The following is a 144179-nucleotide window of genomic DNA, read 5'->3' as shown; positions in this document are numbered from 1 at the left end:
ATGGACTTCTTAGTTATAGTACTCACAAAACAAAAGTGCCTCACAGTGTATTTATTCCTGTGTTTGCCTGTTAATTTTACTGTATTTAAGACCTTTTCAAATGATAATGTGTTTTTAACGCAAGGGATGGGAAAGAGTGAACTGAAATTGAAACACTTTTACTATTTTAAATAGACCAAGAAAGCATTATTTCAACTGCAAATCTGATTAATCAATTCGAACCTTTTCCAGGTTAGAGATTCCATCCAATTCTTTTAAATAATTTGCCCATCTAAAGATCTTTCTGAAACAAAATGACTTTCAATCAAAACAGTCCAACTGATTTTTCACTACATCTTCATTGTGAAACTGAACAGAAATGGCTGCCAGGGGATTTGAATCTGTTCTGGTGAAGTTTACACTTTTCAAATAGTATACAGATATATGAGCAGGAGTTCGAAGAATCTACTTGTCCCATAGAAAGAATAATGTTTTGTTTTCCATTTTAATACCAGAAATCAAGGCTATTCAGTGTCAAGGAGGTTTTCTACACTGTAGGACTTCAGCAGGGCCACACACAACTCCTGGAGTATGAGCTGGTCAGGGGTGGATCCCTGACATCCAAAGGCACCACAGCTAAGGATACCAGAGTTTAAGCTCCTTCCTTCCAATGTGAGTGCAGATACTCCAGATCTTGATTCCTCATCTGGGAAATGAAAAGCCATCTTTTGTTCCTTCAGATGGAGTCAATGTATGAGCCAGAAAGCTTGCTCCCAATTTCAGTAATATGAAACACTAAGTAACTACTAACTGTGCTGCAAAAAGATGAGTATTTCTGTGTCATAACTAGCCTGGAAGCTATTCAGCTCTACGTCATTAATAACAATAATGATTTACTGTGTTAGAATCTGAAATGTTTTCAAATCTGCCCTCTGCCTCACAAAACTTCAAGATTAGGTCTGGCACAAACAAAAAGCTGCTGCTACAATGCATGGAGAGGTGCAGGAGCCCCAGCTGGTGGGCATTTCATTTATCAGCATTCAACATTAAAGGCCCTTTTTGTCTGCAGTACATTAGAGCAAGTAGGAAAAACTAATAGCTTTGACTTGAGGAGGCCAGACGGTCTGTAGACAAGGACTGTGCAGATCTCCAGACCGCCCCGCCAAGGCTCCACAGTTCTTGCCCTCAACACTCCCATTATTCCCTGGCAAATGCTGCCAGTTGGCTTGGTAACCATGGACATATTTGAACAGCTGAATTCTTCCCTCAGTTACACTTGGCACGGCCACGGACTTCAGGGGAGCTGCAGGGAGTAACTGAGGGCAGAACTTGGCTCCCAGCACCCACTACAAACCAGGCCAAGACCACCAGTTGCATTTTTACCCTTAATACTTTAATCCATAGCATTAGCAAAAGGAACCTAAAGCATGCACTGTATCACCTGGCCTGAGAAAGCCCTCGGTGCAGGCATAAGAAAATGTTGTGCATGGAGCTATGTCTGTATGCCAGCCCATTTCTGTGGCACAAGCCCATTTCTGTGTCACAAGCTCAATTCTGTGGCAGGAGCCCATTTCTGTGACAGGAGCCCATTTCTATGACACAAGCTCAATTCTGTGGCACAAGTCCATTTCTGTGACAGGATCCCATTTCTGTGACAGGAGCCCATTTCTGTGACAGGATCCCATTTCTGTGGCAGGAGCCCATTTCTGTGTCACAAGCTCAATTCTGTGGCACAAGTCCATTTTTGTGGCACAAGTCCATTTCTTTGACACAAGCCCATTTCTGTGCACAAGTCCATGCCTGTGACAGGATCCCATTTCTGTGACAGGAGCCCATTCCTGCGACAGGAGCCCATTTCTGTGGCAGGAGCCCATTTCTGTGGCACAAGCCCATTTCTTTGACACAAGCCCATTTCTCATACCTGCAGTGTGGGCTCAGTGTCACTCATGCTGCACCGGTCACACCGAGCTCAGCCAGCACCCAGAGCTATGCTTGAAACACTGCTTTGTTTTAATCACATGTTTTTATTTCATGAAACAGACCTAAGTATCCTGAAACTAAAGGAGTGTTTTTTCATGCTGCTATAATTTGTGAAATAATGAGACATTTTGGTCTGTTAACTCCTCTTAAGTCTCACCACAATGTTATGCTTTGACTTCATTTGTGGTTGCAAAATATTTACTTTTCTCTTTAGCAGATTATATGAAGCTGTGTATTTTGTCTTGGGAGATATATACATATATTTATATATATTTAATCTCAGTAGAAGCTGTTAGCAAAGCTACTTTTGTGCTCTGATCTGGTTTTGCATCCTCTTTAAAAGTATTTACCAGGATAATGTCGATTTATTTGCTGATGTGATCTTTTCTCAAAAAACCCAAAAGGTTGACATACTAATAATGTGGGGGTTTTTTCACCATGCAGGTCATATGTACACAAATAATTTCTCACTTGTATGGGGAAAAAAAGTCCCCAAACAATTAATTAGTAATATTAAACCTTCTCTCATTGGTGATTATAAATGGAAGGTGTTATTTCTAAAATTGCCAGAGGGAGTTAGGATCTTAAGCCTTCTAAAAAGTCAGAGTGAGTTTTTGCTAGGTCAAACTCCAGAATAAAGGAGGCAGTACTGTGTACTTAGGATTTAAATAGCAGAACACCTGAGCTTACTTCCTTTGCTTTTCCATCAACATCCAATCATCAAAAAACGGATCATTACTCACTCACCAACTGAGCTGCTATCCAAGTAGAATTCAGACAGTGAAGATCCAATGCAAATCTGAACAGGTACAGCATTCAGGACACCTCTGATTCCTCATTTGAGCCACTTGTAGTAACGCTGCTGCTTATGCAATAAGACTGTGAAGTAATTAACAATTTAATTAAATGTTTGTAAGAGGCTGTGATATCCTTTAAGAAAAACAACTGCATATCTAGTCATAATTCTAGCGAAAATTCTCTGTCCTGACACCTCCAGTGACAATTCAAATCTGACTTCCTCAGTGTCTGGGAATGCCCCTTTATGTGGGTTTTCCATGGTAATTAGAGACCATCTCAGCCAGTTCCTGTCTCTCTTCATGCCCTATCAGCTCAATGCCTTGATGTCTCCATCAGTGTCATTATCTTGGGGACTTCTTTGGTTTCCCTACATAGTCCCTGTGTTTTCACAGGTAGCTTTTCCCATAGATGGTTTTTTCCTTGCCTATACTGAAATGCAGTTCAGTGTTCTCACCCTCCTGAATGCTGCAGACTCCAGTCAGGATCCTAATTTTTCATGGCTTGTCAGTCTGTAGGTGATCTGCAATTCCTGTCACTTAGTTTACATTTTCTTTCTGCCTGACCTGAAACCCTAGAGTTAAGAAAAAGTAGATTTTCAGAAGTCTTTAGGCACCTAAAGAAAGGCACCTTTTTACATTAGAAAGAGACTTAAATAAATAAGGTATCTAATTCCTGTTGACCACCAGTGGAAAAGTGCTTAAAATAATGAATAACTTCTAACAGTTAAATTAGCTGCCCCCAAGTGTTGTAAAGTCCCCAAACCACTTTTGGAGATAATAGCCTTTCCTTTTAACTTGTGCATTTTTCTCCAATTGTGGAAGAGAGAAAGGACCCAGAAATAAACATGAATTATATACACTTTAAAGTCTCTCTGTATTGGAGAAGCAGGATAAAGGAGGGGTTTGTTTTACTTTCTGTTTGTGCTGTTTTTGAACCCCAATTCCAGCTCTCAACAATTTGCAACTGGGAATCTTTATACTTATACTTATCTTTACTTATACTTTATACTTATGTATAAATACCCATATTAAGGAAGGGACTCCTTAAAAAGATAATAAATTCAAACTGGGTCTAAACCGCACTTTTTTGGGTATTTTGATTTCGGTTTTCTCCCCAGAACTTAGAGATAACATAAATTCCTGATCTTTATTTTCATTCTTATATGGTTTTAAGGCAATTTGGGGAAGGGAGGGAGAGGAGGGAGGAGTGAAAGGTATTTTCTCCAAGATACATCTTGGAGAAAGATGAATTAATTCAGGAAATAACAGATGCATATGTCTTCCAAATGTCTTGGAGTTTTTTGAGTTTGTGAGGGAAAATGTGTTTTATTGTTGTCTCTGATACCTACTACATTCTTCTAGTAGAGTCCCAGGATTTCTGAGACTTATTTTATATAGGAGCCACAAAGGTTGGATTCAATGGGACAATCTGACACTGCTCTTGCACCTCCAGATGATAAAATCACTTTTGTTGAGAAACCTCAATCTAGTGATTCTAAAACAAAACTTGAAATCTACACTAAAGAACTTGAATACAAGCACTGAGGTGATCCTACAATAATCACATTTTTATCAAAGAATTTGGGGTCTAGCCAGGGATGTAATCCTACATAGTAATACATATCTAGTGAAAACGTGCCCAAAAAATTCTGGGCTAAGTGAAGCAAAACATTGCATATTCATCCTGCTTTTCAAAGAGTTTAGCCAAGGCTTCCTTTTTTCCAGGGATAATTTTCTTGGATACAAAGAGGAACAGCAGATGCCTCCAAAACTTTCACCATGCAGTGCTTTGTCAGTGTACTCCAGAGGGCAGCATGGTAATACTGCTGAAATGGTCTATCAAGTCATACAAGATTTCTCTGATTTTTCACATTAAAAATAAACCTTAAATTATTTACCAAGATTTTTTCACAGAGAAGCCATCAAATATGTGAAAGCAACATCAGAAGAAATGTTATTTTGACTTCTTAGGTAACTATATAAAGAGGTTTATAAGGAGATGAAGTTTAAATTAAAAATATTAAAATAATATTAAATAAAAATGGCTTTCATTTTCTTTAAAAAGTGTTTATTTTTTGATGATTTTCCTGGTTAGTCTCAGTTTTGGATGAGAAGAATGTTAATTTACTAACTGCAAGTATAATAAATTCTGTATTAAGTGCTTTCTTCAAAGTCAAAGATACATATGAAACCTCTGCTTCATAGCAAATTCCATATTTTTTTAATATCTAAGTATGGTAATTTAAAAAAATTCAAACTTCTTAAGTAGTTTTATTTTACAAAATGTTCACTGTGCTCTTGGTGCTTCTAGATACTGCAGCCTAAGAAATTATTTGTTTTGGTGATTTATATCTAAGATAGATCTAAATGGAAATCACAGTTCTTTTCATGTCTTATCCTTCCATGGGCATCTACAGTAATCACAGAGGACATGTAGACATAAAAAACGTGGCAGAGACAAATTGTCAAAAAACAATATGGTAAATATGTGCTTAACTGACCCCTTCAGTTAAACAGCAATAAAAATATTCCATTATACAATAAAAGTAACAGTGTGGGTTGTCACAAGGAGTGCCAAGAAAGAATGCTCTTGAAGGCATAATATTCTCCTTGGACATAAGATCTGTATTCATCTCCCCTCTTAAATATATTTTTATTTCACAGAGGAATAACCACCTTTCTATGCTTTATTTCTCCATGTGTAAAACTCGCCCTCTGTCTGTTACACTAAATGGAGATTGTTTGGGACAGAGGCTGTGTAATTGCACTCTTTGTACACTCTTGTAGCAGTATTGGCTGATGGCAGCTGGGGCTGCTGAGTGCTGTGTGTAAAACAAACATTCTTGGGTTTGGTTTGATTCCACTGCCAGCACTTCAGGTCAGCCTCTAAGCTACTTTAATTTTTAATTAAAGCACATCAATAATACCCTTTGAATGCTTGCTTTTCTGTTGTTTCCAGCTACATGCTAATTGTTTTTTGTCCCCATTTACACAAAATTTAATTTTCTGGTTGTTATCTGGAGAATTTCCATAGTAATTTTAAGAGTTTTTTTTCCTTGCTGCTGTGGGCATGTTGTCTTTCTGCAAAAGACACCTGCTCTGAAGTTAAAACAGACTCTTTACCACTTCCCCCATGATTTCCACAGAATAAAAGCATTAGTCATTGGCCTGTAATTATCTTTAATTTACTGGTACTTTCCTTGGACCAGCTGCACAAGGGACTGAAAATGGTGCAGTGCAAAGACTGAAGCAGACACAGACAGCATCAGAAGAGTGAGCTACACACACTTATCCACAACTGCACGTGCACCACTGAGCCACAATGCAATTGTCACTCTTGCCCCAAAGAAATGATGATCCAAGGCATTCTGCAAATTTTAACAAGTGCTGTGCTGTGCTGTCTGTGGTGCCAACTCTCTTAGTTCCTACAAAGAATCCTACAAGATATTACATCTGTATAAAATCTCATCTCTGAAAGTCATAAGTCTGCATGAGAACATCCAGATTCATTTTAGGAAAAAAAAAAAAAAAAAGAGTTTCTGTCATTGCAAAGAAAAAGTCTGGAAAACATGACACAAATGTTTCCTTAAGGCTCAGTAAACAGAAAGCAAAGAAAAAAAATACCTTTCAAAAAAAGTTCTTTCCTTTAAAAATCATTTTTTTAAAACTTATGGGCCAGTCTGATGATGTTTTAGTACTTCAGGTTGACAGAATGATCAGTGGGACTATTCACAGAGTATAAAGATAAAAATGTGCAAAAGATCTTTGTCAGCTCTGGGCCTACAGCCAGCCTCTCACTCCCCAAGAGCATGTCATATGGCACTACTTCTAAATTTGGCTCAAATTTGTTTTGGTGAGTGCAAAATTTGTCTAGATCCAAAGCTAGTTCTGCATCTACCATTTAAAGCTTTTCCATCACATGTAGAAACCTCCAAATAAATAAAATTTACAAAGAAGCTTTTATCTGGATGTAGATGTGTTTATAAGTAAGAGTGAAAGCAAAACAACACTGGGCAGGGATCCAGAGGCTGATACCTGAGCTATAAACTACCACTGATCACAGTATTTAGTAAATTAACTAAAAATACCTACCTGAATTTCACTGCCTGAAGTCAGATAGCATGCTCCCCTTCTTGCCTTGACTACAATTTGCCCTCATAAAGCCCCAGGGAATGAAGATAAATGCAATGGCAGAAATTGAAAGGGATCATTTCCTTCCTCTCCAGCATTTCCCATGTAATGTTGGCAGCTCAATCTGCAAAGTAACAGCCAGCAAAAGAAATCCTTGACAATGGCCGTGTGTCTCATCCTGCAGCCCATCCTCTCCTTTTACAACTGGTTTTACTAGATCACTTTTTATTTGCCACCTGGAAAAAGCCAATGCCCAAGATGTGCATGCAGTGCCTCCCTTAACCACTTCCAAACTCCAGAAAAATTCAGAAAAAAGGGTGGAGTTTGCTCATCTCTCGATAAAAGCACAAAATGTAAACACCAAAAGAAAATAACTGCCGAGCAGAAAAGGATTCTTCCCCTTAACCTGCTAAAATACACAGAATATCACATAAACAATCCCCTCCTCCATCCCTTCCCGAGGGATTCTTCTTTCTGTGGACACATTTTGCTCTGAACAGAGGGGGAATGTCACCTGAGGGAAAACAACTGTCCAGGTGAGGGACAGCTGTTGTCACCGGAGGGAAGGCTCCTCTTCTGTCACCTGAGGGGAAACTATTGTCACCTGAGGGGACAAATGCTATCACCTGAAGGAAAACTGTCACCCGAGGGAAAACTCTTGTCTCCTGGGGCATGTGGTGGAGGGCAGGGAGGGAAACACTTCTAGCAGGCCACACTCCCAGTAAATTTCTGAAACATTTGTACAGTTTGGTGTCTCCTCTGGATGACAGGGTAAAGCAGAGGCAGGGAGGATACAGAAAGGGGATGCATTGTCAAAAATAAAATGCCATTGTGAAGGTGAGAAGGCTTGGAAAGCAGAGGTGGAGCTGCGAGGCCATGGAATGCAGGGGGCTCTCCTGGACATTAACCAGCAGGGGCTCGGCGGCCCAGGGGGTTTGTTTGGGACAGCAGTGAGTCTTTGGAGGGGTCAATGGTGACAGAGCCACATTTCAGACACCTTTGCTCCTTGCTGCACTCGTTGCCCACAGGTGCAGCCGTGGGATGGGCCCGGGGCAGGGCCGGGCTCTGGGAGCCGTGTGGGCTCCTGGGGCAGCCGGCACTGCTGAGCCTGCACTGAGCTCCTCCACAAAAACCTCGCCCAACATCTTAAGATGCAGCTTTGGACTCCAGCCACGTGATGGCCGCACTCAAAAATTCAGTTCCTGCTGATGCTACTGTTGTAGTGGCTGAGATATTGAGACCAAAATGTATGTGGTCAGAAAAGCCTCTAGGCAGCCCCACACGGGGGGATGTTTGTGTATGGGGCTGCTTTGATTGTGTAAATATTTATTTTAACTCTATAATGTAACATGGAGAAGAAGCAAAGGTTTTATAGTTGAGGTGGCATTTTGAGTTTAATTCTCTGGTCCCATGGCCTGGGGTTTGGTGGCTCTTTGGCACCCTCAGCTCTCATGGCAGCCATGACCACTGAGAGGCTTGGAATAAATAGTTTTGCCTATATATACTTGTACACAACATAATAATATAAAAATAGAAATACTAAAATAACATTACAGGAATAAAAGACTAGAAATATTATTTCACACAGTTTGTGAAAGAACTAGCCATGGTGTGGGACAGTGGTTAGCCAATCCACCTCCTAATTTCAATATTGAAAGAAAACACGCTAGAATATATTTTGAAATTTGTTAAGTTTTTAGATTTATAAAGAAATATGGAAGTCTAATGATGTTTCATCTAGAAAAAGGTAAGATACTCCATAAGGAAATTGGTTGCAAAATTGGCATTCCGAAATATTTCAGATTTAATTTCTTATTAAATAAAACCTTAGGTAAATCCAAACTATTTTCTTGGCTCTTGCAAATTTATGTTTTGAGTCTTTGATTGAACCTCAAACCATTCTGGCTGAATGGCCCACAGTCTGAGGCTTTTACCTGAGAAATGCAGACCTGTAGTGCTTTTGACTTTTTATTTATTTTGAAAGTATTAACCTTCAAATGATTCAAGAATATAATCTTAATGGATGCAATTTCCTCTTGTAATTTTCTTCTGACATGGCACATTCAAATGTTGTGGGACTGACTGTCATTGTACTAAAGTTCTTTTTTCCTACCATAACTTCAGGATTACAAGGGCTCATTAGCAGGATAATGGCAGTGTTACTTCAAACAGCATGGTTCCTTTTAATTGTCTTGAGACAATCTGACCTTTTTTTAAAAGGAAATCAAATAAGTTTATTGTTGCCAAAAGATCTTGGGAAATAAAAGGAAAAGGGGCTGCAATAGTACTGAATTTTTTAAAAAATCAAACCAAAACCTACATATATGTTACTGCTAAAATTTGGTAAGATCTGGGCAATTAAAAATCATTCCTCTGGATTAATTTAAAGTTTCTTGGTGGTATTTTTAGACATTTGAATATTTCTTTTAAACTTAGTACTTAATTAGTCCGTTTGATATTTTTTTCATCAGAAAGTTGTTTATCAAAGACTTTGAGACAGTCTCCTGAAAATTCACAAGGATTGAAAAAATTAAAAACTTGAAGGAAAACTACAACTTAATTTGTAGTGCTTCAGAAGTTTGGGGTAGGAATTTGATTTTATGAAAAGCTGGTTCATTTGGCTGACTTCTGTTCAACTCCGTGTGTATTTGAAATGATGGACAAGAAGAGCTATTTATTGTTCATTCCTAAATTTTAATGTCTTTGAATCTTTGGTCAATAAAATTGAAAATTACATGTCTTCACTTTTGGTCACTATGAGATCTAGTAGTTGTTCATACTTAATAATAAAGAAAAAGAAAATGTGCTGCAATTATTAATAACCTTTGCTTTCTTCTTTCACTCCTTTTCCCCCTTTCCTCACCCTCCAGTGTGACTGTGGCATTGAATACAGCTGAGACAGAGCTGGTTCCAAACTCTGGTACTTATTTTTGGTTCATTAATTTTTGGCAAAGAAGGGACACTTAATAGGTCTGACATTCCCAGCTAGGTGGTGATTGATCAAAAGTCAGCACAGTCAATGTTGTTATTTTTTCCAAATTTGTAAGTATGTTATTCCCTAGGAGCCCACAAAAACAAAGCAATTAGTCTGGCTTGACAGGAATGATGGTGGCTAAACCAGCATCAGAAGTGAAGGCATTCCTTGGGATTACCTTTTCCCTATCTTAAGTCTGCTGCAGCCTAATTTACAAAACGACAAGGTAATGCGAGCTGTATTTCAAGTGCATTATCTGCATTATGCCAACTGCACTCTTCAGGAATGTGACATTGTTAAATGAGATTTCCACACACCTACAGGAATGAGCAGACACTGTATTTATTAGCCTAGTAAAAATACAGCCTTATATCAATAACACCCAGCGTGTCTCTCCATTTCTTCCTGTTTGTGCTGTGTGTCTGTGTCAGCCTTGTTCTGAGCCAGTGCTGTCAGGTGTCCTCTCCAGAGCCTGCTCAGCTGGAGCTGGGAATACCAGCCAGGAATAGCCAGCCCTGCCCAGATGCCCCTGCAGTCAGTGAGTGCCTGCAGAAGGTACACACAGATATTGGCTGCTGGGGTTAAGCTTCTCCACTGGAGATGAAGTTGTAACTGGCATGAGGCAGAGGGAGGCTGGCAGCTCTCTGGAGAGGCTGGCTAGTGAGGATCTGGGTGGTAAATTCAAATATTCAGGTGCTAATCCAGCCTTAAGCCACTGAGCTACAGCTACTGGGTACTTTTATGTAGCCAGTATATTTCCTATGACTTGATTTCCCCATCTTTGAAGTAGAATCATGCTGCTTATGAACTGGAAAGATTAGATATGCTAAACAAAAATATTATTGCTCTTATCGACAGGGGAAATATCCCAGCTGGATTGATTTGGGATTTCATAGTGTTGGTAATACACTCCTGAATAAGGTGGTGCTGTAGATACTCAGTGGGTGACATTCACCTTAGCACAAACGAGGCTTATGTGGGACTGGTGAAATTGGTAATATTAATTTGCTTCATACATATTTCAGTAATTCCACTTTGAATCTGTGGAAGATTCTCTGTGGGTGTTGATCAGGTCCATAATACTGGACACCTGCCAAAACTCTGGCAAACCATATTTTCCTTTATTTGGACATGCACAACAACTCAGAAAATTGAGAATGTCCATTTTGGTGTTATCTCAGTAGGATTAGCATATCCCTGATTCTGAGAACTGTATTTGGAGAATATGAGGTTTTGAATGAGCCCTGAGAAACTGTGTCTCCAGGGTTAATGAAAACAGTAAAGGAGTCTGGTCTGGTACCCAGCAAAGCAGTTCCTAGCAGGATTGCCTGCTGCAGCTGGTAGACTTCCAGGAGGAGCCAGAAAAGGGAAAACTCAACTTTGTTTAGGAATACAGTTGGATGTCAAAGGCATGGGAGCCTGGAATTTCTGTCTGAGTTTTCCTGCATAGTGATAGACACAGCAGAACATTGCTTTCCTTGGATGTCAGTGTCTGACTCATTCTTGTCTGAGCCTTAGTAAAGCTGAATAATTGGTGCTTCAGAGAAGCAGGGAGCTGAAAGTTGTATGCTGAGGTTTGATCTTGAAATGAATTAAATACTCTGTTTTATTTGAACTTCAGGAAGAAATTTCAAAAATGAAAAAAGTGTTATCTAACTGTAGTGCTGAGTCATCTTAGCCTGGCAAGTGTTAGGAGCTGCTTAGGTCAGCTGAAATATTGGGAAGGAAAATACTGACTCAAGAATGTTCTTGTGTTAGCAGAGGGTCTGTGCTGCACTATGGGCTGGGATTTAGAAGTGGAGATCTAAAGGGGAACATTATAAACATCAGCTGCTTTAAAAATAGCCTCATTCCTTTGCTTCTGACAACTGCATAAAGTCGTAAGAAATCCTGCCATAGCTATCCCTTCTAGTTTTTCAACAAGCAATATTCACATCTCTGTTATTTTCTAGCCTAGTTACACTATTTAGTGCTTGTTTAAGAAAAGCTTGGTTATATATTCTTTCCTTAAATTGGCTTCATCTCAAGCATGAATTTCAAATGCATCCAAGTGATTTATAAGCCTAATCTGACTGAATCACTTCTGAAAGTTAGACCTGACATTTTTGCAAGTTTTATCTGTGGGTTATTGCTACAATGAATCAGATATAATTTTCCAACTTCTTTGGCTGAAGGTCTCAAGAACCTTGTGAACTTCTTAATAAATAATTTTATTCTAATGGTGAAAATATTTATTGACCCTCGCCTCATATGATGACAGCAGTATGACTTGCCCTTGGTGATGGGAAAAGTTTGGGATTGTTTGGACAAAAAATTTGAAAAAGGCTTCATCTGGGGCTCTCAAGGCTTCGTTTATTGCATGTTCGACTGTAATTCCTGTGAGATCCACGGACCAAGACCTTTGCCCTGGGCCTCGAGCACGATTTGGAGTGTGCCTTAACACCTTGTTTCATTTTGCATTCTAAAAGGGTGTCCAAGTGGCAGCTACTTCAGTCTCCTCTTTGCTTTTTGCCTTCCCTGTGAAATAGAGGTCACACCATGTTCTGTTGCTTCTTCCAGCTCTACATGCTGCATCTCCAGCACACCAAGATCTACTCTATTAATAACTGTAAATAGCTCGACTGTGGGAGGCTTTTCTTTACCTAAGTTGTGAAATAGTTCGTCTTCTATCAGTTCTTTTCATGAAGCTAAGAAGCAAGGATTTACAGCAAAATATGATCTCTTTGAATTGCACCAGCAGATCTTTCATTCAAACAAGGGATACAATGAAATTTCCACCAGGTTCCTTTCTCCTCCCTTCTCCTTTAGTTTATGACATATCCAGGGGATGAAAACAGCCTCTCACTGGCAAGACTTGTCCATAGAAGGTCACACTTAAACCCTTGTAACTGTAATTATTTTGTCTCCCTGCTCTCTAACACTGCCATGTCAATGAGGTATTAAGTGATTCTAGCTGCTTAATATCTTCATTTTATGTCCTAAAGGACTTCTGGCACTTAAGCACTGTGTCTGGGGACTCTTAGATAGGAATATTTTCTTGAGAATTTAGTGGCATTGTTGAATTTATATCCTTATGAGTGTTTTCTGTCTTTGAGTTATTATTTCTTCCCAATAATACAAATGATCCAAATGTCAAGATTCTGATGCTGAGTCTGTGTATTCTACAATGAGACTGGGGGGCCAGAAATCCCAACTCATTGATTTCAATTTGAAAAGGTAATACCCTCTTATAAAAGTTACGTTATCTCAGTCAGATTCCAATGCAGAAAAATTAATCAAGGCACTTAAACTTTTCTTCTGCCACCGTGTTTAACATTTCTTTCTTTTTTCTCTAAAGTGTCAGGAAGTGGTGCTGAGTTGGCAGCAGTATATACCATCCCAGAGGAGGCTGTAAAGTAAGTGTTAGAAATGTTTAGTCCTGTCTATAAAAATGAGTTTTACTGAACTCTAAAAAAGTAGTAACAGAACTGCCTCTTCTAGCAGTTTTTGTGGTTATTAATAGATGTTAGTGCATTAATTATGTTCCAATGGAGATTTAAATTCTAATCCGAGCTCTCCATCCAAATTGAATGCTTTCTTAACCTTAGCACTATCTGATAAAATTTCTGTGAACTCCTGTATGTAGAATGAGATTTACCACCGTATAAATAAGTGGTTTGTGGGAATTATTATTGATTCATGTAACTGAATTTTGAGGAAGAGACCTCTTTCTGATGGAGAGCTGAAGATTCCTGGTACGATTCATCTGTTCACTTGTTTCACCACGTAAGTTATTGTAATAAAGTTATCTCATACACTGGAATAAATTTAGGAGACTGTTAAAAAGATGGCCCTTTATCAGAATATCAGAATTATTTCTTGTTATTTCTTCAAAGCAGAAATTTTATTATTTAAATAGTTACGCTACTTCTAATCCTCATGCAGGATAATTGTCAGCATGATGGTGCTAATATTAACAGAGTAATTTAACTTATTGAAGGGAACATAGTATCTGTCAGGAGTATTTCAGCCTTTGCTGCTCTCCTGGTAAAGAGAAATTGTGAATTTTTCTTTTTATTAAGACATAAGTTCATTTTAAAGGAGCATCTTTTTGAATATCAGGATGTTAATGAGAATGATTGCTTTAAAATCCTTTTCCAGCTTTGTTGTGCCCTCCCAAGCTTAATGTCAGTATTTTACAGTTTTTCTGAGGGTTCAAAATGCCACTGGAGGACAGATGACACACTTCAGTGTACCCTTACCATCTAATGTGTTACTTTCGGGGCTCAGGTTGCTTTTCCTCGGGCAGTTGGACACTATCAGTTGTCGTTTTCCCCTCTATTGTTTCTTTGCTGCAGAAGCTCAGCAAGTGGGAGATGACAGAGAGGCCGTGCTGCCTCTGCTCGGGGAACAGGAGAACTCCGATAGGGATATAAATTATTGGAAGAGAGTTCATCTCAGGAACTGCAGACTGACAGAGCAGCTCTGAGGAAATGCAAACTCTCAAAGATGGTTTGTTTCAGCTGAGCCTTGAATAACAGAAGAAGTGAAAAGGGGCAAAGCACACTGGAGTCACTGTATGTAAGTATTCTCAAATAATTTCTTGGTTCACTTACCTGATGAACAGGTTACTACGTGCATTTCTAGACATAACTTTCCGTCTTGAAGAATGAAAATTGCATTTAGTTTAATGTGATGTACGAGCAGATTATTTCTTTGCTGTTCTCCAAATATGCAAAATATTTTATATGAAGAATGGAATTTGAAGTATTTGTTGGGGAGAAAACACTTTTGTTATGTCTTCCAAGTAAATGCTACTATTTTAAACCAAGTATATACTGATATTGTGATGTGTGCTTAATACCTTTTAATGGGAAATACTTATAAACAAGTAATCATCATATTTAAGACTGGCTGTTCATAATTTCTATTTATGGAACTGTTTATATTTCTACTGTTTTCTTGAAGAGTCAGTTTATGGGAGGGTGTTAATAGCAATAAATTACCTGCATTTACACATGAGCAAACCCAGTACTAAGAACTGGCAACCTGGAATGAGTATGCATAGAGCTTATGACAGTCCAAGACAAACTGGGGTTTATTTTTAAAGAAAAGTTCTTATTTCCATTGATTCTCTGCAGAAAGGTAGGGGCTGGGTGTGTGAGTGTGTGTATGTGTGTATGTTTGTGATAACTAAAAAATAAGTAATTTTGGGAGTTATCAAAAACTTTAGGGGACCAGTTTTGAATAGAACCAATCAACTCCAGCCAAAGGAAGAGTAAGGAAGATAATTAAGATGAGTTTGCATTGTACTGCACACTCAGACTGCTCTGACACATGGAATAAAAGAGGATCCTTTGGATTTTCTGAAACCTGGTTATTAATCTGCAATTATTTCTCAGTATGTTTTTCAAGCACTGTTTGTTAGCAGCAGATTCAAAGCTCGTGGGCCTCCTATGGCAACAGCACTTCAGACTTTTAGAATATTTATGTGGCACTGCAGCAGGCTCAATTTTTTTCACGTTTCATAAACTGATTAAGATGCCTTTTGGAAGTGAAAAAGAGGGACATAAATTTGCATGGGTCTGTCTTCTCTGAAGGAATTATATTTGACTATATCTTGTCAGAGGCTCTAGATAAATAGTGATTCATGTAACTAAATAGTCTTGTGGAGACTGCTCCTTCTGAGGGAAGAAACTTGGCCTGCACATCCATGTTGCAATTTAACTGACTGGCTTGGAAGTAGCATGACATTCTTGTCTGTACTCTTTCCATGCACTGGATGAAGTTTTACTGCTTCTTTTCTTAAAGACAGTTTGATGATTTTAAGCTGATGATAAGGGAAGTTTCCACGGAACTTACCTCAAACTTTGTAGTGAGCTCAATACAAGCAATGACAGAAGGGTAGGCAGTAATTCACAGAGGAATTAATACCCATTTCCTTTGTTTTCAGTGTGATGGCATGTCCAATTACAATGAGTCTTTACTGCTAATCTCAACAGGCCCTCTCTTGCATTTCTTGCCTTTATTGTTCCTGCAGCTTTCCTAGTGTAGACTTAGTGGATGATGCTATTAGATGTTGTAAATATAGGTTCTTACAAGTAATTTCTGCATTTATAGAATAAACTGAGGACTCCTTGTTCAGCCAAACTGAAAGATGACAGAGAATTTTCCCTATTATTAGAGCTGACTAGAAATCCTTTCCCCAAAAATTAAATCAATTTTGGTATTTTTACTGTGAAATCCAAAAACTATAGCTCTTTTTATGTTTTAGGAGAAACTTGGTCTCTCCCTAAAATAAGATGGATTTTTGTTTTACTGACAACAAATTTTCCCACAGATTTCTGACTGAAAAAGTTCCTATATAAAATAGTATTAAACTTCACCTGTTAGCTATATTCAGGATATTTTGCAGAGTTTAGTCCATGCAAAATTCATGTTGCACTCTAAGCTGTTTTTTTTAGTTTATACCTATAGAACAAATCAATGCATTCAGTGAAACCATAGAATACATATAAAAATCTTTTTACAACAACTGTGTTAATTTTGTGTTAATCATAAACTCAATAATACTTGATGTAGAAAACGAATTACTCTGTAAGGTGGAGGAGTTGGGAATTGCTAATGTTTTGATTGCAAGTTCTACCATTATCATTGTAATAGTGTTCTTGTGGATTATGATGTCTCTCTAAGAAATAAGGGGGGGATCTTTGAAAAGATCCATTTATTATAAAAAAGTATTAAATTTCCCAGGCATTATTTTTGAAAACAGGATTCGGGTCTGTGAGGTCATTCAAATTGCCAGGATAATGATATTCCTAAATGTGTTTGTGCTTAATTCTGGCATAACTGACGGATTTCATTAAACTTGGAGAAACATTCTTATGCTTCTGACTCTTTCTGCAGGCAGTGCCTGTGTGGCTCAGTGTTAGCCAGCACTGGTGTAATGTAATAACTGGACAAGGGTGAGAAGAGGAAAAGGGCAACCAGAAAACACTCATTGTAAATTTATTTTTTTATCATATAGTTCGAGCTACATTTTATTTTATTTTATTTTATTTTATTTTATTTTATTTTATTTTATTTTATTTTATTTTATTTTATTTTATTTTATTTTATTTTATTTTATTTTATTTTATTTTATTTTATTTTTCGGTGAACAACATTTTATCAGCTACAAGCCATTGGTGAATCAGTGTGAAACTTCCCTATAGTTTATCAAAAAAACTAAGCAGAAGTGTTGTTCTACTATGTTTCCCCACCCACTTATGCAGAATTTCTGCTTTGCAACCCAAATGTACTGCTTAAATGGCCCTGCTGATTATATGATTTGTTGCAAACACTGTTAGACCTCTTTAAGTGTATTGGAAAATATTGGAATATTGGAAAGCTCTGTTGATATTTAATAGACACAAGAAATTTTTGTATTTAAAACACAGCTTTCAGTCCTTTTATGATATCTCTTATAGCCATTCCCTAGCCTTTGGATGTATTCACAAGTTCAGTAGTGGATCCTCTGTTTCCAGCTTTGAAAAAACAGAGTGGAAAGTCAGATGAAAACATTCTGCAGCCTACAGCAGATTCTGAGCTACATGGCCTTTAAGCTGCCTAAAGAACAATTGGAAAGTGTGGGAATTGCTCTAGAGAAGTCCTGAATTGTTTTGGGATTTACTCAACATATTCTAATTTTGGATGAAAGATGTGATTATGGAAGCACATAATAAGCATTGTCTCCTACACTCACAAAGAGTTTGTTTTCAAATCATTCTCTGTTATACATGCTCAGATTCTGTGGCATTGTATCAGCTCCTTCACGTGCTTCAGTCAGGGTCCAGGATGGATTCCTAATGATGCAGTGGATTTTTCCTTCTGAATGAACAAATGGAATTCCTAGCTGTCCTTCAAGTACCACCGTTCTTGTGACAGTGGCTGGGCAGTGATGCTGGGTTTGTTTCAGGTGCAATGCCTCCCACCTCTCCTTAGAGCACAGAAAAGGAGTGAAGAGCACAGTTTATTTATCAGGTGGAACCTGTTTCTCGTGTTCTATGGAAGAATGAGCAGAGAAGACCTCATAGCAGCAGTAAGTGGGGATGTTTGGCCAACATCCCACCCCAGAAAAATAACTGAATTGAGACCTTGTCTGTGTTGAGTCCCCACTCCATGAAAAGGGACTTGGTGGTACAACGGGATGAATCTAAATCAAAACATGGAAAAAGAACATATCCTGAAAACTTCTGAGCCATGGTAAAACCCAGGGGCATTTTTTTCCTTTGCCTAAGGGAGCAGTTAAAAAGTTTATTGCATTTAACAATTTTTTAAAGCAACCATGAGCAAAACTCTGTATCAGTTGGCATTGCTTCCTGGTGTCCTTCATTAAGGGCAAAGAAGTAAAATAAAAGCACAGAATTAAGCTCAGAGATCCAGAGCATTGGTTCATCTCCTTTATATGTAAAAAATTATGCCTTCAGAAGTTCAAATTTATTTTCTCTGAAACATAAATGACTAATCTACTTCTATCCTTATCCTTGTATTTTTCAGTGGCTATAAAATGTGGTTATTAAATCTACAGTGTGTCTTCTGTAGTGGTTTCATTGTCCATATATAGATATCAAGACAGCTACAGACTACTTAATGACAGCCTTTTGGTCCAATGAATGTGTCAGTAAAGGAAATCAAGCATTCCTTTTAATAAAATGGTTTCCAGCATCCTTGAGGACTCATTAAGTGATCTCTTTAGAAGTCATATTCACTGAGCTAATTAACATGATCAGAATGTTCATTCCTTCCTTATGATTAACTTCATAGCACTGAAAGGAAAACTCTAAGTAAAAGTCTTACAGCGACACTAAATACATAGATCCTTATATTCTGTATTGGAATGCATGACACACTGGCTACAGTTTCAGTAACTGTTTAAAGTATTTTGAAAGCAGCAACGACATAATTCAACTTAAGCTCTCACTTTCCCTCAACAGAAATACACAGGGCATTAAACAGCTTGGGCAAACAGTCTGGAAAGTTACATTGCGGTTCATCTTGTTACACTTGGTGCTTTATGTGTAATGGTGGTTTTTACTCTGAGTTCCACTCAGTAAACCTGGGACTTCAGCTTTTTTTTATGGAGACATAAAATTTGCAATGCTTAATCATCTTTATTGTGATGATCTACTCACCGTGAAGCAAAGATAAAACACATGTAAGGGATAAGGATTGCTTTCATCACTCTTAAAAGTTTGGTATCTTAGAGAATAAGAATATGAAAATATTAACCACTGGAAAAAATATTACTCATGGCTTTTTAAAATTTTAAAAACTTAGATAAGAGTGACATGACTTATTCCTGAGGCACTTGCATTGAAGTTTATTGGCACAGTGATTTTTTATAGCATCGACATGAACACTGCTCTATAGTATTGTCCTGCAGGGAGTAAAATCAGTAGTGACACTCAAGTATGCTGTTTCCTATGGACTAGTCTAATCTTGGTTTAGTTGACTGAACTATATTTGAATTATTGGAAGACAATAGCCTTTGGTGACATAATTTGATTGTGATAGGAGGGAAAATTAAATGTTGTATTCCATAGTGTCTGTGACTGGAACAGATGAATGGGATGGAGTTATTTAATGCTGCCCACACAACTTGGGCAATGTTTCTCCAGAGGACTGCACACCTTAGATATTCTATTTTCCTCTGTGTCTGATGTGGTGCACTGACTGCCTGCCCTTCTTACTTTGCTTGAGCAGAGGTCTTGTTTCAGCTATGATGAGATACATCAGTGTAGCTCCAGTAACACTCTGATTTCTGTCTTATTGCTGGTTTATGTCAGTCTATCCATCTGCCTCCATTTGGAGACCTATCCATGTTTGCAGTTGGCTGTTGAATCACTTCTAGTTGAAGCCATGCTAATATATTTCTTTAGATAAAACTCTTGACTTATTTTAAACCACCAGGTTCATATGAGAATGAATGGAATTTGGTAACTGAAAAAGCTGAAATAAGTTTTGAAACAAAAATGTGCAAATTAATGCAATTAATAGTGCGTTATATAAAGATTAGCTTTCTAAAACTAGTAGATGATACAGGTCAAGTAACAGACTAATGATGTTCATCTGCAAATAATACTAATTATTAACTACTTAGAAGGACTAAACTGCATCGTTTTCAGTAACAAATTATTGATATATTTGGCATTATGGCACTGTAATAATAAAAATAAGATTTAAAGGAAAATACAGACGTCCATTCAGACTCCTGGTTATTGGGCATGTTCTGCCTGTGGCCACGAACATCTCTTTAAAGGACTATCATACTTGATTACTGATGTGGTGGTTGGGCTTTTTTTTAATTTCTCAGCTTTAACACCTAAATGGAGGTCGTTGGTGTTAAAGGTGTCAAAGCTGATAAATCTAAAAAAAAAAGAAAAACAAAAAAACACTCAACGACCAGATCAGTACACTAAGGGTGAGTTTGCTATTGAATTAAATCTGGGATCAGAAGAACTGTCCTGATTGTTTTCAGCACTTCAGTCATTCCATTTCTTATTTAGAATGCTATGCTCTCTGTGAATTTTGAGAATGCTGCTTTATGGGACACTGTAGTTAGAAATTACTGTCTCTAAAGTTTGTCCTACAGAGCAGAGAAGGGGAGAATTCAGCTATATGTTCCATCTTTACTACTGCATTCCTCGGAATGTTCCATATGTTTACCTTTATCTGACTTCAGATTTTGTTCCTTTGTGGTTGCTGGCAAGAGCAGTTGAATTCTTTCATGCCTGTTGCTTTAATAAGGAATGTGAAGCCACATACACAGTAACATGAGAACACAACAGCATGAAGCAGAAATAATCCCTGATGAGATGCATATCTTGAGTAGGGATTAGGAATGCTTTGCACCCAATTCTTTATTTGGACTGTTACTCTGAAAAATTCCAAAAGGGGGCAATCTTATCCTCTGCCTGGAAGTCTATAAATATAATTCAACTGAGAAAATACAGCACACTACTTTCTAAGTTCTCATTTACCTTAGAGAACTGAAGGTTAGTGCAATGGTAAAAACATTTAAGGGTTTGGTTTGCTTTTTGAAAAGCAGATTTTAAAAGTGACCCTGGATTTCTGGATTTTCAAACTGTATTAACTGCAACAGTATGGATATGTGTGGTGACTTTCAAATTGTGATGGTTAAATTTATCTAATGCCCTTCTTAGAGTGAAAGATCATGTTGTTGACAGGGACATGCATTAAAAAGTATTATATTTAGATTCCTTTTGAACATAAGGCAAACATTCTTATGATGGAGATCTAGGGGAAAACAGAATATCAGACTCATCCTTCTTTACCAGATGATTGGTGCTTACAAACTTGAGACAGAATCGCTATATTAGCTTGGAGGAATTAATTTTTTTTTTAGATTTCTTATCTTTCTGTAGTGAAGTAGAAGAAATAACTTGTAGCCATATGCTTGCCATTAATTTGTAGTAATTTTTTACTATATAGAGTATTTTCTGTAAGAAGAATGTCTTTTTTTTTCTATATGCTTCCTCAGCAATGTGTTCTTGACCCATCTTTTGTAATTTGACTGCAAGAATCGTTTAATTCTACAAAAAGAAAATATTTCACGTATATGATACACATGGATCTACTAGCCCCCCAGAACAGTTTAAACAGGTATTAGGAAGGCAACACCAAGCCAATATCCTTTGGCTGAAACAAATGGATCAGAAGGAAGGCTGCAGGAAGCTGGTGAGGAGTGTTCTTGCTCTTGGCTGTGTGGCACAGGATGCTGCAGCTTTCTCCAGGCAGTGTGAGCATCCTGCCATGCTCTCAGGCTGAATGTCTGCTGCCTGTTCACAGCTCTGGTAACTGACTGAGAGCTCCCTGCCTCAGAAATCAGGGAGTTATTCCAGGCCTGTGCTGCAGGGACAGGTCTGCCACTGGAGAGTGTGGTTTGTTACAGGGCAGGTGAGAGCTGTGCTGGGGGAGGAAATGGGCACACACAGCTCACAGGTACCTGAGATTGGCTTTATCTTACATTTAGAGAACACTTCTGATGTTTTGAAGATATTCAGCATTTTGAGAGACTCCTGAATGCTGATCTCTATGAACTGTCCAATAACTTCTATTTTACCTGCAGTTCATCCCCATGATTGAGGATGGGTATCCACCCATGATACAGCAAATCCTATAATGAGTCATTACAACCTGGAGCCTGGCTAAAGCTGATAGATTAACCTGTAGGTAAATGAATTCCAGTTGGTGATGTTTGGAATCTTGGGCTCCAGTCCATCCAGTATGAATAAAGACTGTCAATCTGTGTCTGCTGCAGTGGATCTGACCTCTGATTCACAGCCAAGAGGGAGCTGGTACAGCCACAGTTCCATAAAGCATTATGGTTAAATGTGTTTTCATAAGATATATTTGAAGCTAAAATAAATTATACACCACTTTATTTTTATTGTGTTAAGCAATATACATAATACTTTTTTTTTTCCTTGCTTCACATTCATATGATGTAGACTATTTTAAACCCAACCACATTTTTCTCCCCTCCAGAGAAGATGACCATACCAATTGCCTCACTATCTGTTTACATTCTGGAAAGAGTCATTTGGGATTTTCTCTTTCTGAAATAAACGTTTGCTTATGGACTTTTTTTTTTTTTATTGTCACATCCATGGCATTTTTAAAGTAAATATGAGTACAAGGTTTATATTATTTTAAATGTATATTGTATTTGTCTTCCCAACACTGTGGTTTTTAGTACTGTGAATAACGTAGTATGGAGCCAGCCTATTAAACAGCCTGTTTTTGTAAGGAAACTGTTAGTCCACCTACAATATTCTATTGCTTACTGTGTTCTTCCAATATGCTTAGCATTCCACAACCTAAATGATCATTTGTTGAACAAATTCATGCTTTTATTAGTCAAAATACAGAGAAAACAGAGCCCCCCTGTTTCAAGATATTTGCTAATGCACGGTTAATTATCACATATAGCTTACTATAATTCATTTTACAGGGAGACCTCCTGCAGGTAACATACTAGCAGTTTATGAAGCAAAATAACCTCACTATAGATTAGAACTGTTTCACTACTGGTCAGACAGTTGCTGCTTCTAGGCCTTCTCACTTCACATTGCTAATTTGAACAAGGCTTTATTTTTATATTTGTCAGCAGCAAGACTGTAGCATGGTTGTTAAACCTCTCCCAGGCCTAATTAGAGTAGCAATGCTAGCATTCATAATGAATCTCGTGTCCTGGGTTGGAGGAGGTAGCCGTGGTGCTGCAGTAGCTTCCTGGCAGACAGTTGCTGGCAGGTTTAAGGTAGCTTGTGGCTTGCAATATTAAGTGACTGTTGAAATTCATTGACTCCACTGCGGCTTATGTGTCTAGATGACAACAAGTTTACACGGTTCTTTTATAGTTACAGCAAATGGGTCCATTTAAATATTTATTAGGTGATTATGGTGATGTGAAATGGAAAAAAATCGCAAAGTACAGTATTGCATGTATAACTGTTTTAACTGTTTGTACAAAATAGGCCTGTGGTATCATTTGAAATTACAGCATCTTTTTTTCCTCATAAATATTTATAGCTTATCAGTAGCTAGGAATGCTAATTTATTTGCATTTTGTTTCTTATTTAATTTGACAGTCTTTTGGGTCGCCATTAAAGGCACTCACTCTGATTTGAATGAAGGATATTTCAATCAGCAGTTGAGTGGCATTTTGATTGGAGTGGGTGAAGTTCAGTTTTAGGAGTTTTTTTTTGCTTTATGAGACACAGAAAGGAGTATTACCTGTGTGTGCTGGATGAAGGGAGCACCCCCAGAAGGCCTGCTTCTCTGGAACTCTTACTTCTGAGCAATTTGCCATCGTTGCTGCATTAAATGTAGTCAGTTTGGTTTATTTTGCTCTTTTTTCTGGCCTAATAAAGATGAAAGTAACACAAGGACCAGGTATTAATTTGTGCAAAAAACTGGGCAAGAGTTGTTGTAAAATATGAACATGACTTGGATGATAGAACAAGCTATTTCAGGTATATAGATAAAAGGATTAAAAGCAGACAGAAAAAGAAATCCAATTCTTCGACAGCATTGTAGCTACTGTTTACTTTGTGACAGCAACAGAAGACATGGAAGTGAGTCAATCTCACTCAAGGGCATGAGAGAACATGATGATGATATCTAGAGGTGTCAGAGCAAATATATATATTGGAAATGCTTTCAGTGATGGCACAGAAAAAAGTTACAGTGAAAAGAAATCGAGCATAGTACAGTAAATTTAGTCTGAATATATTGTGTGTGTCTACCTCTGTGTAAACTCACACATAGTATGAGAGACTTGCTCTTTGTAAAGAGAATAATTATGCTTCAGCAGCTTCACTTACAGTGCTATCACTGAACTTCACTCTTGTTCAGAAATTTAAATTTGCTGCAAGTGGGTGGCAGAACTCTCTGAATCTGTATTTTCCAAAGAGCAGAAATAAACAGCAGAGATAAATCTGAAATCAGCTCTTGTCAGGGGAGGTGTAAAATGTGCATCATTGACAAGTAGAGGCAGTGAACACCAGCTGGAGTTGTTTGTTTTGACCAACATGTATCCATAGGTCTGACTTTCACTTTGCTAATTCTGTTCACGTACTCTCTTTGATAAGTTCACATCAATTGCAGCTGGCTTGGAATACTCTCTATTTTCTTCTGTTGAAAAATTAATTCATTATTTGGGCCAATTTTGTCAATTCCACTTGAGGAAAGTCATTACACAGCCTGGAAATACTGACAGCAACTTGAAATGGAGATGAAGAATTTTCATACGTTTGGAAATGAGGTGGATAACTCTTCCAAACAGAATAAGAAATTCTGAGAAGTAAAATGGAGACATGGAGCTGAATTAACTCTGCCACACGAAGGTACTGGAAGCCCAGAGGCTTCCTTGAGACATGCTGTGCTATGTCCAGGATTGGAACATTGTCTACTTATAGAGCTGGAGACACTTGGTCACCACACTAATGCTTATTTCTTTACCAGTAGGAAATAGCAAGATTGAAATCCTATAGGCATATGTTTAGTCCTGGGCTTAGCTCAAATTTGGAGCCCATATTCAAAATGGAGAGAGCTAGTGACCAAAGGATACTATTACAGTACCAATATTAACCATTATGTGTTAGAGCTCAGTTGAGAATTGGGTGTTCAGTTTCTTTTCTGCTATGAGAACTCAAAAGATTAGGGGGTGAATTATTGTATTAATAATTATTGCATTAATAATTGCATTGCTGTCTTTATAAAGTTATTTATCCTCAGGCTGAAGAATTCTGGGCTTATCTCTGCACTAGTTTTGGGTGAAGTCCTATGATGCCCAAGATGGGAAGTTAAACTTGTAGCTCAGAGTGAACATCCATTGATGTGAAAGGAGGACAGTGGAAATGTGTCCTTGTGTGCCCACAACAGCCCTGGTCCTTAGGGCTGTTGATCCAATTATTTTCACAAGGACTAAATTCATTTAAAAGAGGATGAAGTGGCAGGGGGGGAAAGAACATTCCTTAGCTTTTTGAGTCTGGAACTTCTGTCCTATGCTTTGCTCAGATTTTCCAGTGAGATCACTTCCTGAATGGGGTGTAATATGAATGAATGTTCTGAGAGGCAGGTTCAAAAGCTGAGCACATGGAATTGGCCCAGCTTTGTCATTTACCATCAGTGACAAAGCTGAATTTAGTTCAAGTTCTCCAATAAGCTCAGAATTGTCACACACGCAGCTTGAATAAGATGAGCTGAATTATATATATTGCATATACATTCTTGTGTCAAAGAATCTGTGAAATCAAATGTTTGAAGTGTGCATGGCTGCGTTGTAGTTGCATTCAATATAGAGTTGACTGTTCATCCAGTGCTGTAGCCTTCTCTGCCTCAGTTTTCTGCCACAACTTTGTGCCATCTGTACTCAATATAGTCAAATAATTTACTTTTCTGAAGTTTAGTAGTTGAAAGTACTATATTTTATATATTTCTCAGAACTGTTACAGGTTTATTGTTATAATCCATATTTATGAATTTCAATAGCACTTTAAGATGGGAATGTACTGCTTTCCCCACTGAACTAATATAGAAAGTAAGGCAGAAATCTCGTTCAAGAGATAGTTATTTAAATCTGTCTCTCAGTACAAAGTGGTGCTCTCACCACTGAGTCCCTCTCCTGCTGACATTCCTTCTTGTGATCCATTTAGATGAAATAAAGAGGGGTGGGGAGATGGAAAAAAATCACAGAGTCATGAGACAGCAGCACTCACTGCAGATGGCAAAATAAAGCTTCTTTTTGCAGTATCAGGAGAAATTATTTTAGACAATCAGTAGTACAGTAAACTGCATTCTGTCTCTGTGCATGACACCAGGAAATAAAAATCTATTTTTCACTTGAATGAAATATACGAGGTCCAAGCATCAAGATCTTAGCACTAGGACAAACTGGAAACTTTCCAGTGGAACATTTTTCTCTCAGCTAATGCCGGTTCACCAAAATCTAACACGTTGCATGAAAATGTCTATTCCAATGAAATTTTTGATGGAGATGTTCTTGGTCTGCTGCCAGCTCACCCGCTTTTCCCAGCTCTCAGCTCCCCGGCATCTCACATGGAACAGAGCCAGAAAGTCAAGTTTCTTCACGTTCCTGGCCTGTTTGGCAGACTGCCACGAGGGATGGGAGTCTGGGCTCTCGAAAGTGGACAAGAAACCTTATACATGCACATACAACTGTACACATACTCTCACAGGTCATTTAAATCCATGTCAGTTCATTCAAAGTAAAGGGGGTTTTTTTATATAGAAGGGTCTTTTAAATATGACCCTCCTATGGAAAATTTCTCATGTCGGAATTTTAATTCTAACTTGCGACTGGAAAAAAAATAATTGGGGAATATGAAAAATTCTCCTTATAAGGTGAATACTGGTTCCTGTGCAACTGCATGTTGCACTATTGTCACTGAGGCTATCAACAGCTCCATCTGCCTTCTCTCCTTCCCTGCATAACAAGAGCTATTTTTGTAACGGGTATGCTGCTTACACACTTAACCTTAACAAAACAAGATAATATTTTTAGAGCTTTGTAAATATTTGTTTTAAAAATTCCTCTTAAGCCATTTTATTTAAGGCAGGCCATCTTTTCTTGCTCACTAAGTGGACTGAGGGGATAGAGTTTCGATGTTTTTGCCTGCATGATAAACAGAAAATAGGCACATATACTGAAATTCTTACTGAGAGGGCCCTGAAGCAGGAGCACTGTAATGTACTTTTCCATAGCCTCACTTCATGCACTGCAAGCTGCTCAGTTGCTTATTATATGTAAGTAAATAAGTAAGTTTCAATCACACTGTGTAGGTAATTTCTGACTGTGGAGATGTGTTCACGTTTGGGACAAAAAGCAGTTGATTCAAGTAGCCACTAATGAATTCCTTTTCTGGCTATTCTTAATACCTTGGATTAGCATAACAAAGTCAGGCTCTTCAGGACATTAGTACTTACTGCAGTTTATTTTCCAGCTCAGAAGACAGGATTTTTTTGTAACAGATACAGTTCAAGATTTCACTGAAGAAAGGTTCCTGAGTAGAGTTTCACTTCTTGTAAATTCACATTGTCATCATCAAATCTGAGCCTCACTGCCCGTCTGACAAAAAGATACTGCTTTCTTAATAATAGGAAAACAGTAAATGTCCTGAATGGGATGCTAAAATCTCTGTTGAACAGAGAAAATACCTATCATTGTTAAAATAAGGGGAAAAACATTTGTGTTTTATTTTATTTTGGTTTTTGGAGGGTAACGTGTAGTAATGCAGGAGGCCACATTGGTTTTGTCCCTGACTCTTTCACAAATGTGATCTGAAGTTGCTCCCTATGTCTTTTTATGATAAAGTGACAAAATGGGAATGATCAGCAGAATACTCTTGTATTAATGGCAGTATTATATAACCAAACACTTGTAAAAGGCTTAGGTAAAGTGCACTGTTAGACTCACTAAGCATTGATCTGTGGCATTGAAGAATTTTATTATGGTGGGAATTAACTTTGAATGCTCTAAACATGCATGGGTTTCCCTTGTCATTGTAATTACACTGAAGAAGGTTTCATAGGTTGCAAAGCAAAAGAAAATGGGTAAATTATTTATTGGCAGAAACTTTAGTTTAATCATAAAACCCATTGTCTCCATTGCTGAGGCTGCAGAGGATCCCAAGATCTTTAATTTGCATTTGCCTTGACATCAGTCTATCCAGAGCAGGAGAAAATAGGATGAGTGTTTGTGTGTACACATACACTGCCAGATTGAGTCATTCAAATTAATTCTCTGAAAGGAAAATAGTACATACAATCACAGACTTTTAAATTGGTTTCCAATTAAATGTTCCTTGATAAAAATGATGCAATGGAAAGCTATTAGCAGTTGCTTTCTAATGTCCCTAAACTGAAGTCTTGGTTGCACTCTCTAATCTCCTTATCTTTTCAAAAGAAGAGCAGAAAGGCCTCTCTACAAAGCAATTCTGACTGCTTTATTTGACTCATTGGGGTGAGAGGAAGACAGGAGGGTGGTGAAACTCATATGCTGAAAATACAATTCAACGTGTGCAATGAAGTGACAACTGAGCTCTTCATGTCAAAGAGTCAGTGCTGTACCACGCTATTTGAGCAAAGACATCTTATTACTCTAACCCAACTCGTTCTCTCTAGGAGTATCTCTGGTGTTTTCTAACATTATATTCTAATCTGAATGGGGGGTAAAATGCTCAGCTCTCTGGAAAACAGAACACTGGCACTGATTTCCAGCAGCAGCTACCTTGCATTAAGTGAAGCTCAGCTCTTTACTGTAAGACTGAACTGACCCCCCTCCACTGTGCCAGGCACTCGCAGCTGCTCTCTGGTGGAAAAAGAAAATTCTGCTTTCCATACAGAAGCCTATCATCTAAGATTTTGAACTTTTGTCTATTTATCCAAACATAATGTAACTCATTTCTCTGATTGTTCTCTGGATATGTTAAGAGCCTTAAATAAGTCTATGCTTGAAAATTTGTATCTGGATCTAAGTCTTTGACCATTTCTGTCTCAAAATATTACAGTATTGAAACAGGTAAATTCACAGAAAAAGACTGCACTGACAGTATTTTGGGGTGCTGGCTACAGCATCAGATGAGAGAGAGCAGGATATGATTGTGCTATGCAATGCATGTTGTGCTGTATATTGTCAGAAAGAGGGTGATTTTCTTAATGCAAACAAAATGTTTGAGGTTAGACTAGGGGGTTTCTGTTCACATATAATAACTTCCTGACAATTTCTATCAGCTCTTCATGTTTTAGGGCCTCAGACTCACAGTGAAATCACCTTGATGTGATGTACACATCCTACTGTGTGCCTTAATGCCACAGAGGGTAAGATAAGAAGTAGGGGGTCCTGACTCGAAATGCTGAATTGGACTGAGCGCAGTGGGCCTGTTTAGAAGGTAGATTCTCAGATATTTGGGGGCTCAGAAACACAGCCAGTGCTGGTGCTGGGGACAGAGAGGCAGCGAGGCAGAGCAGCCACAGAAATCAGAGTTAAGGGTTTGGGCTTGGATTTTTATAGGAGCCCATGTAAGTAAAGGCACCTCTCTTCTATAGCCCATCATGAATACCTGTTAAATGCTTATATTTGTTACTACTGATCTCTTTCCATTTGTTGCAGTAAACTGGACCTGATTTCTTGATCTGTCTTTCTGTAATCAGCTATCCTCATTCCCAAAAGCTGGTTACAATAACTAAATTAAACTGTGTGCAGCAGTGTATTGTCCCATCAGATGGCACAGAGGAGTTCTACAGTCTCCTTGGAGTCACCCAAATCAAGTATTAATAGATGCTTTTAATGTAAGAATTCCTAGGTGGTTCCGTTTTTCTATGGTTGCAAGACATTCTGGACTTTTTATTCTCTCTCTGAAATTGTTGTGCTGTTTTCAGTATTTAAGAGACAGACTCCAAATGAAGCAGCCATTCCTAACCTATGCAGACAAAGGGAGTGGTTCCCTTAGCAACAGGAACCATGTGGAGGTTCTCAGAGAGCTCTCTTTTCCCCCTACTCGTGTTTTCTTTTAACTCAACATTTTGCACAGCATCTTGCATGGAGACTCCAACAGCTGGGCTGGAGGCAGGCAGCTCTTCCGGCTCTGGCTAACCCGTGCTCCAGGGGCAATTGTTCTACACTCATCAGACAGAAAAAATGATAATCATGGGTAAGTGAACTGGCACACAATCAGAGTTCACGCTGAGGAGGGGGAAAGTTTACTGGCTGGCAACCAGAAGTGTCCAGCACTTCCCAGTAGGCATGTATGCTTGAAGCAGGGGCTCTAGTGTGATGCGTGCCCGGTTTTCTGGTGGGATTGTATGTCTGCATTTAACATTACAGGGGTTGGAAACATTAGTACAACTGGGTTCTATCCTTAGCATGCTACTGACTTCTTTTACAGTCCTGAACATTTTATCTGACCTCTCTATTTTCCTTCCTCATCTATTAAAAAATTATATGCCATGAGGATCTCGGAAGCAGTGTAATGTACTGTAGAAATGGGTTATATTTCTTGTCAAAATTGTATTTGCTTTTGAAGTTGATGATAAGGTGTGCAGAACCTGAGATAAAGTATTGATCTTTTATTGTGGATTTAACTGAATAAACTTTCCTGTAGACAGATCTAGTTGCTTTTCTTCCCGTTAGGGAAGAAGAGATGTGTGCATGTAATGCTTTTATATATTTGTGCCTAGGTGTAAGAATTTGTGCATGCTGTTGTATAAGTAAGAGAAATACAGACAATTATTTCTCTCAAAATAGCTGCAGCATGGATAAAGTAGTAGCTGTGATTCAGTGAAATCCAGCATACTATAAAATAATGAAATTTAAGCTTTGTATGTATTGAAGTTAGCACTTTTTCTGCTGTCCCTAAAGTGTTATGTATTACCAGAGCTTAGTCAATCTCAGCTGGAAAAGCCTAAGTTTGTAGTCATTTTACCTAAAAAGAGACATCTGAATTATTCCAATGTTAAGCCAGTTTATTTTGTGGGAGACTTGCATACCCTTACGAATTTGTCTCTGTTTTTCCTAATTTGATGTAGAAAGTTCCTCTGGTCACAATTTTTCATCACACTTGAATTAAAATTCAAGCATCCAAGTTCATATTTCCACAAATCGTGCAGCATACTGATCATTTGGATGCAGACTCCCTTTGGTTCCACACTCACAGAGTCTGAGTGTCGCAGTGAATGCAGTGAATGCAACTTAGTTGTTGTATTTCAGATGTGATTTGATTACTGCAGGCAAAGCAGTGGCTGTAACTGCATGCGCAGAGCAGCTGCACAAGTGTCACGCACCAGCTCCCCACAGTCCTGCCAGCAAGGAACTGTCATTGCTCTTCCTCTTCCTCTTCCTCGCTCAGCACAAACCTCCAGATCCCTGCTCTGTGCTCCTGCAGCACCCAGCACCTCTGAGCTCTTCCTGGTGATCGCTGGTGACAGCAGTCACGACACTCCCCTGTGTGTGGGGGCTGACAATTTGTCTCTCAGCTTCAATTAAAATGAAGAAAAATTGCCAGGTTTGCACCTTTATGAATAATATTGGGTTTTGTGTCTGAATAAAGAGAAAGGCAATAATGAGTCACTGAAATGAATTGTTTCCTTTTTCTGTCTGGGATTAGGTTTCTATCCTTTTATATCCTACTTCAAACAATATTACTGCTTGAATCAGTGATACTAGCTACGGAACACGATTAAAATATTGTATATTTACTGTGAAGTGTTTGAGTTCCTAGTAACAATTTGCCTTTTACATTTTGCAGTATGTGAAGAAAATCCTGGGTTTAGGGTCTGGGGTATTTTTAGCAAAGATCTTAAGTAATTGCAGATTGATCCTCTTAATTACTTTCCCTCCCCATTTGGTATCTAGTTCTGCAGTTTTTCCTTGCTCAACATTTTCATGTAGAATTTATTTTCAATTTTCATCCATATGAACAAAAAAGTCAGTCCTTTTGCCAGGCCTGCAGTTAGAGATTTTATATGAATAAGCCACTGAAAGCACTTTTAGTAACTTTACATTTGCTAAGTTTGTCCTGTTATTAGCAGTAGTTATACTGTAGCTTTTATCCCAGTGTACTGCACACATAACGAAGCCTACCCAGAAATCTGAAGACAGGAAGTAACACCAAGGGATCACTTTATCCAGAAAAACTAAGGAAATAATTAGAATTCTAATGATCTACAGAAGTGTTGTATGTCTTAGAAAAGGAAGCAAAGGTCTAATGTAGAATAAGCAGAACAGATTGATAACACAATCTATTTCAGTTTCTTGATGCTTTACATAGAGGACATCAATACACACTAAGCTGAAACAGGAGGAAAAGTGGATGTTAGTCTTAAAGACATGTATGATAGCTGACCTATAGGAAGAGGTATGAGAAGCTGATTTATGTGGCTGGCAGCCAAGGAGTTTGCAAAGTTTCATGGTTTCAGCAAGAAGAATAATCTCACACAGATCAAATATCTGGATCTCACCATTTTTATATACTGTATGATTTTTCAACGCCAAGTAAAAGCCAAGGCTTATAACATAATTCTTTGTTCAATCTGATTTATTCATTAAAAGATCAGCAGGTTAACTCCTCCTAGATACCTCTGGATACAAAGCAGATCATATATCAGGTTGTGTATGGCTTACAGCTTTTTATGTTGTAGTCCTGGAAAGAGGACTGGTGTGATGGTCTGGGGTGGTGCTGCCCCTTGCAACCAATGATCACTTGTCTGATCCTTCACTAAAATCCATCACTCCTGCATCAACGTGGGCAGGGGGCATCCTCTTCTGTAAAAACTTTTCAGTATCTTTTCAGGGAAGAGCCAGGAAACCTAGGGTGAATGGTGTTTCCAATCCTGGAAGGGGTCTGGCTTTCTCAGAGAGCCTTAAAGGATCTAGGGAGCCAGGACCAGTGACCATATGGAGTCTGTGGCTGCAGTCTGAATACTTGGGTCACATAAGTCCTGACTCTGGGTATTGTCTAATTTGCAGACTTTGTATTGTGGCTAGAGAGATGCATGTGGATCAAATGGCAATTAGCCCATGGGACCAATGGCCCAGCTACTTGCTTAAACAGATGAAAGGTTTGAAAATGGACAAGTCACCCCAAATCCTTCATTGCCAACCCCCCCATTTAGCCATGTTGTACTGCTGAGCCATGCACAGTTCTTGCTGCAGCATTAGGTCAGAGCAGTGTGCTCTTACTGACAGAGGTAGCAGCAGCTGTAAAAACACTGCAGCAATGAGCTTAGCTTGTTCCAGGCTCATGAGAGGGAAAACTCTTCAAAGACCCATGAGAACACTCTGGTTTCTAAGGTGTACTAAATCCAGTGCTTTCACGTCTTCATTTCTAGTGTTGCCATTGCTAACTCATTTATGACAAAATTTGCTATAATCCCATTATGTTAAATTGATGTGTAGGCTTATTGGACGTGGTATAAACTACTGAATAAACAAGTAGAAATTTTAGAGCCCAAAGATTTATTTCACTGAAAAATACATATTCCCCAGCAATTAGGATGTAAAACTAACAATGTGATGTGTTGAAAATATAATGGTAATGAGTAGCACACATACATTTTCTAAAGTGCAAGAGTAGGTGAGACATCTGAAAGTGTTCAGCAAGGAGTTTGGATAAACAAAACTCATCTTAAAGTCTTTTCAAAATTATAAACATTATGCATATGGAAGACTCAGATTAATGTTTGATATCTCCTCTTGAATATTATCAAGACAGCTTTAATGGACAGCCCTATGGAGAACCAGTATTATTTCCTTATGTCCTGCTTCTATTAAAGCTTCTTTAGCCATGGGATTTAAGGAGCTGCTTTCTTCTCTTCCTATGGCAAGTCAGTTTTCCCTTTCTATTTTTTTACCAAAAGACAGTCCATCACTAATTTTGTAGCCCCATCTTGTGTCATATTCAAGCCTGTGTTAAGGGTCATCTCATGTGTGATTCAGATTGGGTTTGTTCTGTGCCAATAAACCTTGAGAGTTTGGAGTGCATTTTAGAAGAGTTCAAGATGAGCTTGAAGTTGCTGTCTAAACTTGCTTTTCCCAGAAGCATGTCAGAAATGCACACAGAACAGCTCCAAGGTCAGTGTTTGTGTCCTGCCTTACAGCAGAGGCTGAGCCAGGAAAGACAGAAATCTGCAGAGGGATCCCAAAACACTCCTGTGTAAATCTTTTAAGGCTAATGTCTCCTTTTCCTTTTGTATCCTGACAATATTGAAATTAATGATCTTCGGATTGAAATTTCACATGGAGTCAAGCTGAGAAGATATACCTGACTCCAAGTTTCTTCTAAATGCAAAGTTGCTGCAGCTTTTGTTCCCAGCTAATCTCTGTGTGACTCATATGGCAACGCTCAGCAGGCCTGGGCTCCTGAAGATGTTCCTTTGAGGTCAGCAATTGTCTCAAGCAAATATTTGCCACTTCATAAATCTCTGCTTGTATAGGCTGGATTCTATAGCCTCTCTTTTGGGCACTACAAGATTATACAGCAGCCATCATGCATCACCAGGGGAGGAACAAATTCTTTCGGAAAAGGAGAGTAGATACTCAGACTGAAACACAACGTTTTTTGTAGCCAAACTAAGTTTTAGATCAGTCAGATTGTCATTTGAAATAGACAGAAATTTCAGGTCCAGCATTTTAATGACTAAAGTAACATATTGTGGAAGTTGACATATGCAATCAGTGCATATTTGAAAAGTGAAGAAATCTGAAAATTTCACTGAATGTATCATTACAGTGCTTGGGGAAGTTTATGTAAGAATATCCAAAATTATGACCATATTTCAAAAATTGTTATAATGAAGTGTATAAAATTTGTTCAGAAGTCAATATTGAGTTAGAATTCCCATTTAGCCATTTGTACCTCTTAAATATATATATATATATATCTCACTAAGCATTTTGTATATGGAAAATTTGTTCTATGATCATTGCAAAAAAATATGGAAAAGAACTGACCATTTTTATTGGATTCTGTCCAGTGTTTTTCTTTGGCTCACAAGAGAAAGTAACAATTCCAATTTTATTTAATACATAGCCAGAAAGTTATTATTTAGAAATAATCAACATAGCACTTTACTTTGAGTTGGAATTTCAAGCAGATGATGATTGTTAGGGACTTTTGGAAACCGAATGGGCTGACATAGTATAAAATATTCCACATCTAGCTAGTAAATGTTGATTATTTTAGAAGTGGCCTCCATTGTCTAATGCCTCCTGATTGCTTTTCACTGCTGTACTGTGTCTAAAGAAACCCTGTGGCATCACTAGGCAGTTGAATGTCTCTAAGTAGTTTATTTAAAGTGTTCTTCAGTTTTCTGGCACAGCTCTGTATTGACTTAGACTGATGCTGCCTGAACGTGACCGTGGTGGTCACTTTAGGATTGAAAGCATATGCCAGAAAAATGGTATGTTCTTATATAAATTACATTTTGTGTCATTATCCGTATCTATTTTGAGCATTTAGGCCAGCAAGTGGCTGAGTGTTCACAAGGGTAAGGATTGAGCCTCAGCTGTAACAAGTTTCAGCACTACCAAATTTAATTCAACTACTACAGGTCATATTAGCTAAAGAATGGTTTCTTGCAGCAGTACATGAAAAATAACTCGATGTCATTCACATAATAAGAAGCTGAGAATTGCAAGACTTGATGTCTTCTAGTGAGGATGTTTATTTTACATCATGACACACTACAGGCATTTTTGAATGCCCTAAGTTGAAGGGAAGATTAAGTTTCAGAGACCATACCAGACTCTGAATAATGGAAGCAAAAAACAGGATGAAGGGAGTGAATGGTGCAAAGAGTTGCAATTTCTTTCATTTTGTCACTGCTTGTGTGCAGTTTAGGGATAACCATTCCTCTGGACAGCTCCCATCCCATCTCATTATTGTCCCTATCAAACAACACTAACTCCTTGCTATTTTCTATTTAAGGGAATGGAACAGAATGGCAAAAGCTTTCCCCAACTCATATCTGCTCTTATGTTCACAGGGCACTTTTTTTAAAGCCACAGGATGCCACAGTTAAGCTTTGAACGTGGTGTTATTTACACTGACAGTCAGCCCTTACAGCCTGATTACAGTGCCAGTTAGGATCAGATTTAAATTCATCATTCAAGAGACAAAGAAAGCGTTGGGATACAGACAGGAGAGATGCTATAGGAGGATGGTAATGGGAAAAGTAAAATATTTTAGCCTGTTACCCCCAGTTTTCCTGGCTGTCCAGTCACAGGGTCCAGGGTGCCTTTCCAGGTGAGGTGGCCAAGTGACAGATAAATGTATGTATTTTAATATAAACTTCATAACTTTCAGCTGAACATTATTTATAGATATTAATTAATTCTCTGTATTTGCTATGTTGTTATGAACCTCTGTCCAGTTTCTGACATGATTTTCATTAGGTTGATTAATAGGGAATTTTAAAATTATTTAAAAACTAACTGCCCTGCAGGAATCTGTAGAGAGCAGAAAGGTAATGCACTGCTTTAGTACTAGACAGAAATTGCAAATTGAGAATAACTGTGGTCATTCTTGCAGGAGACCTTTTTTCTCCTTTGAAAAGTTTTGCTGAGCTTAATATTGCTATTGAAAAAGGTGATGCTTTGGACTTCATATTTCAGCTGTTGAAATAAAGTGTGTTTAGTTGTAAACTAGACTGAGCAAACTCTCTGTAAACCATATGTCTCAGACCTTACTCTTGCAAACACCTCCTCATGGGTCTTACCTCTCCAAATTCAGCTCTTTATACATATAAGTGTGCTGATTTGCTTTCTTGATTGAAATTAATGAGCTAGAAGGAACACTTCAGAACACTGATGGGTTTGTGCATGTAAGCAATAAAATATGTAATGTACCAGCCCTCTTTCAAAGTGCCCAACCAGCTTTATTGGGACTTTTATCCTGCTCACAAAGTTTGCCTTACAGGCCCAGGTTTCAAGAGTGAAACACTTCCCAAAAGTGGCTGGATTGTTTATTTCATGCTAGCTAGACCTCTAAATTTCTTAAAGAGGGTGTTTAGATTTATCTTGGAATTTCAAATTAATGTTATAAAGGGTTTTTGTTGGGACAGAAAGGGAACATAATGCAAAAGCCTCTGAACTTTATGGAAGTTTTTAGCTGATTTCAATGAGCTTTGAGTTGAACTTTCATGGGATGTTTTAAAGTAAAACTGATAATAATTTTTTCTGTCATGCTAAAAGCTCCATGGTCTTTAGGGTCAGAATTCTGAAATTTTCGGTACCCAGTAGAGGAGCTGAAACAGTAGCTCATATTTTATTTTACCTTTCTTGTAGTTGTTGTTGTTCTTAAAGATCAAAATTACATACAGAACTCAAGTGGTGAGACACAGGAATGGGACTAAGCAGGATCAGCTGTTAATCATGTCTCCACCACAGGTAACTAAACCCACAGATAACTTTCATCTCTTCACCTGGCTGATTCCTCTGTGTCTTACTTACTTATATTGAAAGCTTGAAAGGGAAAGTATTCTCTCTTGCTAACTGTAGAGGATATAGCCCCAGTTTCAGCAGGGGCCTCTTGATACCGTAGTAATAAAAATAAACCATTAAAGCCTAGAATAATTGCTTTAATTAGATGGTTTAGAGCTGACCAACTTCCAATTGCAGTGGAAATGTGCTGTGCTGGCTGCTGTACTGGGGACAGAAAACTGGTTTGTGTCCTTAAGCTTGTCAACAACAGTCTTTTCAACTGGAGTTACCTTTATTTCCCCCAGTGCAATACCAGTATGGTAACAAACAGAGCAAAAATGCAAGCCATGTGTCCATGTATTACTAAATTGTTTTATTTTGAAAGAAAACAAACTACTCTCTAGTGCATATTCCTTCCCCCATTCAAAATCTATTACATTAGGGATCTCCACAAGCCATAATTCAGTCTTTGCATTCAACACATTCTCTATCATGGCCTTCATATTTCTGTATAGCAAGCATAAGAGTAATTTTGTTCAAATCCAGAATTTTTCTCCTTTCTAGAAATTCTGGTTTCTGTCCATAGTTCTCTGTTTCATAGAGTTGGGAAAAAAATTAGCAACAGTTTGTCATTTATAAAGTTCCAATTTGGATGGAGCTCAGCAACCTGGTGTAGAAAATGGTGTTCCTACCCATGGCAGGGGATTTAATGAGAGGAGCTTTCAAGTCCCTCCAAACCCAAGCCACTATATGATCCTATGATTTTTTACTAAATTTGTGTTGTCAGTTTTTAATAGTTCAATGCTAAAACACAGAATATGCATCATGTTTGGAAAGTGTGGGAAACTGGAGAGAGAGGCTCCTTGGTTTTGTCCAAAGATTTACTGGAATCTTCTGCTGTGCTTGTCTGTCTGGCAAGACCAGGGAAATTCTTGTAGACAATAAAAAAAAGCAGACTCAGAGTTAGAAGTGTAGAGTAAATCAATTATTTCCTTTCCTTAATAAAACATGAATTTCTACAGGTGAAATTCACCATTAACAGTTTCCTGTTCTTTAGTTAAATCTTAAACTGGAATGGAGATCTTCCAAAAGTTCTCACTCATAGTTCTTACTATGGCCACTGATAATGGCTTCCCCCAAATGTGGGGCAATGTTCCCTGTGTGAGACAGCTCTGAGTGCTGAGAGATCAGTAGACATTTCATAAAATAAGAGCTTGTTCTCCTGTACAAGGAGTATTTTAAAACAGTGGCTTTTAGAAATCTGTTTTTCTTGGGAGTCACTTCATTTCTTGATTTAAAGGTTGGACTCAAAGATTTGTACAGGAAGAACTGGATTATTAACATGCAAAACCAGGCACCAGCAGACATATAATATACCTGTCTGAAGAAATTTTGAAATGTTATCTAAGATATGTAATAGCTAATAGCTAGTAGAAAAATTCTGCAAAGGAAGCTAAGGTGTCAGATTCAGTGTGCTAGAGAATGCAGCAACTCTGTGTGGTCACTTAGAACACTTAGTAAGTACCAGAGAGTTTATTCCACTTCCTAAAGATTTGGGGCAAGGTGAGCAGATTAACACAGGGAATTTCTGCTAAGGAATTGGTGTGTTGTAAATTTGTGTCCTGGAGTAATTTGCAGTAATTTCCTGGATAGACAAAAGCAATGGAAAATGAAAGGGAAATAAAGGAACAGAGGAAAGCCAAGCAAACCTCAGCTTGAAATCCAGACTGCTAAGCTGAAAAAAAAAACCCCCGGTTTCCATCTGGCTGAACAGAAAGGAAACACAATCCATAAAAGTGGATATTGAGACCTCCTATAAGTTCAAATGAGGACAGCTATGCATCCTTAGAGAAGCCATGACCAAACTGGTATGGATAGAAATGTAAAAATAGCCTGTCAGCAACTTTGTGGATCTGTTTTCATGTTCTGTAAGAGAATCACTGGTGGCAGACAGACCACTCCTCTTTGCATCTGACTTATCTGCACTGGAGGAATATGATTTTTGCCTAGTTTCTCCTAGTGAATGGTTTGTGGGGAGGGCTTATATTTGGTCAGACATGTTAGGAAAAAGTGGCAAAAATAAATTTGTTAACCACCATGAAAATGAAATGCAGCCCCATCTATGAGATAGGTGGAGATTTTTGCATGTAATTCTGTTTTAGTGCACTGAAGCTGAAGCACTTGTCATTCACAAACTGCTCTTGGTGTAGGAGTGGGACCATCTTTTCTGCCTCAGGTCAGAATGATTAGAAATGGCTCACATAAGCCAGGCACCTGAGCATGTCCTCATTTTAACTGTTGCAGTCTGATCTTTTCTTAAATTGTTTCCCAAAGGATTTCCATAGAGACATGGCTTTAACTAGAGCAGGGAAACAGTTCACAGGTGGGTTCACTGTCCCTTCCTCACATCTCCCAACAGAGCCATCATCAGCATTTTGATTGCAGGATTGATTACATCAGCATTTTGATTACAGGATTTTCTGCCTCTCAAGTAAGTATTTACTGCACTTTAAACTTGTGTCATTAACGAAACTGCATCTGTTTGAAATAAGTGCATAATTTATAATTTTACTGCATGAGAGAAAAAAGACTTTTCCATACTGATTGAAAGAATTCTAGAAAAGAGACTAATGCAATAGATTCCAGTGTTGTCTTACTGACTGCTCTGGTGATGCTTTCCTACTTGATCCATGAAATCAGGATCTGAGCCAAACTCTGTCAATGTTTTACAGTGTAGATTTTCACCGTTTGCAAATGGTAGAAATCTGTTGCTCTGAAACTTCTCACTTGTTTTTAAGCTGTCAAAGATCAGAAGGAAATCAAAAACTAAAAAGCCAAAAACTGAGAACCCAAAACCTGAAATTTTCACTAAACTGGAAAATGGGTTGATGTCCATTTGTCACAGTGTTGAACACTGAGACTGACATTTACAGCAGAAAATACTCTTTTCTTGGTTAGAATTGTAAAGCTTTTAAAGTAAGGTTCTTCAGCTTAATAATGGTGGCATCTGTGAACTTCTTCCAATTTTTAGCTGCAAAATCATTGGGTGTCTGGAAATAAACAGTACAAGCTGCTAAATAAACCACTTCAGGTTTCAGGAATTACCATCTTCCCAGTAAAGGATTCTTCAACTGGCAGAATAAATTCCCTTCATATTTAGGCTTTCTCTACATACCAATTCTGTTGACATCAGTGGATTCTGTATATGAAACAGGATTAATGTACACTGGAGAAATGTCCTGAACAGCAAGAACAGCTTTTCAGTAATTGAGCTTGCATATAGAGCAGTGAAGAATTTGCATGGTTACAGATGTTGTGGAAGATTAAATATAAAGGCACTGTTACCTGCAGGAATGAAATCCATCTTGTCAGCTAGTTGGAAGACTCATGAGAAGGAATTTCCTGTTGTGGCCAATTCCATCCCTCCTTCCTCCGCCCCCATTACGTCTTTGCTGTGCCTCCCTCTCCAGCTCTATCTGAATATATTTTCACTACGGCACATTTAGTTATCAATCAACAGGAATCTCAGCTGCTGTTGTGCTTAGGGGACAAACTGTTCTTTCTTCATACTAACAAGGAATGCCTGAAATAGCCAGACACACAGCACTGATTGATGCAGCTACAGTTTATACACCTAGATTCAGACAGTCTGAAACTGCCAGAATTAATGGCTTATTATTAGAAAAATACTTCTGCTAGACTTATAATTTAAAACCATTTAAATGCCTCAGGCATAATCACTGAAGTTAAAGTTTTAGCTTGTAAAGTGCTTGATGGTGTGAATTAGGCACATCTGCCTGTCTCAGGTGCATTTGCTCTTAGTGTTTTTGCTGTTTAAATGGGTTTCTTTGTATTTCTCTGATGTGAGATCTAGGATTATCAAGATTGATGCACATCTTTTTATAGATTAAGGTATATCCCCATATTAATAGTTTCATTTGGGGGAACTTGGAAGAAAGATGATGGGACCCCAAAAGTTTAGGACATAAAATGTTTCTGCATGAACAGAAAACGACCAAACATTTTCACTTGACAGCCTTGAGCTGTGTGGTTTGCTCAGCTCGTGGGTGCCACTGCTCAAGGAAAACACCAAAGAGGATCCTGAAAGAATCCTACATTTGCTGTAGTGTTGGCACAAGCAACAGCCACTGCTTCTCCTGGATTTATTCCATGACATATACCAGAATTAAGGGCTCCAAAGAGAACCCGTTGGCAGTGAAGGGAAAGTACCAAGTGAGGTGTGACAGGAGTAAGACACTACACAAACAGGGTCTATGGGACAAGCAGCTCAGTTTTGCCACACACATGCTTTTTGCCTCTGCCTGGGACTCTTAACCTAATGGTGAGCCTTTCTAGTTTATGCAGGGCAGTTTAGGTTTGTGACTGGCTTTCATCACAAAAATGAAGCATGATTTAAAAGCTATGGCAGCACAAAATGCAGAATACTGAGCTATGGGAAGCCTGCCCAAAGGCTGCATTAGCCTGAGTGCTCAGAAATCGGCCATGGGCTGCCCAGGAGGGGAAATCAGAAAATATGAGGGACTGAAAGAGGTTTGTGACTCCAACTGAGATTCAAGGCTGTGTGTTGTCAGAACAAGAGTCTGTGCTCAGGAAAAGCTGTCAAATGGCCAGAGTACCAGGACACCTGAGCAAGGACTGTCCCTTTCATCGTGGTGAGCTGTGGATGGCTGCAGCTTTGCCACCTGTGTTAATGCAGCACTCTGAGTTGGTGCTACTGTGCAAACTTGCCAGAGAAAATTATCACTTAAGGAAGCTTTTAACTGATGGAGTTCTATTAACTAAAAGAACTTTTCTGGGAATACAGGACACTTCAAAATGTTTATGAAGACTGATGGGAACATTTATTTATCACCTCATGAATATATTATCATCCCTATTCCGTTGTAGCCTTGTCAATCAGAATATCTGCTTGAATCATGTAAAACTTGTGAATTGATAAACTATAAAACTGTGCTGAGCAGCAGATTTCTTTCATAAAAAGTTTATGCTTTAAAACTCCCTGGTTCTGTTATTTTAGCAGTCCTCTTTTAAAAGAGGATGTTTTCCATGGTCCACTATCCCATTCTCTCTGTCATCAGTTAAAAAACAAAAAAAATGAGAGAAAGAAAGGTCTCTGCACTATTGTATTTTATTTTTGAACTGTGCTATTCACCAGCTTTCGAAGAGAGAGGAAGAACTTAGAGTTGATCCAGGGGGGAATCAGTCCCTGTGATCAGACCCTGAGATTTTGTGGGGCTGCACCCAGCTGGGGACACAATGTCAGCCTTCCAGATCAGTTGCAAAACCAGATAATTTTCCTGCTCTAGCAAGGGGCATTTTTTCTCCTGTTTTTACTCCTGGTAGCCGAGCTCAGTGTGTTGGTCTGGAGGACACAACAATCCCCACTCTGGTGGCTGTGCCAGACCATTGTCCCCTGCTCTGTCACAGCAGTCACCCTGCAAGCAAACCTGAGTGCTCAGGGCATCCCTGTTCTCTTCCACAAGAACTGCTTTTGAAAAGGTTCCTGTAAGTCGGGCAGTGGTAGGAAAAACACAGTATTGATTTCATGGGTTATCTGAGGCAAAATCGTGTTTTGCATTCTCTAGATAATTTGAGATATCCTTTATAACAAAGGCTTTCAGACACCCCTCAGAAAAGGAAGAATTTCAGAGCCTGTTTTTAAAAGCTAATTCTGATAGAAGTCCTTTATATTTAGCCTGTCTTGGTGAATCTGAATACATGTGCTGTATTTAAATGAAACATAACTTTTTTCTCTATTTATTTACACTTAATTTGTTTCAGAAATAAATTCCTACTTTAGTCAGTGACAATATGCAAGTGTTTGTGGGTTTTTTAAAAATCTGACTCTAAATAGTTAATATACTTTTATATAAATTAGGGCTAAATTAATGACATGTTTATGCTAGGAACACTAGGACTGTTTGCACTTTCAAAGCACTAGGAAGTTCATGCAAGGACATATTTCTTATTTTTATTTAACATCCCAAATTTTGTTGACTCAGAGTCTTAAGGTTAATAGGCATATTTATAAATATAACCACATCAATCTATATTGTGGCTCTCAGTAAGTGCTAGAGAGGAGTTGTTTGCACAGGAAGTTAAGACAAATTAACTAAAGATATGATTTTAAAGTATATTAGTTAAAGTGCATTAAAGCTTGGTGTGAATGTTCTCATTCAGAAATAAAGTGACTGTAGTTCACTTTACCTTAATGCACTTTAAATTCACACCTTTCAGCTAATTTAGCTTAACTTCCTGTGTGGACAAGCCTTAAGATTGTTCCCATTAAATGGCTCTGCTGAGCTTTATTTTCTACTTCTTAAATCCAAACACGTAAAATAGTCTTACATTCTAAAGAGACTATGTGTTCAAAAGAGAATTTGTTGTGAGTCTTCTAGTCATGAAATTTGCTTGAATGGAGTTATAAGTGGTAAATTTTAGAGTGAACTATGTTTTGTAATTTTTATTTTTAATTTCAAGTATGGCATTAGTGAGAGATAGGTAGTATTGATCAAGTAAAAACTGTAAGACACTATGGGCAGCACACAAAACTTTGACAAATAGTACTCAATGAGTCTGGATTATTTTTACTTGGGAACCTATTGGAGCAGAATAAAGTGAGTTTGAACTATTTTTTCCAGGATTCCTGAACTTTTAAAGCTCTGAAGAAAAGGGGCTGCACATGAGCAAGTAGACCCACTTGTACCCACTTGTGGTGCTGTGAGGATGTGAAACTTGGAGTGAGATCTGCACACAGAGTTCTGCCCATGACCCCTGGTCTCTGACATGGCAGTGCACAGATATTTTCTGTTTAAAAAAAGCTATTTCCTTTCTCTGTTGTTTAGCAGTAATTTTCATAGAGGTATCCATCTTAAAATAGATGTTTGATGATTATTTACTGCAGTACCTTTGTGTATTTTAGGGTGTTTAAAGTATAGAAACTACTCATCATATTACTCAGAATAGATTTTTCATTGTTTTAGGTTTAGGTTTGTATCCTTTTGTTCTCATGTTTATTATCAGATAATAAACTGCTTCTGCAGTTCTGCAGTAAGTTGTTGTCCCAAGCACTGCACAAGGCTGGGTGATTGAAATGGAACCAAAAACAAAGATGTGAATTAGTGGTTGGAGCTACAAGGAGTGTTGGTTCTGATTCAGCAATCTACCTGAGCTTCCACTTAATTTTTAAGTATTTAAGTGGTTTCATTTTCAGTGGAATACTGCGACCTTTGAGGTGTTAAAGAAAATCATGTACTTGATGGTTTCCAGGGTTAGGGCCAGAATGCTGAACACATTCTAGGGTTTGGCACACTGGATTTGACTCTGCTGATGACGTGAACTGTAACCAGGGAGTTTTGATCAGGGCTGGCACATGGCTCAAAAGAGACTGTGTGGCAGCTGATAGCTAAATGTGTGTGTAATAAAAACTGTCATTCTGGTCTTCAGGTGATGCTGACAAAGCTCCAGTTTTCTTTTGCCGTTTCTCTTACTGTTCAGATTGTTAGAGCAGCCTTTATTAACTTTGAACATAACTTCTGTTCCCTCTTCGAATGGTTGATAAAAGTTACAAACGTTTGAGAAAATGAAACTCTCAACTACCAGTAATTCCTGATGGCCTTTTCCATAAAAATCAACCCCTATATGAAATAGAAGAGCAAGAGATGAAATTGTGGTTTTAAAAAATGGGCAAACAATAGTAGGCAGACATGGTAGTGAGGCACATTGCCAAAGACCATCATTTTCACAAACTTCAATAAGTAAGATAAAATATATAAATTGGTGTTTGAAAGTGCATTAGTATGTGATATGTAGTAGATGTACAGACTATAAAGGAAAAAAGCCTCTTTAGCATCATTAATGGTTCACATATTTGTAAGACCATTTTGCCACTGGCACTTAGGATTATAGTAATGTTTTCTGTGAGTCTGGCAGTAAGATGTTGCCATCTCTCGAACAACCATGGAATATCATGGAGGTAACATGTCTTAATAAAAATAGACAAGAAGCATTGTACAGATATTATTGGTGTTACAGGATGGCCTACAGCCCCTGTCTCATTGGGTTTTGGCCATAGGAAAGCAGGCTCGCTGGGCAGGCACATGATGGATGAGGGTGGAAAGGGTCAGAGAAACAGGAAGCAGCTTGGTCACAGCCATATAACAAGAATAGGAACGGAGTGTCCTCACTCCCCAGCCCAGGGTGTTATCCACTATTCCACACTGCTGCTCCACCTCGGTGCTCACTTGTTGAAAATGGGACCCTCTGTACCCTGCATGTGACAATGAGCACCACCAAAATTTTCAGTAGTAAGTTGAATGGGCAGGTTTAGCAGATGACTTAGTAAGTGTAATACCAGGTTTCTAGTTTTATCTGCAGAGACCATCATTCCAATTGCATTTCAACACCAAAATAGCACATCAGGCAAAATGAATTTGGCACAAATAGTGAGTTTATCGTCTCTTTGTTTCCTTTCTACATATGATAGGTACAAAGTTTCATTTCTATTTGCTTCCAGACAAAAGTGTAGTGTGTGGGAAGGACTGTAAATTTCTTAGGTTTCTGCTGCCAAGTGTTTAGATAAAGGGATGACTGTCAAAGGAAATCTTTTTTCAAGCTGTTTTAGCTTCAAGACTAATAATTAACTTGTACCAGCTTTTAAGCTTAAGTCATAAGCTCTGTGGACTCTTTTCCCTGGTACAACCTTTTCATCTTACAGTAAGTTATTTTGTAAAAAAAAAAAAAAAAAAAAAAAAGGAAGTTAATTCTATAATTCTGAATCAAACATTCAATATTGTGTCAAGGTGTTGTGAGAGGAGGAGCAGTGAGATTGGTTCCTTTATGCTGCAGTGTGAGAGTGTGACAGCAGCAAAGGGAGAGAAATGAGCTATCCCAAAGTTACAAGAAACATTGTCCATGTTTTACACATGGACATCATCTCACAATTCCAGTACAGGAAAGTTTAGCTGTTGTACTTGGGTCACAACATGCTTTAATGTTACCATCATTGCAGTGACTCAGGAATTTCTATTTGGAAACAATTCTTCATGCTGGCATTTACTGTGAAGAAATATGGGATGCCACACCTCCAGAATTCCCTTTCTGGATGAAAACTTTAGCTTCCAGTATTTTGACACATTCAAACATTTATCCTGGTACCATGAGAGGCCAACTGGAGTATTAGCAACTGCACCTATTGGCATTTTTAGTGAGACAGCTCTTACAAGAAACATTTGAGTGCACTCACTACAGCTGTTGTCTGCCTGCAGTAGAGCTGGCACTCTCCAGAAGTTTTGGGCAGACCTGCCCTTCCACATGTGCTTTCAATTCCAGGTACACCCAGTAAGTCACATCCTTCAGGAAGGATCCAACCCATTCCACAAGCTCTGTCTGTTTTTTCCCTGCACCACCAGATTTGCTCAGCTCCTCATGTGCACAGCAATGATCCCCACCCAGCAGGTGTGACACGATGTTCCCATGGTGTTGAGCTGACAGCACAGGTGTTGCACAGCACATCTGTAAGTATTGAGATTGAGATTTACTGTAGGAACCCCAAAAGCTGTGTCTCACATCTAGCTGAAGCATGTGCAGTCAGAAACAGTAGCAGTAGAAACAGAGCACTGAGATATTTCAGTATGGATGAATGAGATGAGGGAGGGAGGGAAGGAACCCCTCAAACCAACTGTGCTGGCACAGAAAGTGCTCCTGACTCTCCAGCCTTTACATGCTCAGAGTAGCTACAAGCAGGAGTATTAGTGCAGCACAGATGGGGTCAGGGCAGGGCTGAGGATGTGCACAGAGTGGGATACAGGGCCAGGTTTGCACAGGGCAGGGCTGAGGATGTGCACAGAGTGGGATGCAGGGTCAGGTTTGCCCTGGCAGGGCTGAGGATGTGCACAGAGTGGGATACAGGGTCAGGTTTGCACAGGGCAGGGCTGAGGATGTGCACAGAGTGGGATGCAGGGTCAGGTTTGCCCTGGCAGGGCTGAGGATGTGCACAGAGTGGGATACAGGGTCAGGTTTGCACAGGGCAGGGCTGAGGATGTGCACAGAGTGGGATGCAGGGTCAGGTTTGCACAGGGCAGGGCTGAGGATGTGCACAGAGTGGGATACAGGGCCAGGTTTGGACAGGGCTGAGGATGTGCACAGAGTGGGATGCAGGGTCAGGTTTGCCCTGGCAGGGCTGAGCATCGACTGCAGCCACAGCAAGCACAACCCTGCTCTGCAAACACTCTGAGTCCTTCAGGGAGAGCTGCAACTTGGGCTCCACTTGCAGTATTATTTAGGGATACTTTTCCTTCTGAAATACAGAAGAAAATTCGTTCCTGTATTTCCATAGATGAAGAAATATGACCTTTTTAAGTATGATAGATTATTTAATTGTTGGTGGAAATGGATTGCTTTGTGTAGTCACTCCTATGCATGGTTTATTTACACTGCATGTCCTATAAACATATCAGCTTACTAAATTCTCTGTTTACTAAAAGAATGTGGCCAGTATGTTCAGATGTGCCTGGTTTTTACTTTTTAAAAACTTCTTTGTCTGCTCTTAAGAAAATTAATTTGCTTTAGAAAAATTACACTTTCATGCAAATTGTTGTCAGATAATAAATACAGCCTAAGTGTCAGCCAAAATACACCAAGGCCATGGCTCTCATATTTGCATTCTCTATTCCTTCACTGTCCACTAAGGCAAATTAATTACCCTGTGTTTCTTTTGCAAGTCAGCAGGAGGTAAATTGGCGTGGTAGAAATGAAAGGGCAAAGTCTAATAGAAAATTATCAATCGATTTGTTAAGATTTAATTTCTCTTTACTGCATTGTTTTGCAACATCAAAGCCTGAAAATTAAATGCCTGTCATTACCCTGGGCATTGTCCTAATGCTGCTGGCACAGGAACTGCTAGCAGTGAGAGAAAATGTCAGCTGGCTTTTTGAATGGCAGCTAAAGGGCTTCATGAGAACTTAAAAATCCATTTCCTTTAAGTTCTAAAAAATCATAAAGAACTGAAGGATGAGGCAGAAGCACAGTGTGTATATATAAAGGGGAGAGACACTGGCGTTGAAAGGAGCTGAAAATATTAGTAAAACCTATTTTTTTAAAACTTTATTTTATATTCATATTTAGGGGCAAGTCTGGGGAATTCACAAAAGTCAGTTCCCTCATTGAAGGGGTTAAAGATCTGACTGATCTGAACCTTCAACATAAGTGCAAATTGAGAGATGTAAATCTGATCTCACAAGTCTAGACACAACTGTCAACTACTTTTAGCCATTGTTCTGTACTGATTTTTATGTTCTTATTTTTATTTAATGAACAGGTTATTTTTCTCTTCCTCTGTAATTCTGATCTCATTCAATAGAATCTCAATCTGTAACTACCCTTTAACTTTCAAAAAAATCTCTTCCTAAACAGGTTCAGAAAGCAGTTTCCTGTGAATTTTTATGAGGATGTTATGAAAATTAGGGTTGCATTTTTGACCCCATTTAATCTCCAAGCATCTGGCTTGCACTGTTCTGTTTGGTGATGTTTCTTTCCCCCAATATGACTTTGATAAATACTTTTGGTAGGCTGCTTACCCTTTGCAATTCAAAGCATTAGAGTTATTTACTACACTCCTGCAAACTTTCCTATTGTTTCCACTGTCCTTTGTATCAAATAAGTTGGAGAGCAGCACCAGCTTTGCAGGAGATTGATTATGTGGCTGTTGATGGCTGCTTCTTTGGTAGTTTTGAATTTCAGTGCAGAGTAAGAAGAACTGTGCAAGTACTATAAAATTATATCTTTCTTGCTTTTGTTTTCCCTTTGCACATGATGCTTTTATTAAGATGATATACTATTTTTATTTGCCATGAAATCTTAGTTCTACAAAACTAATTTAGTTCAGATGGAAATACTTGACATATGAATTTTTAAGAACTTTGATGTCCTACAGGACAAAATTCTTTTCATGCACCTTTAGTCAATGAGCTGTATTTTTACCATCAGTAATATTTACTTCTTTTTTTTTTTTGTAGCATAGTAGTTCCCCACTGTGAGAAGATACCCATTGTAGTAGGCACTAAACCAGCATTGATTAACAGAATTCTTGCCCAGAAGAATTTACAGTCTGAAAACGAACATAGAGATGAGACAAAAGGAAGGAGTTTTTATCCTCCTTTTACAGAGGAAAAACTTGAATGTCATAAAGACATTTCACTGCTGTTGAAATCAACTAATTAATTCAAAGTCCACAATCACTCTCTCTATAAGTAACAGGAGGGAAGACACTTAAGTTGGATATACAACAAACAACAACAACAAAAAATTATCATAATATAAACTACCCCCAAATGTGTAGGTTTACATAAGGCAAATCAGAATGTGACCATCTGCTGATGGAAAAGACTCTTCCAGTGGGAGTATTGGCAGCAAAAAAACCCAAATTATATTCATGGAAATGTATTGTTCAGTGCCCTGATGATGAGAGAAAATTAAGAGGCATCTCAGGTTGTTGTGTTCATCCTTAGAAATCGATGGTAGAGCCTTCAGGGTTTGTTGACCCAGACTCGTTGTGGTGGTTTTGTTTGTCCTCTAGCAGGGTTATAAATACATAGTTTATAATGCTTTGGTTTACTGGGAAATACCCTCTGGAAGCACAGAAAATGTGACATGTGCAGGGTTTGCCTGCAACAAAACCTCTCATTTACCTGTGGGAGATCTTGGTCTTTGGATTTCTCCTCTCTGGATATCCCTCACACCAGGAGATAACCTGATGAAAATAAAATCCTGACTTTTTCTAGGTACTTGTATAAAAAGCCCTTTGGGTTGAATAATCTTAGAAGAAGACGGAGAGAAGACTCATTAAAACTAAGCACTCAAAATGAGAGGAATATTTAGGAAACTTCACATGTGTCTGGTTATGTCTGCCAAAAAAAACAATGCTTGGAAACCAAAAATTATATATAATCTTTGTTTTTTTGCTCCACCACATTTAGCAGCCAAAGTAATGTAAGCCAGCTCATTCTGTGTGTAAAGCAACAGAAAATTCCAAATGGCATAATTTCATTGAGCTATCCAAATGAATTTTATATTTTTGAAAAAGTCAAATGTCTCCTAATTTGTGAGAAGCTTCACTTTGGTCATTCTCTTGGCACAGATTATGGCATAGAATAATTAGATCATTTGAAGATCTGTGTAAAATCTCAGAAGTTCATTTTCCCTAAAATCACCTTCCTGAAGCTTTGTCTCTGTACTTAACTTACAGATCACTCTCTTTCAAGCTCAGCAAGGAACTGCTTTTACATTATCTCACAGGAGAACAGACAATGCCCAGTAATTAATGCCAGATCCTCAGCTCTGATACTTTCATGGAAACCATTAGGCCAATGCCAGTTTACATCATTTGAAGATCTGATCCAGCAGGTATAAAAATGAAAATGGCAAGGCAAAAAAAAAAAAAAAGAGCAATTTGATATCAATAAAAATGTGCATGAGGTCAGGGAGGACAGAGCCTTTTCAAGTTTTCCTTTGACTTTTTATCCTAAAGAAGAACATTGTTTTTTTCCAGTCATTGAGCAAGATAATGCACAGCAAATGATAAATTACAAAAGAAAATAATCTGTTGCAATAAAACCTGGGCAGAGCCCCAAGTATTTGTTCCCAAAGTATTTATTTTTCCCCAGCTGTATTTATGCGTGAATTCAATGATGTTTGTAAAACAAGTATTAAAAATTGTAACATTTTGAGTTATGCACATTTCCAAAAAATAGTTTCTCCTCTTTCAAAATTCAAACTTTGACCTTTCTGAAATTTCACTATCACAACTGACATGGTCCAACTGTTTTTTATTTTGCAATGTTTTCAGAAAAAGAAATTTCAATTCAGAAGTTGGGATCGAATTTCTAACAGAGAAAGTTACTCAATTGCCCAGAAAAGAAGCTGTAATAGATCAGAGAACAGAGAACAAGTTATTGTCTCACTTTGAGTATTTTGGCCTGTATTGAAATTATCGTTGCTATAATTCATGCCTATAAAAGAGATATTAATAATTATTTATAAATCACAAATTTAGTCAGCAACAAGTACAGAATTAACTCAAAGAGGGGATGTTACAGAAAACCTCAAATGCAAATTGTTTAAGGAAAATTACAGTTTCAATAATGAGTGTAGTGGGAAAAAAAGAAAAAAATTGGGAAAAAAAAAAAAGGAAAAAAATGCTCAGATGTGAGACCTGAATGTCGAAAGTGAAAAGTTACAATTGAGTCCACCTGCTGTGGGGACAGCAGCACAAAGCCAGGGGCAGAGAGCAGCCAGCAGGATGAGCTTGAGCTGATTCCCTTCTGGCTGAGCCATGAGGAGCACACAGGGACACCGAGGGTGTTCCCCCAAAACACGGTTAGCCCAGAGGGGAAACTGAGGCAGGGGTGCTGGGAGGGGGAGCTGCTCTGTGCAGGGCAGGGAAGCACTGCCCAGTGCTGCTGAGCCCTCTCCAGCTGTGCTCTGCCTTCCCATTGCTGCTGAGCCCCTTCCAGCTGTGCTCTGCTCTGCCCAGTGCTGCTGAGCCCTCTCCAGCTGTGCTCTGCCCTGCCCAGTGCTGCTGAGCCTCCTCCAGCTGTGCTCTGCTCTGCCCAGTGCTGCTGAGCCCCTTCCAGCTGTGCTCTGCCCTGCCCAGTGCTGCTGAGCCTCCTCCAGCTGTGCTCTGCCCTGTCCGGTGCTGCTGAGCCCCCTCCAGCTGTGCTCTGCCTGCCCTGCCCAGTGCTGCTGAGTCCCCTCCAGCTGTGCTCTGCTCTGCCCAGTGCTGCTGAGCCTCCTCCAGATGTGCTCTGCCCTGCCCAGCGCTGCTGAGCCCCTTCCAGCTGTGCTGTGCCCTGCCCAGCGCTGCTGAGCCCCTTCCAGCTGTGCTCTGCCCTGCCCAGCGCTGCTGAGCCCTCTCCAGCTGTGCTCTGCCTTCCCTGCTGTGCCAGGAGCTGCTCCCCAGTCCCTCAGTGAGGGGCAGTGACACAGACAGCCCTGGCAGCTGCACAGAGAGCCTGGGAACACAGGCTGAAACGTGTTCTCCTTCCCAGTGATCCTACAGAGGAGCAGTTCCCTCTCTGGAATGGTTTGGGTCTATGCTGGGGCCTAGCCTCGTTATAAGCAATGGAATATATGGAATCAAATGAAATTCTATATGGGACAAGAAATGGGGTGGTCTTTATAGCAGGGTGGTCTTAAACTGAGGTTTAATGTATGTACAATATACAAACATTTTTGACAGACCATTAACACCTATAATCTTGTAAATATTTGCAATTTTCTAGATCATAAATATAGCTGCATAAGCAGTTCTTTCAGGACATCATTTATACTCCATTAAAGGTTAATTTACAAGTTAGTACCTTATAGAAAGAAGATATGTGTACTTTTATGTTAACTTTCTGTAAAGGGAGACTGGTGTCTCCAGCAGCAATTTGTAATTCTCCTGTGACGCTCCCAGTGGTACTATTCAAAGCACTATTTGAATTCTTTTCATCAGCTCATGTTCACAGCAAACTTAATCTTCTGTTTTGAAGGTGGAGGGAGAAAGAAAAGAGAGGGGAGGAAAAAAGAAAGCTAGATCTTAGCTCTTCTGTCTGTGTTCCCAAGCATCCAAGTGTTTGTTTGAACAGCCTCCCCTGACACACATTCTCATTTGTCACAGTGCTGATGATACCTGCTGCTGTCTCTGAGCCCAGCCAAGCCAGCCTGGCTGCCGAGGGGGGAGGTAAATAGGAGGGGATTGACTCTGTGGGCTATGACTTTATTCACTGTAATGGCATTTGTGCTTTCTAAAGATCAAAGGCTAGGGGGGAAAAAAAGTGGGGGCGGGGGGAAGAGAAAGAAAATTGTTCACTGTAGACCCAGTCAGGAGCTTTCAGAAGTGCCTGTGAGAAATTAGGTGCCTCTCTTCCACATTTGATCATCTAACTTTGAAATCCTGGTGAGAGAGCTTAGAGAAGGATCTGAAGAGAAGGGAGAATAGCCACTCCTAAGTCAGGACTGTTGGGGAAGAACGAACAAGGAAGGTGCCAGATTTAACTGGATTTTGATTTATTTTCTTTCTCTAAATCCAACTTTCCTTGTTCAGCCTGGTAGTTAAACAAATGAGAGGCTTTAAAACTGCAGTTAGCTACAGATTAAAAGGGAAAAAAATAAATCTGTTGTAAATGCACATATTTTGTTGCCAGCTATTGGGATAAAAGAAAGCTTTCTCAAATGGTATGGTAAGGGTTCCTACAATGGTCTCTATGGGTTTATTTGCCTTCCATAGGATTTCCCACGAAGAAAGATGAAAACTTTATGCTCATTACTCACCATGTAGTATATATTTATGTTCCTTATTCATATCTTAATACTGTAAAGACTTCAGCAGCATTTTTTTTTCTTGTTTCTAACCACCGTGCACACTGCAGAATGTTCCAAGCTTCTGTATTTCATATGTGGAGTTTCTTTCAGCTGGTTTCGTGCACAAAACAGAGGGTGGTCATTATGGTGCATTCACATCACACTAAATCAGAGTTAATGATGTATTCTTACTGTACTGTTTTCACTGAAAGATCTTTATAAAAATTGAGGCTTTTCTCAAAACACAATGATATCAACACTTGAGTAATTTTCTTGGGCTTAGGGATGAATTTCTTACTAAGGGATATGAGAATTGGAAACTTTGACTGTTGTACATTTCTTTTGTGATTTTCCAATCCATTCTTACATTTCTCCTGTGAAAAAGATTGAGGAATAATAGAATATAATAATAATAGAAACTCACGGGCTCAGTGGAGAGGAGGGACTGAGCTTCCCTCAGCCCAGGTGAGTGATCCAACTGCAGCACCACAGACTCAGTCCAGTCTGTCAGAAATACTCCCCTTGTTCCAAACAATTGTTTGTCAACTCAGAGGAAAACTTTCTGAGGTAGCACTTGTAACTTCAAATTAGTTTTTCCCAATATTTTTAAAAACACATCCTTATAAATCCAGTAGCACTAGTGGTGTTGGATGAGGTGACTGCCTTCTTGAGGCCTGAACGAATGGGGATGTATTTTGGTGTGAAATTTAGTGAAAAGACTGCTACTGTGAATGTGTCTGGAGTTGTACCAAGCTCCAGGACAGCACTGTGAGTCCTGGCATCACACCCATGCTTGGAAATCTCAGTATTTTGCATGACCAAGGGGGCATCTTTGATTATTTTGACAGGCACATTGATCTTGATACCAAAGAGCAGCTGTGTGGACGCTTCTGCTGTTTAATTACACGTGCTGTGTGACTCAAAAATCCCCAAAATAGGTAGAAGAGGCACATTTTAAAATGGCATTCTCAGTCACACATCAGTCAGTGCCCTCTTGAGGCACAAAGGTTTTTGCTGTGTTAAGTGGAGCTGGGTTTGTGTATGCGAATCACAAATGTGGGTTTAATTTATCTTGTAGTAGTTACCATAAATAGCCTTATTATAGTTGATGTTATAAGTGGGTGGGCAAAACAAGAGTAATCATCCAGGAAAGTCTAAAATTATTCATTCACTAGGGAGGTCATCAAAGAACAGTTTCTTCCTACAGTCACTACTGAAGTGGCTCTGGGGAAGGAGAGTGAGGTTTAATGGCTGTGTAGGTGCTTTAATATAATTTAGCCTGAGAAATCTATGAGCCTCAACGTGTGCAAAGCCTCACATTATTTGGTGGTACTGGGCCTGTAGGTGTATTTGCCATTGCAGGCTGAAGGCAGCTGAAAGAAATACTAAAAATGCAACTTAAAGCCTGAAAATGTAGATTAAAGCAGGATTCATTCTACTAATGTTTTTTTTCCTAGGATGGAAGTTATTTCAGCTACATTAGAAACTTAAAGGAGTGTCTGTTAACTATTAAATCCGCTGTTTAATAATCTAGCAGACTTGCTTGGAATTGCATTGAAAACTGTTTCATTTAAATTGGCTCCAAAATCCGCTCAATTACCTCATTTTTGAAGCAGTTCTATGTCACAGAGTTATTCAAGCTTCACAGAAGGTCACTTGAGGACACCATTTATGTGGAACATCTTTCTGCTGATAATTTTGTATATTTTATCATGAATGTGTCTCTTACATTTATCAAGCAAATATCTTTTCCCTTTTAATTTACAGAGGAAGGAATGGATGTAAGAGAACAGTTTTTCTTTGCTGCTGTGAGGGAAGGGTAATGTACAAGTGCTGATGAAATTATTGCCTTATGGTTTGTTTAGGACATGATTAAGACATCAATCAGAAAGGGTTGATTCCTTCACTAGTAAAGTTAATGAGATATTAACCAGCACTTTGAAGCTTGATCCAAGCTATCATTCCACTATTTCACAAGTCCTCCAAATTCCTATCTTTACAGTCAGTGGTAGTGTGAAAGAAGGCTTTTTAATGTTTCCCTATAATTTTAATGTTTTTAATTTAAATTCCGAATGCAAGAAAGCAATTTTGATCATTGCAATACATTTCTGGGTATAAGTTATCACTAAACTATTTTGCTTTAACCTGCTTGTAAATTGACAGTGCAGTGTCTTTCTGGGTGACAGCCAGCTCTGCTGAATAACAGCTTGCATGTGTTGAAGGCAGTGACAATTCTTGCTGAATGCACCGTGATTCTGATCTTTCAATAAATAAAAGGAAGATCTCCAGAGCAGTTTTTTATCCCCAGTCCCTCTCTGAAGGACTGTATTTCACAGGAATATTGTCACGAGGATGACCATCAAAGCAGGGAGAAAATCAACATCCTGATTTTCTGAGAGAGCGACACAATCTAGCAGTTATCTAAATATTTGCTTTAGGAAACTTGATGCAACTTCTTTTAAAAGGAGTCTTCAATGACCTTATAACCAGACAGCACAGAGGTGATAATTGAAGCATCTTCAGACTGTAATGAACAGCTGCTGAATTGCAGCAAAAAACTGCAAATTAAACAGTTGCACAGATTTCTTATTATAAAATACCTTTTTGTTACTTGAAATCTCCTGGACAGCTCTTTATCCATCTCTTCAATAAGTTCATATCATTTATAAACTTCATTTCACTTAATAATAATTTATAATACTGTATAATACTTCATCCAAGTGACTGAGATTGTGGAGGGCTTCCAGAAAGACAAGAAGCTTGAGATAAATTCATATATACCCATACTCAAGCAGAGATCCTGGATTGTTTGCTTATATTTTCAAGATCCAATAAATTATAGTGTTGCTCTCATTGTTACACAGAGTCCATGTAGCTCTGCTTCATTTAGCTTTTGGAAAACCAGATTCCTATTTCCTCTGGCACAGAATACACCTAACAGAGAGAGTATCCTATTTTTTCAGCTGTTTATGAACTGCTGCTGTAATTGAAGAACTATGATCAGAAGTTGCTTTTAGAAGTCCCCTGTATGTTTTCCTTACCCAGACCCTGTCTCAAATCCATTCTAAAGACGAATCTTAACACATCCTGCACCATTTCTTTTAAAGTTTTATCATTGAATGACCCTGATACACATCTACAGGGACTTTCAAAATTATTTACTAAATCAGCACCTCACTTTCTTCTACTGACTGAAATTGTATCAGTTTGAAGCTGTGAGAATTATTTCTCTAAGAATATGGTTACTGGTAAGACAAGGAATTATTCCATCACTGAACTTAAACTTCCATCTATTTTGGTTTCTTGTATCCTTTGTCTGTCTTTTGGTACTAATTCAATTTTCAGCATCTCTTCCTGCCTTGAACTTTATTGAAGAAGTTGTAGATGCAAGAGTGATTTCCTTTAGGAAACCACTATAGCTAAGCCTTTGCAATTTTTAAAGAAAATGTGTTTCAGGATTAAAAAAAAATAAAAAAATCTGTCTCCAAACAAGTGATAGGTTTATCTGCACATCTGGATTCCCTGACAGCTGCTGTGATGATACCAGTGGGGGTTAAAGAGACTTTCTGCTTGACTGTTCAGATTTCATACAAGGTGCCAATAAAGAACAGAGGCACTTGAGTAGGGAATATCAGCAAAAAGTTGCAGAATGTTCTGCCTGTGGCTAAGAAAAGTCTTCCACGTCTTCTGTGCTGTCCAGCAAAAGAATTAAACCAATCAAAACCTGCTCCTGGAGCAGATGACTGGCTCAGGGCCTGCTGTAATTAACAGTGCCCAGTAGCTTTGGATGGGAATTTCTGATCCTGTACTCATCCTATTCATTTCTCATTTGTTGAGGTTTTTTTGATGATATTTTTGTATCATTTATTCTTAATACAGTACTATTTTCAGAACAAGACAGATAATGCAAATGTCCTTTTTTGACTTTTTAATCATGACTCATCAATTGTAAAGAAACACAATTTGAGGTTTTTTATTTCCTTATCCATTTGTTCCTGGATTTTAAAAATGTGTAAAATCTGGTGTTATTTGAAATAGGTGATATTGTGTAACAGTTTTCTGCTTGTCTTATCAGAGACAGAGGTGAAAATGAGTTTATATAGAACTAATACAAAATACTCTTAATAGAGAGAAAATGGGGGAAAAATCCATTGTAATTACTTTCAGATTTCCATTCCTTTCATACTTCACTCATAAGCTTTATTTTCTCACCCATCTGTGTATACTAATCAGCTGTATTAATTATTTCATGTTAAAAGAGACTACTTCATAATTAGTTGGTTGTATAATTTGAAGCAAATGCTACAGTGAATTGTACCTTTCTTTTAATTGGAAATCGTCTGCAAGCAGTTTTCTCAAAAGTACTGTTTACAGAAAATTATTTACCTGGTAGTTATACTTCAGGAATTGCTCTCTAATAATGTCTGAAAACTGATTTTGAGTATCTAATGTTTCATTTTTTTAATGTGTTTGAACTGTCAGTCACTTTTTAAAGACAGATACATATGGATGTATTAATTTTTCAGCACAGTAATTCCTTAATTTTCTGCATTGCTTTTCAAGAAAAGGAAAACTTTTCTGAGAAGTCACCTAGTTTTATATAATTGTTAGCTTGGAAATACAGTTCAGAGGCTGCTTTGATGAAGGAAATTAAAAGGAACTGAGTTGGCTTTGCACCATGCACAGAAAAACCATCTTTTGCAGGGAGACAACTTTCCCTGTGAAGCAAATTCAAAGCTCGCTACTGCAACCCTATTGGATTTTCTTGTATAATCGTGATCGCTCCCTTATTTCCCACTTCACGTTTCAAAAGTATTTCTGGTATGCAAGTGACATTTAATTCTTGCACTGTCATCTAGTGTGAGCACTGTGCACAGTTAGAAATATTGTCTGCATGTAGAAACAGTTTTCTGTTCCATTTTGGCAGCACTCGGTACTGCCAAGGCTTGTCAGGGCTGGTGTCTGTGCTGTGATTTTCTGGTTTGAATTGCTGAATCTGGGGTTGAAGAAGGAGATGGAAGTAAGTGTTTCTCATGTGCAGAAAGGTTTCATATCTGTAGCCCACTGGGAGGTTGTCCCTATGCAAACCTAAGATCTGAGCCAGCAGATCTGTAGGAGATATGCAAAAGGCAGCAATTTAGAGAGGTTGTTATTATTTGCTACCTAAGTAGGAGCCCCCAAAATGGAATGAAGATCATATTGCATGGAGCTGTGGAATTTCACATAAAATTACAGAAGATTCATTTCACTTTTAAGCCTGAACTCCTCGTGAGGGCTCTATGAATGATTCTGGCTGAGAGTTCCAGTTGTATTCTCCATATCAGTTTCAAAAGGCTACTGAACAAAATGCTGCATATTAAAATGCCATTGGATGGTTCACAGGTAAGTTTGTGAAAAAACTCTGACCAAAATTTCTGTTTTCAGTGGTGTATAACTATTTCTTTAAACTCATATTAAAATTATTTGGAATTCTATTAATCAGGTTTTCCTACTACTTATATTTAAAAGCTAAATTCAGGTATAAATAAAGGGAATTCTATGCAATCTTTGTGGTGGTGAAAACTGGTATCATTAATCTTGAATCTGTGCTTCTTTGAGTGTTAGAAAACACAACTGCTTCACTTGTCTTTTTGTGTATCTCACAATCCTCCTAGCACAGCTTGTGTGCTGATATATCAGAGCATTCAATTTTTAGATTGCCTGTTTTCAGGAGAGGCTGGTAGTTAGGCTTGGATTTCTCACCCTTCTAAAAATCATTCTTTAAAGACAGCACCTCTGAGGTTTTTTTTTTAGTGTATTGGTGTTCTTCATAAAATCCAAAGAACTGTAAGAATATGATATCACAGTCTCACAGTTGTATTTAAACTGTGAGACTGTGATATAATAATGGGCTCAGTAATTAAACTTTTCTATGATATCAAAATACTAATATTCCAGCTTTTGCTGAAGTGCAGGTTTATTTCTTAATGTTAAGCTGTTTTTTAATATAGACTCATTCAGAGAAAAATTATAGAATCATTCACTGGCCACCAGCTTTATTCTGTTCCAACTTCACATAATCTGTGGGCTTTTCAAACACAAGTGTCGATGTTGCAAGTCGGTAATTTGAAAGTTCAGTTCCATAGTAGCTTCTTGAAGGGGGAGGGTGTAAAATAAAAGTCAGATGAGCCAAAATTGGACAAAATGTGCACATTTTTGTGGTTGTGCTTTGTGTGTGTGTGAGAGAGAGAAGGGCTGTTTTGGAAGGATGGTTGATACACCAAGAAAAGCATCTGAAGTAAAACCCTGAGCATTTTTTTCTGTCCCAAGGCTCAGGTGTCACATTGATCAGAGCTATTTGAAGGGTACTTCTCCTGCCAGCACTGAGTATTTGTAAGATTTTACTCGGGCTCAGTGCTGTCTGTAGCAGAGACTGGCTGCATTACTGCATGAGAGAATTCTGTGCAGGTTTGTGGGGACCTCATTACAAGTTTTCTATGACACATTCATACAGACCGTGCCCCTTAAAAAAAATGCAGAGAAAAGGTACTCAGTGAGAGGTTTCACATTGTGTGAATTCAGTTAATTTTTCTTTATAGCACCTCATAATTTTCCAGAACAGGGACCATTAATCATCCCGAAGTGTGTAGAAGTTTGGGCAATAGCTGTAAGACCACCAAATGCTGACCCTGAAGGAAATTAATTACTAAAGGTGAAAAGCAAGTGTTTTCTTAATTAAGCCACCTAAGCTGCCTGGTTTTGCAAATATTTATTAACACAATTCAGATGAAATCAGATCAGCACTTCTGGCTGCAGAGAGTGTTGTTTCATTGGACCAGGAGTCCTCCTTTCCAAATCCATATTCAATCTTTTAACACAGCAGCAAATTATATTCCCCATCTGTCTCCCGTGACAACACTAATGAATGTAATAACTGGATGGTGATGTACAAACACTTTTGAAGTACCTCATTTATAAAATATAGGAAGCAGTTATTTATAATAAGCTGTTGAGAAGTTGGAGTTTTATAGTTTTTGACGTTAATTTTTAATATTTTCAATTTTCTGCATGTAACTGAAACGTAAGTGAGCACATGATAACCAAACATGCTTGATAGAGGAAACTCTTAGGGCAGGTGAGCCTGATATCTCAAAGGTTTTCCCAGCCAATGTTTCTGCTCTAGGGCTGACAAGTGCTTTACCATGATTTGAAGAACAAAAAATCCTGAGACTGAACCAGCTCTGGCATTGAGTTGTCCCACCCAGGGTGAACCTGGGCCCCTGCCAGGGTCGTGCTGTGTGCTCTAAATACCTGCTGCCCCCAGATTAACCAGCATTGTTCCTTCTGGTTTGAGGGGCACTGAGAAGGAGTAAAGCACGTCCCAGAGGGTCCAAGAACAGGATGGAAGTTCACAGACTTTTGCTAACACATCAGGATATGGCCTATGCCACAGCCCCTCCTGAAGAATTGGCCTGATGGATGTTTTCCAAGGACTTTGCTAAGTCAGAGTTGGAATATGAGAGATAAAGCCCACGGTTTTATAGTCTGAGTCAGATTCTCTTTGACCTGTTGGAAAACAGAGTAAGTCATGCTGCAATGAAACAGCATGAATGAACATTTCAGCCATGAAAAGGAGGAGTTTATTTCAGACAAATTTCTCACCTTTAGAGTTGGTTGATGCATTCAATGTGATGAAGAGAGAGAAATGGGAAGAGAGGCTGTGAACTAAATTAATCCAAAATTGTGTGTTCATCAGGGAGCAATTATCACTTTGTATTCTGATCTTGTTTGTGTGGTGGAGATGGGACTTGTGGCAACACAGCAAGGCCAAGTATTGATGTTTATTGCTCAGTGAGAGGCTGGCACAACTAATTGAGAGGGAACAGATTCATCAGGTTTAGAGCTTAATAAAAGTGATGAGAAGATATTTTCATGAACTGCTATTCTCACTACTAGAGTTTTTTAAAACCTCCACTGCAGCAAAAAGGGAATTATTTTTGGTAAAGTATGTTACAGATTTTCTATGTTCTAAAGGGACAAGATTTGGTTGCACTTCTTACGTTTTAATTTCACTTTTATTGAAATGTTGCACTTGCAGAAAGAACAATCCCATATTTTGAATTTTGCCACTCATTTTGCTGTGTCCCACACCTCTTGTAAAGGATAAACAATCATATGTCCTTGTCTCTCTAAAGTATAAAAAGGTTTCAACAAAAACTCTTACGTCCATGTGCATTGCCTCTGCAGTAAACCTTGGATCTTCATGATTTGATCTGCAATAAACCTTGGAGCTATCATAACTTCTCAGAAAAAAATGAATGTTTAAATGTTCATTTGAACTCACTGTCAAAAAGAATGGCACTGTCAAATATAGAATTATTTCACAGCAATCACTTCTATTCTGTTTGGGTTTTTGCACTGCTCCTCTGATACATTGGTTTGGAATTCCTCAGAGTTATTTTCATTTAAACTCAAATGTAAATGAACGGCAACATCAGCCCAAATGACTGCAGTATGAATTCCAGCTTGTGGGAAATTCTCACAGCCTGGCAGGGGGATGCTCCCCCATTGCAATGATAACCCGCAGGGCTGTTGACAAAAGCTGGTCCAGGGAGACAAATCTCCTTGTGGTTCTTCCTCTGATAATGCAGGCAGATGGGCTCTTGGTTTGAATTGTTGTTATCTAGAACAATCTGTCTCCATCAGGATCGGGAAAAATTATTCACCCCAGGTCAATGTTACCCTTTGGAAACAGCTCCTCTCTTCCTACTCTTTGTCCTCAGTAGCAAAGTTTCCTGAAATGGTACCTTACTCTGGGGAGGTTTTTTTGTGGTTTGTTTGGTGGAGGATTGCTGTTGCTGTTGTTTTTGTGTATGTGTTGCTTTTTAAATGTCTGATTTTAATATGTTAAATTCACTGCCCATAAACGGACACCTGGTTTTATCAGGGCAAACAAGCTGCTCTTTAAGGAGTATCTGCTCAGTGAGATAAACACTGCTTGGGCTTCACAGAAGAGCAGGAAGTTGTTCTTCTGTTATTGAAGGTCTTTCTTTATTCAGTATGAAAAATAATGGCACTTGTGAAATACCTTATAATAGATGCTCTTATACAAATTTTGAAGAAAAGGGAGATCAATCTTCAGAAATAGGCCTTATATTAATAAGAATACTGCTAATTGCTGCAATCATACAAAAGTTGCAATGATACCTATCTATATATTTTTATGTTCCTTTTGGTCTTTTTAAAGACTGTGTCACAAGCCTAAAAATGTCTTTAGCTTATAAAAGATGGTGCTTCTCTGGGATGGTGTATTCCCACCTCTGTTCAGCTTTGTTCCATGCTCAACTTTGCTAAATTCTGTTTTTTTCTTTATTCTTTCCTAATCTAGAAATTGCCAGCTATGAAAAGCCTGTTAATTTCTGTTTGTAAAATGTTCTGGTGTAACTTGAATTAAATGTAGTGCAGCTGGGAGTACTCATGGCTAAACAATACATGGCATAAATTATCTCTAACTGGAGTGTCTGACGAGATAACATAATCAACAGGACGCTGACAAAACATCACAGCCGCCTGTTGTTGATGACAACTTCATTATTTCCATGATGTTCAGATGGGTGATTTGTTTCTGAGGAGCAGCAGTATCTTCAGACACGTCCAATGGCCTCATGTACTTTTACAGGCTTCCTGAATCTGGATATGTTTGCACAGATTTAGGGTTTTTTCCTAATCTGGGGAACAACTGCAGGAGCCATCAGCCAAGAGCTCTGCTCTGCATTGGTTTTGCAATAGAGCAGCATTGCCATCAATCAGAGCTGGTGCATACCTTTTGATAGGTAACAGCAGCTGCTCTTTGATTCCTTGGTTCAAACAGGAAGGGCTTTGAGGCTCTCATGGACTTCTTATAGTATTTTATTTCTGTTTACCTTAACTCACACTCCAAAAGATCCCAAATGACTCAGTAGTTTTCTAGCTCTGACAGCCCGGGCCCGATTCTATTCCACTGCAGCCAGCAATTATTATTCTTAGGAATTTTCCAAGTAAAAAAACTAGCAGGGGTAAAAAAGCCACTGTGACTGTCTGAAAAAAATGCCATCCTTAAAGAATTCTAACCAAACAGCTCTGAGTTTCTGCTAGTTCATTTAAAACCATACTCTGAAATACAAGCAGCAAGTCCACAGCTGCCACAAAGCTGAGAACTCCTCCCCTCTGCATCCTTCCTCTGGCAGTGGGAGCCTGCAAGCCCCAGGCACTGGTGGATCTGCCAGCCTGGCTGTGCTGGATTCCAACCTGGGCTGACAGGACCATGGGCTGGGAGCCTTCCCCCAGAGGAAGCCTGGGGGAGCCAGGGCTGCCAAGCCCAGCTCCATTTGGTCAGTTACATCACATTACCTCAAATATTTCAGAATTCTTGGGAAAATTCTTTTCTAAGCTTAGTCCAAACACAATCATTTTTTTCTTCGCTCACAGTTTCAGGATTTTTCAAGTTTGATCATGTCTGTGACTGATCAACTGGGAAATATTTGTCTTTTTTATAAGCATACTGAATACTTCTGTGTCTCTGTGAATAATAGATTATTTGCTATGGATTTGGATCAAGAACACTGGCTAAAGTAACTATTGAAACAGTAATACTCAAATCAATGTCCTTGAAGAAACACAAGAAACTAGGGAATAGGGCCGAGAATAAACAAATTGGCAAAGGGGAATGTGTGAAAGATGATAGGTAAACAAGGAGCCAGAGAGGCAGGAATTGCCAAAACCAGAGCTGGAATTTGGTACTACAGTACCTTATATGTACAAAAACGTGCAAGAAAGAATGAGTGTGGGGACAAAGTAACATACCCTTCTATGTGTTTGTTTGGGGGTTTTGTTTGGTTTTTATTTTACCTTTCCCACTGAATAGTTTTGACTTTATGAAAACCAAAACATTATCTTGTTTCAAGGAGAAGAGTTACTTTAACTACCTTCCAAGGAATGGATTTTTAAGATGAGAGTGCACACAGGTGCCAGAGTTAGCCGTGCTATTTTGGGAGGGGGTGGAGATCCCATTCCCAGGCATTCAATCTGCCTGGCTCCATTGCTGTGAGAGGGGATGGAGATCTGCTATTTGAGCAATATTTGTTCTTTTAGTGGGATTATGAACAGTCTAAAATGCAGCTTTGTCTCTTATGATGGCAACAGCTTTGCCATTGAGTTATTTGAGAGTAAAGTCAGGCTCCATGTGAATTTCTTCACTCCAAACTTCCCTCCCAGTCTCTAGTGGGAAAACCCAATGTTTTTCCCAATGACGGTGCATGCGATATAAAACCCAGAGACGCTGTGTTTGGGGATGGAGGATGTGCTGCCTGCTGGACATCCCGTCCTGGGGACAAGGATCCCTGTGTGTCTGCCGGGGACATTCCAGGGTTTTGGAGAGCTGGGTGGACGCTGCCACCTATCGATGTATGGAGGACGCGAAACCCGAGACTTTACACGGAGCTGCCCATCCCAGAAATGTCCCAATGTCTGCCAGCACCAAACAAAATTTCCTAATGGAGTTAGCGGCCAACACAAGGCTAAAAACACCTGTGGTGTGTAAAGCTGAGAGCGACACAGGGCGAAGGTTTTGGGGACTGTGTCAGCCTACTTGGGTGGCCTCTTTAAACAAAATGTGCCACTAAATGTACATCTTCACAAAAATGTGCAGCTGCAGCAGCAGCAAGAACAGCAGCAGCGTGAGGGATCAGCTCGCCTTGTGTGCTGCAGGTAGGGAACTCTCAGACTCATCAATCTTGGAAGGAAAGGCTGTCACAGTAGGTTAAGTCAGCAGGGTAAGTACAGCCAGCAAAATGCTCTGTGCAGCCATGGAGAGTGGAATGCAAGGGCAATAATAACTGGACTTCTCTGTCCTCTCATGGAAGCCTCAAAGGCTGGGGATGGGCAGGGTTCTGCAGATCAGAATAAAGGATCTGCTTCCACGTGTTTCATCATAAACCCAGGGGTTTGTTTCTGTAGCTCTTTTAAGTCTTCTTCATTTCCAGAACTGGATGGAGGTGCCTCTCACAGTTATTTGCAAACATTCAATAAAAATTTTTAATAATTTCATTTTTTACCATTTGCTGAATGCATGATTCCTTCTTTTACCTTACTGAGCATTGTTTGGTGTCTTCTGGCTTTTGAACAGGTTAATTACAAATTTATATTCATAGCTCAAGAAGATTATAAATATATTTCCTTGATACAAAAAAGTTAATTGTGTTTCATAAGAAATAGGCTTGGGCAAGAAAACATCTTGACTTTTACTATTCTACTAAATACAGTTTGGGTAGAAAAAGGATTAAGCATTTTAAAAATTGAAATGGCATTTGGCAATTGTAAAAGGGCTGCTTTCCACCAAGCTGAAGGGAGAAAGCAGAAGATAGAAGTATTGAACCACAATTAGAAAGTGCTAGAAAATGTTTAATAGACTAATTTCTGGAAATTCACTTCATGTTTTTCCCCTGGAAACAGCTGGAAATTGAGAATTCCTTTACAAGTGAGTTCCATAAATGAGGTCTATACAGACAAAAAAAAAAAAAAACTTAATTGGGGATTTTGACTCAGAAGAATCATCTCTGTTTAGGACAGCACTAAAAATGGAGTTCTTAAGCTTACATTTATTTTTAACTGATTTAGACATTTCAGATTTTCAGCATGCTTTTTTACAGATAGTATCTCAGTGTTAGAGAGGTATTTGGTGGTTTTTGAAAGATTCCAAATTTCCTCCTGTTGGCAAGGAGCAGTGAGCTCAGTCAACTCTCTGACTAAATGATCCTTGGAAGGAGCAGAACAAAAGATGGAATCCTGTACATGGAGGGCCTGTGATTTTCATGGTAAAGGAGAAGGAATAGAATATTGTGCATAGAATATTGTAATAGCACTTGGCAATTCTCTGCTGCAGCAAATCCTGTATCTATTTGCATTTAATATTCTCACTATGCCCGGGAAATATGTCTGTGTGCACATTTACACACACGTGTACAGGCACACACACGTGCCAATAGAAAACCTCCCCAAAGAATGCTTTGATCCAGATCCAGATTGGTTTAAAAAATACAGAATAACTTCAAGTGCCATGGCATACAAACATCAGGCCCAGGACTACATTTTAGCTTCAGCTGCCTGGGCAAAAGGATGCCCTTGGGTATGAGGCACAGCATCCTCAGCTGAGGCTTGAAGTGTGGGAGAATCAGGCTGATCAACAGATTTTGGGAGATTTCCAATATTTTCCAAAAATCAAGCATCATGTCTGAATAAAACCAGGGAATAAATTTCAGCAGACTGTGAGGGTAGCTCTGATATCTCCTTAAAAACCATCCAAAATACTTTTTCTGTACATATTAATGGTCCCTGACTATGACCAGAAATTGGTGTGTTTTGGTTCTTTTTTATTATTGATGCTGCACTGAAGTTTTCTGATTGCATGAATTTAACCCAGAGGACTGTCTAGAAGGATAATAATTTTCTAGATTATTGTTTATCTTTGATTGTCACCTTCATTGTTTTTAGCATACTATATATGGGTATTTGAATTATTCCACATTTGACCTTGTAACATTTCTGTGGGTTTCTGTGAATTCCAGTTTTTGCATTTTTTTGTTCTATAGTAAAAAAAAAAAAAACAACGAGATTTTGAAATATCACTGCTCTACTATTTTGGAAGCTCCTAATGCAGACATTACAGGATCTGCTTTAGCTGAAACCTCTGTAGAGTGTGCTTTTGTTATCCATTTAATAATCTTTTTGAGGCGTAACCTGTTCAGGCTGGGAGCTTTCCAATGATGCTGCAGATGTCCCACAGCTATGGCTCTGGCTGCTGCTTTTGTTGCTATGATTGCAGACAGCTGTAGTGGTAGCTTGCTTGGAGAAAGAAGAAACAATACATCACATGCAACAAGCACTACTGCACTGTGATTTTTTTTTTCCCCCCTTCCTCTCACTGCTTTAGCATCAAACCAGCTGCTTGAGGATGGCTGCATTAATGTATTTTTGCTCATACTTCATGGCAAATTAATTACAATCATGGTTTTGTTTACTCTGGCAGTAATTGTTTTTTTTTTCTACTTGCACACTGTGCTGCTGATCAATTTTAAAGGCTACAACAAGCTAAAATCACACAGAAGTCATGGCATCTCTCACATGGAGGCTTCATATATTAGTCACTCCTACAGCTGCACAGGTAACTGGGACAGAGTTAAGGCACCTACAATAATACTTGCTTTAAATACTGTTCTGCTCTGAGGTTTTAGCAGCAATCTTGGACTTCAGTAATTGCTAGTAATAGGCTTTTTCATATCTGATCATTCATGCAGTGTAAGGAAGAGATTTACTCATTCTGCCCAGAGGCTGAGCCAGCAGAGACAGCCAAGCTAATGTGATTCATTGAAGGAACAGAGTGGACAATTACCAGCAACTTGTTCACGTTTTGCCTTGGATAGCCTAAGCTGGTAAGTCAAATTTAACTCTTTAATGCACATATTCCTAATTATTAGTTTCAAGTATGATTGATTCATAAACATACAGTGTTGAGTGGTTTCTCAGCTGTTGTGTTTTCCTAAAATCCTAAGAGAATGCTTTTACAGCTATGCTGTGCCCTACCAGTGCACCTGCCTATAGAGAGTAGCATATATGTGTCACAGACAACAGAGAATGATCTATAATTTAGGTATTTCTTTTTCTTTCTCTGAAATATATTTTTGAGGGACATGAATATTAGGTCAGTATTTGACAATGAAAAAGGAAAAAAACACAAATCTTTTATAAAGGTAACTATTTTATATTCATTTGTATTTGAATTTGGCTTTTAGAGGACTCTGGTGATGGGGAATAAAATGGTTCAGTGCTTAGGTGCAAGTAGAAATCCTATCACAGAGAGGAAGCTGCAGGATGTGCAGCATGAAATGTGTTTTGAGAGCCCTTGTTCCCTGGTTTGGTTCATTGCTATAGCACAGTGACAGTCACCCAGACTGGTTTGGTGAGTATTTCCAGGGCAGGGCAGTAACTGTTTCCCCAGAGATCTGCTGAAGACTTCTGTGCTCTTTAATTCTTGGAAATGCAAACTGCTGTTAATGATGAGTGGTTATAAGGGGAGCTGCTGTTACTTTGCCTGGTCCTGCCTTTCTCAGTAAAAGCTGGGGCTGTGCTCACCTTGCTGTGGGGTTGCAAGTTGGATCACACAAGGCTTCTCCAAACCATATGGAGATGGCCTGATGTCATCCTGACCCATGTCAGCTTTGTGCAGAGGCTTCCAGAGGTGAAAACCTCAAACGGAGCTGTTCTGTACATCTTCTTTTTCTAAATTATTAGTCCTCCATGTGCTGTAACAGTTTTAGTTCTGACAATGACACATCCTCAGGCTAAGGCATTTCAGCTGGGGGATTTACTGTTTCAAGACATTGCACATTTCAGGTCTTCACCTGATTATTGAGGCAGGGATATGGCTGTAAAAGAAATCAAATTAATAACTTTTTAAAGGAGCCTAAAACTACTCTCATGAAATTTCTGTTTATTTCTGTCAAAAAATGCTAGCATCCAAAAAACCCATCACAGAAGCATGTGAATCAAGCTGTCTCTTTTCCTTATTTCTTGTTATGCTTTTCACCCACGATTTTGCCCGATCTCATTCCCGTTGCTCTGCTGTGAGTCATTGCTGCAGCCTAATAAGGTCCCACTCCCAGAAAGTTTTATAGAATATGCAACTTGCCTTTTTTTTTGTTTCATTTCATACCTTGTATGTGACTAGGGAGGATGCTAAGTATGATAATCTGCAGTAGCATTTTGCACTTTACTGTTTCAGTACACTGGTGAAAAATGCAGCTTGTTTGCATCGTGTCATTCCAGCTATTTCTTTATTGTTCCACATTTATTCCCTGCACATTTTTGGGATATTGATGGTGAGTATACAGGGAACATATCTATGTTTCAAGTCATTTGTGATTCACCAATTCTGTGTGGATAGCAAAGATGCCATCTGTTTTATTGTTGAGTAGCTGAAATTTCAAGAATGTTTACTTCTCTATAGATTCACCTGCTCTTGACTTCACAGAAACATTGATGAGATTGTAAAAGATTCTGTTCTCTTCCTCCATCAGGGTCAGACTGGGGATCTGATCTGGCTTTTCACTGACAAAGCTTCCATGTGTGGCAAGATTACTGTCCTCAGAGTCGTTGTTTAGGTGGTTACTGACACACTGTTGTTTTCTTCTGAATGGATAAATCCTGGTTCACTGACCAGATCAAGGTGGGAAGGACTCCAGCAACCCCAAGGAACTGTAATATCTGGAGTCAAATTCTGTTTGGTCACAGCCCATGAGAACAGTGACCTGTGCCATGGGAAACAGACTTGGGAGTTAACTGCTCTGAGATTTTTTGGTTTCGGTGACACAGATTAGCACCCAGTGATGCCTAAACTTGCTTTGGTTCAAAGCCTACACCAGCAGTCTAGAGTGCTGTAACAGACTCCAGTTTCTTTTTACAGTGTACACATTGAAACAGAGAAAACAGCTCTGCCAACTGCCTGAGTTTTGAATGTGTACTGGGAGAGGTGTCACTAGAGCACCTCTCCCAAAGACTCTGATTTCCTGGAAAACTCTCCAAAAACTGACAGGTGCTTCTCCTTTACTTGCTCAGTATTTTCTCATAAAAGAAAATGCTGCTGTCAAGCTGTTCTCTGTAGAAATTTGGGATTCTGGAAACAACTTCCCCCTTCTCAAGAAAAGCTTGAACTTGATGACTTTCAGGAGATTCTGTGAAAAACATCTGGGCAACTGAGTTTAAGAAGATGGAGAAAAATACACTTCCTGCATTAGTGAAGGCTGGAGACAAGATAGGATTTTTTTTGAGTCAGGCTGGCAAAATTCCATTTTTCTGTAATTATTTAAATCCTTGAGAATATTAAAATCAACAAGCAGTTAGTTTGGTCTAATGAGACAGGGGGAAGACTTTATCAACCTAGAGAATACTGAGAGAGGCATAAACCATATTAGCTTTAATAGCAGGTATTCTTGTTTTGTTTAACTAATATCACAATAGGTAGGAGAAGTCCTACTAAGTAGATGTTCCTAATTTTTTTGATGTATATTTACTAAATATCTACACAGCCCCTCAATTAATTCCCATATTGGCTTCATGAACCTTGTAACCTCTTCTGTGCCACTCAGATGAACTGAGCCTGCTGCTTTTCAAATTAAAATCATAATCCCAAAGCAGACACAGGGCAGTGGGCTGACCTGCCTTCTTCATCCTCATCTTGAGGGTGGTTAGGTTTGTGTGGCAAATGCAAACTGCTCTTTCTATCCTGAGTTCACTACTAATGTGAGGTATTTGGTATTCAAAACTTGTAGTCTTGGAATCAAATTATTTTGGGAAATTGAAACTTCCTTTACAAACATGCCTATGGCACTCCCTGGCCTATTTTTTTTATTCACTGTTTGGGTCTGTGTTTTGACCCATATTTTATTGATGAAAAGAAGAAATTCTTGAAAACAGAGGTAAAGGGAGACATTTATATGGGACAATCTGTAGCACTATATAATAACAGAAACTGGAAGCGTTACTGCAAGTAACTGATAACTAAACTATTATTAAATTGGGTAACTTGCTGAGTTTCTTTAAAATGCTAATAAATGGAAAAGTGGGAGGTGGATAATCAGTTTACTCCATAAACTCAGAGAAAATCAGTCAAAAATCCTCACAGCATTGCTGTCTCCTGAGTCCCAGACAGCTTCTGATCATCTCCACACTTGCACAGTTATTTTAGGGATGCAGCTCACATAATTCCCTTCTGATTGCACACACTGGTGTTCTAATGTAACAAAGTCTTTCCACCCCTTATGACAATTTTGTTTACTCTGTCTCTCTTTCTTCAGAGACTTGGTCCCTCTTCAAAACCCCAGGAGCGTGGAGAATATGTGAAATTATTTGTAATAAGATACATTTATGCTCAGGATGTCTGCTCACCACAGTGTACAGTGGGAATGGAAGATGTAGAAAGCTTAGGAGACCTGGCTGGTGTCTTTAATCTTAAGGACAAATACCTGCCAAAACCAGACTCAGCAGCAGGGTGAGTGTTTAGTAAAGAATGCTTTTACTGGAAATAGCCATTAAAAACTGGTCCTGCCATCCAATTTGCTCAAAATAAGGCTGAGACCATGAGAACAAAAAAGAATTTGTATCACAGTACAAAAAAAAAAAATTTCCAGAAAATATAGTCTGAAAGGGTAGCCAGGTTTACTATTACAACTGTGAAGTGTCCTGAGAGGCCTTATAGATATGTACACACTCTTGTCAGGGGAAAAGGAAAATGTGAAGAAATGGTGCATTTTTGTCACCTTTTCACTTAGAAATACATAGGCATAGTTTCCCATGCATGCAGTTGGGTCAAATCTGATTCTTAGTCTCCCTTCAGAAAGGCAAAATTATTTCCACATAATGTGCTTCCAGAGTTAAATATTAATTTGGTTTTTCTTAATACGGAAAAATTACTGTAATGATAGAGCACATAAAGTATTGTTTAATTATGAGCTAATATGTAAATCCAATTAGGTGAGGCAGTCAGGGAGAGGCAGCAGTCCCTCTTGGAAGGGTTTGTACTCTAAATGGACAGGGCAAAGGCAGAGCAGGATAAAGTGATACAACATATAGACACATCCAGTGCCTGCCCACTACATGAGGAAGAAGCTACTCAGTATGGAACTGTCCACAGCAACATTTACTTCTGGTTTACTTCATGTTTTCCCACACCTCTACTACCAGAACTCACTCTGCAAAAACATTGTTTCTCTCATTAATTGAAACCCTCCTCCTTATACAAATTAGCAAATAATTCTGTGCCGAATTTTGCCCTTTTCTGACCCAGAGATGGGGCAACTGAGAGGTGTTTTAAAAAAACTTTTATTCCATTTTCAGTCTCATATAAAGGGTGAGACAATACAGATGTTATAATTTATACCTTCACAATCAGAAGCTAATTATTTCCTAATTACAATACACTATAAGCATTTCTTGGCCTATCAGCTTTTGTTACATCATGCTGTAAAATGCTTTAAAGCCAATAAAATCACTCCTCGTGGCTTCTATTACAATGCATCTTTCATAGTTCTATGTCTCCAAAGTATCTAGTCTTATTTGCAAGGCCATCCTTGGAAACTTTTTTCTAGCTCCATTTCTCTCTCAGCACTCTCTGTCCTATTCCATGGCATGTCTACGTCAGCATTTCTTACCTCCAGGTTTGCATACAGAAGCACACTGTGTGAGCCTTGTGTCACGCCCTGAGAACTCTCTACAAATCCATTTCCCACAATTCTGAGGCGCTCTCTTTTATTTTTCCATCTTTAATTCTCCATCTCCATACACACCCATGGGTCTAATTCCACAAAGATCAACTTGCCGTTGAGAAAAGCCCCAAACGTGGCTCTGAGTGTCCAAAAACCGTGTGTCAAAGTGATGCTGGCCCCATTAGCCTCGCACTGCGCGTTCCAGTGACACGCTCCTGACCAACCATGCTGGTGTAGCAAAACCTCCCTAAACGGCTGTCATTTCCCCTCCAGAAACCCCAGGCTTGAGGATGACACAACAAATGCACAGCCTGAGCCTCCTGCAGAGCAAGAAGCACAGCGTGCCGGCGTCGCCCAGCGCGGCCAAGCGCCTCTACCGCAACCTGTCGGAGAAGCTCAAGGGCAGCCACACGTCCTTTGATGAAGCTTATTTCCGAGCCCGCTCCGACCGCCTCAGCCTCCGCAAAGCCTCCATGGTAACTGCCACCCTGCCACTCCAGCTGCTGCCCCCACAGCCTCCCTCAGCAGCTGCTTTGGGGTTGTCGCTGGCGGGGTTTTTTTTGGGGGGTCCGTTTGGGATCACTGAGGCTGCTGCTGCAGCTCTCAGTGATCCCGAGCCTTGCCCAGATGGAATTTTGGCTCACAGTGAGCTCTCAGACCAGCGGGGTAAAGAAACCAGCATGTGCAGAAAGGCACAAATCCATGGTTTATTCTATGAAGGCATCCTATCTAGCATATACAACAGCTATTGTTTTACAGGGGGGTTTTATCTCTTTTGAGGGTTTTGCAGTTTGCACCAATTACCAAGGGAATTCTACGTTCTAACCAATCCCTGAGGGATTTCACATTCAAAGCTGGCCTATGGATACTAAAAGAAAATGAACCACTAATATTGAAGATAGATAAGAGGGTCTACCAAGGGGGAGAAGCTGGATTCCTTTTTGTATTTGTCATTTCACAAGCCGTTTCTTATCTTTAAGCTATGGTTTTCCAAGGGGCTTGTTCTGAGGATGCAGGGAGACTTTCATTCTTTATTAATATTTTCTGCTCCCTCCACATTTAATCACTGCCATTCTCATCATCAGCTTTGTTCCCTGATGAGTGCAAATCCCACTTTTTCCTAAGTAGGAGAAACAGACATATTCTTCAACTTCTCCTCTGAATTATTTTGAAGGAAAGAGTTCAAAGAGCAAAGACTTATGACAGTATCTGAAGGCACCAGGAGATGCCCCTTGGAACCAGTGCTCTGCTGCACTCGGTCAGATGCTTAGTGCAATGCAGGACTAAACTCAGAGTATGGCTGGGCCAGATAACAAAAATATGACATTTTGTCAGAAGGAAAAGGGACACTCTAGATTCCTGGAATGCTCACACATTATGTAAGACACATATTATACGAATCAGTGCAAGAATTGGAAATTATTTTTAATTCAATTGGCTGGTGCTGTCCCCTAGAATCATGCTTTCCTGAAGTCAGAGGACCCTTGCATGACCCATGGAGACTGTTGTCCTGAAGGAGGACCAGGACCTGAAGGAAGCAGGGACCATGGCTGCTTCCTCTCAGCTCTTCCAGAGCTAATAGATTCTTGTTTCATAAGAGCAGCCTGAAATTCAAACAAGGCTTGTGAGCTGGAGAACAGCCTTTTCATGGTAGCCAACAGCTGTGCTTTTGAGGCTATGGGTTTCCAACTGCTTTTCAGTGTGTAGGGATGATTTGAATTGAGGTCTCAAAGTATGAACTGTGGGGAAAGATTTTTTAGATTAATTTTTTTAGCCATTATCTTATCTTTTTTTTTTTTTAAACTGCAAGCTTGAGTGTGACTGAGGAGTGAAGGAGGAAGATAAAGCAGCACTGTGGACATGCCAGAGCAGACTGACATGTAGGCTGAATGAATGCCAGTCTGTGAGCATATCTTCTGACCAGTGTTTATCTAAATACTCCCTTCAGATTACATATTCCTTCAAACATGGCCTCTTCTGTCATACTTCACTAATAAGAAGAGAAATTGCCAATGAGCTGAGCCAAAGGAGGAGCAGGGCTCTGCTGCTGGGGGCCAAGTCCTCTGCTAACCCTGAGCCAATAACTTACAGCCTCAGCTCTGTCCCTTCTCACTCAGGATCTGTCAGCAGTGGAGTGCCAATTCCATCAGTCATCATCATCAGGATGATGATTTCATGTTGTATGGATGGGGATTTAATGGGACACAGAGGTACCTGTGCTAACTCCACTGCACTGTCACGGAGTGTCACAGCTGCTGTCACTGACAAACGCCCAGCAGAGGAACCTGCAGCTATCACCAGTCTGGGCTCTGACCACACCACTGAGCTCGAGATCCCTTTCTATCCATTCTGCTTCTTGTTTTCCCAGTTTTCCCTAGAAATAAACAGCAAGGAAACCATTAGTGAAGGGGTAGAAATATTCCAGGTCAAGTTGCTAGCTCACGTCTTTTCTAATCATTGAGTTTCTGTGCCACTGAGCTAAGTCAAGGAGTAAAATCATGTCTCCAGACAAGTGAACAACATTTGTTAGAATTTGTTTTCTTTCAGCTTTGGCTAGTGAAGAGTTTTCTTTCCACACTCTCTCTTGCTGTGCAACACTTTCCATTCAGTAAATTGTTGTCTTGCTGCAGACATAGCAATGTCTCAAAATAGCTTTATTCTTGAACCCATGTTTATCAAAACAAGTCTTTGCAGAAACTACTTTACCACTTTTTCCAACTCCAGTAGTACATAGTGGACTTTTTCAGTCAAACTTAGAGCAAATAGCTTGAAAGGGGCACTTCATTTTAATTAAGCTACATAAGATTGCATTTCTAAACACTCTGGCACTGAATCACTTACTGGAACATGGTTATTACTTACTGCAAAGCAATACTGTAGTTCTTTTCAGTATATACATTTGTGCATCACAGTAACACCTAAATAAATTAATCACATAGCACAGCTGTCCAGCTAATGATTAGAGGCTGCAGGACTGAGTCAAGGAAAAAGCAATGTAAAAACTGCTCCTAAACTACACCCAATCACTTTCAAATTTGATTCGGTTTTTCTTTGAATTGAATGCTTTTATCCTTTCAGAGCAGAAGAAACTATCTAGTAAAGGTAAATGGTGGCTCTTATTGGTATTTATGACAATACCAGCTGGATAAAATAGAGCACTGGGGTCTAAAGATAATACACCTTATACATGTTTGGATTTCTTATCCCTAGACTGCAGATGCCTATAAAATGCTGCAATACTGGAGAGTCTTCTACATGGAATGTGATAAGCTTTTTGCAGCAAACTATGTCATTTTCAAATATATTTCTGTTTTCTGTGTGAAAGCAAATAGTTGGGGGAAAGTTGGTGAGGTGTGTAGAATGTTTTTCTGGACTTGGAGAGCTGGGGTGGATGCAGCTCACTAGCATGAGTGGAGATGGAATAGATACTTCACTGCCTCTCCAGGATGTTTTTTGACTGTCCAGCAGAGTTTGATGTGCTCTGCTATGGATGAGGGATGCACACATGACCACTTAGAAAGGCCACACCACAGCTGCCATGATTTTACACTCTTTGAAGTTATAAGACTTGCCAATGTATGTCAGGTATTGCTTGTGTCTGAATCGCTCATTTGGAAAAGCTGATATTTGCAATTTGGTCTTGTAATTGTTTGGATTGGATGAAATAGCTTATAATATTCATGCTCTGTTTCTCATTTAAATCAGTGCAGCTTTTTCAATCAGATTTCTAATGAAATGAAGAAATAGAAATTTGCTTTTATTTTTTCCCTCTTGGTGAAACATTCTTGCCAACAGGTCAGTTGGCAAGAATGTTTACGACAAATTTAACTTAAACATGTGCTTAGATTCTGCTCAGCAGCTTACTTAGGGCCAAAATTTCACAAATACTTCAGGTATTTCATTTGGCAAGCGAAAGTCCAAAGATGCATTTTCAAAGGGCACACCAGCAGGTCTAAATCGTGATAACTGAATCAAAAAGCCACGGTGTAAATCAAAGTTTTTAAAATAATTCTACAGCAATCTGACAGGTAGGTAAAATCTGTTAAGGGATGCGTGTGTGTGTGTGTATTTTAAAAGGACTAAATACTTTTGTCAGCCATTATTCAGCTTAATTTCAGCTATAATAGTGAAGTTATTAGTGAAGAATTAGCCATCTCTCTTTTATTATCATGTAATAGTGAATTTTTGGTTTATATAATGGAAGAAACTTCTGAGATGTAGTAAAAGATTTCCTGAGTTTCTCATAAAATTGGAATTAAAGCCAAATAATGATACTGAGCACTTAGAGTAGCACTCTACAAATGCTAACTCATTTAACTTTTGTGCACATATGTAAAGCCAATTAAAAGATAATTACTTATTCTGGTTTTTTAAAAAAAGGGAAAATCATGTGTGTACACAGTGCCACTGATGCCTTAAGTTTTAGCTTTTATATTTTTCAGATTCTCTGCTACCTGGTATATAACTCTGAAATTTCATGTAAGGTGTCAGTGAGTTCTCTTCACAGGGTAGTGACAAAGCAATCCCTTCCTAGCTAGAGAATCAAGGACAAATGGTACCCAAAAATCAGAAACAACAGCAGGGGAAAGGGAGCAAGCCAGGGGGCTGAGACTTCATAGCCTGGAGCTGTAACTGGACAATTAACCCAAATATGTAAATGGACCAAAACTTATTAAAGTGTAAAAACTCATGACTGGGATCCATCTTGGATCCATCCTGGGTGTAGCCCTGGCCAGGCTCTTGCACTGTCCAGGATACTGAGTGTATCCTTAAAAGGCTTTTCAATAAATGTCCATTTTACTCCTTTAACTGTCTCTGTTCCAGATCAGCCTCTCTAGGCATCACCATGGAAGGGAAAATGTGAAATAAGTACCTTCTTGTCCTGAGTGAGCAGCACAGCCTTTCACTCAGTAATATCATCAGCTTCACCTTTTTGTTCTGCTCCCAGACTGTTTCCAAAAATGAACTTAACTAAAAGAAATGCAAACCAATGCAGTCGTTAAATTTCCTTCAACCAGTTCCCTTTGTGATATGCTCTTCATTAATTCACTGCTAAATAAGTAATTTTTCATAGCTGTGATCAGTTACAAGAGTAATATTCTTTTGCTCTTACACCAGAATAAGTGAAGGTCTCTGATATCAAGATTATAAAGGTGTTACATAAGCAAGACAGCAAATGTGTGGAGCTACTAGAATAAGAAGTATTCCTGCATTGCAGTAAAAATTTCTGACATTTTTTAAGTTTTCTCTTATAATAAGAGAAATATGTGCTGTCTTCTTTTCCAGAATGTTCTGGACATGCCCTCTGCCTAATGACAGTTCTGTCCTTACAAATAGTTTTTATCTTGAACAGAGGGATTAAAAAAGAATGACAAATAGAGCTGCTTTGCCATTCAACTGTCCCTTTTTCTGAGATTTTTATCTTATACCAACCTTGGAGTGTGGCCTAAGTATTTGATTATAAAATTAAACCTGAATCTTATCATCTGGAGAAGAATCTAAACCCAAGAATATGACAGCCCCATGATTAGCACTGATGTTTAAGTCATATCTTTTATTCTGCATGGAAACCTACAGAAAAGATATTTCTCCAGCATGAGCTGTTCTGTACTTCAGTGTCTACAAGTCAGATTTCCAAGTCAGAACTATTGTCCCAGACTTACTTTATTGCTCATCTCACCCTTAGATTGTCATCTTAACATCTCATTTCTTTACACTGGCAGTTTGGGGTGCAGGGCACCTGCTGTACATTTGTCCTCCTGTTCAGCTGATTCTCAATATTCAGCACAGATGGGGTCTGTACTAAAACTTTCAGGTAACATCTGCTTTATAATTTCTTAGTGTGGTGGCAATATTTCACATGCAAAGAGTAGACTAGAAGATGTCTGTCTCCTAAAAATTTCAGAAGACACTTTTAACTTCAAGCTCATTGAAAAAAAGCCCCCATAGAACTGATCAAATTCCAAGGTGGAGCTGGGGACTGCAGTTTCCAGAACTGCTTGGAAACCCTTAGTCCATGAATTTTACGAGGAGACAAAAGATGTTCCAGCATGTCAATGTTGTTTCACTGAGAGCAAACTTGGACACAGATATACCCAGTAAAACTGCTGATAAATTGATATTGAAAAAGAAAATTAAGTTTTAGTTTGGTTGAAGTGCTAACTGCTAATTGCAGTAGAAGATGGTTTCAGTTCAACATTTATTTCATAAAATAAAGAGTGCATTCTGTGATGAGAATTTTCTGTGCTCCCTCCCTGTGGTTTTGGGACACTGCTTCACACTGTGTATCTGAATCTGTGCTCTGAGCCCTCCTTGCCTTGCTGGGCCTCTTGCTCCTGCTAATCCATTCCAAAGAGGAAAATACCCTATCAGGTAATTATGGCAATGGGACACTGGGAGAGAATTTAGAGAATCTTGGCAAATAACTTGTCATTACTGCAGGCTCCAAAAGGATGTTCTCATAAAAGAAACCTGCAGGCCCTGCTACTCTCCTGCACCTGCTTCTCCCCAGCTCAATTAGGAAACAACAGGGGCCTTTGTATTATGCCATTCTTTTATCTCCTTGACATTGGTAAGGAAAAGGTTCAGTGGTTCTCCCTGCCTGAGAGTTGGTGCCATGGAAGTTCTTGGGTTTGGCTGCTTGTGCTCTCTGCTGCTCACACATGCACACTGGACACTCCATTTCCTCAGTCCCATTTCTACTTCTGATTTTATAGCCTACAAATTTTAAAGCTTCTTCTAGTTGCAACTTAAATGTAATAATGCAGGCACCTAGAAATAACTGAGGTGGTAGAATGAACACACTGGGTCACACTGGAACTGAGAAGGTTTTTCTGCAGAACTGCTTGTTTGATTTGGATTTTCATCATCTGATTGTAGTTTTCAACTTGAAATTTTGAGTTTGAAAAACTCAGTAGTCCAAGGTTGTGCCAAAATTCTAGTGTATCATCCAGTTTCACACTGCAAACATAATGTTGCTCATACAGTTTGATTACAGGACAGATGTCTAAATAAAAATGTTCTTGTTTCATATGGGTTTGAATATCACTTGAATCTTCCCACAGACCTGAAGCAATTTCAAGCACTCCAGGGGTAGACCAAGCTCAATTCTGCTGCAAACATTTGCCATCCTTCAAGCTGAGCCTAAGCTGGGGTTGGAGGAGCAATCTCCCAAAACACAAATTTTCTTTATTTTTAAAGCACTAACATACGAAAAGTTTTACTGAATTTCTGTCTTTCTTGACACACAGAATTTCCAGTGCAATGAAGCTATGTTTGAGGCTGTAGAGCAGCAGGACCTGGATGCTGTGCAGGTTCTTCTTTATCAATACACACTGGAGGAGCTGGACCTGAACACCCCGAACAGCGAGGGACTCACCCCTTTGGATATTGCCATTCTGACAAACAACGTCCCCATTGCCAGGACCCTTCTGCACGTTGGGGCAAAGGAAAGCCCTCACTGTAAGTACAGAACACAAACTGACTTAGATAATTGCTTGTACGAGATCAATTCTGCTGTTGTTAGTGAAAATCAATTACACAGCACACAAAAATTGCCTGGTTTTATCATAAGGATTATTATAACAAAAGTGCTGGAGGATATTTGCAGCAATATCTGCTCATTGAATATGTGCTCAGCAGATCTTTTTTGTTCTCTCTCTCTCTCAGATGCACCAACTAATGAACCAGGTTGAGCCTCTAATGTGATTAACACTAGGGCAGCTGTGTTAATAGCAATTTTGAGAAAAAAATCTTTACAAATATGGCAACAAGAACTCAGTGATTCAAAGATTATGGTAGGAAATGTAGTTTGTCATCAAAAATGGAAGGATGATGGGTTGTCTAGACTTTGCTTTATTTTGATTATCATTTTGATTTTGGCTATGCTGCCTTCAGGAGGCCAGTTGTATTGAAATCTGTCACTTCCATTCCCCACAGATCCCTCACTACTGGTCTTCAAATGGCCTAAAAATCCCACTTAAATGAGAATTTCAAAGTTCTACAGAACCCGAGAAAACCTAAGCACAAAACAGACCTTCTCACTTTACTGGAATACCAATATTGCTTATAACTACATATTGTAGTTATAAAACTTCTTTGTATTCCTTCATGGGCCTTTTTATGCCCAGTTTGTGGGTTGGAGGGTGACTTACCAACCCAATTAATCAACCATATACCATGACACAAACTCTAACGCCTTATATGCGTCTAAAAATACCCTGATGTAAGAGAATTTGTTTTAAACTGTCAATGCCTATATTTAGCAAGGCTATAATGAGACTGTGTTTGAGGGGTTCGGCCACTGCAGACTCTGCCATTAATTTGAAGTTAGTTAAATTAACAACATTTAGTGCTGGCATGTCAATCTCAGTGCTCCAGGAAATTGCACCTTGAGGCTACTAACATTGCCAGTTTTTTCACTGGAGAGTGTGTGTGCATGTGCATGTTGGGTTTTTTTGCCAGACCCTCAGTGTTGGTACACCTTTATTGCTTTTCTATATCCACAGCACTTATATTATCATTTATTCTGGCCTCCTTTAACCTTCCCTGGAGATTTTTGCATAGTGTAGCTGCTCAGTGAAAAGAGTTTTTTAGTTTTATATTTATTTGTTTATTTTTCTGTCATGGTTCATGACTGAGGCTTTAAAAAAAAGTGTGACAGCATTTAGAGTACATGATTGACTGCTGAAGCAACATTCATTAACCATGACAAATCTAGAGGAAAACACAGTCTTGAGTGTTCTAAACAGCAGTAAAAAAGACTAAACTAATTTTTCATTGACCTCATCTGTAAATAAATGCAGTCTGATGGCGAGCAGGGGCAATCATAAATTAGTATTCATTTCCTGTAATTAATGCAAACATGCCTATGAACACAGAGAATATGAATATATAACCACCTCATTTCCATTTCAAAATATACCCACCAAATTTCCACTTCACTTATCTTGATTTTTAGTTTTTCTGATTGAAATAATGGATGAAACATTCTCAGTAAAAGCAAACGATCATTTTGTTTGGGTTTCTTACCTGAAGAGTTTGCTGGGGCTATTTGAGAGTGAAATGTAAAAAGTTATTTTCAGCCCTCAAAACAAAGGTTCACAGCATCTTTGTGCATGGTATCACTCTTGAGGAACTGATGGCAGTCACTTTCTATTTTCTCCAGACTTTCTGCTCTGCTTTCCTTACTCAACCAACTCTGTTCAAATTAAATCCTGTTTGTATCATCTCAGGGCTGCAGGAACATGATCTGGCACCCAGCAGGAACATTTTCCTTTCTCTATGGTACACAATTGAGCAAGACTTCCACGGGCTGAATGGGAGGGTAAAATCTTGACTTGCCCAGTTTTAGGACTGGACACAGCATCTCTGAATTAGATTAGAAATGTACAAGGTGCACAGAGCTGGGAGAAGGCAAAATAGAGGAATTCCTCATTCCAAGTGCACACAAAAACTTTCTTCACAAAAAACCTTTGCTCTTCCACTGTATATATTAGCTGTAGTGGTCCAGCTGAAATCTCATTATAGCCTCTAACCTAACTCTGTAGAAAAGAGGATCTGGAGGACAGATAGCTTCCATCTGTATCACCTGGATTTCTGCCTGGAACAGCAGCAGATAAAGCAATAGAAAGTAAAACTATGATCTTCATCTCCACATGGAACTCAGATTGTATAAATTTCAACAGGAACCCAACATCTTTTAAAAACAAAGTAACTAAGATCAGAGAGTACAGCACTTAAAATATTAATTTAGTTGGGGAGAAGACAAAGTGTTATCTTTTCAGTTACTATTATTCATCATATACTCATGGTTTGGCTTGTTCATGTGAACCCAAATAAAAATAAGATTAAAATTCCCACTGGCTGATTGGACACGTTTCCAAGACTCGACAAATGTGGATCTGAACCTTGATTAAACAGATAGAGCCAGATCCTTAGTGAGAACTTGAACCAGTGCCAATTCTCAACCACCTGAAACTCTGGCACATAAAATCTCCTTCCTCAGTCCTGTTGTGCTATCAGATGTGTTGCATGTTTATTGTAGGCATGGATCCAGGAAACCCTATCACCTCTGGCCTCCCAGTAAACAACAGTTCTGAGGATACCAGCAGGTTCCAGGGAGCCTGACCATATGTCCCTGATGTCCATATGAAGAATGATCAAACTTAAGAAGGATGGCTTCAAGCCAGCTTCTGAAAGCAAAGTCTTAGAGACAAACATTCTTCAAAAACAACCCTTTGCATGTCAGAGGTGTTGAGTAATTCTTTGCTCTCCTGTGGCTGTAAAGATCCCAGGGCACTTTTCACATCAGTAGGGTTATTCTTAGACTCTGCTAAACTCTGGCTGTCATACTGTTATGAGAGACAGAGGCAAAAGTTAAAATGAGGGGTCCAGGCTGCATAAAACAAACACTTTTTTCACTGTAAGGGCAGTGAAGCAGTGGGACAATCTCCATCCATCCTGGAAAGTTTTCAAGACCAGAGTGGATAATGCCTTCAGTAACTCAACCTGACTTTTTGAAGAGGATTCTAGAGAAGCTCCTTTCCAATCTAATTTGTCCCGTAACGCGTTTTGAGCGCGGCCGGAATTTTGCCAAGCGCTTCCCATCTCCCTCTTTTCCTGGCAGTTGTGAGCGTGGAGAGCAGGTGTGTGCACCTGAGCACGCTGGTGCAGGAGGCCCAGCAGAGAGTGATGGAATTATCTGCACGAGCAGGGAGCGAAGGGCTGGGCACGGAGAGCGCCGAGAGGGAGAAGCAGCTGAAGGGCTGGGAGTGGAGGGCCAGGCTGTACCAGCGCATGAAGGACGGCTACGAGCACGCCCGTGAGTATGCTGCCTCCTCCCAGCCTGGAAGGAAACCCGAGGGCATTCCAGGCAGGAGGTGATAGAAAACAGGGTCTGTATTTGGAGGCAGTCAGGGGAAATCGAGGAAAGATGTCCTCAAAAGCCCACCCCTACAGGGATGAGTGTATTTTTATAGTTTTAAGAATTTAACATACTGGATAAAAAACACCGATTAGAGGACAAGTGGTGATGTAATCCCCCCCCAGGTTCTCTGGAGCCCCCCTCTTGGCACTGGCTGTGCTCTGTCCATGAAATGGATCTCAAAGAGTTGTTCTAACCTTGGTTCCCAGGAAGAGCCAAGACAGCACTGGGGCCCTGCACCCCACAGGGCTTGGAGCTCTGGGATTTGTTTTGTTAAAGAAAGCCTATGGAAAAGTACTGGGAAAAGTAGCTACTAATATAATGGGCTACAGAGGTCCAAATATATGTGTGAAGAATATAGAGAACATGTAAAAGGATAAAAGGCAAAAACAAACAACATCAAGTACAGGGAAACAGCAAAATTCCAGGCAGGAATCTGCAGCTGAGAAACCTCCCCAGAGGTGCTGGAGCAGGAGCAGGTTGGGATGGGGAAACTGAGGCACAAAGGTGAAATGGCCTTTCTAAGAGGGAGAAGGAAATGGGTGTTACAATAATAAAGGACAAATATCTGAGAGCAACATGCACATGGTTCCTTAGGCTGCATAAAATTAGTAAGATATCCAACATCCTAACTCTTCATTTCGGATGCAATGATTCTGCTCTGTTTATCTCTCTTCACATTTACTCCTGGGTCTCATTTAACATGCTCAGAATTTAAAGCAGGATGCTATAAAACAATATATGAATAGGCAGGAAGAGGGATGAGGACATTGGCCTTTTCTCTGTTGTAATTTTATAATTTTTCAAAAGAACTTACTGTTTTGGAACAAGGTTGTTCTAAATATTTGGTCAAGGAGTGAAATTTCATTTTGCACATAAGTATTGTGAAAATTTAACCTTAATTTCCGTAAGCACTAATCTTAATCTTGATATCCATGTCATCACCACAGCCACAAATTGAGTCACTTTAAACAGTTGTACAATTGAGTCTATATCCAAATTAAATCAGAATTTGGGCCCAAATGAAGGAATAAATAGGCCTGAATTGTTTCTAGACATACAGATCTTTTAGCTGTATCCTATGTGATGAAATAGAATCATTGCCATTAACATTTTTTCAACCATTTTTATATAAATGTACTCACGAATAATTTTTGCAAATTCATTGTATGCTAAGGTTATTTCTTCAAGACAGATATAGTGCTCCTTATCTTAGATGCTAAGTACAGAAAATATAGAAGTAGTGAAAGTTAATATACTGATTTTTTAAATCAATCCCAGCAGTAAGTCATGACATTTTGTGTTTGATTTCTGAATTGAGTCTGATTGATATTCTGCAAACTAAGCTTTTTTTTTTCCTTTTCTTTTTCTAAACAAAAATGTTAGGCCTCGTTTGACAACTGTATTTTGGAACTATTACCCCAATAACATAAAAATGTTTTTTGGTTTTTGATAAATTTGTGTTTGTTAGTGAAAGCATCAAGGTTTCATTAGCTCTTTGTGGTTTTGTCCTTTCTCTCTCCTCCTATCCACCCAAAGAGATTTATAGGGGCTTTTCATTGACATAATTAGCATGGATCTGTTTTATTAGGTTACATATATGCAGGAAGATATTTTTTACCAAAAAGGAGCCAAAAACCATGATAGAAACAAATGGTGTCTGCAGGATATTTTTAGCAGGGGCACTAATTAAAACGCTCAAAAGGCAGAAAACACAAACACCTACAGCCCAAAGCTCACAATTGCAGGGTGATTTTCAGTGGGTTCTTTGAAGACTCAGGAACATTGTTTGAATAGGATTTGTTGTGCTGAAGAGCTGATGTTTTCTCTTCTCTCCCAGGAGCCCCCGAGGCGCCAACCAATGTCTGTCTCATGGTAACGAGCAGCACATCACTCACTGTCACCTTCCAGGAACCCCTCAGTGTCAACTCAGCTGTGGTGACCAAGTATAAAGGTACTGGATTTAGACATCTTTCATTCCCCTTAACAATGTACAAAAATTTGAGGGCTAATTGGCACTGCAAGAGATTGTATTATGATGCAAGTAGTGTGTAAATGTAATTATCTTCCCAGTAAACAGACATAGAAGTGGAATTTTCTTGAAAGATTACTCAAGGACAAAATTTTTATTAAAAGAAAAAAAGAAAAAGAAACATAAATTAACCAAAAGCTTTCTCCATTAGTGCTTTGAAGAAGTTTGCTTGACTCAGTGTGGTTAAGACATCAGCTCAATAACTGGGTTGAGATGAGCAGTTACAAAACACAAACTAACTTTTGGTGCCTGTGGGCTCCTGAAACCATGTGTATCCTTGTAAAATCCTAGCCCACACCACCATTCCTTAAAGGAATGCCTCTGGAAGCTGAAACTTCTGGCACAGGCATCATACAGCCCAATTAATTAGCTATTCCAGGGCTGCCACATCATTCTTGGAAGAGTGATACATTTGGGGTGGCACCAGTTAGTTGCAAAGTGGAATGAATAAGAAAATGCTTCCATCTGAATAGCCCTGTTGAATAGAGATGGTTTTGAAACAGAATTTCTGTTCCACAGGAAATTCCAACATTAAGGGGAAAAAGCAAGTTTTATTGAAGATTAGAACAAAAATGAGAATTTTAAAAAATGTCCTGTTTAAAGGAACTTTCAGGTTTTCTACAATCTTTGGAGCAGTAAGTTCTTCAGTGCTAAGCACAGCAATCCACAGCCTCCAGTGGGAGCACGAGTTCTCTCCCAGGGCAGGGACTGGGGATCTGAAACCTCCTTGGCCCTGCCCAGGGGAGTCAAGGAGTGGGAGCCTGAAAACTCCTCTCAGTTATTTCCCCCAGTTTCTCCCTTCCTGCTTCCTGCTGTGTTCATTTCTTTGTATTAATCATTGAAAACTCCTTTCAGAGGTGCCTAAACCTAAAGTTTCCATTCTCCCAGCCAGACCCATCCTGGCTGTGTGGTGGGGAATCTGTTTTGTGTTTCCATGGGTGGGTGTCCCAGGGATGGTTCCACCAGCAGAGGTTCAGAAAGATCCCATCCCTCGAGGGTCCAGCAGCTCCTGGAGCCCTGACAAAGGTGGGACACGCATGCACAGGCTCCCAAAGCACTACAGGAGCTTATTTTGGAAATGGCACATTCTCTCTTTCTTTCCTCCTCTGCTTCTGGTCACAGATTCCACTCATCACTGGCCGTGCCCAGCAAAATAATGTTTTGCATTCTATGAAAAAAAAACCAAAACCCAACCTCCCAGACACCACTGAGGCCATCAGTGAAAATGCCCTGATAGCCTCAGTGGAAGGCAAATTACTGTATTACACCTAGGCAGCTGTGCAGGGCTGCAGGAAGTGTGATTTTCAAAAACATCAAAGCCCTTTAGAAGCCTAAATCTAATTTTTGGCAATGGGTTGTGTTGCCAGGAAACTAAATTTCATTTAAGAGCTTCCCACTGCCTGATTTACTTGTGAAAACAATACTTGGGCTCCTAAAACACTGAAGTTCTCTAGAAAACATCAGACTGTTCTTTGCAATAGTTGTATTTTAAATAACCCTGAAGCATTGTCCACCTTCTAATTATAATGATTTTGGTATTTTCACAAAAAACCAAATTCCCAAACAGAGCTAATTTTTAAAAATAATTTTGTGAAGGTTGCAGTACTTTTCTCTTGGGTAGACATTTGGGTTGAGGCTGGTTTGTACCATGTTAGTGGTGTCCTGTTTTTGATAAACACAGCATTCAGAGAAATTTAATCCAACCTGACCTAACTTTCTGATCAGACCAGGTAGCCCTGCCCTGTATTTTGAATTACCCTCACTCGTGATCATTTTGTGCTTTATCAAGTTGACAGTTAGTCTTGCCAGAATATTCTTTTTAAATCCTTTGTCCCAGGAGACTTGCATATTTATGGTTAGATAAAAAGAAAGATCATTAATAGCTCCTTTTGGTGACTTTCAGGAATTAATTAAGCACTGGTTGTAGAATTGTTTATTACATTATGGAGTGAGATTCTTTGTGCTACTTTGAGGGGTCATAAAATGAACCTTTCAAATGATCACTTGCAAGAATGATTAGAACCAGCTAGCAATTACTAGCCCTGAAAGGAGAGCTTGATAACAAAGTGTGAGGATCAGATATATAAACCTCCTGTCCAGAAAACCATCGAAGCATTTTGCTAACTCAGGAACAGAAAAAAACAAACAAAAAAACCACTGCTGTTAAGATAGGTTTTTTCCAATACTTTACCGTTTCTTTTTCTAAGCAAATTAAAATTCAGGAGCATTTGCAACAGTGTTCAGGGAATACCTGCTCATTAACAGAAACTAATAATGTTCTTTTCTCTGGACTTGAACTATAGGGAATAAAAACTGACATCAATTCTGTTCAGTTTAGTTCAGTTCCCTAAAAACAGTGAAAAAATGCCAATTCAATTTTTCCCGTGTCATCTTCCTTTTTTCTTTTTTTTTTGTCCCTTTTTTTTTTATTAAACATACTTTTTCCAAAGCTTTATTTGCCCAAATGTCTTTTAGAAACTGAACTTGGAACATTATCTAACTCTCTGCTGTTTTCCTGTGTGTGATCTTTTCCCTTGTTGGCTTTATAACTTACAAATAATCATACAGGAGAATAATACTTTGCACTCACTCTCTAACCACTAAAACCATCTCACTTCATTAGGAGATTTAATTTTAACCACACACGGTGAACGGGTATTGACTTTGGTGTCCCAGCTGGATGGCAGCTCAGTGGCTGCATTCTGTTCTGCCATTGCTTTAAGGAGCCAGAGTATTCTTTACTTCCTCTCCTGGATTGTTGTTTAATGTTGCAGGCACCATCCTAATGGCTCCCTTCAGTTTCCCTCTGGAGAAGGCTGCAGCGTGGTGGTGGCTGACATGAAATGATTCCTAAGTATATTGTAACTTAGTAAAGTGTTTTGAGGCTGGAAGCAGACAGGCATGACATAAATCAATAATAAAAGTAATAATCTGCTCCATGCTAGAGAAAGACTCAAAGCCAGAGACACCTCACCCCAGCCAGTTTTAGGAAGGATGTGAAGCATCACTGTAATACTGAGAAAAAAAAAAAAAAGCCTGCCCTTGGCTAATTGTGCCCTAGAGCCAAACTTCACATCCCACCATGGAAGAACTTAGGACCTGCTTTAGTTTTACATCTTTGGAAACACAAGCAAAACGTTCCACGTTGACGTACAAAACAACTTGCCACAGTTTGAAGCCAGGGAGAGAATCTCGTTTACACCACCACAGTGGCACTGCAGGATGTTTTGTTATCCCAGAGCTGCACCACTGCAAGCACCTCGGTGAAAAACACCCCACAGCAGCAAAATCCAGACAGACAGCATCCATCCCACCAGAGATGAGCACAAAGTGCTTGCTGGGCTTTTAAGAACTGTTATCTTTCACTAACCAGCCTTCCTAGGGTTCACATGTTCCACACAGCACATACACATAAAGAAAGCATTTTTTGTCAAAGAAAAAAATTAAAATAATGTTAAGTAATTTTGTCGCACTTATTTTTCTGTGGATTTTAAACCTGATTATCATTTTGCTTTTGCAGTGCAGAAGTACAGAGAAACCTCCTCTTACTGTGTGATTTTTTCATCCATTTCCCATCAGAAGTAGTCATAATAATGCTGAGATCCCAAAGTATAGGATAAGGGAGAAAAATGGACATAGTGCTGATCATTACCTACCGGAAAGGCTCACCATGCAATGAAAAATCTCTGTTTATGTTTTATTTACAGTTTTTAAACAAACATCTATATTCCCTTTTGAAGAAAAAAAATGAAACAGCTTGTATAACCCAAGTTGAGCTAATTTATTTTAGAGCCTGGAACTATTTATGTTTGAAGAGAGAGGAAGAAAGACATGTTTGATGTAGCAAACAAAGCTAATCTTCTCTGTTTGGTTGTAGCTGTGGATGCCAAGTTATTTTCCAGATAGTGATACTGAGCTGTCTAGGCCACTTTAGCCCTTGTTACCTTTTTGTTTAGTTTGGTATTTTAGCAGAGTATTTCACGTTTGTCAGAAGTTCCCAGCTGCCTTCCAGGATTTTTTTGGATGGAGAGAAGATTTTTATTTTCAGACAGTGTAGATCTTTAAAACACAAAACAAAACAAAACAGGTTGGCTTAGATCAGGAAAGAAGGAGTTATGTTTTACTTAAATTTTGAGAAGAGGTCGTTCCCTGCCTCCTTTCTTCCAAAGCTCTTTGTGGTCCATTTCAGATTTTTTTTAAATGAGAATAATTTTAGTTGTCTTTGAGTCACTGTCTTAGTCCTGGCTGGATGTGCAGTAGCCCCAGGGTGTTGCTGTCACTCGGCTGCATGAAATGGGTCAGTTGCAGTCCAGAGCACACCAGTACAATTTGCTGTTGTCATTGGGAGTCTCAGCTAAAGGATGGGTGGAGCTGCCTTTGCACTCCACCTGTGCTCAGGAATGAGGAGCCTGAGCCTGTTGGACACCTGCCCTGGAGCTCAAAAGGAACCTGGGTCTGGGATTCTCAGCTGCCTTCTCAGCTGCCTCCTCTCCAGGTCGATGGAAAATTAACATTGAAGATTTCAGTGTGAAAAGCCTCCAAGACTTTACAGGAGTGAGCTATAAATTTTGTGTGATTCTACATGTTTTATTCTTGGGGGTAATCTTTTCACAACCATATAATCTCATAATTTTGTGTGGGCTTCTGCTTGTCCCCATGAGCACATACAAAAAGCAGATACCACATTTTTTAATCATGTATTTGATATGTTTATCAAAAGTTGGCCTTCCATGTTTGACAAAGTTTGGATTTGTTCCATAGCAGGCTCCCTGCAGTGATCCCCAAAGACCTGATTATACAGATATATTGCTGTATCTCTATATCTCCATATATCTATATCCAGATATACATATATATATGTTTTTCTCCACTTTGGTGGCAACTATATTCTCACACAGCAGTGTCAGAGTGGAAAGCAGCAAGCCTGTGTTTTCTTTGACATCTAGAAGTACACTGGTTATGGAAATAAATGCTTGTGGAAGTGAATCTTATGAAAACAAAGAGCTTTAATAATAATAGCTCTGTCTCTCTAAAGTAGATGCTGTGTCACTGCTTGATTCTGGTCCAGTCCATAGTGGAATTGAGCAGCATTCTGCACTTGGTCTTGAAACGCTTTCCACTTATTATTCAAAGTTTCTTTGTATATTTTGAAACGCGTTCTTTCTTTTCTCAAAACAGTTCTTGCTCCATAAAAAGAAAAGAGAATACATTTCTTTGTAAGACATTTGAATTTATCCTGCTGAATAGGTGTGGTCTGATATTTTTTACAGTAGTTCATTTATGGCATTTTATTAGGCCTCCTGGGCACTTTATTTGCACGTTACATTTTGGTAGCTAACAGAACTGTGCAATTTCACTTCTATTTTTATGCCTAGCCAGTGCAGAAATGTGTAAATTTAAAACAAACCTTTCTATTTCTAGCTCCTGTCAATGTCTGTAGTATGTGCTGGACTTAACATAAAATTTAAGACCTTCTATTATTTAAGTTTGTTACGTATTTAAAATTACCTTTGAACATGAATCACGTATTAAGTGATGGTGTAATTAACTAATGTAGTTAATCAAACACCAGTTATTCAGCTGAATCATTCTTTCCTCCTGCTTTGTGTTTTACAAGGATTTTGAACAGCAGCTCAGGATGAATAGCTCTGAGAAAACACAGACATATAAGCTCTACTTTTTTCTGCCTTGCTTTCTAAAGAAAAAGGCTTGTATCAGGTTGTTGTTGAATTTTAGACACTGCTTTGCCTTTTATATTTTCTTTGACTTACTAAAATTAATACATTTTGGGGTTTTTTTAAATTGTTTGCATGTGGCTGTTCCAGCTTCCAGTTCATAGGTATGGCATGGAAAGGTGAATTCCTTGTAGTCAGTGGCAGGACTGGGACTCAAGACCTTCAGTTTCTGTCTTGAAGGAGATCCATGATTTAGCAGGTATTTTGATTAATGGGTTATGGAATAAAGACTCACTGAAGACTTAAACAAAACCAGAATGTCTTCAAAGGGTTTATGGCAAAGTTTCCCTGCTCACAGCTTCATCTTAAGTCTTCTCTGGCCCATCATGGACTTTCCTGGACCAAGCATCAAAGCTCTGGGTTTATTTGCCTCCCCAATCAAAACCTGATCCTGTTCTAATAATCAGATCTGACCCCCAGAACTGATTCATGTCTGTAAATTCAGAATCAGGCCTTGGGATCTGCTGCAAGCTCCTCCCTCGTGTATTGAGCATAAACTGCCTGGTTTCCTGCTCCCATGTCTGAGTGCCCAGTTAGTTCAGACATGAGCACCCCCTCAGTTTGTGCAGGAGCACCCAGTTAATTTACTAACCAGCACCCAGCTCACCCACACCTGAGCTCAGTCACTTCACACCTGAGCACCCACCTGGCTCACTGCTGAGCACACTGATGGGCATGGATGGCAGGTTCCAGCAGCCAGGAGAAGCTGAAGGATGGGAGGAGGTCAGGAGAGGCCGTGTGCTGCTCACAGCTGGCCTGGCTATGTCTCAGTGAGATGGAAAACCCAGCACTGAGTGAAAGCTGCAGCAGAGAGAAGGGAAGCTGACAGTAGGAAAGGGGGAGGATAAGTGGATTAATTTCAGTCTAGGAAAGATGGTGGGAAGGTGTTCACTTAGATGTTTTATTAATTATATTTACTTTCTTCTCACTTCGAACGAATTATTAGAAATTTCTCTAAATTGGGAATAAATTAAATTAAGTAAAAGATCCCCAAATCAAGACTGTTTTGCCTGCAACACCTGTCTGCATTGCTTGGGGATGTGAAAGCTCTTTAAGTTACTGTAGGGATTAGTTTATAAAGAAATAAAAGCCTCAAATATGGCTAACCACCATCTATGCAGCAAAGTCCCTTTTTATATTACAGGAGAACTAGAGGACAAGGAGTGGAATCCCATTAAACAGATTAATTGAATTAGTCTCTGAGTATTTCCTTCCTTTGTTCCCCACACTCTGCAGTGCTCTGCTTTGCCCCCTGCATTGTGATAGATTACTTTTTCGTGTGCATTTTCCCAGCTGCTCGTTATTAATTAGATTTTAATGTCATGTTTTGGGACGGAGCTGAGCCTGCCCCGTGCGATCTCTCCTTGCGTGCAGGAGCTTCCCCCGGCTCTGGCTGCACAGATCACAGGAGACCAAGGCTCCCACTGGGAGGGGAAGCTTGCAGAATCCAAGCCAAGCTTTTCCAGGATGTGAAGCCTCTGCATAAGAACCCCATTTATTCTCCAATCCCCTCTCACAGTTCTAACACATGCTCTCTTCTACTTTTCTTTCCACGGCCACAGTGGGATATGTTTGTCATTTCAGGGCTGAGAAACAAATCTTGGCTGTTATTATAATCCATTGTAGCTTTCTAACCACTGGCCCACATTGGAAGGCTGAATGTGCACCCACATGGCACATTTTCTTAGTTATTTATAAAATGTTAGTAAGAAATGTCGTTTTCACTAGCAGAGGAAAAAATTTCCTTCTTGTACTGGAATAGCTGGCCTTATTGCAAACAGATAAAGAATTGCTGGGATTTAGAAAACACTAATCAAATACTTGAGAAAAAGGAATTTTTTTTAATATTCCCTTGGTGAGAATTTTATTAAAATTCAGTAAAAATAGTATCTTATAAATCATTTATATAATGCAGATTTGCTTTAAGATGAACTAGTGAAACCATGATTAAGCAAAGATGTGTCTTTGGCACTCAGCCTGCTGTCATAATGGTTCCTGTAAATGTCAAGACATAAAATAGAGTATTCTGGCCTGGGTCAAAGGAACATCCAGAAACAGGGCCACAAGAAAGGTTCTTAAACATCATTGGTTATTATTAGCAGGCGTAAAATGCAAAGGAGCCCAGAGCTGTTGGGAAGAAGATTTATTGCAAATAAAGTATTTGATTATTAAAACAAAATTCTCTGAAATAAGTATTGTGAAGATTTATAGCCATGGAAGTTCCAAATGGAGATGTGCTCTCTAGGAATAGTCTAGAGATGCTTTTTTTTTGGTACTCTGTCTTGCACTGTTCTGTCTTGCTCTGCTGAGAGTCCCTTAAACCTCCCTGCAGCTCTTTCCCAGCACACGACAGCAGTGCCTTGTTTGCCTCAGGTGGGCACAGAGCTGTTTATTTGCATCTTTTTTCATTCCTCTTCAGTTTTACTGATGCTTCTACTAACCCAGTACAAAGAGCCTTGGATAAGTTTACAGAAATAACTGAAATTATAGATAAGATCCAAAATAATGAACGCTAGTATTTAGAGCAGTTTGGAAGCTCAGGTTTTAATTTAAGCTGTACCTAGAAATCCAAGTCCCAGGCCATGACTGTGTTATAACTTCTGTGTTTGCACAAACTGCTCAGTGCCAAACATTTGTTTTTTCCTAATGGAAGCATTATGCTGTCAGTAGTCCCTACAGCTGGTATGACTTGTCTTTCTCCTATCATTTCTTGGAGGATTTCCAAACATGAGAAATGCATGAACACAGCCTGAACTGAAAATCTGAAAAGATTGGGTTCCTTTCTTAAATCAGGCTGGAAAGAACAGTTGATAACAGCAAGGAGGAGCTGACCAAATAGTGCAAACACTGCTCTCCATCAGAGCTGGTGACGCTCTACACCAACAGATTCCTGCTTTTCACTAGTGTTCAGGGCTCTTCACTTGTTGGATAAATCTTTGTTTTGGGTCTTTCATCCCGATTTTATTCATATGAATGGCAGTGTTTAATGTCCTTAAATCCAGCTGCTATGATATTATGAGAGTAAATCATTAAAATTTTTTCATCAAGATCAGCAAGCAGAAAAAGATGGCGTGAAGTGGTTTCTGGTGGGGCTCTCTGTCAGTTTTCTATTTCAAAGGAAGCTAATAAATAACACAATTATTTGTTGGGAGGCCCTTGGAAACAAAAGATAAGACCACCATGAGCCCAGGGCCTGGACATGGGAGGAGGGGAAGGAGACAGAACCTTTGCTGTTCAAGCCTGCCTTCAAAGCTGGAGTGGCAGAATGCACTGCCCAAGGTCACTCAGCAAGTCCGTGGCAAATGCAGGAATAAAATCCAGAATTCCAGATTCATACACTGCTCTGCACACCCCAACAAGCAGCAACAGAACTCCTGTCCCTCGATCTAATTAATATACTCAGCAATTCAGTAATTTAAGTGCAAGGAAAAACAAATGTCAAGACAAGAAACAAATTCTACTGTGGCTCAGGCTATTTACTTGACTCAGGAGGAGGTGCTTTCCTGAATGAATCTACAATAGGGTCAGGAGGGGGTTTGTGTCTTCCCTTTGCCCTTTATCTGTCTGTCCACCTCTCTGATAAGCTGTTAAAGGCATGCTCAGTATAACAGAAAGATTGTGAGTGGAAAAGTAACAGGTGAAAATAAACTTCTCCCTTTATTTTAAAGTGAGTGAATTGAATATTCAATTCAATTCAATTGAATATTAAAAAAAAAAAAAGGCAGGAAAAAAAAAAAAACTTGGCCACAAGTAAGTTACATAACTTAAGCCAGTCTAAAATTATGTGCCAGCAATTTACATGAGTTTTATGTAACTGTTTATACTGCTGTTTATTTAAAAATTACTACTTATCTTGGCGACCGCAGCAACACATCGTGCATTTGCTAGCTCTGGAATACAGGGCACCTTCATTAAAACACATAGTCACCAATATATTAAACACACAAAAAAGCCCTGCTCTGACATAACATGAAGTGTCAGATGGAAAGCCGCAACAGCAAAGACATTCAGCGTTCACAACAAAGCAGCCCTTTGGGGTGTTCAGAACAGGACTGGAACATGCTCCATCCTTAATTCACCCAACAGCTTTCAGGTCCTTTACAGCACAGTTGGTGCAGTCTACAAGACCAGCTCCTGTTCCTGGGCTCTTATAAAGGACCCTCTTCATCCTCAGCCTTCTATACCCGAGCATGTTTATAATTCAGCATTTACGTGCTGAGGTGAGGCAGCCTTTTGTTCCTTCTTAAAGTCCCAAGGACTCCAACGTGACACAAATGGTTGGAAATTGCTGTTTGCTCTCTCTCTCTCACAAAGGAGGCAAAGATTAAGCTAAATCTTCACGATGGGTTGCTCATGCACAGATTACATAATTTTTAGGTGCAGATTCATCACCAGGGTGGATGAGTGGCTTTGTATTGGTAGCAGGAAGAGCTGCAAACATCCCACAAAGTAACACTGGCCTAATACATGGATTTTGCCCTTGTTTTGGGGCCTGTTGACTGAACAAGGTGCTCTACCATTCCTTACTTCATTTTCACTTCTATTAAATAGGAAAACTGCTATCCATGTTCTGCTAGGAGGTTTCTAGCCCAATGAATCCGTGTAGCAGAATATTATGTATTATTTTTAGATGACCATTACAGTAGGGAGCTGAAAACCGGTAATGCAGAGCAGGAGATATAAACCTAAGGGATAAATTATTTCTGTAGATTTGAATTTCTTTAAAGCTGTATCATGTCATCTTTTCTCACTTGAATCAATAAAATCATGGGAGGAAAGAAGTTTGTTAAAATTATAAGTAAGCAAGAAAATTCTGAAACTTGTTATGAGTTTCTTTATGACAGATATACTTTGAAATGAGGGGGAAAAGAAGGCACTATTCCAACACAGCTGTTGAAAAAATATTTATTTTTCAGTTATGGAAATTTTTATTGAAACTGGGGGACGGGTTTTTTTCCAAAAGTGAGGTTTTAAAATAAATATATTTGAAAATTAAGTTTTGAGTCACTTTGGATACACCATCTTGTTAGGTAAATACCCCTTAAAAGGAGGGTTCTCAACCATGACAACCATAACCTGATCCACAAGCTAATATCATATTCCAGTGTTTCAGTTCCATGGGGCTCAGCCACCACTGGCCAAGCTAAAAAAAGGGGAAATGCTGGCATTGGTGGCTGCATAAGGAGAGGCACAGCCTGGCAGGCAGTGAAGGAGGGGATGGTGGGGGATCAGGGGGCACCCAGGGGTGCACCCCCAGCACCTCATGGCAGGACAAGCACTCGGTGACTCTGCCAGGGAGTCGCTGTCCCTGGAGGGGCTGGGACATGCCAGGGTCACCCAGCACACAGGGGCTCACTGACCCCAGCTGGGGCAGCAGCTTGCCCTGCAGATCACAGCAAAGCCCTGGGACTGACCATCACAAAACCTCTCAGACTTCCCTGCTGCTCCTGAGATGGCTTTGAGGGCCACGTCAGCCTGTTCTCCCCTTGGAAACTCAGCCTCTCTCGCCGAACTCAGCAGTCTTGGATTATTTCTGAGAACAAGCTGCCGTGCTGCTGCTCGTCACAGCACCAGCACTGTGGTGTTCCTGCTGGCCACAGGCTTACAGACACGCAGGGTTGCAGCCCTGCTCAGATTAAGGCATTAACTCCTCTTCAGACATCTCTAAATATTGGGAGCACTCCTCTAAATGCCAAATGCAAGTGGAAGGGGACATCAAGGGCAGGGCTGCAGTGTTTATTTGGGTATGAACTACCCAGATTTAAATACACCTCTCAAAGTATCAATTTATGTCTGGGCACCCTCCAGTCCATAGAACAGTTAAAAATTGGGAAGATCAAAAGCCACTTAGGGCTACTTGTGTCACCTTTGGCTTTTGCTTTGTGCTGCCTGAAGTGTGACCCAAGCCCTGCCCCTGTCTTGGAGCAGGACACTCCTGGGGATTCCAGTGAAGGCAGGATTTGCTGGCAGAACCTGTCCTGGGTGACACTGTCTGGCTTGGCATGAATCCTTGAAAAGAAAAATGGTGTCTGAAGTGACTGCAAGCCTGTTGACAACACGTTCAGTCTGAACATGGCTTCTCCTTCTGGTTTCTCCTTCTGGAAAACAGAAAACATGTCTAAGTCTGCAGCATGTGCACAGTGTCTACAGTGATTTAATACAAGTGGAGTTAGAAACCTTGAAAATCATGGTTTACAATGGAAACTCTGACAGGCCATCAAGTTCAAGGTTACTTTTAAGTATTCCTATAATTAAACTGTCAACAAACCCCTACAATACAGTACTGCAACAGCCTCTACATTTTCCTGCTAATGTGCAGAGATAGCTTCCACTAAAGGTGACAGTAATTAGGTATTTAAAACCCGTGGAAAACTAGAAAAATACACAGTGAAAAAAATTCAATGAGAATATAAAAAAACCAATCTTCTTTTCATTGCAGCAAACACAAAAATGTTGCAGAGCATGCTGTGCATTCACAAACTGCAATCATAGAAAAGGAGCGATTAGGGGAGAAGGGAAAATGAGTTGTGCTATTGATACTTGGCTGTTTCAGAAAAATGTGTTGGCAGTTAAATGTTGTATATGCTGAACAAGAAATTCTCTGAAGCCGTTTTCTTTTAACGTGAAAATACCAGTGTGACACTGCCAGAGGATGAAAATTCCACATGTTGAAATTAGAATACCTACATCCTCTGATCTATTCGAAATTATCAGCTCCAATACTAAGGAATATACAAACAAAGTGTCTAAAAACTATTCTGTTAAGAGTTTTTAGGAAATAAAGGAAAGCTTTATATTGGATTCTTTGGTGTAAATCCAGGAAATTCATGAGTTTCTACTGTAGAATAATCCAAGAGATTAATTTCACTATGGTTTTAATAGATTTTCCTGGAAGTTTGACTCTGAAGGTACAAGTCACTAAATCCCTGAGGTATGACTCCAGGATTAACCAGGATGGCACCTCTCATTAATAATTTAAGAAAAAGGACTGGTTTCCTGCCTGCAGCCATCCATCCCTCACTTGCACATATTCTTTAAATCATCCAGTAGTATTTCATAGTCTGCTCAATACGATTTTATATGAACAATAATTTTTGCAGGTACTGAGGAGGAGTGTGGACAGCAGGACAGCTGATTCCATAAGCCCCGAGCTCAGCAGGAACAGCAGTGCCAGGAGCACTTTGGTGAAGGTGCCCAATAAATGAAGGAAAGATGGGAGGGCTCTGTCAGCCCAGCAGCACTCAGACCCCTCCAAAAGTGAATACAGCTTACCATGTCCTGGGGGAGCTCTGAAATTGCAGGGACCAGAGCAGCAGCAGTGGCCAGGAGAGCCAGAACCACTGAAACCAACCATGAGGCACCAGGGAGAGTCTGGTGCAAGGAGAATATTTCTGTACAGATTAGCCAAGGGCAGTCTGTGGGCCTGAGGAGCCAAAAGGGCTCTGCCCATGCCCACCTGTGCAGATCCAGTGCAAGGCTGGGCTCTTTGTTGGTAAGGATGTATAAACTGCCAAATGGCATTAACAGGTCCAATTCCTTCACCTTCTCTTTTCCACTGCTTCTCTGTCTTTAAAAGGAAATTGTTTAAATGAGGGCAATGGTGACTCAAAGTAATTTGTATTGCAGTCTATTTTTAAGCATTCTTTCCTGACAAGCTTTTGAACAATATTTTGGTTTTGTCTCCCATACACAGAGATATAATTTAATTACTGTGTACTTGCTATACATTACTGTAAGACTTTTAGTATCCACATGGACTGGGAAACTGCTAAGAGAAAAGTTAACCTGTGAGTGATTCAAATCCTTTGACTTCTTTGCTTGGACTGGTACCTGACTTGATTTTCTCCTGCTATTTGTTTCTAGTGGAATGGAGCTCTTCAGAAGACTTTTCTCCTTTGGCTGGTGAAATAATTCTGGATAATCTTCACTCTTTGAGGTGCTCCATCACAGGTCTCAGGACGGTGAGTTCCAGAGGACTCATTTAGACCTCGATGGCCCAATCCCCACAGTGATACAAAGACATGAGAGTTTGCATCACCACCCCTCGGAAATCTTTGTTGTAGCAGCATGTTCCAGTGATTGAGCACGGTTGGTAACCATTATCCAAAAGTCACAAAGGAATAGAACCACTTTTTGACTTGCCATTCCCAGGAGAAATTGGGAAAGACTGGAACAAAAGCTGCTGTTTTCTGGATCATGGGATAATCAGTGCAGATCAAAGGCTCTTGAGAAAGGTTCATCTAGACTGATGACCAATACCTCAAATAACAATTCTTTCTCTTCTCCTTCTTCCAGAAATCCACATGTGGATGGCAATCATTCTCATTTTTGTTGTCTTTGTATATCTATTTTACACCAAACAGAACTGTGTCTCAAATCTTGTCCTCAAATCTTGGTTGTATTTTTCAATCTATCATGGTGCATTTAAATTATTAAAACTATTTAAGTTTCTCACTGAAAAAAAAATATTTCTGAGGCACTGCTTTGCAGTTGTTACAGCCAAGATTTTGAATCCAGTGATAGTTTTGACTCCAGTTGTTTCCATTTGCAGGGTCAGAGATACTTTGTCCGTGTCTCAGCATACAACATGAGAGGATGGGGGCCTCCACGCAAATCTACTCCTGAATATGCTTCTCCTTCGAGTGAGTTGGGTTTGTCTGCCCTCACAGTTTTCTAAGTGATGTTGGAGTTCACAATGTAATTGTCATGTCATCTAGGAGGGAAAAAAAATCATAAACATCAACTCCTTCCAACCCCCTAAAAATAAGAAAACTAATAATTTATATGTATTTATGTCTCAGCTTTTATTCTTCTCCAGTCCTTTGACAGAAAATTGTTTTCTAGTCATTAACACTTAAACAAATTAGAAATATTTTAATCTCCATTTCTCTTAGGAGAGTTCTGATATGTGGAACTTCATTTTACAGTACATGAATGGATCAAAACCTGGTTCTGAGCTGCTAGAAGCAAAGCACTTACATGTATCTCATGTAGTTTTATGTTTTACCTTGTAGCATTACAGATGCCATTCACTGGACCATTCTCACAGTGTCCTGTACATAAAATACTCCAGTGTGGACACACATGGTGGTAGGATGTAGCCTGTAAATGTTCCAGAAATATCCAAAAGCCTTTCTTCCTCTTCCAGCCTCTGACAAGCCTTCTCAAACTCCATTAGGGCTATGATTTGTCATTTGTAATTTTTAATCTATTATAATCACATTGTATTGTTAGTTGCTTTCCCAGACTTAGTGTTTCCTGCCAAACTGGCTCAGTGTATTACAGCTCCCCTTATATTGATTAATGCAGTAAAGTGGGACTTTTCTTTTTATTGCATTAACACTAGTTTTTATTAGGCTAATGTAACAATTTAATAACCTTGCATGCTAATGTGAAAAAATATAACAAGCTGTACCTACTCTCAGTAGTCATAATAAGGAGGGTTGGATAAATAAGGCTTTTGCATTACCATTGTCCCATTTTGCTTCAATTTTGTTCTTGTGTTTTCTCCAGAACAATATCAGAACTAGGCTAAAGAAATATTCTGCTTGAGAATGAAAATGGGCTACAAGCATGGGGAAAATTTTCTGTGGATAACTGAATAACTTGGTGATATGCAATTACCTTGACTATAGGCAGGTGTAACTACACAGGACTTGGCCCCAGAAACCCAAAATTTACATCAGCTGGGGGATAGATTCTTTCACAGTAGCTGCCAGTTATTCAGCCAAATATCCCCAAGAAAGGAGCACTCCTGGCAAGACAGGTGGTATTTAAGACTGCAACTGTGTATGATGTGAATTTTGCTTTCAGCATATTGCATGGTCTTCCCTTTTAGCCCCCACTATGAACCTTCTGATATCTGACATCATGTGCCAGTTCCAAAGTTTTGGGCTGTGAAGGAAATCTCCCTGCAGATTTCAGTGGATCAGCACAAAAGCTGTGGAGAGAATTCTGTTCATTCCCCTTGCACAATATCTCAGGGTGTTAAGAGTACAAAAAATTGCTGGGTTTAGGGACACATGCTCAAGCTTTATAGTAAGACCAGCAGAGCCTAAATGCAAATCTTTTCACTAAGTAATACTCACATTAGAGAGGCAGGATGTTATTTACCATTGCAGTTACTGGGGGCAGAACTTCCCTATTCACATGACTGCCTTCACCACTGGTTTTGAAAAGCACTAGATTTGTGCTTGGCAAGGAAGCAGCAAGCTGACTTTACACCAGTGCTGCATAACAAAATATGGCCCTGAGCTAAAATTTAAATGGGAATACATTAATGCTGTCTGTAACAGCAGCCACAAGAATATGCAAGGGAAAGGAAAGCTTCAGGGCCTGACATTGATCCAGTCCAATCCCAGAGCATCCAAGGCTGGTGACAGTCTTGGAGATGTCTGTGTGTGGTGACAGTGAGCACTTGCCACTGTCCCCCTGTTATTCCCCACCCACACACAGCAGCAGCCTGGAAAGTGGTGGCCAATGTTGTGCAGCTTCTCTGTGAAATCCCAGTAGACAGAAATATTTCAAGGTTTATTCATTAGCAGGTGAGTGATGGAAAATGAGGGGAAGCCAGTCTGGTTTCTGTGTTGTTTCTAAGTAGTCAGCAATCTGGAGGTTCAAAAAGTTTGGAAATCACGAGGCTGTTTGAAACTCTACCAGTCTGATAACACCAAACACTCTGAGACTGGTGAGTTCCAGTTGGTCTCTCCTGGCTGCTCACAGGAGCTCTAAGGACATTTTCCCCACACAGAGCAGTAAATGCAGCTGGCCCTGATATCTGCAGTAGCACAGAGCACACAGGACAGCCCCTCTGCAGCTGTCACACTGCCCACAGGCTATCAGGATACCAAATGTCTTCTCTTTCCAGCCTTTCATGGGGCTTACTCTGGCTGCTACACTAAATGTAAATAAACAGGTATTTATATCCCTGGCATAGTGAGCCCATTGGAAGGAATGCTTGACTCCAAACTTGCACTAGAAACTGGATCTGTATATTTAGTGAGTGAGCAAACTGCTGGTGGCTATGAGCCTCTGTGCCAGCAAGATGGGAGCATGTCTCCTGTGCAGACAGATCTCTTAATACCTTGATCCACCATTCCTTTGGGCCAGGAAATGGGTTCAATGCACTTTTCTCATTACAATCAAAGTATGAAAATAGCCAAGTCTGGAATTAAAGAGCTCCTTTCTGATACACACAGTTTCTTCCTATTTGTGATGAGTTCAGTTTTTTTAACATGAAGACTGAGATTCTCTTTAGCAGCAAGTGAATGAAAACAAAGCCTGTGGGAGGCTGGAGGTGTGCAGGACAAACACAGCAGGTTTTTGCCTCAGGAGTGCAGTGCTGAGCAGCCCATGGGCTCCAGGGCAGCAACTGCAGGGTTTGTTCAGGCTCTGTCTGGGGGCAGATCTCCAGAAGTGATTTCACTCCCAGCGTGTTTCTCTGGCTGCAGGGCAGGCTCTGGGTGTAGGAAGATGTTCATTCTCTGCTTTGTAGGCGAGTTGTGGAGCGTCCTGGCGTGGGCAGGAGTGGCAGGAGGACATTGTGTGACCTTGGGGAGGGACAGCCCTGCCTGCAGCCCCAGAGCCCATTCATGGAGAGAAATAGCCACGGTCCATTCAGCCACCACAGGAGCTTCTCAGAGCTGCTTGTGAGCTCTTTGTTAATAATCATTATGACTAATTACCCAGCTGGCACAAGGCAAAGAAAACTCAGTAAAAACAGACTTAAAAAATGACTCTTGACTGCCGAGATGTAAAACTCCTCTAGAGCCGAGAAGTACCAGAGGCAAGAAAATATTTTTAGACCCTCTCCTGCACCTTTGTGTTTCATTTCTGTTTATTTCCTTTGTTCAATAGACTGGAAAGACTGCAGTGGAAGAGAGCCTCGGCACAGGGGACACACGGAGGCCCTGGAACGCCTCCTTCAGCAGGTTCGAGCAGCTCATCAGCACTATAACTGCAGAGGTAAGGATAAATATCTATGTGGTAGGGCACCAGCTGAAGCCTCTGTGGCGCCTGTAATTTTAGCAGTTTTCTAACTAGGTCATACCTTCTCATTCATCAGGAAAAGAAAGATATTAATATTGGCCCATCTGGAATCACTTTAGCACACCATCTCGCTCTTAACCCTTGAAATTAGTTGGATGAAAACATCTGAGGGCTGCAATGTGCACACACAGAGGCACAGGCTTCCTCCCTCTGTACCCTACACACCTATTGATTTGTTTTCCCCGACAAATTAGTTTCACACAGGATTCCACTAAAGTGTTTCAAGGATGGCTTTTTTATTTTTTCATATAAAGAAATACTTCAGACAGTTAACAACTGGTTTGGATCAAAAGGGAGGAACTGGCTGCCTCCAAATGGAAGACACTAAGTGGATGTCATGCCAATCCATAATGAAAAATACTTGCACAATGCAATGGGAAGATAAGATTGCTACATTTCAAAACAGAATGGATCAAAACTAGGAGAGAGTTCAAATCTCAGCCAATCTTCATTCATGAGAAACAGACTGTGCCTTTAATAGCTCAAGAGCCAAGGCAGCAGCTTGGCATTCTTTTTAGTGCCTATATAAAAACTCCTCTTCTATACAGGTTGTTGAAAAGTACTATTTATTTTCTTAAAATAAACTTCTAACTGGAATAATGCTTCATTGCAAAGGGATTTACTTTGAATGGAAAAGTTAAACTATCATGAAGTTTTCATTTTTCTTCACCTAGTATGACTGCTATGTTGATTTTATTTTGGTATCATTTTGATTTATATTGATATAATTAATTTAAAATCATAGAAATACTTCGAGCTAAAATCACCTGGCTGAAATTAGAAGATGCAGACTTTGTTCTTTACATGCAAATTTGTAACCATCACACTGATCCACGGTCTGACACAACCCATTGTAACCATAGCAACTTAAACTATTCATCTATGATGCTTGGAAAGGGAAAGGAGATATTGCAAGAAAATGTTGCTTCTCTAATTAAAATTCATGCAAATATTATCACTTGCAGGTGGTCTTGGTACTGAAAATACAGATGATATATTCTATCTCTTACATGGCTTTTTGTGTTATTAAAGAAGGCTTTTTTCGTGGTACAGATTTTCCTCTCTGGAGTTAGTGCCTATCTCAGCTCTTTCAGGCCACCTTTCCATCAACAGAGAGTAAGTGATGGAACATCTGAAAATATTATTAGTATAAATTGTTTTACTGACGTAGCAGCCCAGAACAGAAGCAGTTATAAACATCATGCAGAAAATTGCTCCTTTTGACATTCTGACACCAGTGCCTGGTTCTTATAAAATTCCACTTCTCCTGAAATTAACCCCAGTCTCAAAACGGAGCACAGGCAGCTCCGTTGTTGACTTCCTAGCACCTTTTCCTTGAATAATAAATAACAATACAGAAAATGTGTTTAGATCAGAACATTTTCTTCTATGCTTGAAAGGCTGTGGGACCTCACATGGGGCGTACCACACTGTGGAGTCAGCTTGAACAACACCCTTGCCTCCAACCAAATAAAAATCTCATAATTGCTTGTAATGCTAGCATTACACAGTAGTATATTTTGGATAAATCAGCATGGCATCATCATAGGAGAACCTTTGGAACTTGCCTTAAATAGATGATGATATCAGCCCCTTTTATTTCACTAATTCAGTAAGAAATCAAAACAAAGTTTGCAGGAAAAATAAGAATTATGATGTCACTTTGACTCAGAAATTTTATTCTGGGATTTATCAACCTCAGTGGAATCTGAGGAGTTTGATCAAGATACTGTATATGAAAACCCCAAATAACAGCTTTCATTTCATGTAATACAGAGGCTTGATCTCTAGTCTTAATTAATGTAATTATCATGATTGACTAACAGGGTGGAAGTCAGCCTGGCCCTGCTGTTTACACAGGGGCTGGACCTGCCCAGGCATTTTTCTGTCCTTTGCCATGACTCCCTTTACCACATTCTGGATAATGCCAATCCTGTGACCTCTGTTTGCCCCATCTGTGGTAGAGCTGTCACTAAAGAGCTGGACAGGGTTTGAGGAAGATCCTTGAATCTGATGAGCTGTGGAAGCAGAACCAGGCTCTGCACGAATTCGAGCTCAGGGGAGCAGAGCTGGGACCAGACCTGGTGTCCTGGTTGTTCCCAAGGGATTCCTGTGTGGGATGTGCTGCTCGGGCTGGCCCAGGGCACAGCAGGAGTGACAGAAAGGTGGAGAAAACTGAGAGGACTCAATGGAAATGCTCTGAGATTATCTGAACAACGCAGGAAAAAGCCTCAGAACCAGAGGAGCTGGAGGACGAGGCTGTGTGCTGCCACTCCTGCAGGATCTGGGAGGGGACATTGCCCACATTCCAGGCAGATCCTTTGGCCAAGTCTGTTCATTCAGGCTCTGCCTTTTGCCCTGGGCTTTGCATTGCAGGGGCTGGAGAAAACAAGCTTACAAAAATACCAGGAAGAACACACTGGAATGTACAGTGAGTTTAAGAGCTTTTGGAATTAGATCAGCTGTTGCTTTTGAACCTGCTCTGTGATATGATGAAATCTCCTAGGGAATTACTTAGGAAGCTTTGCTTTCATATGTTTAATCTTCTGGAAAACCCTGATGATTACAAATAACAGTCATCCATTTGTCTTCATAATATCATGCTACAGACTATCATAACTGAGTTACTACAATTGTATATCCTGGCAACACTTCAAATATATTTTTTAAGTATTTTTTTTCTTGTAGATCTTTCTTTCTAAACAATTCAAAGTGGATTAAGTAATTGTGTGACACTTCATTAAGAAAGGAACCCAACTCTTCAGTAGAATTCTTACCAGATATTTTCCTTCTGAAATTCAGTTGAAATGTATTTTACTAGACAAGTCAGAGGTGAAATAAGAATGTTCTCATTTTAATTTGATTCACTAGCAGAGCCCATAGTTTTAATTGCATTTAGCAAAGAGAGGGATCTCTGATACCACAAGGCATTTAAGATGTTTTGATTATAATTCTTTGTGAGAATATGCAAAACTAGAGTTGAGAACCCAGCTATAGACTGAGAAGCTCAGGTTGGGAATTTAAGAAGAGACCCCAGATGCACAAAAGCTTGAGGGGGAAATGTGGTTCTTGTTCTTCCAAGAGGTTGCTTTTAAGTATGGCTTGTATTTACACAAAAAACTGCAAAGAAATATTTGTACCCCTCTACCTTTGAAGAGAAAGGCTGCCAATGTCATAAATACACCTTTTTATTTAATTGCCTATTTGAGTCCAGGTTTGAATGCTTCTGATCTAAATCTAATCACTGGAAATTCTCCCATCTTGGATGCTATGTGCTCACTCCCAGGCTTCCATTAAAAGAGCTCACAGCTCAATTGCTGTATCATTTGTTAATATAAACTTACTGTGTTGCTCCTGGTGCTTTTCCATGAAGGTTGCTCTATGTTATTTATTAGTTAATTAAGTAACAGACAAAGTTCCATTTCCTGCAGATCCAAATTATCCTCTAATCTCAGCTCCATGTTTTCTGGCTTCTAGACACACAATATTGTAAAACAAAAGTAAATAGCAATATAGGAGAGTTTACAGTCTCCATCTAGTTTTACATTAATTCTTTTGCTGTTGGCTTCTGCAAAGCTGTGGACTAAACCCAAACCACTGAATAGACCAATAACATATATTTCACTTGTAATGTGCCCTCTTATTTTAATGCTGCAGTCTCTGGGTGTTTTATACAAAATTATGTTGCTTTGCCTTCAGTAATTTCCTCCTCCATTCCCTCTTTATAGACGGAAGGAATACAGAACAAAATAATCAGAATGAAATTTATATTCTTAAATTGATCTGAAGAAGGAAAGAGTAAGACAGGAGTTTTCATGTAGCATTTGGTTTACATTACTGCAATACACTGAAAAAGGTTCACAGTAAAATAACTGTTATCTGAGGAGATATGGATGGAAATACAAAAGAATATTTTTAGAAGGAGAAGAAAACAAAGGAGTAGTCATGGATTTGGATGAGCCTGTTTAAGCTGAGGAGTGCATTGGAGAATATGCCATGGAGAACAAGTTTGCACTGGAAAGACAATGGGTTTGATGATTTAATAAGTCTCATACATCTGAACTGTATGATTTCACCCCCAACAGAACCTTGTTCTCTTTGTACTCGCTGTTCCACAGAGCAGTAATTATTGCTAACAATGTGTCTGCTTGCTGGGCCTTTCAATGTGCCAATCGTGGTGCAAATTTATTCATCATTTAAAGTATGCCGAGCACTTCCACAGATGGGGTTGTGAAAACAGCAAATTTAGATGTTCTTCAAATATTCAAAATTAGATCTCACCAGGGAGACACAGACAGGCACCTCCTATTCTGCACCAGAGGTAAGTGGGGAATGCTCTGAGAACACCTCAGCAGCTTTCAGCAAGTGGCTCTCCATGAGTCATGGTTTTTTCCCACTGGAGAAGGGTGTCCCTCAAAATGTTTCACACTTCAGTCTGGATGAGGATCCATGCTTCATCCAAATAAACAGATCCTGGAAAAGTGAGATGTGCTTTCACAGCGCCATTTTTTGTTTTGTCTTTCTTTTCATATCACAGCAAGTATCTGAATAATTTACTCTATTTTTCGAAGTATCTCTGCTGTTTCTCTTACAACAGCATTAAACAGCACAGACATTGCAAAAAAAAAAAAGACCAACAACAATAAAAATAAATAAATAAATAAATAAATAAATAAGTCAGTGTTAAATGCCCATTGTTTTCAAATTATAAAGTCCCTCCTGTCCCTGACTGCCATCTCTTGGTGTCCCCTCCAAACCTGCTCACAGGTGTTCACAGCTGTTACACAGAACTCATGGCTTTCAATGCCCATGGGAAGATATTTCCTTGGCTCACAAGGCCATGCATGAGAGAAGGGAAGACATTAAGTCAAATTCATCAAAGTGAAAAAGAATGCAATGTATAACAACTTAACAGTATTTTCTTAGAACACTGGGACAATTTTATAAAATTCTTCTATTGGAGAGCTGGCCCAGAGATGCTGGCAGGCACACAGCAGCTTTGACATGAAGTGAACAGAAGAGTTTAACACCTCTTCCTTGGACTCCAGATCACCAGGGAGCAAAGGTAACTGGAAGCTCTGAGGCAACATGAGTGGAATTTGTTGTGATGGAGAAAAAAATCCAAGCAACAGAAGATGAATTTAATGTGACATACAGAAAGATGAGGGATAATCTTGTCTCCTTAAAGCTTTTCCTTAGGTTACACTGTTGATGCTGGGATGTCAGTGTCAGCCAGGGCACCAATCATTCACTTCTTAGAAACTTAAGCTACATGTGGTAAGAAATTTAGAAATTACAACACCCTAAAATGTTGTAATGTTCAAATCCCTTCTCGGGTTTCTGAGACCACTTGCAAAATTCCCATCCTTTCTGGGCATTATGAGTGTGTAGGGCTGGTTGAAGCTTGCCTCAGAGCAAAACAGCTTTATCTTTCTGAGTTTGCAGCAAGTAAGGAAATTGCCTGCTGCTGTGTATCACTAAGTTAATGAAAACACCATCAAAGGGTTGCATTTGAGCATCTTTCTGAATGTTGTCTTTTGAGAGGAATGTAATGGGCACCGACTGAAATTTAGTACTGTGGTTCAAGAAACAAAGGGTTTTTATGAGACACTAACTGAAATTTAAGAGCTGTGTTGGGTTTGCTTCTTTTTCCTATTTCAGAAAGTTCTAAATTACAAAATGCTGGTCGCAAGCAATCGGTTTCCAGAAGCCTGAAGCACCTTTTCCATTCATCAAACAAGTTTGTGAAGACTCTGAAACGGTTCGTGATTCCATCTATGTTCAAGACATTCTGAATTTTGGCACTTGTTGTTCTGTATTAGAGAAAAGCACCTTAGAAATATGTGTGAATATGCCACTACTGATGAGACAGCAATTAGTCAGAATGAGCTGATAAAATCACAGACGTGTAAGACTGCTGCAGCCCACAGGAAAAAGTGCTCCAGCTCCTACTGAAATCAATAGAATTTTTTCCTTGTTACTTTTGGAAGTGGATTCAAATTGTTACAGAGTGAAATACTCCGTGCAAACGCGAAGTGCAGCTACTGAGCTGTTTGAAAGCACTGCCTCTGATGCTGCTCATTAATGGAACTATGGCATTTATTCATTCATAATATAAAGCACAGAGCTCAGACAACATTTGCAGCAAGCTGCACACGTAGGAATCTCTGACATCCCCAGCTGGGTTTGCAGCCCACTGTGACCCAACTCTCAGCCCTGATAATTTGTTTTAGCAAATGGAAGCTGCTTATTCTGGATTATTTCTTCTTCCATTGCCCAGAGTGTTCAATTTGCTTTTTCTTTGTATTTTGGTAAGTGTTTGATTCTTTCAGAAGAGCTCTCCAGAGTCTTTAAATTCCCTGCAGTAACTAATTAACATATGTATTAATTGTGAGGGTAAATATTGAAAGGGATTACGTCTATAAACAGGTTTGAAGATATGTTGGCCAAATTACTCTCAATTATACCAATGTAAATCCATAATCACCCACCTGATTTCAAATGAGTTATTTCAGATTTGCTCTGAAGTACAGGAGGGCAGAACTAAGCACATTAATTATAAGTTTTAGTAAAATTTCTGATTTCTAAAGGGCATAAGGCCTCCACTGTGTACTGTGTACTCTGGCAAAATTCTCACTGAAAGTGATGTCAGTGGCTTGCACAGATCCATAATCTCTTCAGATGTGAGACTCATGTAGTCTCACATCATCTAAAGTGATGAACTTCCCAAATATTTTTTCAGAATTCACTGACTGAAGTTGCATGACTTTATATTACACAGAAGTTTAGACCAGATGATTCACTTTGTCTCCTCAGAACTTAACATCTATGATTCTTTGATTAAATTTGGCTTGGATGTGAATAGACATGAAAGGTGTTTGATAGTGTTTCCTTCTCTCTCTAGGGGACTCTACTTATCTGTTATACTTTTTTACAAAGACAATTTGTTAGTAACCAATGAAGATCAAATCCCAATTGTGGAAATCGATGACTCTCACAGTAGTTCAGTTATGCAGGATTTCCTGTGGTTCACAAAGGTAATGGGAGTCTAATTTCATCTATTGCTTCTGCAAATTTGTTGCTAGCAATGCATAGGCCTTAGCTCATCAGTCTCAGTGTATGAAATTGTGTCATTAAAAAGCTGAATGATAAAATGTTTTATCACTCATGTTAAAGGCAATTTTCACAAACCAGTCATGTGGATTAAATCCTGGCTGGGCCACTGACAGTGATACAATTGACTCTTAAGGTATGATCCTAGATGAGTGATTGCTCTGTGGGAACTTACAGATTTATGGACATTCAGAGCAAGAGCCTAAAGAAATAACCAGGGGTTTTAAATTTGGTATTGTGGTTGTGCCATCACTCAAGTTGGCTCACACTACTTTTTTTATACCACAAAAACAGTAAATCAGTTTTGGCAATAGTCCAAAATCAATTGAAACGGGTTCATGATGTTTACAGAACACCTTCTGTGTGAGTTTATCTGTGTCACATTTATCCACTCAGCTGACTGCCATCTGCAGAAACACAAAATGTGCAATATCTACCGATTTTTCCAAAAGTCCAGAATGCATTTTAATATCGCTTCTGCTTTTGCAAATGCTGAGAACAAGAACTGGTTGAAGTGGATGTGTTTTTGCAGTTGTCTTGCATGTGGGATGACATCAGGTGGCTGAGGCAGAACATGGCTGTGTCCGTGTCCTCATCCACAGCACTGCAGGCCAGGCAGAAGATGCTTTCAGCAGCAGCACAGCTACAGGTGGGTCCATGGTGTATTTGGGGCTCTTAGCTCAGTGACTTTCTGATCGTCAAGGGACAGAGCTGCCAGCTGTCCCCAGGACTGTTCTTTGGAGCAGCATTCTCATCTCCAGGGAAATCAGGCACTGAGCCTCTCCTGCCAGGAAGAAAGGAGTTACATTAAAAGTTAAGAGAAGGAATAAAAAAGGAAACAAATAAGAGAAAGAACCAAAAAAACAGAAGAAGAAACAAACAGACATGAACGGATAAATAATGACCGCAGAGAAGCCTGTGAGCTTGCAGATTGGGAATTCAAAGTTATAATCCTAATATTTGCTGCTCAAAAGCCTCTTATAGGCCTATTCATTATTAGCCATTAATCTATTAATGAAGCATTTAAGCTCTGTTCTATTCAAATGTCTGCTACAGATGCAACCTGAGTGGTACTGAACAGGTCACTTAAATCCTTCTGTGTCTCAGTGATGCAAACAGAAATTACACTTTCTCCAGCAGAGCATTTCTACCCTTATTGTAAAGCTTTGAAGCTGGGTTTCCTGACAACATGAAATCTCTAGATGGCAGGCAGACACTTTCATTAAAATAGTTACTTTTGTGGGAAAATACATTTTCAAAAACCTATGTGCATGGTTGTTACAGAAAAAGTATATCCAGGCCTCACTTTCTTCTTTTGTTGAAGTCAGCACAGCTTCCCAGAAAATCCGTGGTGCACTCCTGGCATTCCTGCAGATCCCCATTGCTGGGCACTGTGCTGGCCACACCTCACCCCAGGGGCTGTGTCAGCACAATGACCTGGTCTGCAGCAGCTGGGAGAGCCACACACTGTGGGGCCATTGTTAACAACACGCATGTGGGGTTTGTTTTACACCTTTTGCTGAGCATGCTGTGCAGGAGAGCAGCCTTCCTGGGCAACCACCTGTCTGGACTGATTTCCCAAAAGTGCCCCGAAATATATCAATGCCAGCCTGCTGCACTTTTATTGGAGGACCACCTGTGTTAAGCAGCAGCTGCTTGTCAGTCCTTGGAGCTGTCAGTAGGGAAAGGTTTAACTATATCTGCTGGATATTCTGCCAGTGGGGTTGGCTCAGCTCAGGTAGCACACACTTGGTTAGCTCAGGTCCATCCCCCCATGCAGATCCCCTTGAACAGAGAACTGCACTGGGACATTCCCAACATTCCCAGTGCATCGTGCCTTTCTTTGTTCCCAGAGATGCAAAGTGCAGAGCTTGAAACACAGAGACACAGCAAATGTGCCCATGTGGTGTATATGGTGCCCTGCTGAAGTTTTGCCAAGTGCATTGCCCTAAATGTCTGTTCTGTTTGTTTGGCCCCTGAGGGACACAGAGATTGTCACCAGCTGCCACCCTCTAATGGTGTGTGGCCCAATGGGATCCACGAGTGGAAGGATCTCAATAAAGTTTATATGGTTGAATACTTTTTATTGAGGCAGTTAATAGACTGACTCTGCAGGAATTTAGGACAGAATGGAAAAGATCAGTGATGACACAGCTGCTCAGGGACTAGATCAGTAAATTCAGAGACAACAGGAACTGCAACTTTGCCTGTTGTTACCACCAGACAACTAAAGCAAACAAAGCACAAGTGATGGGGTAACAAGCTAAGCAGACACAAAACGTTTTTAGGGTATGAATTAGTCTCATATTGATATTAGTAGGTCCCCCATTCCCTGTGCTGGAATATCATTCACAACACAGTGACAGTAAAGAACTGTTTGTTTTCATCTGGGCACATTGACATGCTGCAGTGATTAATGACAATTAAATGGCTAAGTACTACTGCCAGGATCTGCCCAGCTGGAGACACAGGGATTAGCAAAAAATGTGCACTCAAGACACCCAGAGTCAGTCAGAGAAGGAGACAAACCCCAAAAGGCAGAGCTGTTTAAAAAGGCAGAGAGGGGCTATATTGACACCAACAGTCTGCCCTGGAAAGAGATCCACAAAGGTAAAATCGACAACTTATGCCATCCAAACCCAGGCATTGTGCTGACTTCTGAGAGTTTATAAACAATTTCATAATATTGAAGTTGATAAGTAAATATTGCCTGCTAAGTGCAGATAATTAATTTCAGTGTAATTTCTCAGTTTACAATGTCATTAAGTTAATGTACAGCACTTCCCTAAAGATACAATGTGCTTCATTGTGGATTCAAGTCTTCATTTTACACTACCCTTCTCCCTATCCAGCTTACTGTAGATCTCTTGAAAAATCACAAAGTAATGAGCATATTTTAAATGTTAGGCATTTTTCTTCTAGACATCTGGGAATCTCTTCAGTGGCTGGTCACTGGATTGAGTGTGTTTGCACCTATAAGCAGATGCCTTACTGTGTGAAGAAAGGGATTTTAACCAAAATATGTATTTTATGTGGAGTCTTTTAAAATTACTTTTCTTTAATCCTCACATATTTTCCTGGAGAGCTTTGCCTTGGTAGTTTTGCTGGTTTCTGCCTGTTTTGTCTAGCACATTCTTGGTATCTGAAGTAAAAGGGTTCGTGTTCTCTTGAAATCCTGTGCTTCACAAACACACTCCACAGTTTAGCTCCAGAATTATTTACATTCAGCACAAACATGAGGGTCTCTTGCTTTTGTTGCTGAAAATAATCTGAATAATTTAAAAACTGAGAACAGAGAATGGAGATTATAGTTAATGAACATAGCAAAAAAAATATTTAAAGTGTCTGTTATGAATGATTTGGGGAAAGAGGAAGAATTTTATATGATCTCTGACATTTGGTTCTGGGAAGGTTCAGATAAGCACCCAGCTCTTACGTAAGTTCAAATCAAAGGAATCACCAGCAGACCAACGAGTACTTTCAAAAATTTCATCCTTCATCTTTACATGACTGGGAAAAAATAGGAAATTTGGCCTAAATAAGTGGATTTCTTTGCAGTAAATAGGTGAATTAATCTGCCTTTTATGAAGGCATTGGGACATAATAGAACTCTGAGATTCTCCATTAAACATTGGAGTAAACACTACTGGACCAAATTCATCAGAGGATCCACAACTCAATCCACAAGCACAACCTAAGGAAAAGCATTTCCTTTTGTCACTAAATGATACAACTGTAAGGCAAGGGTTGGAGAAACAGAGTGTCTCATTCTTAGTGAAATCAATAGGACTGATGTCAATGAGCACAAAGTTGTGTTTCAAACAATGCTCTCCTGATATGTGACACATAACTTTCATTTTATATTTGTTTTCTAGAATTTGCTGGGAACTCACAACTTAGGCAGAGTTTTTTATGAGCCAATCAAGGATCGACATGGCAATATGCTGATAGTTACTGTAAGAGAAGTGGAGAGTCTGTACTCATTTTTTAATGGCAAATGGATGCAGGTATCCAAACTACAAAGCCAGAGGAAATCCCTTTCAACTCCAGAGGAGCCAACAGCATTAGACATCTTGCTTATAACAATCCAGGTAGTGCTTTGCTTCTCTTACTGTGTGTTATTTGCCTTTGTAAAGCCTGTGCCAGAGCCCTGATTTTTGGAAGCGTTTTGTAGAATTTCAGGCCTTAGTCCAGTGCCCAATAAAATTAATGGCAAGGCTCCCATTGAGAGCAAAGACTTATATTACTTCCAGTGGGTCTGGGATCAGATCCTTAATATGCAAAATATCCATGACATTCTAAAGAAATTACTTCAAAGTCCTAGCAGAGAATAGTAGTTTCTATCGATTTCGGGAAACCAGGCTATGGAATTTTGTACCAAGGGATATAAAAAAGCTTTAAAATTCTCTGGGATGTTCTTAAGCACCTATACAGACACTTAGAATTTCTACACTCCGTAAGATTTTTCCATCCCACCTTGAAAACTAAATCTAGGTTTTAAACTTTACTGTTCTACTTAATAAACTTGTTCTGTGGGGTTCAAGGTTCCTTAGAGCCTGGTATAGCCACTAAAGAATCCTTCACTGACCATAACCCTCCTTTAATTCCTGCATCACATGTTCATAGACTTGCAATTAGAAAAATGCCAAGGTGAGGGCTGATCTCAGAAGCTGCTTGGCACACTCAGCTCAGTTACCATCCCTGAGAGCCATGGGGATTCAGCCTTTCAGGAGTTACCTCGGAACTCACATTAAACAGAGACAGTTCACTTTTAATACAGGTTTTCTGTAGGTAACAACAGCCAATCTCCCTAAAACTGTTGCACAATTACCCAAAATACAAGACAAATCATTGTCTTAGTCCCTTCATTGGCACTGTCCATGGGATGATGGTTGCTGTGGTTAATTTTTGAAATAGAGGCACTTTCTTGGGCACAGACTCTGCTTTTCATACCGGGAAGTGACAGGCAATCAAAATATATGTTACCAGGTTCTAGGAACGTTAAAAAGTTTCCAAAAGACAATAAAACTTACCTGATCTATGCTAGGTTTAATGTATTACAATGTGTTAAAGGTGCAGAAAATTGTCAATCTGGGCAAAAGTTTTATATTAGGAAAAGCCAAATACAGGCCTGATCAGATTTCCACAGAGATCCTGGTGGAAAAAATGTTCCCCTAATGGTTTACACATTCCTATCTAATGCCCACCCTTTCTTCTATTACTTGTTTAATCATCAAGTGGGTATTTTGTTCATGAAGTGCTTGTGAAAATGAGGGTCTAATTGCACTGGTCAGAGCCAAGCATAGCACTGGCAGATAATCTGATGGTTCCAAGAGTAAAGGCATAGGGCCAGGTGTCTTAATCCTCACCCACTGCAGAAGCACACATTTCTCAGGATGGATGGCAGCAGACATCATTTTTCAGGTAGTTTTGGAGAACTGCTATACATAGCTCTAAAAATGTCTCCTGGCCTCAGCAAAGTCATCATCAATACTAATTTCTTCTAGAGCTCTATTTGCTGATAAAGATATTTGTTCAGAAAACGCTGCCACTAATTCAATTTCACAAACTACCAACGCCCGTGCTGACAGAGATCTTCCTGTTGACAGCAGGTGATACAGAGCAGGTTTTGGAGAGATGTGGGCTGGGATGTCCTTGGGGACAGTCCTGGCTCCTGCAGCCCCTTTCTCCCAGCTCTTCCCCAGTGCTGCTCTGCTCCCTCCGTGTAGCCACGAACCAAACCCCAACCAGGGAACAGCTGGGCTGAAAAACAACTGCTCCTTTTCCCAGGTTGTTTTTCAGAAGAGTCAGTTCCCTGACCCCGCTCAGCACTGAAATGATCAGACAGGAGGCAGAGCTGTGGGTTGTTTAAGCCAGGTTAAACACCACAATTGCAGAAGACTGAAACCTCAGGTTGTCAGAGCCAATTCCTGCATGACATGGAGACCTTAGAGATCCTGTGTATGGCTCTAAGTGAGAAGCTGTCCAAGCGCACTCAAACTACCAGAGATTATTCATATGCTTAAGCATGTGCTTAAATGCTTTTTGAATTGGGAACAACGGCTGTAAAAACATTTGTTGCTTTTTGCTCCTAAACTCTTCTGCTTATGTGGAAAAAAATATGAGATTTTTATGTAGGACTGTTTCCCTTAAAACAGGACATACTTTCCTATCACAAACGAAGTCAGCAGCGCCTCCCTCCCGGCTTGTATCTGGGTTACCTTAAACTCTGCAGCTCTGTGGATCAGATCAAAGTGCTCGTGTTGCAGAAGCTGCCCAATGTCCTGTGTCACGTCAAAATCCGAGACAACAGCAACGTCTCCAAGTAAGTGAATACACAGATACACAGAGAGAGAGATAATGGTTGTTTTAAGTTTGAAATAATTGATCAACTGTTAATGCCAAGGCAATTCTGCCATTGCAAAATTGTAGGTGACAGCAGAGTTTGGCTCTGGTGCGTGGCAGAAGGGTTTGTCTCCAGTGTGTGCCATCCCAGAGAGCCCTGCTTGGTGCACCTGAGTTTTCCCAGCAGTCTGGAAACCTACCCAGAACACACTGATAGAGACCCATTGGTTTCTAAGGATGGTATTCCATGGTTATTCCAGTTCTGCACAAGGGTAGTGACCTGTTCTGAAGATTGTAGCCTGCAGCCCTGACTCAGCCTTCAGTGGGTTCAGTGCCACCTCTCCGTGGATTTTCACTGACCATGGGGTGTTGGTGTGAGGAATTTTTCTGTTGATTCTCTTATGTGATATCTGGTTTTTTTCACCCTAAACCACAGCAAACACACAGCAATTGAAAACTGCTGTGCTATGGGAAAGCCATTTTCCCCTTGCTTCATTTATCCATTGGCAAGGGCCCTGTTTGTACTGCCTGGTCCCTGCCTAGTGGGCAACACATTTTATTGACCTTTTTCTGGAGCTTTTTAATCCCATATCATTTCAGCAACCAGCTGAGAATTTTGCATGAGGAAAAAAGAACTGGATATTTACATAGACAACAAGGATATCCAGAATGTAGTAGTGAATACTAACAACAATGTTGGAAGGAATATAAAGGCTAAGGCTTAAGAGTTTATAACAATCCCAACTCTTGAAGTTTAAGATCAGATCTTTATTTAGCAGCAGATTATACCACAACTATTACTTGTCTTGTAGCGGGGTTTCCTGTACATTCTTTTTTTTAATGCTTGATGCTGGCTGCTATTCAAGACTGAATACTGGGCAGGGTGAATTAGAGATTGGATCCAGAAGTATGATTCCCATGTTTATCAGGTCTCAAATAGAGACATGTGGAGGAAAGCAGGAAGTTCTTTGGTTGTAGTGAGTAGAAGATAGTCCTTCAAAGAGATCAAACTTCCTGCTAATTGCAGCAATTTCCAGTGCATGTTTTTTAAAATATTGTGGCAGATAGGGAATGAAGAATGTGAAAGAGAAAAAAATAAGAAGTCTTACTGAAATATTTCAAAGGCAGTTGGACTTCAGAGGAATGTTTAGCCTGATGTACATGTGCTAGAAAAATAAAACTTTTCAAAGTCCAATCAAGATTGCACAAGTTTAGAATGTTTTGGTATATGAGGATTAAACGATCAACAGATCCCAAATGCACATACACCGAATTCCTGCTTGTGCATTGAACTGTTGTTATATTTCTAATTTTAACTTGACTCAACATACAGAGATGAGTGGGAATGGATCCAAACACTTTCTGGCTCAGAATCCATGGAAAGTATGGATCATACTTCAGACTGCCCTACTCAATTGTTCTTGTATGAGCTCCAGACGGCAGTGAAAGCTCTCCTCAAACAGATCAATCTACCTCTGCATCAGGTATTTGCCTTTGTGGGATTTATCACCTTTTTAAAACCCCATTCTTAAGAATGCAACAAAAAGCTACAAACTGTGCCGCTGAAAAGCAGCGATTCAATGTCAGGGTTGCAAGAAAAAGCAAAGCAAAGAAGTTTTGTATTCCATTATTCTAAGGGGGAACATCTTCAGTAAAATAGTTCTTGTCCTGGACATGCAAACATTCAAGGATTAAGAGACAAATTTCTACTACCTGCCATTTTTTTCATCTTTTAGCTTATTTGTGCAACTTCAGGCAGGTGCAAATAAGCATTTTTGCATTAAAATAATAGTTTTGAGCACCTTTGCCAAGCTGACAAAGAAAAAGAGGCATTTTTGCAGGCAAGCACAGCAAGTGACTGTTTTCTGGGAGTGTTTCTGTTTCGAGTGAGGCTATAGGAAAGGCCTGGTAAAGATAGAGCATTTTGCTGCTCTTTTGCACACAGATGAATGTATCCCTTCTAAAACACAAAGTCCCAGACCTCCAGATTGCTGTGGGTGAGGAGAGGTGTCTGGCTGCTGGCTTTACATTTAGGTACAAGAAATGCATATGTGAATAAATAAAGTCAGGGAGAATAATCTATGATGTGAAAGATCCATGAAAAAATAAGCTAAGAAGTTTGTTTCTTGTTTACATGAATTCCATTTTATTTTGGTCTGCAAGGGTAAAGAGGTCTTAAAGTAGAAGTAAATCATCTTTATATTCACTTCAAGGTCTGTTTGTGCAGCTAGAAAGATGTGGTCTTAAAATAAATTAATCTGGTTCTACATTTCTTGATTTTGAAAGGTTTAGGCTTTGCTTTTAAAAAGGAATCCATCAGTGCTTCACCTTCTAGCCTGGGAAGAGCCAAGTAAGGCTCAAGTAAATCCAAAATTAAGACAGATGGTGTGCTGCCTTGTGGTCAGTCACTCTAATTCAATAGGGCTCTGTACAGGTCTCCATGTTATTGCACTTGCTTGGAGGTTATACCTTTTGTGCAACTGTTTTTTTTTCTTTTAGAGCTAGGGAATAAAATATTGGAATCACGGTGCAATACGTTCCTGAGGCTGCAGCTCAGCCAAGCATCTGAGCTCATCTATTGTGCCTGAGAGATAGACATCAACATGACCTTGCAGTTAAACACAGATGCAAACGGTCTGATGGCTCATCACCAAATTTTTATGTTAATGAATCGCATTTTAAATTCCACGGATTTACTTATGTATTTTTATTATTTTTGTGGTAACCAGGAGCAGGGACAGTGGCACTGGGGCACAGTGAGGGCAGAAGGCAGTTCTGCAGCAGCTGCTCTGAGCAGCCTCAGGCCACTTCTGCCTGGGCCGTTTTCTCTTGCTGCAGCACTTGTTAAACCTTTTCAGTGCTGTGTTGAGGGAGAGCTGCATATTTCTCTTAACCAACCCTAAATTGAATCTTAAAGGTTTTTAATTGAATCCATTTTCATGTTTTCACATAATTATGCAATCATAATCTTGAAAAGCACATGGCATGTGATCATTTTCTGCCTAATAAGAAACATAAATGTTGTTTTCAGGGGGGTTGTGCCTGTGTGTGTTGTTTTAATGTGGAACATTGCAGCTTTAAATCTTTATTTTATGTAGTGACATGAACCCACATTTAGCCACCACCACCACCCCCCCCGCCCCAAATATTTACGTTTTATAAAAATTCCGAGCTTGATGTTGTGCAAATTTTCTTTAATGTTTTATATCATTTGGGGTGTTGTTTATATAAGTGCCATGTTGTAATTCTCTCCTATTCCTTCCCCCGCGCGTGTCCCTGTACAGGCTAAGCACTTCCGTCTGTACACACAGGAGGTGTTGGAACTGGGTCACAATGTCTCCTTTCTTCTCCTGCTCCCCGCCTCAGACGACGTCTGCACTGCCCCAGGACAGAATAATCCTTACACCCCACACTCAGGATTTCTTAACCTCCCTCTTCAGATGTTTGAACTCGGTATAGTAGCTTGCTTCACCTAGAAATATTAACCCAGTCTCCTTATAATAAAATCACAAAGTTGTATCTGTTTTCCCCCTTGTCCCAGTGGAGAGTCAATAAATCACATGATGGCTTTGGCAACAACACTCCCTATAACGGTGTACAAGTTACAGAGGGAGCAGGGCGCTTAAAGCATTCACTGTAGCCATCGTTATTGAAATGCAAAGCAGAGAGCAAGGCCCACAGTTATCCACTATGTGTCTACAAGCCTCTTTGCAAGATGATGTTCCTTAAAACACAGAACCAAGAGAAATTACACATGACACAGCAAGGCTGGAGTGTGACAGGAGATGCAAAAAACATCTCTCTGCATTGTCACAAGGATAATTGCTGGTTCTGTGATGGGGATTTATGCAGACCCTGATTGCAGATGGTCCTACTCAAGGTCTGACTCCTTCACAGCTTCGTGAAAGGTCTGGATAGATTTTCCCATGTGAGGGGCATCTTTTTCCTTTTGATACTTGGAAAAATGCAGGAGACTGTCCTATTGCTGTGGTGCAGCAAAAGCCTATTGTGAAAAATGCCAAAGCACTGAACTTGAATCTCTTTCTTTGGAGAGCACATCTTGTGCTGTAGCAGATTCAGCTCACTTCTTCCACTGCATTGCTGACTGGGCAAGAATTCCCCAAAACAGAGTTTTCCAGCTGTTTCACAGAAGGCATAAGATGCTTTAGCTTCAAGGTCCTCTATTTCTCATTTCTTCTTCTTTGGTCCACAGAGAAAAGAAAAGGTTCCATATAAAAGCAGCTCATAAAGACTTAATAGTTCTTTTTTAGAAAGAATATTAAAATGTGGGGGCTGCTGAGCCTTACACATCAGTCTGCTCTGTTTCCTTCTGGCCTGTAAAACTGGGGATCTTTCTTTCCTCTGCCTTGTAGAAGAGAGAAAGATATGAGCCAAAACTGATCGAGTCAGCACACCAGGAGCCACTGCAGGAAAAGCCTTAGTGGTGACTGTGTCCCTTGTGATGTCCCTCACAGGTGTTGATGTGACACCATTACCTTCCTATCTTCTGTGTATCAGTGCCAAGTGCTGCTCAAATCACGTATGTAGGAGATTAGATATTAATGGAGTGTCTTGCCTTGCCTGTGTTTCTGCAGTCACAACTCATCCATGACCTACCAAATCACCCAGCAACACAAATTTCATTTGGATCAGTCAGGAACACAGCACTGGATTTATGCCACATCAGCCACAGCACACTGTGGTGCCCGTGACAGCTCTGGGGGTTTCTGCTGCCCGTGGGAGGACAGATGCCAGCTGAGCTGCCATACAATTATGAGTGGAACAGCCACACAATACATGGTGCAGTCTGCCAAGGAAAAGTTACCCCTTCAAAGGAAAGCTAATGTAATTGAATGAGAAAAGTTAGCTCAGTGCTTTGGGTCACATGGCCATGGCTGAAGTGCCCTAAAGCCAGACTTTTATCTTCTGATGTGCCACCCTGAAGCCTTTGGCTTCTGAGTATGGAGCACATAATTTCTTCTGGTGAGAGGGGCCTGCTGCCCTGCTATGCAAATTAATGCACAGAGCATGTTAATCTCTGATGCAAATAATCTCCTCACTAGAGGTTGTGCAGACTATTTGATTCTCGTTAGGTGGGACAAAGGCCAGGGGCAGGAGTGCCTCTCATTTCAGGGACACAGCCTGCATGGGTCTGACAAATCAATAAAGCCTGCATGGGATGGTGTGGCACTGGCAAATATGCAACAGAGTCATCTCCCAAAAGGAATTCCTGGTGCAGCCCTCTCTGTTCAGCAATGTTGCTGCAGTGGAAAGCAGTTCATGGTGGAGAAAACAGTATGGAAAACTGAATTTTACTTTTGAGTATATTTTAAATAAGCAATCCTCTGGCCAAAGGCAGATGACATTTCAATACGACTTATTATATATGTATCCCTGATGTTCTATAAAGTGACTGTGATTCACATCTCAAATATTAGAAGCTTCCATTCCCCATTAGCTGGTGGCTACCAACTATATAATTGCATAACCACAAAAGACTACGTTGAAGTAACATTTGTTAAAGTAACATTAAAGGGTCTGACTTAAAACCACAAAGGCTCGAAACTTCAGCACTGGAGCCGAAACCGCAGCTGTAATTCACTCAGGAGTCCACCACATATGGCAAATGTACTGGAAGACCACACACTATTCACACTGGATCCCTGCAATATCTAGGCATTGCTGAAACCAGAAGGTAGAATTCATTCTTGCACTCTTTTTTGTGAGATTTCTATGTTCAGGTTAGGCCTTTATTGTTAGTGCTAAAAATGTGATTGGATTTCTTAGTCCAACAAATTCTTCTCAATTATTCTAATCAGATTGTCTAATCATGTTGATTGTAAGGGATAAGTAGACATGGGACACTTTTCATTTCTTTTTTTTTTTTTAATATTTGTAATGAGAAGAATATATGCATTTTATACCTGGAACACCCTGAAAAATGCCCTGTCCCAGTCCAGGAGAGCAGCAGCAGTAAATCCCACTGGCACTCGCTGCTCTAACAAGATCATGCTGTATGTTTGCATTTACTGCAGCACCAATGAATGGGGAAGTATTTCTGAAAACTTGCTCTCCCTCAGCAAGTTTCAATACGTCTGCACTGCCATTTGGAGAGGTAACTGCTCAGTTTTGCCTGAGCAGTGGCAGGTTCTGGAATAATGTAGCTTTAACACACCAGGTAAATTAATATTTGCAAAGCTCCCTGCCACTCTAACTGTTCTGTCTCTGCTACCTCTGGTACAGCTTGGATAGTTCTGTGCTGCTCCAAAGTCAAATTACACAAAGCAAGAGGTCATATTTGAACTTTCTGTGTTACCCTTCTGCAGGAGAGTTCAGAGGATGATGTGTGGTAACACCTAAAAGAGCTTTAATTGTTTCCCCCAAACTGTGATATCACTGCAATGCTTTTCCTGCTGAGTCATTTACATTGAAGTTCCTGATTTAAGCCAGCATAGCCTAGGAGAAAGCTATCAGCCTTCAAAATAATCCTTTCATTCTGAAACACTCAATTAAAGAAAAATAAAATACGAGTTTCATTTTCCAGCCATGTCACTACTTTCTTGATAAAAGAAATGATGAGCTATAAAAGCCTCAGAAACAGCCTTTCTGATTAAAGCTATCAAGGGCAAGATAGCCTCTGGAGCTGCATACTAAGGACCTGATTATCCCTTCACTTAGATATAATTAGAAATTACTCTTTTGAAATCAGTAAAGTTACAGAGTAAATCCAGTGTAAATGAGAGGAGAACTGAAGCCTCGATTATTTATTTCTAGTTTAAAGAAACCCATCCACAGTTAGCTACTATATTTAATAAAATTTGTGTTCTGCAAGCTAAGGATTTCATATTTCATAACCAGAATGTAACAATTTTCCTTTGCACTTGGTTTTTTCACAGTTCATTTTTGCTGTTACAAGGAAAAATTTATAAGCCTGTATTGCCGCCTTTCTGCTGTCATAGAGCTGGACTCTCTGAAAACCCAGCAGTCCCTGAGGGAAGCAATTTCAGACAGTGAAGTCGCTGCAGCCAAACAAAGACACCAGCAAGTTATAGACTACATACAGGTAATAGTCTGTTTCTGACTATTCCAAGGAGATTTTAAGGTGGCTTTCTTAAAAATTGCATGGGGCTGTAATTTGAAATCTAAATGGAGAATTATTCACAGACATCATAAAAAGAGCAGTTGTATCAAAAGTGCAATTCTGTTTTTATGAAATTCAAACCCAGAACATGCTTTCCTTAGTTGTTGCTTTTATAGAAGGATTTTTATGGGTAAAATCAAATGACAGTTATACTAGACTGTTATAAAGAAATGTGTCAGTCTGCTTGTAAAACTCCCTCCCATCTAACGTGAGGTAAGCTAGCACCATGTCTGGGCATTCATTTGTGTAAGAGTTTTTCTTTGTCTGTATGAACTGGGGACATTTTTCACCGCGATAACGTGGCAATTAAAAAAAATTAAAATGAAAATTCAGACGAGGTTGTGGAGACAATCTCCACCAACAATATCACACTCAGGAATACAGCTCTGCATTTCAGATGTCAAGCTGGCCCCAAAAGCAGCTGTGAGCCTGGCCAGCACCATGCAGTGGCACTGCTCCAGTCCCCCAGTGCAGGAGGATCACCAGGGTTACCATACTTATCCAATCTGTTTATTCTCTGTCCTTCATCCTGATTTTCCTCTACTGTTCCCAAATCAAGACTCTACCTACTCCACTCAGAGTCTTTGAACTACATTCCATTGTGCAGCATAGCAAAGCCTGTCCTTTTGCAAACTATTTTGGCAATTGGTTATTTATAGATAAAGCTCATGACTTTTGCAGGGTATATCTACAGGCATGGTTGATCTGTCTTTCTACAAAGAGATGCAAATAACTTTACAGCTCTATATTCTTAATATTCAAGCTATCTTCTGTTGGAATAGGGGCCAAGACACCATTTATCCCATTGACAAGATGTTTGGCCCTCCACAGTTATGAACAAAAGGATAATGTTTCTATTTCTCTTTGTTCTGCATTCAGACCCCTTTGCCTTGTCCACTTTTGGCAAAGTGCAGCAGGGCACAGAGGGAGAAATATATTTTACATTTCTCTCAATCACCTCCCATTCTCACACTGAGAAAATCTAGCTTTCTTACAGTCTGCAGGAAAATTTGGAAAATTTTTATCCTTCACATCAAACCCAAGCATTTGTATATTAATATGCAGGTACTGTGTAGACAGTTCTGTGTTCCTCTTTTCCCAAGTGTTTGAATCACATATCTACGCTGGGAAAATATGGGAGAACATTTTAAACTTCACTGTTTCGTGCTGAATTATTGTGACAGTGTATTAGGCTTGTCAGGTTTCCTCTCAAATGAAAACCAGCTGTATTCCACCTATTGGCAAAAATATCTCTGCCCACCACATACCGCAATCTTCAGTGGTGACCACGAAACCGCAAGAGCATTTGTGTGATCCCAGATCTAAGACAGTGTTGAAGTCACTACACAAACCAAACATTGTAAAGAGCAAGGGAGTCTATATAAATGCAGTTCTGAAAGGGAGTCAGAGGGCAACTGAAAAGTAAAAATTATTAAAAAAAAAACCCCAACCAGAATGTAAGGTACTTGGAGTCTTTATCAGAATGTTACAGAGAAAGGAAAGAAATCTACAGACATTGAAGCTAAAACTGAAGATAAGCTGTAATTTATATAATGTAATGCTTCAAATGTTCCTAAATTGTAAAAGAACCACAGTTCATTACAATGTCCTGCAGAACAGCACCAGGGGAAAACCAACAGGATTTGCATTTTAATAAACTGCATGCAGGATGGTTCTTGTTTGGGGTTGAGGGAGGATCATACAAAGGATGTATAAAATCTCTAAAATCAAATAGGTGAGATGTTTGCTAACTGGAATTCTCTTCATGGAGCTACACTGAAGTCTTGAAATTATGCAGGATTATGAATTAATCTCTGAACCATTTGCTATTCTTATTGATGTATATTCTTAGCTCAAATTAACTCAGTGGCAAGGCTTGCACTGACATCATTGGAGTCGGGATTTCACCTTTACATAAAAATGGCCATACTAGGTCAAAACCAAGATCCATCTGCCCAGCTATCCTGCCTCCAACACGGCTCATCAGGAACTACCCCAGCAAATCTGGCATCTACACTATCCCCTGGGAGTAAATTTCACACGTTGAATATGCATTTTGTGAACTATCTCCAGCTAAGAGAAGTCGTCTTCAAATATCAGTCTGCAGGCTCTGTGATCCCTCTGTCACTCTCTGATCCCTCTGCCACTCCCCTATTAGACAATTGTCACTGCACAGGGTACCCCTCACTTTTGCCTCTCCATGACTGACCTAGAACTCCCATTGCATTCTTGCAGAATGTAGCTTGTGTAACTGCAGAGCAGCTTCCCTCAAACACTGCAATATTAATAGGCAGACTCACTTGAAATTCAGACCCTTCTGTAGGAAAAGTGCAGGGAAGTTCTAGAAAGGACACTGCAGCAGGAGGATATTTACTCACAGCTACTGTCATTTGATGGTTCCAACATTTGCTCAGCCATCAAAGATCTTGAATGGCTTGAAGATGATGTAAAAAGATGCTGAAAGTGCTCCATTATCAAAAGACTCTTCAGACCCACATTAAACAGCATCTTTCCTCTCTGCAGAGATACTTAAACCTACATCCTGCTATTGATTTAGGCACTTGTCTCTTATTGCCATCAACAGGCATGTCTTAGAACTGCTTTTCTGTAGATTTATACTTTTAAAATGTATGCAGAGTAAAATGGTAAGGGAGAAACTGTAGTTTGGCTCATAGCTGTGCTTCTGCCCTCATTTATGTACCCACACATGCGTATGTTCTTTGTTAAAAACGAGCTCTGACCTGAGCAATTGCTTTGACCTGGGTTTGCAAAGATGCTCCAGAAGTCTCACCTTTATTCCAGTAGAGAATCAAATCAATTTCTAGGTGTGCTACAAACTGATCAAATTTTTATTCCATCAAAATACAATTTTCATGTTCTTTCCATGTCAGACTTTAGGTCTGGATTCACTCCTCCTAACTACACATTCTTAACTGAGGTACCTCTTAACCAAAATCAGTTCAGACCACGTCAATCTGAATGTTCTTTTGGGAGATCCTGCTTCTCTCTCTTGGCAGTGACTACAGACTTACTTGGGCACTTGAATAAAAGTACAGACTTAGGTAAAATTAATACTCAGACTTAACTGTATTTTGTCACTATTGTTTTCTCCACAGCAAATTGATGAGATCTGGAGGGACATGAGATGGATCACAGAAGCACTGCAGTATGCAAGATACAAGCAGCCAGCAGCAGGCCTGCCCATAAAGAAACTTGTGGATCTTTCAGAAGAACAATCTCAGAAGAAAATGAGCTCCACCTCTTCACATCTAGATTGTCTTCCTTCACCTCCCTCTTCCCCTGAGCCTAGAATCCAGAGGAGAAAAGCTGTGAGTGGTAAGAGAATTTTCTTTGTTCACCAAGCACTCTTTGAACACACTTTTAATTATAACAGTTCTTGTATGTCTTTTTATAAAAGGAATAAAATTTTTCCCACAACTGTCAAGGTATTTTAACACTCATTTTACCAATCATCTGCCACTCAGTATCCTGAGATCCTTCTATAATCTTTACAATCATTTTTTACTTTCAGCTACTCAGAATAACTGCTCATCATCAGCCAACTTTGTCACCTCACTGTTCCAGATCATTTAATGAACAGGCTGGAAGGGACAAGTGCTATCACTGGCTTCTCTATGATGTCCAGAATTCCAGTAAAATCCATCCATGATGAAAGCTGCCTGCTTCATTTGTTGCCTACACCAACAATCTGCTATTTTGTATGGAGGGAGCTTTCTCTTCATCCCAATTACAGCTGCAGAGCCTGTGGTAAAGAACATTATCAGAAGCTCTTCAGAGCTCTCTGACAATGGCTGTGTATTAATTGTGCACATGTTCAGAGTTTTATTAGACTGATGAGACATGAGTTGCTAGCAAAAGCTGCTGACCCATTGTCATCACTCATGTATCTATTATTCTTTCCCACAGTTTTCATTAATTTTACAGCATCTAACTCAGATTTTTCAATAGTTTACATTTGCCACCTTTTGTTTCTCTGGTATTACACCCATTTTCTTTCCAGGCTTTGAGTGTTCCTCTGCTTTGCAGCAATTATTTCTTATGCCTCTCTTGCTTTGTTTTGATAGAGCAAATTTTAGTGCAAATAGTCCAGTTTAACAGCTGTTTTCACACACCTCTCAGGGTTCCCAGTGTTTTAGACAAGCATTTTAAATTACACAAATTACACAAATAAGTACCCACCTCACTGACCATTATTACTTCTCTGCATAGCCAGAAAATTAAAGTGATGAAAGAAATGGATCACAACAAATAAAGATGAACCAAATGAAACAGCAACACCCATTTTGCTAACAGAATAAGGACTTTGGAGGAAAAAATAAACCATCATTCTGCTGAGCTGTCTTTAAGCAACAAGTAAATGAAACAGTAGAAACAAAAGCAACAGATGCTACATTAAAAAACTGCCATGACCATGATAGTAGTAATATTTGGGGGCTTTTTCAAATTGGCAGTTTTATACAGTTAAGGAAAATGAATAAATATATTCTGATTAGATTTCATGAGATTAAAAGCAAAGAAACCTGAAGAGGCTGGTGTTTTGCTCCATTCCATTATACTGTGGTGTTCTTTCTCAGCACCCCTCCCCTGTATTATAGACCATGACTGCAGAAATATCCTTGGCTCTGGCACAGTGGAAACTGCAGCATTATCTTGTCCTGCACACCCTGGAATCATTAGTGCTGGGCTCTATGGCAATTTACACGAGCTCCAAGTGAACAGCACTGTATAAAATCGATATTTAATTCCTGGAATCTAAGATAAACTATCCAGGGCAATGGAGCATCAATCTATTCTATCACACATGCCATTATTTATTATCTTATTGATCCTTCTGAAGCCAAAAGACAGCAGCAATTTCAGTGCCAGTGTGGGACTTGGTCCACAAATTTGCATTTGAATTAGTGTGTCTGTTTTGGATTTTAACACACAATGCACCTGACAGCCAAAAGGGCAGGTTTTATTTATCATCCTCCATGTTGTGCCTTGAGCCTCCTAGAACTGCACCCTGCTCACCATTACAAGATAGAAATCTACAGTAACTTAACTGACATCGTTAATAACCTGGATTAGAGATTTTCTCTCTCACAAATCTCCATGTCTATGAAATTTAGTGAAAGCAAGATAAAAGAAAACATCCTCTCAGAACTTAATCCCAATTAAAATTATTTTTTTTCCTAATTCTTCCACCACCTGTCTAACACATCTGTAACTCCTCCCTGATAAATCCTCCCTTACTGCCTTTGCTGTCACCTTGGCCCGTGGCAATTCCACAGAGGAAACACACATACATTGCCAGCACTGGAGATTTAAAATTAAGACAAAAACCACACAAATGACAGTTGAGCCATTTCTCTGCTGAGCTTGTCTTGTGAGTATTAACCAGTTCTCCTTGCAGACTCGCAGCCCTGCTCAGATGAAGAAGGCTGCTCCGAGGTTTTCCTCCCAACCGACAGCGACTACGACTCCAGCGATGCGCTGAGCCCGAGGGAGTCAGACCTGATTTACTCCTCGTCCCAGGACATCTCCCAGCAGGCTGGCAGTGGCCTGGGTGGCAGCGCTCCCAACGTGCTCCAAGCCCATGATGTGAAGCCCTGCCTGGCACTGAGGGAAGGCCTGACAGAGTGTGCTGCCTTGGACACCAGTGCTGAGCGTTGCACAGAGCAGATGAGCAGCCTGACAATGTCAGGGCTTACACCAAAAAGCACGGACAAGTCCTCCAGCTCCAAGCAGCCACTGGGCTTTTTAGGGAAAAAAAAGTTGGGGAAACACCAACATTACAACTACTTCAGCCGGCAGCACCGCTGGCTGCGCGTGCACAGCGAGACTCAGGTGGGCTCGCTGTCAGAAGGGGTCTACACCCAGCATCTCATGAGATCCCCAGATTTGTCTCAAGAACCTACCTCCAGCGAGCAGGTGAAGATTCCCATCGATGTGTCTCAGAGCACTTTCATACCTCATGCACCCAGCCTGTCAGAGGATGGGAGAGCCAAGGATGAGGAACCAAGGCAGGATGGCCATAGGATACATGTGGAGCCCTATGAAACATTCCTGGATGAAGAGGGCAAGTCCTGGGCGGTGAGCACGGAGTCTGTAGAACACACAGATCTGCACAGTGCTATGCAACAGACCACGGGTCCAGAGGAGCAGTTGGGTTCTGCTGTGCCAGAAGTTTTCAGCAGCACCCTTTAACCCCAGAATCCTGCACTGCTTCCCATCACTCCACTGAGATATGAGCATTGCAATCATAAAGGCCATACTCTCAAAACCACTGGTAAAAATCCAGCTCCTGAAATGGCAAACTGTGCCACTCTAAAGAATCCTAATCTTTTGACTTCATCACCAGATTTCTGGTCTCACAGACATATCACCTGTTATGAAGTGAGCATTATTATTACTGGCAGCTTTGCAGCTAGAGTCATAACAGTCACCACATAACAATGTGCAGTTGAGTAATCAGGTTTTGCAGATCTCTTCATTTCCATGTTTCTCTGAGCATGCAAAATTTTAAGCATGAGTGGTTCTGCCTGCAAGTTAGCAGAAGTTGTAACATCCTTGGTGTCCTTATGTTAGGACTATGTCCCAAAAGTCTATTAATCTGTTTCCCAACATCTCCTGCAATTTTTCTACTTTTCAGCTTTTCTTGAATGGATTTAGGTTGGATATAACTGAAATGCTAACTGGTCTAGTAACACAGATAACTCAGTTTCTAGCTACTTAAATAAATGAAAATTATTTTAATATCTAGAAAATGTAATCAACACCATCTCTGAATGCTGTCAGAGCCTGACATAATTATCACAATTGTTTTGTCAGGAGCTTAGATTTCAAATTATTTAACTAGCAAGTTATTTTAAAAGCCCGGTAGATGAACCTTTGAGGTCAAGAGCAGGCAGAATGAGGCCAGGTTCTAGACAAATAATATGCAGGGTCTATGTGAGATTGAAGCAGTTTTTCTTTTCTTCTCCCCACCACACAAGAGCACATTTTGTTGTGTCGGCATCACTCTCACAGATCCATTGGGAAGAAACATCCCTATTTTTATTCCTGAATATTCACCCTAAACTCCAGGGGTATTTGATCACCATGTCTGAAGCTGGGATATTCTGGCTATTCAGATTAGGGAAGTTTGCGGTGCAGTTTGAATCTAAGATTTTTATTTTTTTTTTCTTTGGGCCCCAAAAAAATACTAATATGATAAGGAGGTTGGGATCTTGGTGTAGTGTGTAAAGGCAAATTACAGTGAGTCCGGATTTTGTCCTTTGGAACCACAATCAATCTTGCAGCACTACAGAAGATGGTCTCAAAAATGAAATTTATATTAATAAGAACCTGGAGCTACCAAGAAATGAACTAATGTGTAGAGAAACCCAAGCTGTTGCACAAGCTTTAATTTTCTTAAACAGTTCTTGAAGTTTAATTTTATAGGCCACATTCCTGCTGGTTAAATTCCCTCACTCCGTGTTTGTGTAGCCTTCTACCTTTCGGTTTTCCAGCCTCCAGGTGGATACATTCTAAGGCCCCCAATAAAGAGATTTGAGTTAAATAGTTGAGTTTACAAGTCCTTGAGGTAAAGGTAAGGATTTGGGCCCATGATCTGTGGTCCTTATTAAAATAGCACTTCCATAACCCCAGTGCTATTAAAATCCCTGTGAACTCAATCCATAAATTCAAAAATAAATGTTATTCACTATTTTCTGCTTGGTCAGTATGTGGAAGCCAAGAAGAGTCTTTGCAGTGATAGGAAGGGCAAAAATTTTCTATAAGGGATTTACATTTATAACTTCTCTTTTGGGGAGCAGGAAGCTAACATTTTGCACCAAAAATACTCATTCATTACGTGATCCAAAGTGAGGATGGAAAGACTTCCATTCGCTCCCACAGGGTTTGGATGAGACCCACACCAAAAATTCCTGTGGGTGAGAAGATGCAGGGGGAGCAGCAGTGTCAGTGCCCATTTACAGCTAGAAGGGCACACATTGTATGGAACTGGGGATGGGGAAAGCCTGACTCACCACAGAGCCAAGCAGAGATGTCTGACTGTCACTGAGGGCACTCACAGCTGGTTGCTTGAGATTCTGTTTATTAGCAGAAGGATTTTCACCAGCGAGAGACAAACAATGTAAAGCTCCTGTGCAGAATCAAAACAATTGACACAGTTTTCCAGTGTCCAGTACCTCACCCAGGCTCCCCTAATCTGTTTTGCTTCTAAAGAAAACTGCCATAAAATTATTAAAGAATAAAATAAATATACACTGAGGCCATATGTTTTTGCAGGAAGTGTTGAGACAAGACGGTCCTAAAGGAAATCCACCTCACTTTGCATTGGCTCATCAGGAACAATGAGGGCAAGAAGTAGCAAAATCTCCAGCAGAGAGGCACACGCTGCTGGCGAGATAAGGATGTAAAAATCTCTTATCTGCTCCTGCTGCTGCACCTTTCCAGAAGCAGTCATGTAGCTAATAAAGGAATGGATTCTTTACTTGTAGGAAGATCTTGACTTCATCACAATCTTCTGTGATGAGGTGAAATTTGACTCTGGGGTGCAAATATCAGCCAAAATCCCTCCTGTCTTGATTTTAACCTTGCTACAGAAGTAGTGTTTAGGTGATGGCCAATGGGATGTGCTTCCTTGATCTACTGCCTCCAGACTGAGGTTCTTCCACAAACTTTAATAGTCAAAGTACTAATTGGCAGTTCTGGGTTTAAATACTTCTGACTATAAAGCATTGACTTATCTTTCGGTAAAAATACATGTTCTTTGTTCAAAATTGCTATGCCTACCTATTTTGGGTTTCCTTAAAAGAACAGTAGTGAGCACCCAGAGATAAATAAGTAGTAGAAGGCAGTGCCTACAAATCACAATTCTTCTGCAGTTCTCTTTGGAACATCACACATTTCACAAGCAACTTCAGCAATTGAAAAGAATCCAGGGAAATGCACAGAACAGCACTGTTAGCCCACTCTATAGAATGATTTCACCAGTGACTCTTCTGAGTAGAGCTGAGTAAAGGCTCACAGTCCAGAATCAAACTAAAATTAGGAATCCAGCCCTTTAATTACTAGGGACCCTTTCTCCAGGCTGAGCTCAAGTCCTGCTCCAAGGATTCTTGCACAGAGCTGGGCAGTGCCACAGCTCAGAGCCTGCACCACACCAGTTTCAGTGGCCAGCAGACAGTTCTTCAAAGGAGCCTGTGCCCACTTTGCATCAGTTGAAGCTCTCCTCTCTAAAGGGTTCTTGGCCTTTGCAACTTCTTACTCATCCCCCTTGCACCAGAACTTTTGTCCTGCATTTTTCAGGGAATGAATTTTCTCCTGGGCTGAATCCAGTCCCTCCTATTTCTAGCCATGACTTGGACTGGCTAGAAAAGAATATAATGCTTTAATATTATGACTCTACAGAAAGAAAAAAAAAATGTGGACCATATCTCCCTGTTTAGTGGTCTCAAACTTTCCTGTTTCTGCTAGTAGGAAGTGACATATAGGTAAACTGCAAGGTTTACACTCAAAATTCCTAGTATCCACAGAAAGGCAGTCTGCCCATGGATAGTTTGTTTCAACACACCTGTGGCTCAAGCATTTATTTCCCATGCTTGTATTTTTAACTTTGTTTTAGAGACTAATTAACAATTGGATTTTTTTACATAGTAAGACAAAGAAATCTATAAAATAACACTTTTAAATATAGATATTAAAGGGGGAGAGGGGAGATGGAATATTTTATCCTGAATATTCATGTGTTTTGGAAAGAGAGGGTACATCTTTAAATTCTCCATACTATAAAGAAATGCATTAAGTTGCTGGTCAACTCTTTTAAGGTGTTTAAATGCACGGCTCATGACTGTTATGTAAAATTTCAATACAGCCTTACAAACAACAAGGGTATAGTGTATTTGAAAATAGGGTACACAGCTTGGAAACTTACTCTGAATTTCTCTGAGGTGTTGAACTTTGCCATCAGCAAAAAGTATTTTTAGTAAACAGGCCCTGAATTTTCAGACAATGGAGATTTCATCAGGTTGGGTCTCTGATTTTTCCACCAGAGAGAAACATAAAGTAACGAGAATGCTTTATTTGTAAGTATATGATTGCATGAAGTGGAATTCATAAGGCTGAATCATGCCCAGAAGTGAGAAGGGGAGCTGTTGGCCCCATATATTCTTTGCAGAAAGGCAATTCCCCAAGGTGGACCCGGGCACACTGGAGCTGCCAGCAGGGAGTGACCAGCAGGGCACCCACCCTGCCTGGAGCAGCGCCCAGAGCCCTCGCTCGGCTTCCACGGCTCTGACAGAGCTGATCGATCTGAGCGTGCACCCATCACTGCTGGATGCTGCAGAGATCACCTCTCCTCAGTGCCAGTGTCTGTGAGCTCTGGCCCAGCAGCTGGTTCTCAGCCTGCCTTTGGGGGTGAATAAGAGCCAGGCTGGAATGCCTTCCTCAGTCTTTTCACACCACAGCACCCTGGGCAAGATTCAGCCTTTACACCAGTCAGCCCATAACAGGGGAATGTGTTACTGAGCTTGGCTGTCACTAGGCTACAGAAAACCACCTATGTAGCTTTTCAAAAAACTAGGAACAAACTTTTTATGTTTATTGTTATTTTAATTTTCTTCCGTGGAAAAGCTATGCGAAACTGATCTGACATGGGAGAAGTTGGTGTGGCACTAATCTACCTTATTACTGTGAACTGTAGTAATTTATTAAGCAGATTTGAAGCAGAAAGCACAGACTTTTTGTGGTTCACTTTATGTAAAGGTCGGTTTGGGCACAGTCCTGTTGTCCTTGGGCCTCTCTCCAGGTTCTTTTGCACCAGTGTAAATCAGGAGCAGTTCCACCGAAGCTGGGTCAGGTACAGACCATGTACAGACCAGCACACCCTGACCCACAGCTCTGTGTCACCTGAGACCTGGACCAGCGGAGTCATCATGAAAACAACACAGTTATGCTGGTGTAAAAAATGATGTGTGTAAGGAAGACAAAAGGGGTTTGATCTCAGAATATAACCCTGGAGGTCACAGGGATTGCTGGAGCTGGGCTCAGAGAGTGAGCCCACCATGCTGTGTGACACCAGTTGTACTCTCTGCGTAATTCACTACTGCTCCTTATAATAGGGACCAAATTTCTCTCCCATGTTATGCAAATGAATCCCCTTCTGAATGCAATTGGGAGTTCCAGCCATTTTGCTGATAAAAACAAAGACTTAATAGGGTTATTGGGGACTTGGGGGAGGGGAAGAGGGGTTGTTTGTTTTTTCCCCTCTGAGAAAAAGTAATTTAAGTGAAATGTGCGAGGCAGTGTTTAATTGCTTCCTGCCTTGTTTGTACATAGCAATTTGGCTGTTTATTGGTTGTCTTTGTTCAGATTTTTATTGTAACTTGTTTCTATATATGCAACCAAGCGTATGTTAAAGTTTAAATTTTGGTACAAAATAATGCACAATTTTATGTGCTCTAAAACTTTGTAAATATCTCGATAAACAATGTATGCTATGCTAACTGTGAGCTTGGGACTTGACACAACAATATTTTCATGCATATGTACCTGTGAATGGCTTGAAAAAAATCAAAATATATATTGAGGATGGCCATGAGCCAAGAGTAAATGAGTGCCGTATGACTCATGCTTCTTTAATAATTCCTGAAAGAGGCATGAATAGTACATAAAATAGACAATGAAAATAATTTTCAGGACTACAAATATTTTTTATAACTTCAGATATTAAATACTATTTTAGAGAAAAAAAAAAGTCCGGTTGGTAAAAGAAATCTTATGTTTATTTGAGTGAATCATTGTCATAAAAATGTTCTTAACGTCCATTTTTTTGTTTGATCTAATATCATAGAAACTCAGTTCTTTCAAGATTTTTGAAGACTTGAATTGCTCTTACATTCCTACCACTCCTGTGACCTCCTAAAATTATGCACTTCAAGTCTTCTCCCTCATTTCTTAACAAAGAAATGCTGATGTGTACACTCACATGATCTTAAATACCACATGCACTTGTGTATAATCTTTAAACAGTATTTTTTGAAAAATATTCTGTTTGACCATCATCAAGTACACCCATATGTGAATTTTACAGTCTCTGGAAATCTGAACGTAGTTTGTGTTTCTCCCTGAATTCCTTTATTTTTATTGCAAAGTGACTTTTTCTAAGGCCAGGCTTTCAAATCTGGTCTTCAAATCTTTATTTTAATTCAGAAACCTGAATGAAATAGGCATGGCTTCCAGGTTTGTGGGTGAAAATACCCTCCCATAAAAGACAACAGAAATAGAATTTTTTTCACATATTCATGTACACAAAAAAGCAAAGGAAGACACTTCTAATGCAGTGTGGAACAGTGTTACTGTAAGTAAGCAAGAGAAACAAGAACAACTCTGTTCTGAATGCTGAAGTCATACTGGAAAGGTTCTGCTCTGGGTCACAGTTTACCTGCTTTAACAAAGGACAGGTTACTAAATGTGTTGGAACAGTCAGATGATGCCATAACTGGAGTAAGTGACATGGCCAAGGTCACACAGCTTGTGGCAGAGCAGGGACACAATTTCCTGGTTAGCATCCTCCCAGCATCATCATCCATAGCCTGTGCACAGGTACATGTGGTAATGTCCACAGTGGCCATGGTCTGTATTTCAGCTGTGACATCCCAACTCAATGCAAGCTTCAAAAACAACAGTGTGCCATTGGATTAATATTGGATATTTTCACCCATGGAAAATATTTTAACCAAAACACAGCCAAAGTGGAGTTAAGCAGCAGAACAAAATAATACTCAAAATGTAAGATAAAATATGTCTGTCATTTCCACTACCTTGATTTTTAATTCCAAAACATTAAGATTGGTGTTTACTAAGTTAGTAAAAGAAAGAAAGAAAAAAAACAAAAAACAAATAATTAGTCATGTACAGTGACCTAAGAAATGAACTGGGGAAAACACTGCAGGATTTTTGTGTGCATGTGCTTCAGTTCCTCTGGTGCATTTTGCATGTACCATGCATTTTTGGAGCCTGGCTGTTTGTATGTTTTGCTTGCCCTGAGCTGAGATTTCTCCTTTCTCTCAGAAGATCAGTAAGTGAGCAGTGCAGTCCTCCCAGACATTTCCAACACGTCTGCCATGAAGGACAGCGCTGTTCTGTACCTGCCTCTGTGTTCTCTGCTGTTTTACTGAAAAGCTTTTAAACCAACTGCAAAGAAATTACAGACTTTTCTGGGCATGTTTCTGACTCACTCTTCTGACAGCAAAAGATACCCATTTCACTGTTCCACTCCAGTGTACTGACCTATATAAACTCTCATCTCTCTGAGAAAACTATTAACTTATTTTTTCATTCTGTCTTTAAATAAAAGCTTTGGGTTTTATTTGGGTTTTTTGTTTGTTTTGAAAACACACCAAAAAAATTTCATTTATAAGCTTCACTGTTCTCTTCCCCAGGCTGCTCTTCTCTTCCCCAGACTGCTTTTTTCAATCTCTCTCTTCAAACAAATATATCTTTTAGCAAAAGGCTATAAAAATGTTTCTATTTTCTTAAAGTTTTTAATTAATAAATATTAATTAATTGGTCCTAATTAATCAGTAGGACTTCTTTTTCTTACCTGTGAGAACATCTTTTTATTCTGACTGTCCAGTTCATCTTTATTATATCAAAAACAATCAGGTAGAATCACCCACTCTCTGCACACACACTCAATTACAGAAATAATAATAATAATAATAATAATAATAATAATAATAATAATAATAATAATAATAATAATAAATGGAGCAGCAACTTTTAAGCCTTATAAACTAATATTAAAGGAATTTAAAGACAAACAGCCTTTAATACCAGTAAATAACATGCTTTTTCTTGAAATATCAAAATCACTGAATTTGGTGGTCAGCATTTTTTTTACTGAATCAATGTGATATTTTCAAAATAGATTCTTTCAAAATTTCAACCAAATTTTATTTCTCAGGGGGGAAAAAGGCAACGCGAAAATGTTTTGTCTGGCACTCTTTGTTATCACTTTCTTAAAATCCTGAAGCAAAGTATTGCAAGTATGGATGACTTAAATGGTGATAAATAATTCTGGAAGAGCTGAAGCACCCTCTGTAAGAAACACCAACATCTGCCACTGCTGCTGATTTCAGTGGTGCTTGAGATTGCCCCTCACTTCTGAAAACTGAGCATTTTGTTGAAGTCCTTCATCCCAGGAACAGGGGATACTGTTCCCCACAGCCATGATCATTTCTGATCCACTGAAGATTTTTCCACCTATGTGGGGGTTATTCACAAGAATCCGCATGGCCTTTGTCTTTTCTCATACTGCTTTTCAAAATATTTGAGAAAGGAAAATATTGTTTTGGGGGGTTTTCACTTATCTTCTCTTTTCCAGAAATGGTCACAGAAAGGACCTAAATCAGAACTCGAGCTCAAACGCCTGATTCGCAGGGCTACATGTGCTTTGAACCCAGCCACAGCAGAACAAGGATTTTTTTTTTTTTTCAGGCTTTCTTCTGGGGCACACTTGCTTCTTTACCCCTTCTGTGCCTTGTAGTTCGGTCCTGATCCCCTGCTCTCTCGTGGCTCCATCCTGATCCCTCTCTTCCTCGAGTCTGAGTCACTGGAGCAACAGTCCTGCCTGCTCCGACCTTACTCAGTGCCTCAGCTGTTAAGGTAAAGCCCACGCTCCCAAAGGACTCACGTTTGAGTACAACCCCAGGATTGTCAGGGCTCTGGCTGGCAGTGCTGCCGAGGGGACAGTCTAAGGCTCTATTTTAGTCTTCTGGAGCCCAGCCAAACACTGGAACGGAGCTGCCAGCACGAGGGGGGCCCTCCTGCTCACTGTGCCTGACCTCCCATCAGGAGAGGTGCTGGTGTGTTCCTTCTCAAACTACTAGGGCTCTTTCATTGCGCCTGACCTCCCATCACGAGTGCTACCAGGGATCCAGCTCCGACTACTGGGGCTTAACCCTGGCCCGGCTCCAGCACACGAGCCGCACGCTGCTTGTCTCCAGATGTAAGATGCACTGAGCGTAAATCCACACTCAGCTGCAAGCGCTGTTTTAGGTACGGTGTAAAGCAACCACGGAGCGACGCCGACTGCTCGTCCTGCATTAGATAGATGCATCCCCGCATGTTTTTTCAGCTTTAGTTTGGGAGGATGCAAGCCAGCATCTCAGGTGTGTTTGTGGTCTCAGCCTCAGTCTGTGCCCTGCAGCTTGGCTTCAGATGCACAGTCCTGTCCTGAGTCACGCTGGCTGCACAGCCCATCCCTACAGGGAATGACGAGACCTGGCTGTGCCATGGGCCAAAGCCCGCGCACAACAGCAAAGCCAAGCATGTCTTAGCCTCTCCTGGATACCCACAGAAGGGAATTTTACAAAAACCCTGGCAGAGTGATGCCCAGATCTGCTGCTCAGCACTGCAGACCTCTCCTCCAACACGGCACAGCAGCGCTGTCCGCCCGACTTACTATCCGCAGTGCAGGACATCGGTCCATCCTGGCTTATCATAAATCACCACATCACCCTCTGTGCCAATGTGACACGCCTTGCAACTCTTAATTTTTCATTGAAAGAGAAATGTATTTTTATCAGCTTAAGTCAGTGTGTCCTAATTAACAGTGACGCCCGCGGGTCAGCTCTAGAGCTGCACAGTTTACACCACATTTACACCTCGGCAGCCTCTGATGCCGCTGCGGTGCCCGAGCTGCGGCAGGGAGACAAAGTTTTGTCCTGAGGAGGCTCGGGTGGGGCTCGGTACCGGGCACGGGCTGAGCCCGTCCCTGCTGCCCCGATGTCCTGCCCGTGTCCGCTGTGGCACAACCCGGGTGTGTTCTGTGACTGGCGTGGGACAGCCTGGAGATCACTGCCTGAGCCATGCCTGGTGTGGGGACAGCCCGAGGATCACTGCCTGAGCAATGCCTGGTGTGGGGACAGCCCGAGGGTCACCGCCTGAGCAATGCCCGGTGTGGGGACAGCCCGAGGGTCACTGCCTGAGCCATGCCTGGTGTGGGGACAGCCCGAGGGTCACTGCCTGATCCATGCCCGGTGGGCGGACAGCCCGAGGGTCACTGCCTGAGCAATGCCCGGTGTGGGGACAGCCCGAGGGTCACTGCCTGAGCAATGCCCGGTGGGCGGACAGCCCGAGGGTCACTGCCTGAGCCATGCTCGGTGGGCGGACAGCACGCAGGTGGCCACCCGAATGTGCCCGGTGCCGCCAGCCCTGTGCCGCCGCTGTCCCCTCACGCCCGCCCAACATGGCGTCCCGCGGGCGCCGCCGCGCCCCCTCCTGGCCGGCGCTGGGCAATGGCGGTCCCGCGGGAGCGGTGCCGCCCTCAGGGGGATCCCCAAAAACCCGAGCGGGATTGAAGCCCTGCCGGTGCTTCCCGCAGCCCTGCCGGTGCTTCCCGCAGCCCTGCCCGAGCCCCGGCGGGTCTCTGCCCCAGTCATGCTGAGGCTCGTCCCGCGTGCATCGCGGCCTTCGCCATGGTCGCAGGTGCTGGTGCTCGGGTGAGCGGTGGCACGGTGGGACTGGGACAGCGGCCTTGGGCTCCACACACAAACAAACACAGCCCCGAACCCCCCAGAACCCGCAGCCGTCACCGCCAGCCTTCAGCTCGCTGTCCAGGGCTCTGTGCGCTGCCCTGGGCTCAAAAAGCTTTTCCGATAAAAAGAGGTCAGAAAGCATCGCTCTAAGTCACTGGGGAACAACAGATGTGCTAAAACTTGCAGGCGTTGTTCTTGGTGGATGAGTTTTTGGCAGCTGTGTGTCACCCGGGCTCGGGAAGTTGGTTAGCACAGGGATTCTTGGCAAAGCTAAACTCATAAAGATCGCTCTGTTTGAGTGATTGCATCACTGCAGGTTCCTGAGTGACTCCAAACTCGAGATGCATATTTTAAATCTCCCCTGCTGTTGCTGATAATTTGTTCCATATTTACCATATTACTTAGGACTTGCAAATGGGGTGGGTTTTTTTAGAACGTAAATGTTAATTGAATTAGATGGCCATAGCCACAGCAGGCCAAGCTCATCCCTGGCCCCTAATGCCATGGCAATCCATGGGTTTAACATTCAGGGTGAATTTAGCACCACTGACTTTCCCCCAACATTAACTCATGATACTTGAAAAGAGATGGAGCTGCGTAAACTCAGATGGTAACAATTTCTGATTGAGCTTTGTGCTGGCTTTGGGTCCCAAGGTTTTCAAAGGATGAGGCTGCTGAAAGTGTATTTCTTGTTCAAATTTATATTGGCATTGATACATAGAGTTCTGGACTTACCCGAAGACCACAGTTCTTGTATCTGCATCTGTCGAGATAGGACTTGGGTAACAATGTTGGTAAAATAAAAGGCTTAATGGAACAAGCTTTTAAAAACACATTTCCTCAGCTAGGGTTGTTATGGTAATGTTCTTCCTTAAAATCAATCTTCAAACTCCCATAACATCATAAAAAGGGGCAGCTCAAAAGGAAGTTATCTCATGCTCTGGTGTCCTACATCTTGCAGAAATTGCACCCAATGTCCAATACTGCATTGTTATAATAATTTCATAAAATGACATTTAAGATGCCATAGTTACCATTTATGGATAGAATATCCTTTACCACCTGATGATAGTTTTCACTTTGGAGCAAGTATAGAGTAAATAAGATCTGTGCTGTTGGGATGTGCAAGCTGATGGGAAAGCCATTGTTTCTGGGACAGCTTTTAATTTCACTTTCAACCTGCTCTACATTATTTGCTAAATCAATTTACAGAAAAAATCAGTTCAATCAATGTTGAGGAAAATATATTTTAGCTTTGGCAATTAATTTTTTAAAAAACCCTGAAGATTCATTTCAGTACAGCTGTCATGAGCCTCAGCTCTACCTGATTACAATCCAAGTAGACAATAATCTAGTTTTCAGCTTTCATGTTAAAAATCTCATTTGATGTGTGAAATTCATGTCTTTTCCTGGTATTTTTCTTGCTAGATGTCTCCTCCATTTTGGTTTAAACAATTATTTTAACTTTAATTCTTTGCCAAATGACCAGATTTACCACATACAGATCCCTATTAATGCATATTAATGCAAGTAATAAAGTATTTCATCCTGTTCTGGAAGTTAAGACTTCAGAAAGGTTCAGAAAGATCAGTATGGATTCATAAGAATGATTCAGAGGTTGGAAACCATACCTTAGAGCAAGATTCTTAGGCAACTCTGTCTAGTTCACTTAACCAAAAGGTGACTAAGAGCTATTAGTTCACATCCTGTTCAGTTCATGAGGAGGGTTTGGATCATAGAGGTGCCCTAACATGGACAAGAAATTCCCTTCTGAATCCCAGTGCCAGGCTACTGGAGCACTTTGGAGTGAAATAAGGAGTACAGTTAACTTTTGGAGAAACGTGCTGAATATTGATTTGCTCTTTGCATTCTTCAGTGTGAAATTTGTGTGGAAAGAACCAAGTGTCCCCATCCTGCTGTACATTGGTGGACATGTTTTCAGCACATTTTAGCCAGTGCTGCTGGTGTGACAGTAAGTATCTCCTGTGCTTTGATCCATACAGGAATTCTTTTGGTCTATATTGTTAACCAGTCTGAATATCCAGCATTTAGCTACCACCGAAGTGAGGCACAGTTTTAGCCTCCATATGATGCTTTGCAGTTCATTATTAACTTCATATTCTGTGGACTTTCATAACACACAGTCTCTGCCCTTTTGTAATAAAAATCGACAGCTGTGGAAAAAATGGTTTAGTTGGGCTGCAGCTCTTCCTCTGTGGCCTTTGTGTCCCTGCCCTGATGACCAGAGACTCTGAAGGGTGCAGAGAGCCCAGAGCTGTAGGGCACCAATACCTTTCTGCTGCTGCCCCAGTTTGGGGCACAAGGGGCTTCTCTGCTCGGTCAGGTTGTCCTGACTCAGCAGGGACAGCTGCCCAGATGGTGACCTTGGTGTCTGTGCAGTGCCCACCCAGGTGTGGGAGCATCTCCTCCAGCTCTCCGTGCTAACTTTTCCCCAGTTTTTGATTTGTCAATCCACTGAGAACTCTGGACATTGGAAAACTATTGGAAGTGTGATACTGACTTAAATCTTCCAGCCTGACAAATACACAGCTCTGGTTGTACCCTGTCCCTCCAGGCTGGCAAGAAGGCCCAGATTGAAAGTGCGAGTTAACACACTGTGAAGGTTGTTTTGGTGTGAATTGATGGGGGCTGGCAAAAACACATGTAGGAACACCGAGGCTACAAAATAAATAAATTGGGAGTTTTTGCATCTAATTCTATTGAAAACTGGGACAGAACTTCAGTATTTAGAAGAAGTGACAGATAATGGAAGTCGAGTGGCTCTAATAGGAGTGTTGGTTCTGGGAGATGAGCAAAGGTAAGACCTGCCTTTTTGGATGCAGCTTGGCAGGAGTGAAAGTTGGCAGAGCTGAGCCAACAGTGAGCTCTTTAAAAACCCATCCTTGCCCTTTGAGCTCTCTGGGTACTGCGTTCCCTGGGGCTGTGTGACTGTACACAGCAACACACCTTTAAGTACTTCCGTGCTGGGTTTGAGTATTGGCTTATGCTCTTCTTCAGTTGCCTGTGGGCAGGTTTATAAATTATGTGCTGAGGCTTATTTCATTTATGTGGTTTCTTGAAATATGCTTAAACTTAGGAGATATTTAGTCAGTATCTTTGCCTCTTTAAAAACATTCTGCTATAATGTTACTCATATATTAGTTTTTGGGTTTTACAGAACCTCTTAAAAACCTCTTGACCAGCAGATCTGCAGTAAAGGTCTGCTGGCCACAAAGCCCACCATCCTGCTGCCACCATGTGTGGCTTGTCAAGGTGCCCCTTCTTCTCTGGTTCATCAACTGAACATTGTTGGCAA

General features: G+C 40.0%; 1 protein-coding gene across 4 annotated transcripts; it reads left to right on the top strand.

Moving 5' to 3' along the window:
* The first annotated feature begins 29892 nt into the window (after positions 1 to 29892).
* On the top strand, positions 29893 to 137691 carry ANKFN1 (ankyrin repeat and fibronectin type III domain containing 1). Of its 4 annotated transcripts, XM_088176408.1 has the most exons (20): positions 29895 to 30077; positions 68014 to 68148; positions 71569 to 71762; positions 73249 to 73451; positions 80226 to 80436; positions 83603 to 83797; positions 85740 to 85853; positions 99530 to 99627; positions 100218 to 100308; positions 103523 to 103630; positions 109376 to 109475; positions 110619 to 110751; positions 111360 to 111476; positions 114703 to 114918; positions 116986 to 117152; positions 118506 to 118656; positions 120457 to 120625; positions 124069 to 124235; positions 127430 to 127649; positions 129730 to 137691. In XM_088176408.1, the coding sequence occupies exons 4-20, from the start codon at positions 73266 to 73268 to the stop codon at positions 130521 to 130523; spliced, it is 3237 nt and encodes a 1078-aa protein (XP_088032534.1). In that variant the 5' UTR covers positions 29895 to 30077; positions 68014 to 68148; positions 71569 to 71762; positions 73249 to 73265; the 3' UTR covers positions 130524 to 137691. The 4 variants fall into 4 exon arrangements, with proteins under 4 accessions (XP_088032536.1, XP_088032534.1, XP_014733636.1 ...); XM_014878150.2 differs by lacking the exon at positions 71569 to 71762; XM_088176409.1 differs by lacking the exons at positions 29895 to 30077; positions 71569 to 71762 and adding an exon at positions 67668 to 67880.
* Positions 137692 to 144179: the final 6488 nt, after the last annotated feature.

Source organism: Sturnus vulgaris, chromosome 20 (genome assembly GCF_052056855.1).
Source record: "Sturnus vulgaris isolate bStuVul1 chromosome 20, bStuVul1.hap1, whole genome shotgun sequence".
Lineage (NCBI taxonomy): Eukaryota > Metazoa > Chordata > Aves > Passeriformes > Sturnidae > Sturnus > Sturnus vulgaris.
Note: the sequence above shows the minus strand (reverse complement) of the source record. Positions and strands in the feature narration are given on the sequence as shown.

Excerpts from the sequence above, each read along its gene's own strand:
- ANKFN1 (XM_014878150.2), top strand. The coding sequence starts at position 73,266 with ATGACACAACAAATGCACAGCCTGAGCCTCCTGCAGAGCAAGAAGCAC. Across the intron at positions 73,452-80,225 it reads GCCTCCGCAAAGCCTCCATG|AATTTCCAGTGCAATGAAGC; the intron begins GTAACTGCCACC and ends CTTGACACACAG. Across the intron at positions 127,650-129,729 it reads GAGGAGAAAAGCTGTGAGTG|ACTCGCAGCCCTGCTCAGAT; the intron begins GTAAGAGAATTT and ends TTCTCCTTGCAG.